This window comes from Salvelinus namaycush, chromosome 18, assembly GCF_016432855.1.
Source record: "Salvelinus namaycush isolate Seneca chromosome 18, SaNama_1.0, whole genome shotgun sequence".
In the NCBI taxonomy this organism is placed as follows: Eukaryota; Metazoa; Chordata; class Actinopteri; order Salmoniformes; family Salmonidae; genus Salvelinus; species Salvelinus namaycush.
In genome coordinates this window covers 33946889-34091067 of record NC_052324.1, presented here as the reverse complement: position 1 = coordinate 34091067, position 144179 = coordinate 33946889, and the positions used below count along the sequence as shown (strand labels likewise).

General features: G+C 45.7%; 2 protein-coding genes and 1 pseudogene across 5 annotated transcripts in view; 1 reads left to right on the top strand and 2 right to left on the bottom strand.

Annotated features, from left to right (window-relative positions):
• ercc8 (excision repair cross-complementation group 8) overlaps positions 1-2904 on the bottom strand; it is a 13371-nt gene extending 10467 nt beyond the window's left edge. For 3 of the 4 annotated variants that reach the window (XR_005478490.1, XM_039013729.1, XM_039013731.1), the window contains exons 1-4: positions 2538-2904; positions 1953-2048; positions 1601-1702; positions 1354-1477 (exon numbers count right to left, since the gene is read on the bottom strand). Coding sequence is in view for 3 of the 4 variants with exons in the window: in XM_039013729.1 (XP_038869657.1) it covers positions 1354-1477; positions 1601-1702; positions 1953-2048; positions 2538-2614 (399 nt within the window). In the remaining variant the exon portion in view is untranslated. Of the gene's footprint in view, positions 1-1353; positions 1478-1600; positions 1703-1952; positions 2049-2528 lie in introns of all 4 variants that reach the window. The other variant, XM_039013730.1, reaches the window with a different exon arrangement.
• A 28281-nt stretch (positions 2905-31185) lies between these two features.
• LOC120062791 (small integral membrane protein 15-like) lies at positions 31186-33524 on the bottom strand. The gene is made up of 2 exons (XM_039012863.1): positions 33456-33524; positions 31186-32620 (listed from the first exon to the last, which is right to left on the bottom strand). The coding sequence occupies exon 2, from the start codon at positions 32586-32588 to the stop codon at positions 32364-32366; it is 225 nt and encodes a 74-aa protein (XP_038868791.1). The 5' UTR covers positions 32589-32620; positions 33456-33524; the 3' UTR covers positions 31186-32363.
• Positions 33525-37439: 3915 nt separating this feature from the next.
• LOC120063376 lies at positions 37440-117868 on the top strand (annotated as a pseudogene).
• The last annotated feature ends 26311 nt before the right edge of the window (positions 117869-144179 follow it).

Here is a 144179-nt window from a genome sequence, read left to right as displayed (position 1 = left end):
AATGGAGGGGAGTGGAGGAGAACAGAGCAGGACATGGCAGTGTGGGAGAACAGAGCAGGGGACTAGGATGCTGGAGGAGAGGAATGGAGGGGAGTGGAGGAGAACAGAGCAGGACATGGCAGTGTGGGAGAACAGAGCAGGGGACTTGGAAGCTGGAGGAGAAGAATGGAGGGGAGTGGAGGAGAACAGAGCAGGGGACTAGGAAGCTGGAGGAGAGGAATGGAGGGGAGTGGAGAACAGAGCAGGACATGGCAGTGTGGGAGAACAGAGCAGGGGACTTGGAAGCTGGAGGAGAGGAATGGAGGGGAGTGGAGGAGAACAGAGCAGGGGACTGGAAAGCTGGAGGAGAAGAATGGAGGGGAGTGGAGGAGAACAGAGCAGGACATGGCAGTGTGGGAGAACAGAGCAGGGGACTTGGAAGCTGGAGGAGAGGAATGGAGGGGAGTGGAGGAGAACAGAGCAGGGGACTAGAAATCTGGAGGAGAGGAATGGAGGGGAGTGGAGGAGAACAGAGCAGGGGACTAGAAAGCTGGAGGAGAGGAATGGAGGGGAGTGGAGGAGAACAGAGCAGGGGACTAGAAAGCTGGAGGAGAGGAATCGAGGGGAGTGGAGAACAGAGCAGGACATGGCAGTGTGGGAGAACAGAGCAGGGGACTTGGAAGCTGGAGGAGAGGAATGGAGGGGAGTGGAGGAGAACAGAGCAGGGGACTGGAAAGCTGGAGGAGAGGAATGGAGGGGAGTGGAGGAGAACAGAGCAGGGGACTAGGAAGCTGGAGGAGAGGAATGGAGGGGAGTGGATGAGAACAGAGCAGGGGACTAGGAAGCTGGAGGAGAGGAATGGAGGGGAGTGGAGAACAGAGCAGGGGACTAGGAAGCTGGAGGAGAGGAATGGAGGGGAGTGGAGGATAACAGAGCAGGACATGGCAGTGTGGGAAAACAGAGCAGGGGACTAGGAAGCTGGAGGAGGAGAGGAATGGAGGAGAACAGAGCAGGTGACTATGAAGCTGGAGTAAGAGAGGAATGGAGGGGAGTGGAGAACAGAGCAGGGGACTAGGAAGCTGGAGGAGGAGAGGAATGGAGGAGAACAGAGCAGGTGACTATGAAGCTGGAGTAAGAGAGGAATGGAGGGGAGTGGAGGAGAACAGAGCAGGGGACTAGGAAGCTGGAGGACGAGAGTAGAGTGACAGTTACAATGCAAATCCCTCTGCAAAAAAGTTTTGCTGTACCCTAGCTGACTCGGAGGTAACCATGGCACAGCGTGATTCTAGCTCATCACAGAGAGCACCATATGGCCATAAAAGGCAAAGAGTGCGAGAGAGAGACAAAGAGTTAAAGAGAGTATGTAAGGTGTACCTTTAGTGTCTCAGTGTCCCAGACCTTCATGGTTTTGTCAAAGGAGCTGGAGACAAACATGCCTGTGTCGTGTGGGTACCACTGCACTGTCTCTACACTGAACCTGTGGACATACTGACTGGACCTGCAACACAAACACACTAACAGTGACCACCAGATCCTCTCTCTCACACACACACACACAAACACACACAGTATCAGTGATGCTGCCATCTAGTGGATGCCATCAGGTATGTGAGCCACACACCTGCCTACAGTGCAGACTGCTTTACAGGTGTATTGGGGTTTCCTGCTGTTGTTCTCCAGGTCATACACCACAATCACCCCATCTGCCCCTCCAGATAGCATGCTACAGAACAGACAAGAGGCGAGGGTTATCTCCCAATGAAATAGCACCAGAAGGATTCTAAAAAAGTACTATACAGGCAACATGTCTATGTTGAATTGTAGGAGGTTGCTTATGTATCACGTTATGTTGAAATCAGGTGATGACGGAACTATGCATTAGGTTACATGTTATAGGCCTAGACTATATGGTAATCATAACAAATGATGTCCTCAATTGACATATTGTCAGACCTACTACTAATGATACTTACTATCTGCCCTCAATGACTTCAATGTCTATGGTGTTTATGCCGTTGTTATGGATTCGATCCACATCTCTGTCATGATTCAGCTCTAAATTGAGGACCCTTAAGAGAAAACAAAGGAGACAGAGTCATGACGTCAGTGATCTTCAGGTCGGAAAGTAGGATATGCCCGTGTTCCCAAAATGGAATTCTGAGTTGGATGGTCGTTCAAAATATTTTTCCCAGTCGGAGCTCGTTTTTTACCGAGTTCCTAGTTGTGATGAACGCACTGAAGTCGGAGATTTCCGAGTTCCCAGTTGTTTTGAATGCGTCATAACACCAACATGGAAGCCTAGTTAATTACCACAACCAGTCATAAACCCCGCCTATGTCTACAATTTATCTAAATACAATGTTATTTTAAACCTAGACACACTGTTGACCTTATGCCCAACCTTAAATTAAGACACCAAAGCAAATAGTTGTTTTCATGAATTTTTACGATATAGACCATTTTTGACTGTGACAACTAGTGATACCGACAAACACTGGTAACAGTAACGTTAGCGTTCCCAGGAATGATATGGCCATCTTTCCCCTCACCTCACTCACCTCCGTGTTGACTCTGCCCGTCTCAGACGAAGTGGGTCGTCAAGTCCAGCCTGTCTTGCTGTTAGAAAACCCAACATCTTCCCAAAATAAATTAATCTTTAAATTTCGTAGCTAGCTAGCCTTACAGGAATGTTTATGTTTGTTCTCAAGCTAGCATAGCTAGCTCGAGGGTTGGTTACCCATCTAACGTTACACGTTAAATATCGTTAGCTACTGAACTAGTTTTTCAAACGCTTTGTGTGTACAATACATATTTGTGATCTGGGATTGATAAAAACCCGATCGAATCATTTTATGCCATCTGTCTTATTTAACATCATTTAGCAAGCTAACTCCCAGTCAACAAGGGACGTGTGGGTGGCCATGTTGTTACGTCAGGATGTTTGAATACCGCTCTGGTATAACAAGCGCGCTCATTGGTTACTCTGATTCAGTCATCCAATCAAAACATATCTTACTCTTATCTGTTTTTAGATTGCGTAAACAACAATTCCAATTGAATATGCGTTGATAGGACTGGTTGTATGGTGAAGTATACGAGAACGATAGCTGCATATATCATATTTTCTCAATATGAGCAGGATCGGAGGTCTATTACGCCGGACCTTTGCGGTGATAAAATAATATGTGGGCACCGACCATTTAGGAAATAAATACTACTGGCAGCCAGAGGAAAATACTTAAGTGACTAACGTTACCTTATCCCCTGTATAAACTTGGACCTAGACGAACGCCTCTGTTTTGTCCTACATAGATAACGTTACTTCTAACTAGTCTAGTAGCTACTCATTTATCTTCTATAACTGTCCGATTGTATTACTGTGACGAGAAGTTATGCATTTTCGCTACCTAGCTAACGTTAAAGTAAATGTGTGCAGACTGTAACAGAGCAATATTTGGTATAGGCTACAGTATCATATATAACAGTAGCTCGCTAATATTAATTTCAATATAAGAAATATAGCTAAAACTGTGACCAAACGTCCTACACAATGATGCTTTAAATCAAGATGATCACATTGTCTGTTTGTTACAATGTTGTTGAGATCTTGGCTGTCACTTTTTGCTTTGTAAGATATGACCACTAGATGGAGTGTATGAAGCTGTTTTGATATAATATACACTACATTCTCAAAATTTTGTAGACACCCCTTCAAATTAGTGGATTCTGCTATTTCAGCCACACCCATTGCTGACAGGTGTATAAAATCGAGGACACCGCCATGCAATCTCCATAGACAAACACTGGCAGTAGAATAGCCCGTACTGAAGAGCTCAGTGACTTTCAATGTGGAACCGTCATAGGATGCCACCTTTCCAACAAGTCAGTTCGTCAAATTTCTGCCCTGTTAGAGCTGCCCCAGTCAACTGTCAGTGCTGTTATTGTGAAGTGGAAACGTCTAGGAACAACAACGGTTGAACAGCGAAGTGGTAGGTTGCACATGCTCACAGAACGGGACCGGCGAATGCTGAAGCACATAGCTTGAAAAGATAGTCTGTCCTCGGTTGCAACACTCCCTACCGAGTTCCAAACTACCTCTGGAAGCAACGTTAGGCACAAGAACTGTTAGTCAGGAGCTTCGTGAAATAGGTTTCCATGGCCAAGCAGCCGCACACAAGCCTGAGATCACCATGCGCATTGCCAAGCGTCGGCTGGAGTGGAACTACCTGCCAGTATGTATAGTGCCAACTGTAAAGTTTGGTGAAGGAGGAATAATGGTCTGGGGCTGATTTTCATGGTTCAGGCTCCTTAGTTCCAGTGAAGGGAAATCTTAACAATTCAGCATACAAATACATTCTAGACGAATCTGTGCTCCCAGCTTTGTGGCAACAGTTTGGGGAAGGCACTTTCCTGTTTCAGAATGACAATGCCCGTGTGCACAAAGCGAGGTCCATACTGAAATGGTTTGTCGATCGGTGTGGAAAAACTTTACTGGCTTGCACAGAGCCATGACCTCAACCCCATTGAACACCTTTGGGATGAATTGGAACATAGACTGAGAGCCAGGCCTATTCGCCCAACATCAGTGCCCGACCTCGCTAATGCTTTTGTGGCTGAATGGAATCAAGTCCTTGCAGCAATGTTCCAACATCTAGTGGAAAGCCTTCCCAGAAGAGAGGAGGCTGTTGTAGCAGCAAAAGGGGGACCAACTCCATATTAATGTTCATAATTTTGGAATGAGATGTTCGACGAGCAGGTGTCCTCATACTTTTGTACACATACAAATTACATAAGCTTCTTCAACAAATGTCTCCCTCTCCACTTCCTTGTCTGTTAATTGCAGCACATTTGACATGTCAAAGCTCACTGAAGCCCATCTTTGTTTAAACATCCCATTCAAGCCATTATATAATATGACACTGCAACCGTGTCACATAATTACAATCAGTTAATCTCCCTCTACTCTTCAGACAAACACATTCCATCCTGTGTATGAGGATGTAGAACGAGGTCAGATCTCCCAGTTGAGACATGGGGAAGATCTCAATTGCATCCTCTCGCCTCTCTCCTCGTCTCCTTTTCAAAACCCATTGGATGAGAAAGCCAGAGGTCCCACCCCCCTGACCTTCTCCTCCAATGGGTTTTGAGGAGGGGAGAGGATGCGAGGAGTATGCAATTGAGATCTTCCCATGGAAGCAGTATGTAGCATAACGTATAAGCCAGGCCTCCGATATGAGTCAGCAGGCTAATCCGTAGTGACTAGGCACTGTTGTCATTTAACAAGGTCGAGGACATACATGCTGTTCTCCTGTAGACTGAAATAGTTTCTTTACCTCGTCTCCTCTCCTTCACATGACCAATGACTTGACACGGCTCCTTGTCAGGCGTTATATGCCAAAGTATGAGGAGGACTCCGCCTTCGGACATGACGCTGTTAGTTAACCTTCCATATCCTGTTGGATAGCACAAGGACACAAAGAAATAGGCCTACATGAATGGATGAATTTCGACCAGATTCAAGTGGTTTGACTAGGACTGCATTCTCAGTCTATAAAACCATATTAGCTGTATTCATTTACCAGATGATCTCCCTCTCGGGGTGTAGGATTTAGAAAGGAGATACTGCCCTATTACCCATTCGCTTACTAACTACTGAGACTGTTGTCGTTGTCATCTGTTTGTTTCTTTGGGAGACCTCTGCCCACCTCATACTCATTACTAATGTCAGGTTACCGTTAAGCTGTTTCTAAGCATGTAGGTGGCTGAGTATTCAAATATAGCAGAGCCCAATCTACTGTAGGCCTATGCTACTGGCAGTGTTGCTGCTGCTGGCAGTGTTGCTTCTGCGCAGTGTTACTGCTGCTGATGTTGCTACCAGTATTGGGACCTCTTTTGTTGTTCAGTCACTAGGCCTATGTTCATTTCTTGCATTCATGCATTAATAGGCTAGGCATCAAGTTCCAATCAATCAATCTTACATGCACACATATGCCATCACATATTGGCTGTGTAATTGCACCGGTCATAATGGTCCTTTTTCACACTCACTCTTCCTCAGGAATGCCAGAGCTGTGCGCTATCATCAGCTACACACACATGCGCACTCTCTCCTCTTTCTTTCTCACGCCAACCGAGTGAAAATAAAAGGTATGTATTATTCAGTCTATATGTCTTGTTAAAGTGAGCTCTTTTTCATCTTAAACTGTGTCTCTCGTAGATGCATAGGTAGCTCTCTCTTTCTCAACTATCTATCTGTTCAATCTATTCATCTGTCTCTATCTGTCTGTCCCCTATATTAGGCTATATATGTGTTGTTTTGTTTTTACCATCGAGGACCAGTTTGGAAACAAGCGTTTTAATTAATTATTTCAAGTGATGTCGTCTGGGTCCACATTGTACATTTTGTTGTATATGTCTGTTACACAAAATAAATTCAATTCAATACCGTTGTTGTGCTTTACTGCTCCTATTTTCTATCCCTCTCCAATCTGTTGCGCTGCAGAAAACTGGGGCGTAAGTAATGATGTGTGTTGTGTTCGTTTGCCCAGGACAGAATTGGTCACTAAGCTCTAATGGACAAAAACTGAGGGAAAAATATTCCAGTGTTGTTATTTAGTTCAAGTTATCTCTATCCTCTCCTTTCTCTCTCTATCCTCTCCCCTCTCTCTATCCTCTTCCTTCTATCTCTATCATCTCCCTTCTCCTTCTCTATCCTCTCCCTTCTATCTCTATCCTCTCCCTTCTCTCTCTATCCTCTCCCCTCTCTCTATCCTCTCCCTTCTATCTCTATCCTCTCCCTTTTATCTCCATCCTCTCCCTTCTCTCTCTGTCCTCTCCCTTCTATCTCTGTCCTCTCCCTTCTCCTTCTCTCTCTATCCTCTCCCTTCTATCTCTATCATCTCCCTTCTCTCTCTATCCTCTCCCTTCTCTCTCTATCATCTCCCTTCTCTCTATCCTCTCCCTTCTCCTTCTCTCTCTATTATATCTCTATCCTCTCCCTTCTCTCTCTATCCTCTCCCTTCTATCTCTATCCTCTCCCTTCTCTCTCTATCCTCTCCCTTCTATCTCTATCCTCTCCCTTCTATCTCTATCCTCTCCCTTCTATCTCTATCCTCTCCCTTCTATCTCTATCCTCTCCCTTCTATCTCTATCCTCTCCATCACTTAATTTTTATCTCCCTTCCTCAGCTGCACTGTCGGGTTCCCATAATGCAACACACTTTGAAAGGCGGTGACCATCAACTTGACAAAAGTGATCCGCTCGAACACGCCCAATGGTCCATGTTCGAGAGCAACAAAAAGTCTAAAAGTATTTGGTTTTAAATTTACTTAAGTATCAAAATTAAAAGTATAAATAATTTCAAATCCCTTATATTAAGAAACCCATACAGCACAATTGTTTTATTTTTTATTTACCGATAGCCAGGGGAAACACATAATACAAACTAAGCATTTGTGTTTAGTGAGTCCACCAGATCAGAGGCAGTAGAGACGACCATGGATGTTTTATTGATAAGTGTGTGAATTTGACAATTTTCCTGTCTTGCTAAGCATTGAAAATGTAACGAGTACATTTGGGTGTCGGGAAATACTTTAAAGTACTTTAAAGTATTTTTACTTAAGTACTTTACACCACTGCCCATCATCCATCGCTTTCATTTCTCTGTACTCTTTTTGATGCCTGTCCAGAGCTGTGTAGAATATCAGAGTGGTTGTGTTACTGTGTGAAAGGTTGGGTCCAGCAGCATACTACAGTACTCTGCTCTGCCCAGCTCTGCTCTGCTCTGCTGCTGGGGCTCCTGCCTCTGCCTGTACACTACAGAAAGACACTCTTGCTTTAGCTAACTCATTTGCCATATTCATGCTAAAGGAGAAACATACTGACTATCTGATACATGTAATGAGTACACAGAACCTCTATGCCTCAGAAATTAATAGTAGGACTACTTCCATGCCCCTAGCCTGAACTGCCTGGTGGTTACTGGTTAGCCAGTTCTGTTTCCAAACATGACAATGAGAAAGGAGTTGGCTGAAGGCAAACATAGCCTAGATCTGTCTACCAGGCTACAATGCTCTGTCAATATGAACACAGAGCCTGTAAGCCTATGCCTCCCTGTCTCCCTGTGCATCTCTGTGTCTCTCTGTGTGTCCCTGTGTCCTCAGACTGGTTCAGTCTCACACCGCAGGGACGCCCATTCACACTGCCTGGATGAAAGCAAGGCATTCTGGGGATTGGGCCATTTGTCTTAATGGCAGGGCTGCAGCACTGACGCCTTCCACTCCTTTTATTTAGGGAGAGGAGAGCTGACATTATCGCCCGCTGCAGGCAGATTGTAAAATAATTGCCTGTATGATTGCAATTTTTTTCTTGCCTCTTTGAGGAGGTGTAGCCTTTGTCTTGGAATCAATGGCTGCTCAATAGTGGACAGGGGAAAGGCAGCCTCCTTTCATGTGCAGGTGAAAAGGATGTATTTTTAGTGCTATTCGCTTAGCGCTGTATGCTATTCAGTTGTAATCTATTGGTCTGTGCGCTGTGTGAGGAGGAATCCGATCTGGAATACCTTACCATCAACTGCCGCATTACCTATTGAGAGAATTTTCTTTGGTTATGGTCACTGCCGTGTACATCCCTCCACAAGCTGACACCGCAACGGCTTTCAAGGAACTACACTGAACTTTGTGCAAACTGGAAACTGCAGATCCTGAGGTCGCATTTATTGTAGCTGGGGAGGACATCTGAGGAAAACGCTCCCAAAATTTTATCAGCACATCTCCTTTTTTACTCACTGCGAAAGTTTGCTGACGACACAACAGTGGTAGGCCTGATTACCAACAATGACGAGACGGCCTACAGGGAAGAGGTGGGTGCCTTGGCGGAGTGGTGCCAGGAAAATAACCTCTCCCTCAAAATCAACAAAACGAAAGAGCTGATCGTGGACTACAGGAGACTGCAGACAAAGCACGCCCCCATCCACATAGACGGACACAGAGGGTCAAAAGCTTGAAGTTCCTCAGCGTGCACATAACATACAACCTGAAATGGTCCCTTCACACAGACAGCGTGGTGAAGAAGGAGCAACAGCGCCTATTCAACCTCAGGAGGCTAAAGAAATTTGTCTTGGCCCCTAAGAGCCTCACAAACTTTTACAGATGCACCATTGAGAGCATCGTGTCGGGCTGTATCACCACCTGGTACGGCAATTGCACCATGCGCAACCGCAGGGCTACCCAGATAGGGGAGCGGTCAGCCCAAACCATCATCGAGGGTCAGGGTTGGGGAGTAACGGATTACATGTAATCCGATACATGTAAGGGGTTACAAAAAAGCGGTAACTGTAATCCGTTACATTACTAGCTAAAATAGATTAGATACTTTTGATCAGATTACAGATACTTTTGAAATATTAGATGAGTACTTTGAGGATTACTTTTAAATTCAGAAAGGGTGTTTGCGGAAAAAAAATATTTGATACTTCTCTGTTTCCATTGAAAAAAGGCGCAAGTTTAAGTTTGTTCCACCTGAGTCTGACCACAAATCAGAGACCACTATGATGACACACCAAATGGGTTTGATGGATCGTGGAAAAAGAGCAGGAATAGTCTTTTGTAGGCTACAGTCCAAGCTATGTCTTCTAAATGGTGTGACTGCTGTCGGCATCCAAAGATTATCCAACTTGAATAAACGCTTGGAGGTAAGGATGAAGCAGTGGTATAGTCTACGGCGATACGGATATCACTTATTATTGATATCTACATAGCACATTGATGTGAATCACACTGCTGCTCTCTCATTTAGCTAGTTGCACCTTACGCATTGTGGTTGTTGTGGATGGCTGTTCACAAATCTAAATGTGTATTTGAACCCAATAATGCTGCCTATCAATCATTGTTTTTGAAACCAGTGGACAGCCAGTGAAAAATGCGCTCTTGCAACAGCTGCACAGTGCGGATCACAGTCTATGGAATAAAAGTGGGGCTTTTATTGCTCAATCTATTTCATGCTGATAAAAAAAAAAGAATTCATAGACCTAATGGACACTTTTTTACGTATAAATATATATATATATATATATATATATATATATATATATATATATATATACATATCCATTGATTCTTGAAGAATATAAAATATAAGCTTGTTTTTTCCCAATGTTGTAAATGTAAACAAACACTGTATAGCCTCATAACATGGTTAAAACATCTATAGCTATGTTTATTAATCTGAGAGTGGTTACATTTCTCCAGGCCCATGCATCATATGGCATTCATTTTCACATGTAAATAGCACTTTTCAGTAGTGCTCAGAGCATGCCATTCCATGAGCGCAGCATTTATGAGCCCAATCAGTCCTCCATGACAAGCAAATCATAAACAACAGAGTAGGGCTGGCTAATAAGTCCTTAGATTTAGGGCCATGCTCAGGTAAAACAATTTTGCTAATCTACTGTATACTTCCATATTTCCAAGTCCTATTCTTGAAGATCAAGGGGTATACCATTTATTGGAATGATTGGAATTCTGATAGACTTTGGATTTGAATGTAAAGATATCATTTAATCATATTATTATATGTAGTAGAAAGCGATGGGTTAGAAGAAGCCAACATAACCAACCCACAAGGTAAAATGTAACATCCATATATGGCCAGCTATGTAAACTTTAACATTGATTTATCCTGGAAGAGATGTCATTCAATTGGTAACAAACATTTTTGTCTTCTTCTAATGCCTCTTAAGGGGAAAGTAATCTAAAAGTAACGGAATGTAATCAGATTACGTTACTGAGTTTGGGTAATCCAAAAGTTACGTTACTGATATGTATGTATATGTACTCCATATGTATAGACAGTACTCTATATCATCTACTACATTTTGCCTATGCCGCACGGCCATCGCTCATCCATATATTTATATGTACATATTCTTATTCATTCCTTTACACTTGTGTGTATAAGGTAGTTGTTGTGAAATTGTTAGATTACTTGTTAGATATTAATGCATGGTCGGAACTAGAAGCACAAGCATTTCGCTACACTCGCATTAACATCTGCTAACCATGTGTATGTGACCAATAAATTTGATTTGATTACAATTTTGGATAGGTAACTAGTAACTGTAACGGATTCCAATTTGAAAATAACCTACCCAACCCTGTCGGGGGTACACTGCCTGCCCTCCAGGACATCTACAGCACCGAGTGTCACAGGAAGGCCTAGAAGATCATCAAGGACCTCAGCCACCCGAGCCACGGCATGTTCACCCCACTACCATTTGGAAGGCGGAGACAATACAGGTGCATCAAAGCTGGGACCGAGAAACTGATAAAGAGCTTCCATCTCCAGGGCATCAGTCACCACTAGCCGGCCTCCGCCCAGTACCCTGCCCTGAACCTCAAACACTGTCACTAGCCGGCTACCACCCGGTACTCAACCCTGCCCCGTAGAGACCGCTGCACTATGTACATAGTTATTGAGCACTGATCACTTTAATAATGTTTACATACAGTTTTACCCACTTCAGATTTTTTTTACAGTATTCTAGTCAAGACTCATCCTATATAACTACTGCTATACAGACCTTTTCTATTCACATACTGTCTATACACACCATTCACAGACATATTATTGATATTCTCAGGTCCGGAAGCTAATTTAATGAAATTATATCCATTTTGCGAAGGAGTCTTGTATTGTGTATTTATCTGCTGGATTCTTGCCATAGCTCACTCTAATATATCTAATGCTGTACATATCATTCCTAGTATATCTTGTGTACATTCATCTGGTATAGATACGTATACATTTCTTTATTTCTTGTTGTTCTTTCAGGTTTTTAAATTGATTATTTGTGTACCTGTTTGCCATTTTACTGCATTGTTAGGCGCTAGTAACAGAAGCACTATAACATCTGCTACTCTGTGTACGCGACCAATAAACTTTGATTTGCATCCGAGGGCTTCAGAGGTGCACCACGATGTGTGAGAGAAAAGAGGTATTGACTTGTCGTTCTATCACTATCCTCCTCTCCCTTTGTCTCTCTCTTATTTACTTACTTACTTACTGACTTTATTGTCCCCATGGGGAAATTTTGTTGCAGTGTCATGTACACATTTAAAGTGGCATTTAAATACAAAACAAAATTGACAATACAACTTTCATAACAGTTACATACCAATAAAACATTTTTAAAATAAAATAATAAAAACTAGCCTGCTGGCCTTACTGAGTTGATAGGAACATTAGCCCGAGCTATTTAGGAGGATATCACACCTGGCACAAATTATTGTCTAGTTCTATTTTTACTGCCAAGGGGTGCCCTATACCTGCGCCCAGAGGGGAGTATTTCAAAGTCCGGGTACAGGGGGTGGCTTGGGTCTAAAATTATTTTGTGAGCCTTGCGGAGGGCCCTGACCTTAAAGATCTCATCCAGGCCTGATTAAAAACATAAAAGAACGTCACACACACTGCAGGATGCAACAGAGCCGCGCCCCTAGGAGTGATTAGGTCATTCTGAGGCCCTGTTCCAGGAAGTAAGTGTGCATTTTATGCTTCCAGTTGTGATATTCTTTGGTTGTTGTTGTGAGACTGTGTGTGCGTGCAAACGAGAGAGAGAGCTAGTGAATTCTCAACACTCCATGCCTCAGCACACTTAACACAACAACAGATGGCTGTGTGTCATCAGAGCATTCATTCAGGCTGCACATAGAGTATGCATGGAAGAAGTAACAGCAGAGAGAGGCTGTTTACTCCACCACAAGCTGTCCCTAGGGGTAGATGAAGGAAGATGTAGGCCTCTTTTCAGCACTGAGTTTATCATGGAGGCCTATGGCCAGAGCTGCTTGGGACATCATCTTCATTGATTAGCAGCGTTGCCATGCATGGGCTTTCAATTAAGTTTGTTTACCCAATACCCATCACCATGCCAAGTTCAATCGAGTACAGGCTTAACTGAATGAACAACAAGGATGGAATATGACATTTTATTAAATAGTTTGGGGAATGGCCTCGTCTCCAAGGGAAGATCCTCAGAGCCAGATGATGTGATGGCAGGTAGCTCTATGCAGTGCGCTGGCATCACCCCCCCCCCCCCGCTGGGGAAAAGGAGTTCCAATGACGAGTCTTAAGGTTATTATAGCTGGTGATTGTGGGGAGGTGGATGGTTGTCAAAAACTGCTGCTGAAAAACAGCAAGTGAGAGAATAAGGGTAAGTTGACATATAAAGTCAGTATTCAGACCCCTTGACTTTTTCCACATTTTGTTATGTTACTGCCTTATTCTAAAATGGATAAACAATATAAAAATCCTCAGCAATCTACTCAATACCCCATAATGACAAAGCAAAAACAGGTTGTAAGAATTTTTTGCACATTCATTAACAATTTAAAAGAGATCTTATTTAAATAAGTATTCAGACCCTTTGCTATGAGATTCTAAATTGAGTTCAGGTGCATCCTGTTTCCATTTATCATCCTTGAGATGTTTCTACAACTTGATTGGAGTCCACCTGTGGTAAATTCTATTGATTGGACATGATTTGGAAAGGCACACACCTGTCTATATAAAGTCCCACAGTTGACAGTGCATGTCAGAGCAAAAACCAAGCCATGAGGTCGAAGGAATTGTCTGTAGAGCGCCAAGACAGGATTGTGTTGAGGCACAGATCTGGTCAAGGGTACCAAAACATTTCTGCAGCATTGAAGGTCCCCAAGAACACAGTGGCCTGCATCATTGTTATATGGAAGAAATTTGGAACCTTCAAGACTCTTCCTCTAGCTGACCGCCCGGCCAATCAGCAATCGGGGGAGAAGGGCGTTGATCAGGGAGGTGATCAAGAACCTGATGGTCACTCTGACAGAGCTCCAGAGTTCCTCTGTGGTGATGGGAGAAACTTCCAGAAGGACAACCATCTCTGCAGTACTCCACCAATCAGACCTTTATGGTAGAGTGGCCAGACGGAAGCCACTACTCAGTAAAAGGCACATGACAGCCCGCTTGGAGTTTGCCAAACGGCACTTAAAGACTATCAGACCATGAGAAACAAGATGCTCTCGTCTGATGAAACCAAGATTGAACTCTGAATGCCAAGCATCACATCTGGAGGGAAACCTGGCACCATCCTACGGTGAAGAATGGTGGTGGCAGAATCATGCTGTGGGGGTGTTTTTCAGCAGCAGGGACTGGGAGACGAGTCAGGATTGAGGCAAAGATGAACAGAGTAAAGTACAGAGAGATCCTTGATGAAAACCTGCTCCAGAGCGCTCAGGACCTCAGTCTGGGGAAAAGGTTCACCTTTCAACAGGACAACGACCCTAAGCACACAGCCAAGACAACACAGGAGTGGCTTTGGGATAAGAATCTGAATGTCCTTGAGTGACCCAGCCAGAGCCTGGACTTAAACCTGATCAAACATCTCTGGAGAGACCTGAAAATAACTGTGCAGCAACGCTCCCCATCCAACCTGACAGCTTGAGAGGATCTGCAGAGAAGAATGGAAGAAACTCCCCAAGTACAGGTGTACCAAGCCTAGCGTCATACCCAAGAAGACTCGAGGCTGTAAAGGTGCTTGAACAAAGTACTGAGTAAAGAGTCTGAATACTTAAGTAAATGTAATATTTCATTATTTTTTTTAATTAGCAAAAATTTCTAAAAAACTGTTTTTGCTTTGTCATTATGGGGTACTGTGTGTAGATTGATGAAATACTATTTAATGCATTTTAGAATAAGGCTGTAACCTAACAAAATGTGGAAAAAGTCAAGGGGTCTGAAAACATTGTGAAGGCACTGTAAATACATTCCAAAATATACATAAAAAATGATGTATTATTAACTAGCTAACTCAAATGAGCTGCTAATGTAATGTTTGCTACTGTTAGATAATAGTTTAATTCACATATTGTTTGCATTGTTCAGCTATATGTTCTCATTTTAAAAGTGATACCAGTAGACAATGTATGAGGCTAATCATTATACTGGATTTTGTACATGCCTTGTGCTGACATGAAATTGTTTAGTGCAAATCCAACCCTTGTAATCTAGGTTGTGAAATGTCTTGAAGCAGGAGATGATGGGGTCCTTAGCTCAAAACATACAACTACAACCAAGTTCAATGCCAGATACTTTTTTCCCCAGAAGGTCTGAGTGGCACTTGGAGGTGCTGCTGTGATAATGAAGATGGTTTGCCTAAAACTACCACAACAATTACATTGTCTATGCTAAATGTGTTTAAATTGTAAAATAAATACAATAGTTGTGCTATAATAAATATTTTTATTAAATGGGGCTAGGCAAAACAGAGATTACAAAATACTTTTCATTTCACCTATACAACAATAGTCTATTATTAAAGTACAGAATGTTTAATATATCAACAATTGTCTTTTACACGTCCTAAATTACATTACATATATTAATAGTTTAAGGCGGCACTTTTGGTTTAAGGCGGCACTTTTGTCATGATGACAAGGTGAAGGTGCTCTCCACGTAAATGACACAACAGAATCATTCAGATTGTCCGAAGCACAGCCTATGACCATCTCGTATAACTGAGGGTTGGCTTCTTTCATATCTGGAAAATGACAAGTAGAAACTGATGCTGCTGCAGAATTGTTCATTTTCACAGTGGGAATCCAATCGACATGGGTGTCTTCTTCAGGTCACCTATACTATCAGGGCTCTTAAGTGTTTGGTTGTTTTAAATTCATTCAAGGTGTTTTAGTGTTAAATAAAGATTACATCTATTGTTGGGCTTGGACAACCAATAGATAGGACAACCTGATGTGTTCTCATTGAGGCCTTTGTCCTATGCTGTAATGTCCATACATCTTCCCTCATGAATGAAGTTATCAAATGATCATTGTGTTGGAGTTTTATTGGATAATAATGTCCTTCAGGCTATATGGACATCATATTGTACAATTTGCTTCTCCCCTTTTCACAGTCATGGCTAGAAGGGTTCCAGCTTTTGTCAAATTAAAGTAATATTTGACATTTCATAGTAGATTAGGATAATTTAGCAGGTTTGTAAAAAAAAGTTATGTTTAGCTAAAATGCAAAAATATAACTTTTTACATTAATTTGACAAAAGCTATATATCCCTTTTAGCTAGGACCCTTTTTCCTAGAATACATGGTTTCTTTCAAGACGAGGTCGTTTTGGTTGATTTGTTGTCAGTATCAGAGTAGGCCTAGAATACCATCGTATTAACAATGATTCTGCTAATGTCTCCAGTCATATAAAGTGTAGTAGAATTGCATGAAATGTTTATGAAAGGCCACATTTCTTCTGTGCAAAGGAAAGAAATGTATCTGACAGCCTAAAAACCTATGTTACTGCACATTTATTAATAACATAAATTATCACTATCCAATCTACTCATCATTTTAGGAATAGTAGGCTTACATTAATCTGCAAATGCAATGATAGAGGCATACAATCCTTTGTTATAAAGGGGAATTTCAATGGTGAAAAAACTCACGCGACACATGCTAATAGCTAGACTACAAGTTATCGAGCTAGCTAATTTTGGCTAATTTAGTGTTGTTGTTAACACCTGGTTAGCACAACTGCAAAACTAAACTTGAAATCGATCATACTTTATTTCCCAGTGATTCAATTATAAAGCAAACCCTGTTTTGACAGCTGCCTGGGTTCAGGTCTTGACGGGCAAAAATGTTTCTTCGCTTTTCTGACAGTTCTTGAGTCTTGGTGTCACCAATGGTGTTTCATGATTGCGGGGAATCTGTAAACATGTTTTTTCCCCTGTTGTCTTTCCTGCCTTGTTAGAGCAGCCAAATACTCCACAGAGGCGACTCCGGGATGCTGGCCTTTTAGGCAGAGTTGCAAAGAAATAGCCATATCTCAGACTGGCCAATAAAAAGAAAAGATTAAGATGGGCAAAAGAACACAGACACTGGACAGAGGAACTCTGCCTAGAAGGCCAGCATCCCGGAGTCGCCTCTTCACTGTTGACGTTGAGACTGGTGTTTTGCGGATACTATTTAATGAAGCTGCCAGTTGAGGACTTGTGAGGCGTCTGTTTCTCAAACTAGACACTCTAATGTACGTGTCCTCTTGCTCAGTTGTGCACCGGGGCCTCCCACTCCTCTTTCTATTTTGGTTAGAGCCAGTTTGCATTGTTCTGTGAAGGGAGTAGTATACAGCGTTGTACGAGATCTTCAGTTTCTTGGTAATTTCTCGCATGAAATAGCCTTCATTTCGCAGAACAAGAATAGACTGATGAGTTTCAGAAGAAAGGTCTTTGTTTCTGGCCATTTTGAGACTGTAAACAAACCCACAAATGCTGATGTTCCAGATACTCAACTAGTCTAAAGAAGGCCAGTTTTATTGCTTCTTTAATCAGGACAACATTTTACAGCTGTGCTAACATATTTGCAAAAGGGGTTTCTAATGATTAATTAGCCTTTTAAAATGATAAACTTGGATTAGCTAACACAACGTGCCATTGGAACACACACACGCAGTGATGGTTGCTGATAATGGGCCTCTGTACGTAGATATTCCATGACAAATCAGCCATTTCCAGCTACAATAGTCCTTCACAACATTAACAATGTCTACAATGTATTTCTTATCAATTTGATGTTATTTTAATGGAACAATTTTTTAAATTTTCTTTCAAAAACAAGAACATTTCTAAGTGACCCGAAACTTTTGAACGGTAGTGTAGGTAATGAGGTAAATAGTGAAGGACATTCCACACATGGCTAACAGGAAAGAGGAGAAGGAACAGGAGGATATGCTGACAGTGATACGTTTCTATTCACACCCACTATGCCCTTAGAATAGGAAACAAAAGTGTTATGTTATCCTTACTGGAGGAAGTTAAATGAGCATTCAGACCAACGTTCCTTATTGATCTTTCATAAACTACATTTCATCTAGCAGCTAGCTATGTTATCCTGATATGGACACACATTAGCCAGGCCGTAAGTGTTCTTTTATAGGAACTGGCTCAGAGTTAATAACTTGGCTGTATTACAAATGCATTAGGAGTAGGCCTACATTATGACCATAGAAGTAAAATGGAGTTCATATATTTTACTGAACCTTGTGTATTTCCTGTGAAGCCAGTTCTGACAAGCTTCTCTCATTGGTTTGCCCTCTCCTTTGGTCCTGCCCCAAAAGGACATGATTGACAGAAAATAGCTATATTAGCCAGGCCTGTGTGAGTGTGGCTCAGTAGATGTGGTAGCATGTAGGCTACGTAGGCTATGCTGTAGGCTGGCCTTAATGGTTATTTCTTCACCACTAGAGACGACCTCCTAGTCTAACCCAGGAGTCCACTATTTCAACAGGAGATTGAAGATGGAGAGACTTTTCGTGTGGAGAGAGAGAAAACAAATAAGGCTATTTAGATTATGTTTTCCAGTTGAGCTATGTGCTGCACGGAGCTGGCTGGCTTCACTCTGTTGTCAGTTAGATTTGTTCTGGACTGATAGGGCTTTACACTTCTGTCTGCCAGAATAGGTCAGACAGAAAAGACAGGCAGCCTCCTCCCCTCCTCAAACCTTCTCTGCTTATTGAATTCACAGTATTCTCATAAAACAGACAGGCTGCGAGATACAGGGAGAGAGATAGAGGGAGAGAGATACACAGGGAATTCTAACAGAGAGGGTGAAATGAGACGGTAGGGGGAGAGAGGGAGGATTACTGACAAAAAGGATGAAATGATGTGGCGGAAGAGAGGGAGAAAAAGAGAGAAGGGTGGATACTGACAGATAGAGGATGAAATGAGAGGTTGGAGGACACGGATGAGTACAGAGAGAGAGAGAGTGAGGGGGCAAGCTGACAGGAAGGTGAAGGAAGCAGAAAGAGAGGGGTTAGTTGAATGGTGTGATGGTTGGAGGAGAATAGAAAGGGGTGGACAGCTCTCTTCATGGACATCATGTGCTGGGAGGGAGAAGCAACATACAGCTCAGAGAGAGAAAGAGGTCAGTAACCATACAAGACTGGCTTCCCTACCTGCTGTATAGTCGATGTTCCACAACAACATAACAGTAAGATGCACTGGTTTGAGGGGTGAATGATACCGACTGCCCTTTAGAGTGTGTTATTAGGTGAACAATGACACTACAGGCTGCTTCGGAGTGGAGCTCACCGCTACATATTACATGTGAAGGTTGCATCATAATCTAGGCTATTTATCTGACTGCAAAGTATGTGTATGTGCTTCCTTGTAAACCATGTCTTAAGCACTTATACACCAATGTTGAGTGTGCAAGCAGTAGTGTCTGTGTGTTTGTGCTTTTCTGACATTTTCTAGCCTTGTGAAACCAGCCTGAGGTCACAATAGTTCACACTGTGAGTTCAAATATGAACACAGACATGAAACTGACCTACCTCTAAAAGCAATGTCTTCTTTTCCCTGCTTTTCTTTGTTTTCCTGATCACTCACTGTTAGTTACAACCATCAAACCTCATCCTGTCAGGGCAAAGCAGTCACCATGGCAACTGCCCCTTGTAGCAACTTGTTCCAGGGAGGATATTGAGGTGAAGGTGTGGGTAAGGTAGGGTACTAGGGGGTAGGGTAACCTATACTACACTAGCTGGCAGGCTGGGTGGGTGAGGTGAAGGTGTGGGTAAGGTAGGGTACTAGGGGGTAGGGTAACCTATACTACACTAGCTGGCAGGCTGGGTGGGTGAGGTGAAGGTGTGGGTAAGGTAGGGTACTAGGGGGTAGGGTAACCTATACTACACTAGCTGGCAGGCTGGGTGGGTGAGGTGAAGGTGTGGGTAAGGTAGGGTACTAGGGGGTAGGGTAACCTACACTACACTAGCTGGCAGGCTGGGTGGGTGAGGTGAAGGTGTGGGTAAGGTAGGGTACTAGGGGGTAGGGTAACCTATACTACACTAGCTGGCAGGCTGGGTGGGTAAGGTAGGGTACTAGGGGGTAGGGTAACCTATACTACACTAGCTGGCAAGCTGGGTGGGTGAGGTGAAGGTATGGGTAAGGTAGGGTACTAGGGGGTAGGGTAACCTATACTACACTAGCTGGCAGGCTGGGTGGGTGAGGTGAAGGTGTGTGTAAGGTAGGGTACTAGGGGGTAGGGTAACCTATACTACACTAGCTGGCAGGCTGGGTGGGTGAGGTGAAGGTGTGTGTAAGGTAGGGTACTAGGGGGTAGGGTAACCTATACTACACTAGCTGGCAGGCTGGGTGGGTGAGGTGAAGGTATGGGTAAGGTAGGGTACTAGGGGGTAGGGTAACCTATACTACACTAGCTGGCAGGCTGGGTGGGTAAGGTAGGGTACTAGGGGGTAGGGTAACCTATACTACACTAGCTGGCAGGCTGGGTGGGTAAGGTAGGGTACTAGGGGGTAGGGTAACCTATACTACACTAGCTGGCAGGCTGGGTGGGTGAGGTGAAGGTATGGGTAAGGTAGGGTACTAGGGGGTAGGGTAACCTATACTACACTAGCTGGCAGGCTGGGTGGGTGAGGTGAAGGTGTGTGTAAGGTAGGGTACTAGGGGGTAGGGTAACCTATACTACACTAGCTGGCAGGCTGGGTGGGTGAGGTGAAGGTGTGGGTAAGGTAGGGTACTAGGGGGTAGGGTAACCTATACTACACTAGCTGGCAGGCTGGGTGGGTGAGGTGAAGGTGTGGGTAAGGTAGGGTACTAGGGGGTAGGGTAACCTATACTACACTAGCTGGCAGGCTGGGTGGGTGAGGTGGAGCGGCACCCATATTTCTTCTCCTTATCAGATCACTCTGTCTTCATGAAGCTGTCCATTGCCATACAGAGGGTTTAGACAGGACAGGACTACTCTCTCTACAGCCAGCACACAGCTAAGGCAGGAGAAAGGTCCTGGTCAAGGTTTCTGGAAAAAAAATTACAATAAAATATATAACATTTGGTGACAACTTTTTTGTCTTTTAAATTCAAGATTTGGAGAGCTGCCTGGATGCATGGATAGATGTTAATAATAATAAAAAAATAATAATTGGGAACTCAGTTGAGGTCTCAAATAACTGTTAAGAGTTAGAATAGTAGAATACACAAGGTGCAATTCAGATATTTGGTTTTGCATCAGCAGTTTTTCACACAGTCATTCAATTAGCCATGTCAGCTAACAATTTTTAGATTGGTAAGTTAGTCTAGCCAGCTATCTAAACTTGTAGTAACCATGGCCGAATACTGACCGGGGCTCATGCCCAGGAAAGAATGGCGCTGGAATGGATAGCTACCGCTTTACGGCTCCTAAACAATTTACACTGATCTTAGCTATTTTTTTGTACATGTTTCCTCCATCGTTTCCTTTGACCTAAAATTTGGATGAAGATTTCTACTTCTAGTCTGCGGCGCAGGACATACTACTTACCCGGGATCAGGTCCTAATCTTAGAGACTTGGAAGAGAAAGAGACAGTGCAAGAGAGGCTGACGTGCGGGCACCCTGACAAAACATCGGCGAGTAGATAAATCGCCTCTACCCTCCGTTCTATTAGCAAACGTACAATCACTGGAGAACAAACTGGACAAGCTCCGTTCGAGACTATCTTATCAACAGGACCGGAAGAACTGAAATATCCTGTTTCTCAGAGTCGTGGCTGAACAAGGACATGGATAATATACATCTAACTGTTTTTCTATGCATCGGCAGGACAGAATGGCAGCTTTGGGTAAGAAACTCTAGATCAACTTTATTCCCATACAGAATCGAATACAAAGCTCTCTCTCGTCCTCCATTTGGAAAATCTGACCATGACTCTATCCTCCTGATTCCTGCTTATAAGCAAAAACTCAAACAGGAAGTACCAGTGACGCGCCCAATAAGGAAGTGGTCCAATGAAGCGGATGCTAACCTACAGGACTGTTTCGCTAGCACAGACTGGAATATGTTCTGGGATTCATTCGATGGCATTGAGGAGTTTACCACATCAGTCACCAGCTTCATTAATAAGTGCATTGACGATGTCATCCCAACAATGACCATACGTACATATCCCATACAGAAGCCATGGATTACAGGCAACATCCGCACTGAGCTAAAGGCTAGAGTTGCCACTTTCAAAGAACGAGAAATTAATAGGGACGCTTATAAGAAATCCCCTACGACCTCTGAACAGCTATCAAAGCAGGACTAAGATCGTATCCTACTATGCCGGCTCTGACGCTCGTCAGATGTGTCAGGGCTTGCAAACTATTACAGATTACAAAGGGAAATCCAGCCGCGAGCTGCCCAGTGATGCGATCTTACCAGACAAGCTAAATGCCTTCTATGCTCGCTTCGAGGCAAGCAACACTGAACCATGCATGAGAGCACCAGCTGTTCCAGACAACTGTGTGATCCCGCTCTCTATAGTCGATGTGAGTAAGACCTTTAAACAGGTTAACATTCACAAAGCCGCAGGGCCAGATGGATTAACAGGACACGTACTCAGAGCATGCGCTGACCAGCTAGCAAGTGTCTTCACTGACATTTTCATCCTCTCCCTGACCGAGTCTGTAATACCATAATCCCTGTGCCCAAGAACGCCAATGTAAATGAATATCGCCCCATAGCACTCACATCTGTAGCCATGAAATGCTTTGAAAGGTTGGGTCATGGCTCACATCAACACCGTCATCCCAGACACCCTAGACCCACTCCAATTTGCATACCTCCCCAACAGATCCACAGATGAGGCAATCTCTATTACTGCACTCTCCCACCTGGACAAGAGGAACACCTGTGAGAATGCTTTTCATTGACTACATCTCAGCGTTCCACACCATAGTGCCCTCCAAGCCTATCACTAAGCTAAGGACCCTGGGACTGAACACCTACCTCTGCACCTGGATCCTGGACTTCCTGACGGGCCGCTCCTAGGTGGTAGGCAACAACACAGCCATCATGCTGACCCTCAAAACGGGTGCGTGCTTAGTCATTACATTTACATTTTAGTCATTTAGCAGACGCTCTTATCCAGAGCGACTTACAGTAGAGTGCATACATTTTATTACATTTTACATACTGAGACAAGGATATCCCTACCGGCCAAACCCTCCCTCCCTAACCCGGACGACGCTATGCCAATTGTGCGTCTCCCCACGGACCTCCCGGTTGCGGCCGGCTGCGACAGAGCCTGGGCGCGAACCCAGCCCAGCCTGGGCGCGAACCCAGAGACTCTGGTGGCGCAGCTAGCACTGCGATGCAGTGCCCTAGACCACTACGCCACCCGGGAGACAAGTCCCCTCCTTTACTCCCTGTTCCCCCACGACTGCGTGGCCACACACAACTCCAACACCATCATTAAGTTTGCTGAAGACACAACAGTGGTAGGCCTGATCACCGAAAACGATGAGACAGCCTGAAGAGAGGAGGTCAGAGAACTGCCAGTGTGGTGCCAGGACAACAACCTCTCCAACGTCAGCAAGACTAAGGAGCTGATAATTGACTACAGGAAACGGAAGGCCGAGCATGCTCCCATTCACATCAAAGGGACTGTAGTGAAGTGGGTCGAGAGTTCCTCTGTGTCCACATCACTAAGGATCTGTCATGGTCCACACACATCAACACAGTCGTGTAGAGGGCACGACATTAATGGTCTCTTCCCACTCTGAAATGCTGAAATGATTTGGCATTTGACCGCAAAATCCTCAAAAAGTTATACAGCTGCACCATTGAGAGCATCTTGACTGGCTCCATCATCGCTTGGTAATAGTTCATCCGGGTAGCTATTTGGTGTAACGAATGTCGTCGGGAGAAGGAGAAGAGGACCAAGGTGCAGCGTGGTACGTGTCCATAATACTTTTAATAAATACGAACACTGAACACTGAACAAAAACAACAAAGCTACAAACGAACAGTTCTGCAAGGTGCAATACACAAAACAGAAAACAACTACCCACAAACACAGGTGGGAACAGGATACCTAAGTATGGTTCTCAATCAGAGACAACGATAGACAGCTGCCTCTGATTGGGAACCATACCAGGCCAAACACATAGAAATACAAAACATAGAACAACATAGAACACCAGACATAGAATGCCCACCCAAATTCACGCCTTGACCAACCAAAATAGAGACATAAAAAGCATCTCTAAGGTCAGGGCGTGACATTTGGTTAACTATTTAACTATCTGCATTGACCCTTTGGCAGGAAATTTACTTTTTTTAAAAACCCGCCGTCGAGGGTGGCCACTAAAATATTTTGCCCCAAAAGGCTTGAGCCGGCCCTGTAGAGTACTGTCCTAGTTTTGTGCCATGGCTGGCATTACTAAGGGGCAATGTCCCCGTCAATAGAACCTCTCTGGGACTGTGGGTGGTGTGTGTGTGTGTGTGTGTGTGTGTGTGTGTGTGTGTGTGTGTGTGTGTGTGTGTGTGTGTGTGTGTGTGTGTGTGTGTGTGTGTGTGTGTGTGTGTGTGTGTGTGTGTGTGTGTGTTTGTGCGTATGTGTGTGTGTGTGTGTGTGTGTGTGTGTGTGTGTGTGTGTGTGTGTGTGTGTGTGTGTGTGTGTGTGTGTGTGTGTGTGTGTGTGTGTGTGTGTGTGTGTGTGTGTGTGTGTGTGTGTGTGTGTGTGTGTGTGTGCGTGTGTGTGCGTGTGCGTGTGCCTGTGTGTGTGCGCGCACGCGGAGGCGTAGGGGTGTGTTAAAGCAGGTGATGGAGTTTAACAGGGTCTGTTCAGGGTTCAACGAGCACACACAGCTCATCCCTCGTAACAGAGGAGAATCACTGATTGGCTGCCGTTCCTACTGCCACAGCAACCCCACAAACATCCGTTCCCCTCCTACCTCCTCCCTTCTGCTCCTCCCTCCTCCCCCTGGTCTCATCGCAGCCTGGCAGATGAATCGCTCAGACAGGTGAGATGGCTCATCAATATTCATGAGGAGGGATTTCATCTGACTGTACGTGGCCCCTTCCCCTCTCCACTCTTCTCCACTGCGCTGCGTTCGTCCTTCATGGTGAGCAGCACTGTGTCCTCCCTCCCATCCTGCAGGTTAATCTGGGCCTTCTGTGTGTGTGTGTGTGTGTGTTTGTGTGCGTGCGTGCGTGCGTGCGTGTGTGTGTGATGGGTGACTGTGTGCCCCCCTAGTGAGGATGGGTGAGGCAGGCCTGTCATATGGTCCCGCTGAGAGAAAGAGCACCTCCCCCACTCACCAGGTCGGTTAAATCAAAAATATGAAGTGGCTGCAGCACTCCAGGACCAGGATTGCCTAGCCCATGGGCTAAGGTATATAGTCTATTCACTAAAGGTAGGCATACTTAGTGTGTAGCCTGCCTGCATGCTTTGTTGAGACTGAGACCTCCGCTCTGAGGTGGTTGTGATGAAAACGGCTGACAGAAATACTGTGGGGGATTTTTCACGTTATTGTCTCAGAATGCTCCTTTCTTAAAACTGTGATGATGGGTTCACTCTCTTCTCTGGTGAAGCACAAGAATATGTAACAGTGTGTGTAGCCTATACTGTTCCTCCTCTGTGAGCCTGTTTGGGTAGTATTGTTGTGCATTATTATATTATAGCCTGTATTATGTATTATTAGAAGGAGTATTGTATTACAACAAGGTCAATGTTCAGAAGGGACGACCCTATTAAATCAAACCATAGTTTTTTAGGATGATCTGTTTTGATTGTGGGTTCTGTTGCAGCTGTAATTGGATGGAGTGTATAATAAAATATGTTTATACGTTTATCTTACCCTGAAACAGACAGTGGAGAGAGGTTTACCCCTGACAGATGGTCAGATGGGTGGATGGACCTCCCGTGTGTGTGCGTGTCTGTGCGTGTGTGTATGAGTGTGTGTGTGCGTGCGTGCGTGCGTGTGTGCGTGTCTATGTGTCTTTGTGTGTGTGTGTGCATGTAGGCACGGGTTTCAGTGTGGTGGGAGGAATGGGCTTGTTTCATAAACATATATGTACATATTTGTTATTCAAATCCAAGGATAAAAGCCATGGTGGAAGGATTTACTCATGCCTGCAATGCAAGGCAAGGCAAGACGAGGGGAGCCTAGGGAAGCCTAGGGCGGCAGGTAGCCTAGCGGTTAAGAGCGTTGGCCCGGTAACTGAATCTCCGAGCCAACTAGGTGAAAACGCTGTCTATGTGCCTTTGAGCAAGGTACTTAACCCTAATTGCTCCTGTAAATCACTCTGGATAAGAGTGTCTGCTAAATTAGTAAAATGTCAAATGTACATGTAAGCCATGTTAGAGGGAGAGAAAGAGGGAGGGAGTTGGAGAGAGAGAGAGAGAGAGAGAGAGAGAGAGAGAGAGAGAGAGAGAGAGAGGGAGGGAGTTGGAGAGAGAGGTAGATGTTTTAGAGAAAGAGGGAGTGATTGCTTCTATTCATTCTTATTAGCTAAGCGCTAGCTAAATATAACGCTAGTAGGGATTGAAGGATAATTCCACCATATATTTATCATCCACCACACATACCCAATGCAAATGTGGATAAGACCTGTTTATAATTAGCTTACTACCTGTTTTAATGTATTTATTGGTATTGCCTAGAGATGCCAGGCTTATGTTTGAATTGTAGGTCGTGGCGGTTTTTCTATGAAGCTGCTCTAAGCTGAATGATAAAGACATGCATGTAAACAAATAGAACGATTATACAATCTCTTTTCTCATAGGCTGAACCAATTGATAGGCCCGGCTACTATGTAGGCTACCCTGCAGTGTGTCTATATAGCTTAGTAACTACTGTACACCAAGGGTCTAGACCAGGGCTCTCAACTCTTACCCTACGAGGTTTTTCTGCCTTTAAATTATCCATTAGTCTAGACTATAGCTAAGAACTTAAGAGAGGTAGGCTATTTAGCCTGATTACTATGGGTGTATCTCAATAGCGTTATGGGCTTTCCTTTCCTCATCTCCTTCCTTTCCTCGTCTCCTTTTCTTCATCTGCACTGATGTGATGGAAAATGTGACAGGTGAAACAAATAGACCTACTTGGCCTGAATCTTATTGCTTTCACCTGTCCTGTGTCTTAAGATCCGTGCAAACGAAGGAAAGGAGATGAAGAGAAGAGGCCATGTATGTTGGACATAGTCCTCTACTGCCTCATCCATCCACATGTCACATCTATCTGTTATCCTTGGACCAACAGCAGGCTCATCAGTCTGATCTCTCTGTGTGTGTGTGTGTGTGTGTGTGTTTGTGTGTCTGTGTAGTTGTGCCATTTGTCAATGTCCACTGTCTTCAGCTCTGTGAAGACTGGAGTGGAATGGTGATGGAATGTTGACAGATTGATGTTGCTTGAAGCTTGTCCATCCATTCATCCTTCACAACAGCAAATGTGCATTGCATTTGCCACAGATCATCTCTCTCTAGCCGCTACATTCATAATGTAGAGCCCGACCCCTCTCTCACTCTCACTCTAACTCTAACTCACACTCTCTCACCCACTCTCACTCTCTCACTCACTCTCACTCTCTCACTCACTCTCACTCTCTCACTCTTACTCTTACTCTCACTCTCACACACACACACACACACACTTCTGGGAATGTGAAACAGACATCATTAAGGAATGTTGTGAGAACCTTTACTGCTCAATCATTTTCTCTCCATCCCTCTCCATCCCTCTCTTCATCTGGATGTCACTGTGCCTGCTCGACTTGTTTAATCAGCAGTTTCCCCCCCAGATAATTGGTGTTGGTCCTGCTAGTAGCGCTGTAGAATACAGAATGGGACAGAGGGTTTTAGTATGCCTCTCAGCTCATCTCTCTTCTGTTGCCTGTGATATCTGACCTCTCTTGTCTCCTATACGGCTTGACGTTGATTTGGAGGGCATTGTTAGCGGAGGGCTGCAATTAGATGAGGGTGTCAGTGAGGGTGGAGGGGAAGGGCTGTGGTTGGTGGGTTAGGGGGGCTGATTTACATTAGGCTTAGCCCAGATTTGGACACACTCTGAGAGATCTGAGGAGCAGGCCTGAGGGCCACGAGCTAATCATCCATGGCCTGTCAGAACACTGTCACCCCTCGTGTGTGTGTGTGTGTGTGTGTGTTTGTGTGTGTGTATGTGTGTGTGTGCTAGGCAACAACAAACTGTACTAGAACGAACATGAATCACCTATTTATTCAGAAATGTATTCATGAATGTATCAAGGGCACCCTATCTGACAATCTCAAAAACTGTTTCCATTTTCCGCACAACTAGATAGGAAAAGTTCTCTGTCTCTGACTTGCCTTAGAGAAGGAGGGAGCGATAGATGGAGAGAGAGAGGTTAATCCAAGGATCAGAGAAGAAGAGATCTACTGTCTCTTTCTTTATGCTGTATAGTAGTTTAAATGTGTACATTACTACAGTATCCTCTCTGCTTAGACTGGTAAATCACAGAGATACCATATTCTAGCTGTTATCGTGTCATGTATCGCACTGGAATTCTAAAGAAAGGAAACAGGCAAAATTCTGTTCAGATCACTTACTATTTAGTTAGATATTGTGTTACTTTAACTACACAGTTAAACAAGTGATTCCATGCCGTTACATTAGATGTCAAGTGTAACGAACCGTTTACACTATGAAGCGGCATCGCGCAGTGAAACATCGGAAGCTATTCCCTTTCAATGGAAGGAAAGCGAAAGAAGCGGAGTGGGCGGGGACCGTTGAGTGATGCGAGCATGGGCGAGGGAGCTGAACAGGGCCGGACTAAAATTAGGGAAAGCTGAACTTTATTCAAATCCTCTGCGATATTACAACGCGACTGACCATAGCTTTCAAGCCCTGCTGGATTGACTGACAATGGCTGTTGATATGTAGCACCCACATGAGGGCAAGGCTAGCGTGGCCAAGCGAGTGCTGCTTCTATAGTGTAAATTGCCGGTAACTGTTCATTTTGTTTGTGCAGTGGTGTGGGTGTTCTAACTCTCATCTGTCTGTTCCCTTCTCCAGGAAGCAAGGAAGCAGCCCCCTCCATTGAAGTGCGTACCCCTGCTGTGTTTGTGGGAGCTCTTGGGGACTGGGTATGGGGAGGGAAGAGTCTAGGAGAAACACTTTGTTTAGCTTTTTCTCCATTTTCAACAGAGCCAGGAAATATTGGGGGACGGGTGTTGAGTAAATAGCTCTGTCTTTCTGTGTCCGTCTGTCTGTTTGGCAGAAGTTGGGACAGGTTGTGGGTGGTGGGAGTAAATCATAGAGAATGATAGAGGCCTCTAGTGACCAAAAGGCTGTGTTAGCATGGGTAGCACCATTGAGGACTTCCACCATTTTAATGTAGTCAACTGGGGTGGGACTTTCAACTTCATTGTCTGATCCCTCCTGGTGACCCTGTTGGAATCATGTCCAACCGGGTCATCAGGAAGGATCAGCCAATCGTGAAGAAGATAATTGACTACTTCAAAAGGGAGATTGCCTCAATGGCGCTGCCCATGCTGTCACAGACGCTATAATGGCACAGATACAAAGATGAGCCCTCTATCTATCTCTATGGGCTCAACCGTCACACTTCTCAGTTTGGTGGTGTCCCAAATGGCACCCTATTCCCTATGTGGTGCATTACTTTAGACCAGGGCCATAGCTAGACATCAAGGGCTAAGCCTACGTCACAGAACAGGATCAAAGAATTAGCCTGCTAACTTTCCTATTCTCAAACATGGAGGCTATGGGAAAGCCTCTACTAGGCTAATACCCAGGCAGCCCCTCTCTGTATACTCCATCCCAATGCCGTTCCTACCTCAGTGTTGCCAGAACATTCTATTCCAATTTTCTGCGTACTGTCTGCCCAGTGCAGTCGTCCACAGCTGGACAGTGGTGTAGCCAAAACCGCTCCCCTGGCACTTTATGCCCCCCTTCCTTAACGCTTCATTTTGTCCCTGTCCAAGTTGACATAAATTGATTGGATTAAATCCTGTCATTAACAGGCTGGAAAAGCGGTTCAATATGCTCGCCTCGCTCCCCAAAGCAGGGCTGTTTGGCCCTGGTCTCCCCTCTCCCTTCACAGCCTGCTCGTTCTGCTGCCAACACACAACAGCAACAAGTCCAGGCATCCCTCCCTGGCCATGGCTCTCTGGCTCTGCCAAGGCAAAACTAACACCATGGACTAGACAGTAGCTTTAGCTTTAGCTGCTGCTGATGTGTGACGTTCAGGGTTGAGCTCTTATGGATGAGTTGTTAGAGGACTCCTAACTATCCCTTCAAAAAGAGTGTGTTCAAAAGCCTTGGTTTTACCTCTGATATTAAATCTGTGTGTGTGTGTGCCCTTCACAGTAGCTGGTGAGGAACCAGAACTACAGGGAGTACACAAAAGGCAAGGCGAGGGAGGTGGAGGAGAGAGAGAGCTGCTTCCTAAGGAGTACGAGGAGGGGCTAGTGGCTTGGCCTGCTCAGACCATAGCCGAGGGCCACGCCGCCTTCAGCTGGGGCCATCAGACCATAGCCGAGGGCCACGCCGCCTTCAGCTGGGGCCATCAGACCATAGCCGAGGGCCACGCCGCCTTCAGCTGGGGCCATCAGACCATAGCCGAGGGCCACGCCGCCTTCAGCTGGGGCCATCAGACCATAGCCGAAGGCCACGCCGCCTTCAGCTGGGGCCATCAGACCATAGCCGAGGGCCACGCCGCCTTCAGCTGGGGCCATCAGACCATAGCCGAGGGCCACGACGCCTTCAGCTTTGGCCAGCGACGAGCATGTCAGTACAGCTAACACATTCCAGCCTGGCTCCTGGACACCAGCAGCCAAGAAAAAAATAATACACACACACACACACACAAAAAAAAAAACTGGGTCACCATACGAGTATTGCGATGCCACGATACTGGATTTTCCAGGGTGAAACATAAAACCCGAAGCAGTCTGAACTCTATGGTCTTTTAAAAACCTGCTGTTGTGTGAACTGTTTACCTTAAGAAATGTCTGCTTATGTTTGGTTCCTAATTTCCTTGCCATGATACTTCTGAGTATAGTGATACTGGTACCTAACACACACTATGGTATACACACAATACAGTATATACACGAAATAGACCTTCACAAGTTTCCTTCCATCCTTGCCACCATTGTTCAGTGACCCACCTGAAAAGACTGGTCAATTGAAAGCAGCAAGGTAGAGGAAGGATGATGGGAAGGAAGCTTCATAATCCCTCTCCTTTAGTACAGGGAACTTGAGGATGGAAGGTGGACTGGATCGTATTCATTAGTGCACACCTTAGCAAAATGCTTGGCAATGGAAACCGGTCATTTCAAACAGATTTGACAAAAGCGGTTTCCACCACAACGTGTTTTATTACGGTTTGCAGTAATGAATACAACAACGGACATGATGTAAACTAATGGGAGCTCTCAGCTCTGTTATATGAAAAAACCTTTCGTGTTGAATCAGGGAATACTTGATATAGTGGGTGGCATTCATGGGGTGTGGAAGACACATTTTCTTATCTCCCCAACTATACTGTAAAGGCTTTGTATATGAGTTGTGTTGTAGGTAATCAAGGTATATTTGATGATTTTTTTGTGGATTGCAAATTAAACTACCAGGCTTGAGGAAACTGGGATGTGATGTAGGTGCTGGCAAGTAGGTGGTACAGTGTTGCTCAGTTGGTAGATCATGGTGATAGCAATGTCATAATGGTGGGTTTGATTCCCGCTGGGGCCACCCATAAAAAAAGGTATGCACACACTATTGTAAATTGATTTGGATAAAATGTTTGCCCAAATGGCATACATATATTAAATATTTTCAGTGTGACACTTTTTTTATGGCTTTACATATGTGGTATGATATACACCCCATCATCTGACATCACAAACCTTTTAACCAAATATTTTTTTTAACTAAATGAAGCCCATGCATGAAAACTGCCTGGAACACATATTGGTCGAGTTCCTGCCCGAGTCCATACCAGACTCCTGCCAGATCTCAAAACGATTGGATAGGTGTTTAATTATCAACTATGATATAGCAGTCTATGCCCGACTGAACAGTTGATGACATAAAACCATTGGTTGATGCAGTGCAATGCCTGCGCATCAAGTCAGGTTGGAACTCAACCGCTTTCAATTAAGCGTCATACAGGCAGGGTTATGGGAAATTATGTTTTGAAGAAATACAAGCCTATTATATTTAGAACTTAATTTAATAAAAACAAGCAAGTGATTCAGAAATTTAACAAGTCATTTAAAATAGAGAAAAACAAAGTAGTTTATGAAATCATTGGAGTGGAATTGTTACAAATGGAATGCTAAGTACAGCAACACCAGCATAATCAGACAATCCCGGTTTACACGCTGATAGCTCAAATCAAATGAGCCTCCTCTGTCTATACAGTTCCCTCTCAGCTCTGTACGGCCACCATTTAGGGCCTACAATCCTTCCTACACTGGACAGGAATGATGGTCTGTGGTCCTGCACTGGACTGGGTTTAGGAAGCGAGGGGGAGCGGTGTTGCAAGTGAAGAGAGTGTTGAGCATAGCTGTGTACTGTAGCTCTTCTTTCTCCCTCCACAGCTCAGTCTTTCTTGGTCCTCTTGGCCTTGGCGATATTCTCCTGACGTTTCTGCTTCTTCTTCTGTTCGCGGTCGCGCACTTCAATCATCTTGGCCAGTTTCCACGACAACAGGGCGCTGGCGATGAAGAGGGGTGTAAGCGCCAGGATGACAGTGGTCAGAAAGCCGTACGGGTCCTTGGCCGCCCATTCCACCAGGTACTCCGCCCACGCCCGCACGTCAATCATCCTGATCGCCAACAGCAACTCCAATCCCAAACCTGGAACATGGGAATGAGGAGAAGGTTTATTATTTAAACATAAGAAGCTTGCAACAAAACATTGCCACTGCCTACACACTGTTGCCCTGCTGAACATTAAACTGCTGACTGGGTACAATTTACTCACCACCAACAGGTGCTGCTACTCCCCCCAACAATAAACACACTTGTCTTTTCCTACTAGCAATGACTTTGATAAATTGTTGAGGGGAAATGTACTTTATACAAATGATGTGGTCTCACCTAGTTATCTTAAGATGAATGCACTAATTGTAAGTTGCTCTGGATAAGAGCCTCTGCTAAATTACTTAATGTCAAATGGAAGTAGCCTTGGCTCTGTTGCTACAGCCACACAGTTTCAGATTCTGGTGACATCTGTTAATTTCAAATCTAACCAATGTTATGTTTACATTGGATGTCTTGTATGCTAGACTTTATACCTACCGTGTACTGATATACAAGTGAAAAACAGTCAAATTGTCTCTGTAATTTTAAAGTCTCAACCACAGATAGTTCCACGCCAATAAGAGATATTCAATGAGCATGAAATAGCCTATGCACAACGCAGTGACTAGACACATTACTTTAGTACTGGAGAAACAAAAGACAGATTGCCTCTTTACAACTAACATTAGCTTAGCCACTAACCGTTAGCTACATAACAAACTCAGCGTCTGTAATCAATTAAGCTAGCGTTAGGTAGCTAGCTAGCTTATTTGCATTGTAAAACAGCCTCATCGCCCTAGCAACTTTGATCTAGTTTCGCAGTAGACACAGCGACAACTATTTAAATCAAGGCTATATAACATTGGTATAATTAAGTTAACATACTCACTTAACAGAGATTTCTATTTTTATCCCACGCTGATCCGGCACCCTACCACCAGGAAGTTGGTTCTTGCAATTGGTTATGACGTGTACAGCCTGGCATGTATGGAATTGTAGTTTTATTGTGATAGAAGGATACCAGTGACCTGACTCAAGACAAATTAAATTAGGTTAATGCGTGCGTTTGAGCAGATCCCTTTTGTCAAGCCGCTTTACATTGTGTTGCACTATTAGACCAAAATTGGTCTTATTCGACATTGCAGCCGACTGACTATTTATAGATCAGTCAGTCAGTCAGTCAATCACAATTTACCCACAATGCATCATGGATTTGATGCTCTTGAGCTGATCACTTTTGTCAATCGGTAACAATCGTTGGTCACTACCTTTCAAGGTGTATTTATTGTATTATAAGTACCAAAATTGGTCTTGTTCGACGTTGAAGCCGATAGTACAGGCGACTGCTGACTGACTGACAGTTGTGTAAAGTACTTAAGAAAAAAAGTAGTAAGATACTACTTAAGTAGTTTTGGGCATACTTTACTATTCATGTTTTTGACAACTTTTACTTAACTGCATTCCTAAAGAAAATAATATACTTTTTATTACATACATTTTCACTGACACCAAAAAGTACTCGTTACATTACGAATGCTTAGCAGGACAGGAAAATTGACAAATTCTCACACTTATCAAGAAAACATCCCTGGTCATCCCTGCTGGCTCTGATCTGGCAGATTCACTAAATAAAAATGCTTTGTTTGTAAATTATGTCTGAGTGTTGGAGTGTGCCCCTGGTTATCCTTAATTTTTTAAATATATATATATAAATATATATTGTGCCGTGTACTACTCAAATCATGCTACTCATTATTATTTGTAGCTCATTCAGTCACCATTTACCAACAATACATCATGGATTTGATGCTATCGAACACGGCCCATTGGGTGCTTTCAAGTGGATCACTTTTGTCAAGTCGGTGACCATCGTTGGTCACTGACTTTCAAAGTGTGTTGAATTGTGGGAATAAAAATTGTCTGACTTGCACCTAAATGTCGACTGTATGAACTTTATGAAAATCCTGTGATCAAAGGTGTCCACCTCACCAACGATCTATCATGGTCCAAACACACCAAGACAGTCGTGAAGAGGGCACGACAAAACCTTTTCCCCCTCAGGAGACTGAAAAGATTTGGCATGGGTCCTCAGATCCTCAAAAAGTTCTACAGCTGCACCATCAAGAGCATCCTGACCGGTTGCATCACTGCCTGGTATGGCAACTGCTCGGCATCTGACCTCAAGGCGCTACAGAGGGTAGTACGTACGGCCCAGTACATCACTGGGGCCAAGCTTCTTGCAGTCCAAGACCTATATAATAGCCGGTGTCAGAGGAAAGCCCATAAAATTGTCAGAGACTCCAGTCACCCAAGTCATAGATTGTTTTCTCTGCTACCGCACGGCAAGCGGTACCAGAGCGCCAAGTCTAGGACCAAAAGACTCCTTAACAGCTTCTACCCCCAAGCCATAAGACTGCTGAACAACCAATCAAATGGCCACCGGAATATTACATTGACCCCGCCCCCTCCATTTGTTTTGTACTATTACATTGACCCCGCATGTGACAAATAAAGTTTGATTTGATTTGAAGTTTTGACTGCAATTGACTGCAAGTTTCTGCAATTGCTCTTAACCAACTTCATGCTGCAGTCATCACCTGCATTGTGGGAGGTTCTATTGTCAACAATAGAGTGGATATACAAATTTTATGTGATATTTGAGGTTCTCTCTCACTAATTGATTATACAATGTACACACACCACAGGAGGTTGGTGGCACCTTAACTTGGGAGAACGGGCTCGTGGTAATGGCTGGAGTGGAATTAGTGGAATGGTAACTAATACACCAAATACATGGCTTCCATGTGTTCGATGCCATTTCATTCCCGCCGTTCCAGACATTATTATGAGTCATCCTCCCCTGACGCACATATATTTCAGTTTGTGATTGTGTGATCAGGGGGTTGGAGACATGTTTATTTCGACATTAAAAGGAAAAACTTATATTTAAGCTACCCTTAAGGTAAATATAATTGACTTAAGTAAAGCTACTTTGAATAAAGTAGTTCACTACCTCCAAATGACTTTCTGAAAAATTATCATACGTAAATCTGAAATGTCAATGACTACAAATTGCAAGAACAAATCATTTTGCAGTCATATGTTAACATAATGTCTAAATTAGCCTATTAAACACAACTACATTTCCAATGAGAATTAGAATTAGGCAAATGTGATGCAAAAGGAAAAGATTGCCTACTTCACCCATATTTTATTTTTGGGAAAAAAGTTGTGTAGTTCCAGTAGTTAGCTACACCATTAAATGTCAAAAACATTTAACTACTGAAAACACTACCTAGATTTGAAATTAGTTAAACTACCAGCAAGCTACTGCAAAATGTAGTTAACTTACTGGTGGAACTACATGTAGTTCATTACTCCCCAACACTGGTTACAATTGTGCTTCTTTGAAGGCAACCATCTTGAGACCATGCTGTTTTGACAATTGTTTGGGGTAGGCCAATGGTGGAAAGTGCTCAAAACACAGGCCTATGTAACTTTATCTGCATCAGTGTTTGTTTATTTGAGTTTAAACCGTAGAAGGCAGTGTTAAATGTAATTCGAATCGATGGTCAAAAGTTTTGGTCACCAGTTTTCTGATATTTAATGAGAAAATAAAAAAGTTGAACTTCACAACAAAGGAGCATCAGGCTGTCTGAACTTCCTGTGTGGAAGTATTGAAACCAAATCGGGGTTGGTCACACCTGCAGTTCAAAGGCTTCTGCACACAGGGGAGGAGAGGGGGTTCGCCTGAAACGCATGCTGGACAACCAGACAGGCAAATGCACATACCAAGCAGAGGGTTTGCTTTTAGTTGGGATTAATAATGTTCATTATTAGACGGCAAGTTGTTTCTTTTCTGTTCAGTGAATGAGTCCATGAGTTTCCATGTATTTTTGTGATGGCAAATTTGAATAATAGAAAATAAAATAAAAATCACAGCATGCAAGGTTTGTACTAGATCAAATTATGATTTGCCCACTTGGAATGTGAACCTTTCTGGGCCTAAGCTTTATTGCCTTTACAAATTATATGTATTGGTAAGTTGTTAACAGAATATTCCTTATTTAATCAGTAAGATAACATTTAGTTTATTCAGTCATGTTGGGGCTTGAGCTGTGAGATGGATGAAAAGGCTGCTATGAACTGGATAATATATTTATTGTTCCATTTCTAAACCAGCCTATTGTTTCAACATAGAATAACATGCTGTCAGCCTATACCAAAGTCTAGGCCTATAGGCTAGTTATAACGTTATTCTATTCACAAACTCTTTATGAATATGGGCATTTATAAAAAGGTACCCACGTTAACTTACAACACAGGAAAAGAAACTGAAGGCACTTTTGTCCAACGTGTGCGTGTGAGTCCTTGATGAGCTAGAATGCAATGTTGGAATTTATTCTTGGTATTTACTTTTGTTCATTCGACAGAAAGAGAGAGAGGCCATTGTTAATTGAATAAGGCCCGTATTGATAAAATGATTAGAGAATGGACGAGCCGTCCATATCCTTGCGTTCCTCCCACGCCCTCTCCCTCACTGACAGTTGAGCCCTCTGAACTTGCTAAGAAAACAACCCAGTCACTCGTGATGTTATTGAGAGGAGAGAGCCTACGGTTGTAGATGTCTTCTTCAATACCAAAAATGCGGCTTCAACTCTTGCCCCTTTTACCCCTGTGGGAAACTATAAGACCGCCCTTGGATAAGACCCCGCCTTTAAACTCAAACACTAACAAACTTCAGAGTATTTTCGTCTTTTAGTATCCCCCCCTCCACCACCACACACTGGGCCCCGCCTTCTAGCTCCGGAATGGCTTCACAAAGGATTTGCCGACGTTTGGGAATTCCGCCTATAGCTCCTTTTTTACCGCCACTTGTGCGCTGGAATCGGCCCAGGATGACCAAGGATCCCACCCATCTCGGTTAATTTGACAACACAAAGGACTTCGCCGAACCCAAAAGAAACCGCCTACTATTCCAAATAAGGGTCGTCTCTCCATGTACGGCAAACAATCGTCTGGAGTGTCTTTTTCTCTTCCGCATCCCGTTTATATGGTCGGGGAGACTGTGCTGCAAGTTACAGCAGTGCAATCATGGCGGAGCGAGTCCAGCAGCCCCCGGCCAAGCGGCTCTGCTGCAGGCCCGGCTACAACCCGGCATGCAGGCAGGGGCAGCGGGCTGGAGGAGTACTGTGTGGCGGTCCGGGGTCCGCTCCAGGGGGATCGGGAAAAACACACAACCCCGAATCGCTGCTAGACATAGCGGCGCGGAAAGTCGCGGAGAAGTGGCCCTTCCAAAGGGTGGAGGAACGGTTCGAACGTATTCCAGAACCCGTCCAGAGAAGGATCGTGTACTGGTCCTTTCCGAGGAGCGAAAAGGAGATATGCATGTATTCGTCGTTCAACGCCGGGGGAGAAGAGAGTGGAACTAGCGGGGAAAACAATGAAGAGACCCAGCTGCCTTTCCTACGGGGTGTCACTCTGCTGGAGGGCGGCTGGGTGGACAACGTACTGCAAGTCGGTGAGTATCTTTCGCTAGGCTACTGGGAAATATGATGCTGGCCGGGGAATAACAGTTAGCTAACCCACGTTGGTATATCTGTCATGTGGGAGAGAGAATTGACATTCTCTACCCGCATTCATTCCATGCTTTTCTGTAATTTCCAGTGAAGGGGTAGAGTAACAAACAGTTTTCCCCTTGTTTTTGCCCAGTGCGCATATACAATTGCCCTGAACCGTTCCCATTTGAACGCTTAGCACTTTGTTCTTATTTTCGTGATCGTTTGTTCAGCTTTCTGTCCACCTCCAATGGGTAACCAAACAAAAGCCCCTATATCTTTTCACCACTGGATAAATGGAACATATTTAGAAAGGTTGGGAGGGACAGCGATTTAAAGCCACAGCGCTTCTATTTTGTTTGCCAAACACCTTTTGTGAGATGTAAGCTTTTTTTTCTGCTGCTTTTCAGCTTTCGTGGGAGATTTTTCCAAGCACAAGAAAATGAGTAGGCTATGAGATGGCACGAGCTAGTTTAGGCTATGCCATTGCCAATATCGCACAGTCATGCGTCCTATTCCATAATGCATTATTTGTAGGATATCGAGTCTAAATAAATACAGGCATTTAGCCTGCTGTGGCCTCATACCTCCTGCCTCCCTTTACCAGAGCCATAATATTCCTGCATTCATCAGTGCAATAGGCTCAGCTGTCACTCTGCCCCCAACCCTTGGAAACACTTCAGCATTTTAATTTCATTACCCTCCCCAGTTCATCTGAATTCTAATGCAATCTGCAAACTTGATTATATATGCAGGATCTTTCCCCGTCCCTCCTCCCCTGGTTCTCTCCCTTCAGAAGGATCTGTAGTTCTCCAGCTCTTTGGGTCTTGGATCATATGTTGTGCACAACAGTATCCCTCCACCAGCTCCTAGCTGTTTACCAGATTCCTCAGCATTAGTGCTTATTTGTGTGCTGCCTGCCATGTTGCCATGTTAGCAAATGACTGTTGGTTTGGTGAGGTGTGTGTGTGTGTGTGTGTGTGTGTGTGTGTGTGTGTGTGTGTGTGTGTGTGTGTGTGTGTGTGTGTAAAAGTGGGAGATGGATGGAAAGAGGAGTTTGTGTGTTGTCTGTCTCATTCTGCATGCTAGCAGGGAGAGGGAGGATGATGGGTGAACCCACAGCAGGAGGAGGGCCTGTTGTACTGATTGCAATTTTCGCCCCAGAATTTTTGCAGGTAAAATAAAGTGATAAATAAAAGATGCAATCTTCTCCCAGGGGATAGGCTGCCACAGGAGGAATGGCTTAAAAGCAGGGCGACATGAGAGGGAGGGGGCTGTCAACCGCTGGAGTGTGTGTGTGTGTGTGTGTGTGTGTGTGTGTGTGTGTGTGTGTGTGTGTGTGTGTGTGTGTGTGTGTGTGTGTGTGTGTGTGTGTGTGTGTGTGTGTGTGTGTGTACTATTGGGGTGTTGATGAAAGACAGTACATGAACAGAGCGAGAAGGCAGAGGTTGTTGTGTGTAAAAGCTAATATAGTTGAATGAGTCTGTACTCTCCCCCTCTCCTCGGTGAACAGCTATAAAACACTCTATATTTACTCCCCTAAGGCCAACTACCAGCCCCCTGGTCTCCTGATTATTTATCTGTTTCTCAAAGACATTAATCACCCCCCCTGTACATCAATGCTGAGTTTGAAGAATAGACCAGGGGGAGGGATGGGGGATGCAGTATAAGGAGAGAATGGGTAGAAGAGAGAGAGATGGAGAGAGAGAGAGAGAGCCCCAGGACAGCAACACAATTAGACCCAACCAAATCATGAGAAAACAAAAATGCTATATGGCAGAATACCATTATTTAAGGAAACTTTGACTATGTACAGACTCAGTAACTATTTGCACATTGTTACAACACTGTATATATATATATATATATATATATATATATATATATATATATAGCCATAATATGACATTTGAAATGTCTCTATCCTTTGGCATGTGTGAGTGTAGTGTTTACTGTATAAAAAAAAAAAACTTTTTAAAATCTATTTCACTTGCTTGAGAGAGAGAAATCCACTGGCAGTCGCTGGACCCAGGTTTGAGTCCCTTTACCAGATCCATAATATTCCTGCATTCATCAGTGCAATAGGCTCAGCTGTCACTCTGCCTCCCCAAAACACACACACAGCCATTGATTGATTGATTGGAGGCCGCTTGTGTTAATTACAGAACATTTCCTAGGAATTCCTACCTGCAGCAACACTAGTGGACAATGCTGGAAAACCGGTAAAAGCACAGTGCCTTAAAGTGCCCCAAAACTCCTGGCCCTAATTATGAGCTATGGAGTGGATTATGATATCATGTTGCAGTTATCTGAAAGTAATTGACTTCATGCTTTCGCTGTGTGTGCGTGTGTGTGCCTCCTAGTAAACCATGTCTTAAGCATTTATACGCCAATAATGAGTGTGCAAGCAGTAGTGCCATCAGTTTGTATTTCATCCCAATTTAGGCCTTCATATCGACTTCATATTGCCTATAAATCACCTTTATTTATCAGCAGCAGTGAGCTGAACGTTGGGCACTATGTCATGGGCACAGCACGGGGTAAATCACTCCAGAGAGAAAGATGGAGGAGGGGGGGAAAGGAGAGGGAGAGGACTAGCCTCATTAGCAGGTGAAAAAACAACAGTGACCTCTTAAGGCGTACGCATGCTTAATAGTTCAGAAGAGTTTGTGCTTATATTATGACGACATTATGTGACGTTTTTGTTAGGCTTGGACTTCGGTAAGTTTCAAAACATTTTTTTGTCTGTTCGGGAACAACGTTTTTGTGCAAGCTGAAGTTCGGCGCTGAAGTCTCACCCCTTCATCGGTGATTGGTCAACAGTAGGGATTCTTCAATGAAGTCTTTGTTGTCATTCAACGAGAACTCGTTTTCATGCACATTCTTTTATTTGACTGTCAAAATGAATGACAGATTTCTATTACTGCTTTTTTCTCGTTGTTCAAGCGAAGGTCGGTTCGGCTAGCAGAGTTTGGCTAGGTTTAGGGTTACTACTCACATGTGCATGAGAGGACGAGAATTGGCGTACGTATTCGTGGGTTTAAATGTCTCTGCCTGTGACTAAGACAGTGACATTGAACATGTGTGTATTGAGAACACACACAACCTCACTTCTCTGCTTCAGTTCTTCAGCAAAAGCCACATTTTCAGGGGCCTGCTTTGACATTTCAGGCATTGTCAAATGAAAACCTTTTATCTGTCACATGCTTAGTCTACATGTGGTGTTTACGAACAGTGAAAAGTTTACTTACTGGCCTTTCACAGCAATGCAGAGAGAAAGAAAAATAGAGAAGTAATAGAAAAGTAACAACACGTGATAATTAAAGTAATTACATACACAATGAATAACGATAACTTGGCTATATAGAAGACGTACCATGTTCAGGGGTACAAGGAAATTGAGGTAGATACAGTGCCTTCAGAAAGTAGTCAGATCCCTTGACTTTTTCCACATTTTGTTACATTACAGCCTTATTAAAAAATGTATTAAATTGTTTTTGTTTTTCTTCGCCTGTCTACACACAATGCACATAAAGACAAAGTGAAAACAGGTTTTTAGAGAATAAATAAATAAAATACACAACATCTAATTTTCGTAAGTATTCACACCCCTGAGTCGATACATGTTAGAATCACCTTTGGCAGCAATGACAGCTCTGAATCTATCTGGGTAAGTCTCTTAAGATCTTTGCACAAATATTTAATTCAAAACTGTGACTGCCATGCAGGAACATTCACCATCTTCTTGGTAAGCAACTCCAGTGTAGATTAGGCCTTGTTTTAAGGTATTGTCCTGCTGAAAGGTGAATTCATCTTCCAGTGTCTGGTGGAAAGCAGACTGAACCAGGTTTTCCTCTAGGATTTTGCTTGTGCTTAGCTCCAGTTACTTTTTTTTATTCTGAAACTCCTGAGTCCTTAACAAGTACAAGCATACCCATAACATGACGTTATTTTAACATAACACAGCTATTTTCAGGTCTCTCCAGAGATGTTCTATCAAGTCCGGCCTCTGGCTGGGCCACTCAAGGACATTCAGAGACTTGTCCCAAAGCCACTCCTGTGTTGTCTTGGCTGTGTGCTTAGGGTCATTGTCCAGTTGGAAGGTGAACCTTCGCCCCAGTCTGAGGTCCTAAGCACCCTGGAGCAGGTTTTCAACAAGGATCTCTCTGTACTTTGCGCCGTTCATCTTTCCCTCGATCTTGACTTGTCTCCCAGTCCCTGCCACTGAAAAACATCCCCACAGCATGATGCTGCCACCACCATGCTTCACCGTAGGGATGGTGCCAGGTTTCCTCCAGATGTGATGCTTGGCATTCAGGCCAAAGAGTTCAGTCTTGGTTTCATCAGAAACAGAGAATCTTGTTTCTCATGGTCTGAGAGTCCTTTAGGTGCATTTTGGCAAACTCCAAGAGGGCTGTCGTGTCTTTTACTGAGGAGTGGCTTCTGTCTGGACACTACCATAAAGGCCTGATTAGTGGAGTGATGCAGAGATGGTTGTCCTTCTCCCATCTCCACAGAGGAACTCTGGAGCTTTGTAAGAGTGACTATCGGGCTCTTGTTCACCTCCCTGACCAAGGCCCTTCTCCCCGATTTGCTCAGTTTAGCCAGGTAACCTGCTCTAGGAAGTGTCTTGGTGATTCCAAACTTCTTCCAATTTAAGAATGATGGAGGCCACTGTGTTCTTGGGGACGGTCAATGTGGGGACTGTCGTCGATGCACTTATTAATGAAGCCGGTGACTGATGTGGTAAACTCATCAATGCCATCAGATGAATCCCGGAACATATTCCAGTCTGTGTTAACGAAACAGTCCTGTGGCTTAGCATCTGCTTCGTCGGACCACTTCCGTATTGGAGTTTTTGCTTGTAAGCAGGAATGAGGAGGGTAGAGTTTTGGTCAGATTTGCCAAGTGGAGGACAAGGGAAAACTGCGTGTGTTTCTGGCTTTGGAGTAAAGGTGACCTAGAGTTAATAAACAAATGTTGCCTCTAATTTCCCAGGTGCTGGTAGAAATGAGGTAAAACATATTTCAGTTTCCCTGCATTAAAATCACTGGCCACTAGGAGTGCTGTCTCTGGATGAGCATTTTCTTGTTTTCTTATGGCCCTATACCACTCCTTCAGTGCGGTCTTAGTGTCAGCATGGGTTTGTGGTGGTAAATAGACTGCTATGAAAAATATAGATAAACTCTCTGTAAATTGTATGGTCTACAGATTATCATGAGGTATTCTAACTCAGGCGAGCAGAACCTCGAGACAGACAGCGCATCAGCTGTTAACAAAGACACACACCTCCCCCCTTGAGCTTACCCGACGCTGCTGTTCTGTCCTGCCAATGCATAGAAAAAACAGCTAGATGTAGGATATATTGTCCTTGTTCAGCCACGACTCAGAGAAACATAGGATATTACAGTTCTTCAGGTCCTGTTGATAAGATAGAGCTCCTCCAGTTTGTTCTCAATTGATTGAATGAATGATATTTAGTTCACAGAAGTGCATGATTTATGATCTGGAACTTAAATCTTGCATGACCATGTTGTCTTTGAGTCTCTCTGTGGCTCCATTTGGGCACTATGCAAGCAGAAAGCTCTAGGCCTCTACACTCTCCTGTTGTAGAGGAGCCTTTATTTCCTTATGGTTGATTCCATTATTTTTTCAGGTTAGTTATCTGAGCACAGTTTCTTTTAAAACAACCACCTGGCCTTCGGGTTGTTTAGATGTATCTCCTTCATGGCCACTTCTTAAAGTATGCTAACTGTTCAGTGAAATATTCTGTTAACTCATACCCAAATAATGTTGTTGACTCATCCTATACTCATATTTGTGGCCAAAGCATAAATTGGAGACAACCCACAAACCCCCACCTCAAACTTGTATCTGATGCCATCTTGCTGAGGAGGATCAGCTGGCCAATCAGCGGTCTACTCGCATGGATATTTTAATGACCGTTATACGCCCACATCATTCTGTTAAGGTACGCCAACACCATTCCAACACAGAAAAGCTGCTTTTTAACGTATTTAATAAAAAAATATTTTTGAAGGAAAATCATTTCACTCATATTGTAATTAATTAGAGGTCATATTTCATAGACATCTGGAAACGCTGGACAGCTACTTTAAAGGACACTTGGAAGGCATTTAGACATTGCTACTCTATTTTACTGTGTGAAACAGAAAATAAACTGAAGCACGTAACCTTTCAGACATACAGTAGGCCACTCGGGGGGGTTATTTTTTTACCTTAACCCAGTAACCTGGTTAGCTTGTTGTGATTGAATTAGGCCCTGAGACTCCCTTTTACCCTTGCCATGTGACTGACCCTGGGATCCTATCGTCATAGAAACATGGCCGGGTCTGGGCTTTCCAAAGGGAACAGGAGCACCAGAGACGGAAGAGGAAGCGAGACACCACACTCGCTCTTTTTTCTGGTTCAATAATCGTAAATGAACTAAGTAGACCAGACCCAGCTGCTATAGTATGGGATACACACACAGTTAAGTAGACCTGAACTCACCATTTTTTTTCATTAGTTCACTCAGGCCATTTACCATCTTCATTTATCCATCATCTTTGGGAGCCCCATCCAAGGGTAAGGAGTGTTTTAGGGAAAACCGGTATCCTACCACTCAGTTTCATTCGTATGGCTGACTGGATACAAGATGGGCTTCGTTTCAGCTGCTTTGTCATGGAAACACATTAACCGAGGTGGGAGCTTAAAGATAGGCAGAGGATACACAAAGAGTGTAGCCTAGTTCTGAAGAAGCTATACTTCAGCTGTATTCCAGCTTCCAGTTCCCAGCTCATATTCCCCTCCCCAACTTCCAGTAAAATGTATGCACACATGACTGTAAGTCGCTATGGATAAAAGCATCAGCTAAATGGCTATTATTATTATTATTGTTATTTCTTTCCAGCCCTCAGCCCATGTTCCCCTCCCCACCTTCCAGACCTCAGCTGCTGTTCCCCTCTCCACCTTCCATGTTCCAGCCCTATAGGTTTTAAAACCATGTGATACACATGCTTTCATTATGACCATAGAACAGTGCTTCTCTGTTGTGTGGTCAACAGCTGGTTCTTCCCTAACACACCCAGAAGCTGAAGAGCTTTGAATCAGCCCAAAGGCTACATCTGAAAGGTGTGGATGTGTGTGTGTGCATGAGAGTCATTTCAACTCCACAGCACCTGATAAACTGGACCCTGCCCCCATCCTGCCTGGATTTCATTTCTGTGTGTGTGCGTTCGGGCCCCCATCCGTGCCTCAGTCTGTAAGCCAGGAGTAAAGTGGTTGATGGTAATCCTACCTGCTGTCGTTACTGATTTGAGAACAAACATCTCTATCTGCCCAAAAACAAACATGGTGAGCGACCACCGGGGCCACTGGAGGGCTGGGTGGTGTGAAGGTTGCTTCCTGTCCATATCTGAACCACAACTGGTTTGGGTTGTTTACGGCTCAACGGTTACTGTTTCGTTTGGAAAATTTTATGCAAATCTGAAATAATTTGATATGTTGTTAAAGGTAGGCAAAATTGTAGATATGGCCCTGTGTGTGTGTGTGTGTGTGTTTCAGCCTGGATACAGTCTAGGCATTCTAAAGATGAGGGTGGATGGCATTCCTGTCAATCTTCGTTCTCATCCTATCTTTGTTTCCATTCACACACACACACTTGTCTCATAGCCTTAGGGCGCCAGGCAAGTTATTTAGTTGTTTTTTTGGCACCTTTTTTGTTTGGCCCCTCAGAATGAACAGTTTACCTGGCGATGACCCCTCACACACACTCCTCAAGGGGTGGAGGTGTTCACTCAATCTCCTCCTCCATGGAGCTGGCCTCAGTCTGACCTCATCACTTGACCCCTCGGGGACTAGGTCAAAGGTCAGACTGTCCCCAGCTGTGTCATTCCGCTCCAGGGACTGCCCACAGGCACACGACTGTTTTCTAATAAACACATCCTAACTGGCGGAAGATCTGTTAATAGAACCTCATGTCTTCCAGTTTCCCTCCGGTAAGCATGTTAATAGAAGCTCATGTCTTCCAGTTTCCCTCCGGTAAGCATGTTAATAGACGCTCATGTCTTCCAGTTTCCCTCCGGTAAGCATGTTAATAGACGCTCATGTCTTCCAGTTTCCCTCCGGTAAGCATGTTAATAGAAGCTCATGTCATCCAGTTTCCCTCCGGTAAGCATGTTAATAGACGCTCATGTCTTCCAGTTTCCCTCCGGTAAGCATGTTAATAGACGCTCATGTCTTCCAGTGTCCCTCCGGTAAGCATGTTAATAGACGCTCATGTCTTCCAGTGTCCCTCCGGTAAGCATGTTAATAGACGCTCATGTCTTCCAGTTTCCCTCCGGTAAGCATGTTAATAGACGCTCATGTCTTCCAGTGTCCCTCCGGTAAGCATGTTAATAGACGCTCATGTCTTCCAGTTTCCCTCCGGTAAGCATGTTAATAGAAGCTCATGTCTTCCAGTTTCCCTCCGGTAAGCATGTTAATAGACGCTCATGTCTTCCAGTTTCCCTCCGGTAAGCATGTTAATAGAAGCTCATGTCTTCCAGTTTCCCTCCGGTAAGCATGTTAATAGAAGCTCATGTCTTCCAGTTTCCCTCCGGTAAGCATGTTAATAGAAGCTCATGTCTTCCAGTTTCCCTCCGGTAAGCATGTTAATAGAAGCTCATGTCTTCCAGTGTCCCTCCGGTAAGCATGTTAATAGACGCTCATGTCTTCCAGTTTCCCTCCGGTAAGCATGTTAATAGAAGCTCATGTCTTCCAGTTTCCCTCCGGTAAGCATGTTAATAGAAGCTCATGTCTTCCAGTTTCCCTCCGGTAAGCATGTTAATAGAAGCTCATGTCTTCCAGTTTCCCTCCGGTAAGCATGTTAATAGAAGCTCATGTCTTCCAGTTTCCCTCCGGTAAGCATGTTAATAGAAGCTCATGTCTTCCAGTTTCCCTCCGGTAAGCATGTTAATAGACGCTCATGTCTTCCAGTTTCCCTCTGGTAAGCATGTTAATAGAAGCTCATGTCTTCCAGTTTCCCTCCGGTAAGCATGTTAGAAGCTCATGTCTTCCAGTTTCCCTCCGGTAAGCATGTTAATAGAAGCTCATGTCTTCCAGTTTCCCTCCGGTAAGCATGTTAATAGAAGCTCATGTCTTCCAGTTTCCCTCCGGTAAGCATGTTAATAGACGCTCATGTCTTCCAGTTTCCCTCCGGTAAGCATGTTAATAGACGCTCATGTCATTCAGTTTCCCTCTGGTAAGCATGTTAATAGAAGCTCATGTCTTCCAGTTTCCCTCCAGTAAGCATGTTAATAGAAGCTCATGTCTTCCAGTTTCCCTCCGGTAAGCATGTTAATAGAAGCTCATGTCTTCCAGTGTCCCTCCGGTAAGCATGTTAATAGAAGCTCATGTCTTCCAGTTTCCCTCCGGTAAGCATGTTAATAGAAGCTCATGTCATTCAGTTTCCCTCCGGTAAGCATGTTAATAGAAGCTCATGTCTTCCAGTTTCCCTCCGGTAAGCATGTTAATAGAAGCTCATGTCTTCCAGTTTCCCTCCGGTAAGCATGTTAATAGAAGCTCATGTCTTCCAGTTTCCCTCCGGTAAGCATGTTAATAGAAGCTCATGTCTTCCAGTTTCCCTCCGGTAAGCATGTTAATAGAAGCTCATGTCATTCAGTTTCTCTCCGGTAAGCATGTTAATAGAAGCTCATGTCATTCAGTTTCCCTCCGGTAAGCATGTTAATAGAAGCTCATGTCATTCAGTTTCCCTCCGGTAAGCATGTTAATAGAAGCTCATGTCATTCAGTTTCCCTCCGGTAAGCATGTTAATAGACGCTCATGTCTTCCAGTTTCCCTCCGGTAAGCATGTTAATAGAAGCTCATGTCATTCAGTTTCCCTCCGGTAAGCATGTTAATAGAAGCTCATGTCATTCAGTTTCCCTCCGGTAAGCATGTTAATAGAAGCTCATGTCTTCCAGTGTCCCTCCGGTAAGCATGTTAATAGAAGCTCATGTCTTCCAGTTTCCCTCCGGTAAGCATGTTAAATAGAAGCTCATATTTTTCTCCATTTACATTTGACATTTGAGTCATTTAGGAGAGCACATATCACAGTCATAGTAAATACATTTTCCTCAAAGTAGCTATCAGCAAAGTCAGAGCTAGTTACCCTCCTGTAATGTTAATAGAAGCTCATGTTTATTTACGCTCATCCATCTAGAATGGAAATACACTGTAGGCCTTTCTACTTCCTGTGTCCGTGAGGCTCCCACAGGAAACTCTGCTCTAGTACCATGAGCCAGACCTGACCTGGGGCTCTATGCTCTCTGAACCACACCATTCCTATCCAAAGCAACATTCAGTGGTGGGGAGTGGGGGACACCAGTGGCCATATTTGTTACAGGCTACCATTTGGAGTGCTGGATTAGCATAATTGATCCATGTATCTAGTAGTAGGCTGTGTCTGTCTGATGTGGCCCATTCTGGCCTGCATGTTCCCATAAACAGCAGAACCCAGTCAGGCCTTCCTCCCAGCAGAACCCAGTCAGGCCCTCCTAGCAGAACCCAGTCAGACCCTCCTCCCAGCCTCAGCAGGGCTCTGTACTGAGACATGTGTAATCCAGGGAGTGATGGGTAATGGCCTTCTCTCTGATTTAGTCAGTCTATTGGACTGGATGGATGGCAGACACGCCTATAAAAACAAAAGAAAGCAAAGAGAGAGAGGGGAGGGAGAGAGCGGTCGATCGATAGAGTAGGGACACGTCTCTTAATAAAGATTTATTCCTTTTTTCATTCCCTCCATTCGCCCTGGCCGGGAGGGGGGGGGGAGAATGTGATTACCAGCTTGGTTTTCCCAGGATGCCCCTGGTGTGTGTGTGTGTGTGTGCACTTTGCAGTTAACATGTCTCTGTGTGTATTGTGTGTGGCTGCCGGTGTGTGTTGCGTTTGCATGTGTGCGTCTCTCTCCAGTGAATATGGAGGATAAAAGCATTCTCCATAGTCCTACAGGCAGCAGCAGTAGCAGCAGCTGTCTGTCCCCTGTGTTTGTGTCAGCTAATATTTAGTTAATCTCTGGTCTGGGACCTGCGGGATCGAGCGGAGCTCTTGGTCCACCATCCATCTCCCAATGATCTATATTCCACACTCTCCCTCCGCCATCAACCCCCACATAGAGAGAGGGGGAGAGAAGAGGACCAGGGGAGCGATGGGGAGAGAGGCGGGGAGACCAGGGGTTTATTTGTGGACGAAGGGGGGTGGAGAGAGGGATGGAGTGGGAGGAGAGTTGGAATGAGGGAGGGGTTAGTTTGTGAAGGAGAAGGAAGAGGGTCTGTGTGCACCCTCTGCATATGCCAATCAAGGGGGGGGGGGTGTGTGTGTGTCCTTCCCTCATGCACTATTTCCCTCACTATAGCCTATTATCTCATTGTTATGCAGTGTGTAGTTATGACTGTCCACCTGCAGCTCATTGTTATGCAGTGTGTAGTTATGACTGTCCACCTGCATTGTCTCAAAACTGCTGACTCAATTGAACACATAGACAAATGCTTTTATCACAGAGTGACTTGCTCATCTGAATGGATATATAATAGCCTGGAAAGTGATTTTCTCCCAGCAGCAGCTTGTCCTGTGGCAAAACCTCACCCACTCTCCCTCGTCTTCAAATCTCATCTCAACACTTTTCTAGAAACAAGGCCGGTATACGTGCTGCTCTGCCTTAATTACACACCCTTTCAACTCTCTCTCTCTCCACCTGTTAGGGAGCTCAGTGTGTCATGACTACAGGCCTAAAGAATAGCTTTACTGCTGCAGAGCCACAACTGGTAGGGAGGGAGGTAGAGAATACAGCAGGGAGGAAGGGTTGGATGGAGAGAGAGGCTTGGAGAGTCGGAGGGAAGGAAGAGGAGTGAAAGAGGAAGAGTTGTCGCAAACACAGTGAGCCTTAACCACCCTCTCTGTCAGTCAGTCTCTGTCTTTTCTCTCTCTAACAGGCCTCTAATGGGTTTTCCACTGTCCCGCTTCCAAACCTCTTTTTCTCTCTCTTTCTCTTTCCCCTCTGCCTATCACCTCTCTCCTTCCCCCCTCTCTCCTTCCCCTCTCTCCTTCCAGCAGCTGGCCAGGAGAACAGCTGACTAAATCTGGAGCTTGGGGCCCCTGGCCCTGGTTCTGCCCCAGCCTCCTCCCGTTCCCAGACTCCTCTCGTTCCCAGCCCCCTCCCTCCTCTCCTGGCCCCTTGCCTTGTCTCCAGCCCTAGTCCTGCCTCAGCTGAGCTTTGGCTCTATAGCTCTGGTTCTCTCTGGCCCCCACTTTCACCCCTCAACCACACGCTAGCTCCCTCACACACACATGCATGCACGCTGCACGTACTCATGCACTTATATGATCATTTCCATGTAAAAGGATCAATGAGCACCAATGTGAAGTTCGTAGGTGCATGTCAAACTGGGTGTCAAATGAAAGACACGAAAAAATACATAAAGACATTTTTAAACAATTTTCCATCCTGAAAAATTGGAATGAACAAAGGCTTTCATTTCTTGTCAAACAGATGGAAAATGGGTCTTAGAAAACATCTAGCAGAACAAGTCTTAGGTATTAGAAATACATCAGAACACAATAAGGCAAGACCCCCGCCAACAAATATCAACACTTTTTTATTTCATTTTGGAGAAAATATTTGCCATCTATAGGTTTAAGAAACATTGTCTTGTGTCTTAATTCCATTTCCCAAAACCCACATCTTGAAGATATTTTCTGATTTCTCTTCTTCATGAGGACAGAGGTAATGAAAGTACACAGAAGTAACAAGTAAAGGTAGACCTATTAATTAGTTATAGTAGGGGTCGGCAACAGGCGGCACATGGGCCAAAATGATCCCACAAGTGTTTTTAGTAATAATTTATATACACACACACACACGTTTTCACAAGTGTTTTTTTTCATCATATGTGATCGTGTCTCAATGTAATCAAACTATGAAATTATTGTTATTTTCAAATACAATCTATTGTTGGCCTTTTATTTTTTGGGGGTTCAATTTGCAGTGTACAAATTATTATAATTATGTTCGACCATCTGCTCTGACATAAATCAGCCCTTGGCTGAAGGTAGTTGCCTACACCTGAGTATTTTTCTTTATTAATTATTGATTAAAACTCGATATTCTGTTATCAAATTGGTAACATAATTTTTTTTAAATCGGTAACTCAATTTCTGCAATTGACTTCGCTACAAAGGGAAATCATAGTATTCACTAAAAGTTGGGTCTTACTGTCCTCCCTTCCACTGACATACTGTTATGTTCAGTACTACTGTCCTCCCTTCTACTGACATACTGTTATGTTCAGTACTACTGTCCTCCCTTCTACTGACATACTGTTATGTTCAGTACTACTGTCCTCCCTTCTACTGACATACTGTTATGTTCAGTACTACTGTCCTCCCTTCTACTGACATACTGTTATGTTCAGTACTACTGTCCTCTCTTCTACTGACATACTGTTATGTTCAGTACTACTGTCCTCCCTTCCACTGACATACTGTTATGTTCAGTACTACTGTCCTCCCTTCTACTGACATACTGTTATGTTCAGTACTACTGTCCTCCCTTCCACTGACATACTGTTATGTTCAGTACTACTGTCCTCCCTTCCACTGACATACTGTTATGTTCAGTACTACTGTCCTCCCTTCTACTGACATACTGTTATGTTCAGTACTACTGTCCTCCCTTCTACTGACATACTGTTATGTTCAGTACTACTGTCCTCCCTTCCACTGACATACTGTTATGTTCAGTACTACTGTCCTCCCTTCTACTGACATACTGTTATGTTCAGTACTACTGTCCTCCCTTCTACTGACATACAGTTATGTTCAGTACTACTGTCCTCCCTTCCACTGACATACTGTTATGTTCAGTACTACTGTCCTCCCTTCCCCTGACATACTGTTATGTTCAGTACTACTGTCCTCCCTTCCACTGACATACTGTTATGTTCAGTACTACTGTCCTCCCTTCCCCTGACATACTGTTATGTTCAGTACTACTGTCCTCCCTTCCACTGACATACTGTTATGTTCAGTACTACTGTCCTCTCTTCTACTGGCATACTGTTATGTTCAGTACTACTGTCCTCCCTTCTACTGACATACTGTTATGTTCAGTACTACTGTCCTCCCTTCTACTGACATACTGTTATGTTCAGTACTACTGTCCTCCCTTCCACTGACATACTGTTATGTTCAGTACTACTGTCCTCTCTTCTACTTGCATACTGTTATGTTCAGTACTACTGTCCTCTCTTCTACTTGCATACTGTTATGTTCAGTACTACTGTCCTCCCTTCCACTGACATACTGTTATGTTCAGTACTACTGTCCTCCCTTCTACTGACATACTGTTATGTTCAGTACTACTGTCCTCCCTTCTACTGACATACTGTTATGTTCAGTACTACTGTCCTCCCTTCTACTGACATACTGTTATGTTCAGTACTACTGTCCTCCCTTCTACTTGCATACTGTTATGTTCAGTACTACTGTCCTCTCTTCTACTTGCATACTGTTATGTTCAGTACTACTGTCCTCTCTTCTACTGACATACTGTTATGTTCAGTACTACTGTCCTCTCTTCTACTTGCATACTGTTATGTTCAGTACTACTGTCCTCTCTTCTACTGACATACTGTTATGTTCAGTACTACTGTCCACTCTTCTACTGACATACTGTTATGTTCAGTACTACTGTCCTCCCTTCTACTGACATACTGTTATGTTCAGTACTACTGTCCTCTCTTCTACTGACATACTGTTATGTTCAGTACTACTGTCCTCCCTTCTACTGACATACTGTTATGTTCAGTACTACTGTCCTCCCTTCTACTGACATACTGTTATGTTCAGTACTACTGTCCTCCCTTCCACTGACATACTGTTATGTTCAGTATTACTGTCCTCCTTCTACTGACATACTGTTATGTTCAGTACTACTGTCCTCTCTTCTACTGACATACTGTTATGTTCAGTACTACTGTCCTCTCTTCTACTGACATACTGTTATGTTCAGTACTACTGTCCTCCCTTCTACTGACATACTGTTATGTTCAGTACTACTGTCCTCCCTTCCACTGACATACTGTTATGTTCAGTACTACTGTCCTCCCTTCTACTGACATACTGTTATGTTCAGTACTACTGTCCTCCCTTCTACTGGCATACTGTTATGTTCAGTACTACTGTCCTCCCTTCTACTGGCATACTGTTATGTTCAGTACTACTGTCCTCCCTTCTACTGGCATACTGTTATGTTCAGTACTACTGTCCTCCCTTCTACTGACATACTGTTATGTTCAGTACTACTGTCCTCTCTTCTACTGACATACTGTTATGTTCAGTACTACTGTCCTCCCTTCCACTGACATACTGTTATGTTCAGTACTACTGTCCTCCCTTCTACTGACATACTGTTATGTTCAGTACTACTGTCCTCCCTTCCACTGACATACTGTTATGTTCAGTACTACTGTCCTCCCTTCCACTGACATACTGTTATGTTCAGTACTACTGTCCTCCCTTCTACTGACATACTGTTATGTTCAGTACTACTGTCCTCCCTTCTACTGACATACTGTTATGTTCAGTACTACTGTCCTCCCTTCCACTGGCATACTGTTATGTTCAGTACTACTGTCCTCCCTTCTACTGACATACTGTTATGTTCAGTACTACTGTCCTCCCTTCTACTGACATACTGTTATGTTCAGTACTACTGTCCTCCCTTCTACTGACATACTGTTATGTTCAGTACTACTGTCCTCCCTTCTACTGACATACTGTTATGTTCAGTACTACTGTCCTCCCTTCCACTGACATACTGTTATGTTCAGTACTACTGTCCTCCCTTCTACTGACATACTGTTATGTTCAGTACTACTGTCCTCCCTTCCACTGACATACTGTTATGTTCAGTACTACTGTCCTCTCTTCTACTGACATACTGTTATGTTCAGTACTACTGTCCTCCCTTCTACTAGCATACTGTTATGTTCAGTACTACTGTCCTCCCTTCCACTGACATACTGTTATGTTCAGTACTACTGTCCTCCCTTCCACTGACATACTGTTATGTTCAGTACTACTGTCCTCCCTTCCACTGACATACTGTTATGTTCAGTACTACTGTCCTCCCTTCCACTGACATACTGTTATGTTCAGTACTACTGTCCTCTCTTCTACTGGCATACTGTTATGTTCAGTACTACTGTCCTCTCTTCCACTGACATACTGTTATGTTCAGTACTACTGTCCTCCCTTCTACTGACATACTGTTATGTTCAGTACTACTGTCCTCCCTTCCCCTGACATACTGTTATGTTCAGTACTACTGTCCTCCCTTCCACTGACATACTGTTATGTTCAGTACTACTGTCCTCTCTTCTACTGACATACTGTTATGTTCAGTACTACTGTCCTCCCTTCCACTGACATACTGTTATGTTCAGTACTACTGTCCTCTCTTCCACTGACATACTGTCATGTTCAGTACTACTGTCCTCCCTTCCACTGACATACTGTTATGTTCAGTATTACTGTCCTCCTTCTACTGACATACTGTTATGTTCAGTACTACTGTCCTCCCTTCTACTGACATACTGTTATGTTCAGTACTACTGTCCTCCCTTCCACTGACATACTGTTAATGTTCAGTACTACTGTCCTCCCTTCTACTGACATACTGTTAATGTTCAGTACTACTGTCCTCCCTTCTACTGACATACTGTTAATGTTCAGTACTACTGTCCTCTCTTCTACTGACATACTGTTATGTTCAGTACTACTGTCCTCCCTTCCACTGACATACTGTTATGTTCAGTACTACTGTCCTCTTTTCTACTGACATACTGTTATGTTCAGTACTACTGTCCTCTCTTCTACTGACATACTGTTATGTTCAGTACTACTGTCCTCCCTTCTACTGACATACTGTTATGTTCCGTACTACTGTCCTCCCTTCCACTGACATACTGTTATGTTCAGTACTACTGTCCTCCCTTCCACTGACATACTGTTATGTTCAGTACTACTGTCCTCTCTTCTACTGACATACTGTTATGTTCAGTACTACTGTCCTCTCTTCTACTGACATACTGTTATGTTCAGTACTACTGTCCTCTTTTCTACTGACATACTGTTATGTTCAGTACTACTGTCCTCTCTTCTACTGACATACTGTTATGTTCAGTACTACTGTCCTCCCTTCCACTGACATACTGTTATGTTCAGTACTACTGTCCACCCTTCCACTGACATACTGTTAATGTTCAGTACTACTGTCCTCCCTTCTACTGACATACTGTTAATGTTCAGTACTACTGTCCTCTCTTCTACTGACATACTGTTATGTTCAGTACTACTGTCCTCCCTTCCACTGACATACTGTTATGTTTAGTACTACTGTCCTCTCCTACTGACATACTGTTATGTTTAGTACTACTGTCCTCCCTTCTACTGACATACTGTTATGTTCAGTACTACTGTCCTCCCTTCTACTGACATACTGTTATGTTCAGTACTACTGTCCTCTCTTCTACTGACATACTGTTATGTTCAGTACTACTGTCCTCTTCTACTGACATACTGTTATGTTCAGTACTACTGTCCTCCCTTCTACTGACATACTGTTATGTTCAGTACTACTGTCCTCTCTGCCACTGACATACTGTTATGTTCAGTACTACTGTCCTCCCTTCTACTGACATACTGTTATGTTCAGTACTACTGTCCTCCCTTCCACTGACATACTGTTATGTTCAGTACTACTGTCCTCTTCTACTGACATACTGTTATGTTCAGTACTACTGTCCTCCCTTCTACTGACATACTGTTATGTTCAGTACTACTGTCCACCCTTCCACTGACATACTGTTATGTTCAGTACTACTGTCCTCTTCTACTGACATACTGTTATGTTCAGTACTACTGTCCACCCTTCCACTGACATACTGTTATGTTCAGCTCATAGTGTCTCCTGTTACTGTCCTCCCTTCCACTGACATACTGTTATGTTCAGCTCATAGTGTCTCCTGTTACTGTCCTCTCTTCCACTGACATACTGTAATGTTCAGCTCATAGTGTCTCCTGTTACTGTCCTCTCTTCCACTGACATACTGTTATGTTCAGTACTACTGTCCTCTCTTCCACTGACATACTGTTATGTTCAGCTCATAGTGTCTCCTGTTACTGTCCTCCCTTCCACTGACATACTGTTATGTTCAGCTCATAGTGTCTCCTGTTACTGTCCTCTCTTCCACTGACATACTGTTATGTTCAGCTCATAGTGTCTCCTGCTACTGTCCTCTCTTCCACTGACATACTGTTATGTTCAGCTCATAGTGTCTCCTGTTACTGTCCTCCCTTCCACTGACATACTGTTTTGTTCAGCTGATAACTGTTTACTTTCTCCTTCTGTGGTCTGGACAACCCCTCTCTTTCTCACCAATGAATGTCACCCAGCTCTTACTGGCACCGGACGTCCATGGATGTTTGGTCAGTCTGCAGGCGTCGGGACCGGCCTTCATTTGGCCCAATAATTGGTTCAGAAGTTTGGATAGCACATTACATTACAGTAGAGTATAGTCAGCACAATTCCGTTATCGTGGAATTGCCCACACACACACACACACTAACTCTCCCTGGCCCTTGCTTTGCCTCTGCAATAGCCCAGCCCGATCTCTCTCTCTCTCTCTCTCTCTCTCGCTCTCGCTGACTGCTATCTCTAGCCCTGGCTGACTGCTATCTCTAGCCCTGGCTGACTGCTATCTCTAGCCCTGGCTGACTGCTATCTCTAGCCCTGGCTGACTGCTATCTCTAGCCCTGGCTGACTGCTATCTCTAGTCTTGGCTCAACTACAGCCACCCGTTGCCTGGCTCCCAGATCCTGTCCTGCACCAGGCCTATAGAGCAAGGGTTCCCAATCTATTTCACTCAGGTCCACCTTCCAGCATTGGGGAACACCTCACGCCCCACGTCTATTTCTATGGGCACAAGCACTGTTCATGACACCCTGTTCACACCCCTCTTGTTGAAGAGAATTTTGCAGGTTATTTCCCGCAATTCTACACATTTTGTCATGGGGTGCAGAGAACATTTTGCAGTTTTGAAGCTCATTTTCTTGCAATGCTATACTTGACTCAAACATTACAACAAAATGTATAGGATAAAAAACCTAGCAAAATGTTTTTTGCTGGGCCAGTTGAACTGGACATTTCTGACAAGTTATAGATAGCTCTCTAGGGTATGCAATGGCTGACATGAGGAAAACTGATGATGCACTTCCTAATTTTGAAATTGCACCTTGTGCATTCTACTATTCCAACTTTCAAGATTAAGTGAAAGCTGGACTGAGTTCCTTTAAAATTTTTTTAAAAAAGGCCCCTAAAGAGGCTTATCTCCATAACACAATTTTGGTGTACTGTAGTGTTAAGGTCTGAAATAACACAACGCCTCTCGCTCTAGTGTCTGGTGGGCTGTTTCTTTAGTCTAAACCCCTGACTGACTCATATGGGATGGTTTGGTGTTACTGATGGACAGTTAGCTTCACCCAAAGCCACTCTGGTCTTCCTACCTGTTTAACAAGTCTCTTTTCCCCCCGTCTCAGTAAGAGCAGGTAGCAGACACCTGTCTGCATGGTGGTAGTGTGTTTGGGCTTAGTCCCAGACTGTGTTCTTTTTTCGCCCACTGACTGTTGTGTTAACATTGAGGCAGGGACGCTCAATTGGAAGGTTGGGGCTGGGATTCGATCCCGGGTCAAGTCATACCGAAGACTCAAGAAATGGGGGACGCGATGCCTCTGCTTGGGACTCAACATGAAGGAGATGGATTGGGGGTAAGACCCAGACTAGCATCCTGTCCAGGGTGTGCACTTGTACAAGCTGCCTCACACTAGCCTACATAAACAGGAGATGGGCTCCTGCCCTATGGGCCGTTGTGGCTGGGACTTACTAGAGAAGCAGGGTTGGACCCAGATTGACTGCGTTCTGTAATTGTCACTCAGCTGTATGAACAGCATGGTAAATCATGCTTTATGGGCTCAGTTCTGCCTCAACACCATAACTAATATAGACAACACAGCCTGTTCTGCCTGTCTCCCCCCACCCTGACCCTACACACAGCTTGGTCTGCCTGTCTCCCCCCACCCTGACCCCACACACAGCCTGTTCTGCCTGTCTCCCCCCCACCCTGACCCTACACACAGCCTGGTCTGCCTGTCTCCCCCCACCCTGACCCCACACACAGCCTGTTCTGCCTGTCTCCCCCCCACCCTGACCCTACACACAGCCTGTTCTGCCTGTCTCCCCCCACCCTGACCCTACACACAGCCTGGTCTGCCTGTCTCCCCCCACCCTGACCCTACACACAGCCTGTTCTGCCTGTCTCCCCCCACCCTGACCCTACACACAGCCTGTTCTGCCTGTCTCCCCCCCCACCCTGACCCTACACACAGCCTGTTCTGCCTGTCTCCCCCCACCCTGACCCTACACACAGCCTGGTCTGCCTGTCTCCCCCCACCCTGACCCTACACACAGCCTGGTCTGCCTGTCTCCCCCCACCCTGACCCTACACACAGCCTGTTCTGCCTGTCTCCCCCCCACCCTGACCCTACACACAGCCTGTTCTGCCTGTCTCCCCCCACCCTGACCCTACACACAGCCTGTTCTGCCTGTCTCCCCCCCCCCCCACCCTGACCCTACACACAGCCTGGTCTGCCTGTCTCCCCCCACCCTGACCCCACACACAGCCTGGTCTGCCTGTCTCCCCCCCCCCACCCTGACCCTACACACAGCCTGGTCTGCCTGTCTCCCCCCCCCCCACCCTGACCCTACACACAGCCTGGTCTGCCTGTCTCCCCCCACCCTGACCCTACACACAGCCTGTTCTGCCTGTCTCCCCCCCACCCTGACCCTACACACAGTCTGTTCTGCCTGTCTCCCCCCCCACCCTGACCCTACACACAGTCTGTTCTGCCTGTCTCCCCCCCACCCTGACCTTACACACAGCCTGGGCACACACTAACACACAGAGAGAATAATACATATGATGTGACATATGATTGACGGCAGGGGAGGTTTGGAAACGCATGCGCGCGGACACACACACTCACTCTTTGGGAATGAAACATGTGAAATACGATTGACGTGGGGGAGGTAGGGAAACGCAATGGCCAGGAATAGTGGGCCTTGTCACTTCCCGAGGCAAGCCAGACCAGGGGTTTGAGTTTGATGGTTGCCCAGGAGGGGGAGTGCCTTTATTCCCCATCACTGTCTGTCAGACTGGAGGATGCTGTGACGAGGCACAACCAGGCCTCGGGTCCATCACACATCAGTGGGAGACATGTACCATGTAAGACACCTGTTGGTGTTTCTCTGTGTGTTTGACAGCCTGCTGAAGGTAGGTTCATTTGCCTCTTAAAGAAGAAGTTACAGGTCTGTGAGAGCCAGAAATCTTGCTTGTTTGTAGGTGACCAAATACTTATTTTCCACCATAATTTGCAAATAAATTCATTAAAAATCCTACAATGTGATTTCTGGATATTTTTTTTCTCATTTTGTCTGTCATAGTTGAAGTGTACCTATGATGAAAATTACAGGCCTCTCATCTTTTTAAGTGGGAGAACTTGCACAATTGGTGGCTGACTAAATACTTTTTTGCCCCACTAAGTATTTGATACATCAGAAAAGCAGAACTTAATATTTGGTACAGCAACCTCTGTTTGCAATTACAGAGATCATACGTTTCCTGTAGTTCTTGACCAGGTTTGCACACACTGCAGCAGGGATTTTGGCCCACTCCTCCATACAGACCTTCTCCAGATCCTTCAGGTTTCGGGGCTGTCGCTGGGCAATACGGACTTTCAGCTCCCTCCAAAGATTTTCTATTGGGTTCAGGTCTGGAGACTGGCTAGGCCACTCCAGGACCTTGAGATGCTTCTTACGGAGCCACTCCTCAGTTGCCCTGGCTGTGTGTTTCGGGTCGTTGTCATGCTGGAAGACCCAGCCACGACCCATCTTCAATGCTCTTACTGAGGGAAGGAGGTTGTTGGCCAAGATCTCGCGATACATGGCCCCATCCATCCTCCCCTCAATACGGTGCAGTCGTCCTGTCCCCTTTGCAGAAAAGCATCCCCAAAGAATGATGTTTCCACCTCCATGCTTCAAGGTTGGGATGGTGTTCTTGGGGTTGTACTCATCCTTCTTCCTCCAAACACGGCGAGTGGAGTTTAGACCAAAAAGCTCTATTTCTGTCTCATCAGACCACATGACCTTCTCCCATTCCTCCTCTGGATCATCCAGATGGTCATTGGCAAACTTCAGACGGGCCTGGACATGCGCTGGCTTGAGCAGGGGACCTTGCGTGCGCTGCAGGATTTTAATCCATGACGGCATAGTGTGTTACTAATGGTTTTCTTTGAGACTGTGGTCCCAGCTCTCTTCAGGTCATCGACCAGGTCCTGCCGTGTAGTTCTGGGCTGATCCCTCACCTTCCTCATGATCATTGATGCCCCACGAGGTGAGATCTTGCATGGAGCCCCAGACCGAGGGTGATTGACCGTCATCTTGAACTTCTTCCATTTTCTAATAATTGCGCCAACAGTTGTTGCCTTCTCACCAAGCTGCTTGCCTATTGTCCTGTAGCCCGTCCCAGCCTTGTGCAGGTCTACAATTTTATCCCTGATGTCCTTACACAGCTCTCTGGTCTTGGCCATTGTGGAGAGGTTGGAGTCTGTTTGATTGAGTGTGTGGACAGGTGTCTTTTATACAGGTAACAAGTTCAAACAGGTGCAGTTAATACAGGTAATGAGTGGAGAACAGGAGGGCTTCTTAAAATAAAACTAACAGGTCTGTGAGAGCCGGAATTCTTACTGGTTGGTAGGTGATCAAATACTTATGTCATGCAATAAAATGCTAATTAATTACTTAAAAATCATACAATGTGATTTTCTGGATTTTTTGTTTTAGATTCCGTCTCTCACAGTTGAAGTGTACCTATGATAAAAATGACAGACCTCTACATGCTTTGTAAGTAGGACAATCGGCAGTGTATCAAATACTTGTTCTCCCCACTGTAGTAAGATTAGGGAGGTAAGGCAATAAATAGGCCATAGTGGCAAAATAATTACAATTTAGGAATTAAACACTGGAGTGATAGATGTGCAGAAGATGAATGTGCAAAAGAGCAATAAAATAACAATATGGGGATGAGGTAGTTGGGTGGGCTATTACAGATGGGCTGTGTACAGGTGTAATGATCGGTAAGCTGCTCTGACAGCTGATGCTTAAAGTTAGTGAGGAAGATATGACTCCACTTCAGTGATTTTTGCAGTTCGTTCCAGTCATTGGCAGCAGAGAACTGGAAGGAAAGACGGCCAAAGGAGGAGTTGGCTTTGGGGATGACCAGTGAAATATACCTGCTGGAGTGCGCGCTACGGGTGGGTGCTGCTATGGTGACCAGTGAGCTAAGGCGGGGCTTTACCTAGCAAAGACGTATAGATGACCTGGAGCCAGTGGGTTTGGCGACGAATATGAAGCGAGGGCCAGCCAACGAGAGCACACAGGTTGCAGTGGTGGGTAGTTTATGGGGCTTTGTTGACAAAACGGATGGCACTGTGATAGACTGCATCCAATTTGCTGAGTAGAGTGTTGGAGGCTATTTTGTAAATGACATCGCCGAAGTCAAGGATCGGTAGGATGGTCAGTTTTATGAGGGTATGTTTGGCAGCATGAGTGGAGGATGCTTTGTTGCGAAATAGGAAGCCGATTCTAGATGTAATTTTGGATTGGAGATGCTTAATGTGAGTCTGGAAGGAGAGCTTACAGTCTAACCAGACACCTGGGTATTTGTAGTTGTCCACATATTCTAAGTCAGAACCATCCAGAGTGATGCTCGGCGGGCGGGCGCAGGCAGCGATTGGTTGAAGATAATGCATTTAGTTTTACTTGCATTTAAGAGCAGTTGGAGGCCACGGAAGGAGAGTTGTATGGAATTGAAGCTCGTCTGGAGGTTTGTTAACAGTGTCCAAAGAAGGGCCAGAAGTATACAGAATGGTGTCGTCTGCGTAGAGGTGGATCAGAGAATCACCAGCCGCAAGAGCGACATCATTGATGTATACAGAGAAGAGAGTTGGCCCAAGAGTTGAACCCTGTGGCACCCCCATAGAGACTGCAAGAGGTCCGGACAACCGGCCCTTCGCTTTGACACACTGACATCCAGGTCGATGAATACGGCTGCACAGTATTGTTTTTTTATCGATGGCGGTTATGATATTGTTTAGGACCTTGAGCGTGGCTGAGGTGCACCCATGACCCGCTCGGAAACCAGATTGCATAGTGGAGAAGGTACGGTGGGATTCGAAATGGTCGGTGATCTGTTTGTTAACTTGGCTTTCGGAGACTTTAGAAAGGCAGGGCAGGATGGATATAGGTCTGTAACAGTTTGGGTCTAGATTGTCTCCCCCTTTGAATAGGGAGATGACCGCAGCACCTTTCCAATCTTTGGGGATCTCAGACGATACGAAAGAGAGGTTGAACAGGCTAGTGATAGGGGTTGCAACAATTGCGGCGGATAATTTTTAGAAAGAGAGGGTTCAGATTGTCTAGCCCAGCGTGGGGATGTGTAGCGTGGGGTTGTGTAGCGTGGGGTTGTGTAGCATGGGGTTGTGTAGCGTGTGTAGTATATGGTTGTGTAGCGTGGGGTTGTGTAGCGTGGGGTTGTGTAGCGTGGGGTTGTGTAGTATATGGTTGTGTAGTGTGGGGTTGTGTTGCGTGGGGTTGTGTAGTATATGGTTGTAGTGTGGAGTTGTGTAGCGTGGGGTTGTGTAGTATATGGTTGTGTAGTATATGGTTGTGTAGTATATGGTTGTGTAGCGTAGGGTTGTGTAGTATATGGTTGTAGTGTGGGGTTGTGTAGTATATGGTTGTGTAGTGTGGGGTTGTGTAGTATATGGTAGTGTAGCGTAGGGTTGTGTAGTATATGGTTGTGTAGCGTAGGGTTGTGTAGTATATGGTTGTAGTGTGGGGTTGTGTAGTATATGGTTGTGTAGTGTGGGGTTGTGTAGTATATGGTAGTGTGGGGTTGTGTAGTATATGGTTGTGTAGTATATGGTTGTGTAGCGTAGGGTTGTGTAGTATATGGTTGTAGTGTGGGGTTGTGTAGTATATGGTTGTGTAGTGTGGGGTTGTGTAGTATATGGTAGTGTGGGGTTGTGTAGTAAATGGTTGTGTAGCGTGTGTAGTATATGGTTGTGTCGTGTGGGGTTGTGTCTTGTGTAGTATATGGTTGTGTAGCGTGGGGTTGTGTAGTATATGGTTGTGTAGCGTGGGGTTGTGTAGCGTGGGGTTATGTAGTATATGGTTGTGTCGTGTGGGGTTGTGTCTTGTGTAGTATATGGCTGTGTAGTATATGGTTGTGTAGCGTGGGGTTGTGTAGCGTGGGGTTGTGTAGTATATGGTTGTGTAGCGTGGGGTTGTGTAGCGTGGGGTTATGTAGTATATGGTTGTGTAGTGTGGGGTTGTGTCTTGTGTAGTATATGGCTGTGTAGTATATGGTTGTGTAGCGTGGGGTTGTGTAGCGTGGGGTTGTGTAGTATATGGTTGTGTAGCGTGGGGTTGTGTAGCGTGGGGTTATGTAGTATATGGTTGTGTAGTGTGGGGTTGTGCAGCGTGGGCTTGTGTAGTATATGGTTGTGTAGCGTGTGTAGTATATGGTTGTGTTGTGTGGGGTTGTGTAGCATGTGTAGCGTGGGGTTGTTTAGTATATGGTTGTGTAGTATATGGTTGTGTAGCGTGGGGTTGTGTAGTATATGGTTGGGGTTGTGTAGCGTGGGGTTGTGTAGCATATGGTTGTGTAGTATATGGTTGTGTAGCGTGGGGTTGTTTAGTATATGGTTGTGTAGCGTGGGGTTGTGTAGTATATGGTTGTGTAGCGTGGGGTTGTGTAGAAAATGGTTGTGTAGTGTGGGGTTGTGTAGCGTGGGGTTGTGTAGCGTGGGGTTGTGTAGTATATGGTTGTGTAGTATATGGTTGTGTAGTGTGGGGTTGTGTAGCTTGGGGTTGTGTAGTATATGGTTGTGTAGTGTGGGGTTGTGTAGCTTGGGGTTGTGTAGTATATGGTTGTGTAGTGTGGGGTTGTGTAGCTTGGGGTTGTGTAGTATATGGTTGTGTAGTGTGGGGTTGTGTAGCTTGGGGTTGTGTAGTGTGGGGTTGTGTAGTATATGGTTGTGTAGCGTGGGGTTGTGTAGTATATGGTTGTGTAGTATATGGTTATGTAGCGTGGGGTTATGTAGTATATGGTTGTGTAGCGTGGGGTTGTGTAGTATATGGTTGTGTAGCGTGGGGTTGTGTAGCGTGGGGTTGTGTAGTATATGGTTGTGTAGCGTGGGGTTGTGTAGTATATGGTTGTGTAGTATATGGTTATGTAGTATATGGTTGTGTAGCGTGGGGTTGTGTAGCTTGGGGTTGTGTAGCGTGGGGTTGTGTAGTATATGGTTGTGTAGCGTGGGGTTGTGTAGCTTGGGGTTGTGTAGCGTGGGGTTGTGTAGTATATGGTTGTGTAGCGTGGGGTTGTGTAGTATATGGTTGTGTAGTATATGGTTATGTAGCGTGGGGTTGTGTAGTATATGGTTGTGTAGTATATGGTTATGTAGTATATGGTTGTGTAGCGTGGGGTTGTGTAGCGTGGGGTTGTGTAGTACACTCACTAACCAGGACAGTAATGGACAAGGCATATTGATATTCGGGAGAGGCATGCGTAGCCGGGTGATCATAGGGGTCCAGTGAGTGGTTGGCCTGTCTGGAGACGCGGCGATTCAGACAGCTAGCAGGCCAGGGCTAGCAAGCTAGCAGAAGGGCCTTAGAAGGACGTCTCAACGGAGGAAAGTGTTTTAGCCTCCGCATGCGGTGACGTCGATAGACCAGTCGTGATGGATTAGTAGGGTTCCGAGTAGCAGAGGGGTCCACAAGTCCAATTGGCAAAATAGGTATAGTGGCCCAAGAAATTGGCCGATGGATCTATTCAGCTAACAGTCCAATATGCTCTAGACAGCTAGCTGGCCATGGCTAGCAGCTAGCGGGCCGCAGCTAGCAGGCTAGCAGAATGGCATTCAGGGGACATCGCGATGTAGGGGCCAGTTGAGTACCCCACCTCGAGCAGATTACGTTGTATACTACACAAGCCCACGCTACACAACCCCACACTACACAACCATATACTACATAACCCCACGCTACACAACCCCACGCTACACAACCATATACTACACAACCCCACGCTACACAACCCCACGCTACACAACCATATACTACACAGCCATATACTACACAAGACACAACCCCACACGACACAACCATATACTACATAACCCCACGCTACACAACCCCACGCTACACAACCATATACTACACAACCCCACGCTACACAACCATATACTACACAAGACACAACCCCACACGACACAACCATATACTACACACGCTACACAACCATTTACTACACAACCCCACACTACCATATACTACACAACCCCACACTACACAACCATATACTACACAACCCCACACTACAACCATATACTACACAACCCTACGCTACACAACCATATACTACACAACCATATACTACACAACCCCACACTACAACCATATACTACACAACCCTACGCTACACAACCATATACTACACAACCATATACTACACAACCATATACTACACAACCCCACGCTACACAACTCCACACTACAACCATATACTACACAACCCCACGCAACACAACCCCATACTACACAACCCCACGCTACACAACCCCACGCTACACAACCCCACGCTACACAACCCCACGCTACACGCTACACAACCATATACTACACACGCTACACAACCATTTACTACACAACCCCACGCTACACAACCCCACGCTACACATCCCCACGCTGGGCTAGACAATCTGGACCCCTCTTTCTAAAATGATCTGCCGAAATTGTTGCAACCCCTATAACTAGCCTGTTCAACCTCTCTTTCGTATCGTCTGAGATTCCCAAAGATTGGAAAGCTGCTGCGGTCATCCCCCTATTCAAAGGGGGAGACATCCTAGACCCAAACTGCTACAGACCTATATCTATCCTACCCTGCCTTTTTAAGGTCTTCGAAAGCCAAGTTAACAAACAGATCACTGACCATTTCGAATCCCACCATACGATCTCTGCTATGCAATCTGGTTTCAGAGCTGAGTTCCTAAACGATATCATAACTGCCATCGATAAGAGACTTTACTGTGCAGCCGTATTCATCGACCTAGCCAAGACTTTCGACTCTGTCAATCACCACATTCTTATCGGCAGACTCAACAGCCTTGGTTTCTCAAATGATTGCCTCGCCTGGTTCACCAACTACTTCTCTGATAGTTCAGTGTGTCAAATCGGAGGGCCTGTTGTCCGGACCTCTGGCAGTCTCTATGGGGGTGCCACAGGGTTCAATTCTCGGGCCGACTCTCTTGTCTGTATACATCAATGATGTCACTCTTGCTGCTGATGATTCTCTGATCCACCTCTACGCAGACGACACCATTCTGTATACTTCTGGCCCTTCTTTGGACACTGTGTTAACTAACCTCCAGACGAGCTTCAATGCCATACAACTCTCCTTCTGTGGCCACCAACTGCTCTTAAATGCAAGTAAAACTAAATGCATGCTCTTCACCCGATCGCTGCGCACACCTGCCTGCCCATCCAGCATCACTACTCTGGACGGTTCTGACTTAGAATATGTGGACAACTACAAATACCTAGGTGTCTGGTTAGACTGTAAACTCTCCTTCCAGACTCACATTAAGCATCTCCAATCAAAAATTAAATCTAGAATCGGCGTCCTATTTCGCAACAAAGCATCCTTCACTCATGATGCCAAACATACCCTCATTAAACTGACCATACTACCGATCCTCGAATTTGACGATGTCATTTACAAAATAGCCTCCCACACTCTACTCAACAAATTGGATGCAGTCTATCACAGTGCCATCCGTTTTGTCACCAAAGCCTCATATAATACCCACCACTGTGACCTGTATGCTCTCGTTGGCTGGCCCTCGCTTCATACTCGTCGCCAAACCCCCTGGCTCCAGGCCATCTACAAGTCTCTGCTAGGTAAAGCCCTGCCTTCTCAGCTCACTGGTCACCATAGCAACACCCACCCGTAGCACGCGCTCCAGCAAGTATATCTCACTGGTCACCCCCAAAGCCAACTCATCCGTTGGCCGCCTTTCCTTCCAGTTCTCTGCTGCCAATGACTGGAACGAATGGCAAAAATCACTGAAGCTGGAGTCTCTTACCTCCCTCACTAGCTTTAAGCATCAGCTTTCAGAGCAGCTCACAGATCACTGCACCTGTACATAGCCCATCTGTAAATAGCCCATCCAACTACCTCATCCCCATACTGTATTTATTTATCTTGATCCTTTGCACCCTGGTATCTCTACTTGCACATTCATATATATATATATATATTCTGCACATCTACCATTCCAGTGTTTAATTGCTATATTGTAATTACTTCGCCACCATGGCCTATTTATTGCCTTACCTCCCTTATCCTACCTCATTTGCACATACTGTATATAAACTTTTTCTACTGTATTATTGACTGTACGTTTGTTTATTTCATGTGTAACTCTGTTTTGTTGTATGTGTCAAACTGCTATGCTTTATCTTGACCAGGTCGCAGATGCAAATGAGAACTTGTTCTCAACTAGCCTACCTGGTTAAATAAAGGTGAAATAAAAAATTTAATAAAAAAGTAAGCAATTAGCTAACATTTTTTATGTGATTTCGCTATTACTTTGTGCTAATTCTTTTAGCATTCTGGTAATAGATGCCCGATGTGCTTTTCTGTTTTTTTTTAGCAGCCCCTTGTGTGCTATCCTGGTAATACCTTAAATTCTGGTACGAGGGGAGGTCTGTTAGACTTGGGCGGTATCCAGATTTGTCAATTAATTGATCTGGAAATGATTCTGGAAAATAAATGTTCAGTTTGTCGTGTGCACATACCGCTGCAAGATTTTAGCCAAAGAATGTTATACTAGATTTCTAGTCTGTGTTTTATAAATGTGCAATAATCATAAAACACAATTTATATAAGGAATTGGCAATTCGTTCTCATTCTGAGAAATAAGGTAAGCCACTTGATTTCAACATCTGAACAAATTGAACATACTGTTAAAAGTTGGAGATGGACAGAAGGGTGTGTTCGTAACAGTTCAACTGTTCCACCATGTTAGCTAGCAGATCCAAGTTGGCTAAACTTGAAATATAAAAACTAGCTGGCTACTCACTAGCACGGCTGCTTGAGAGATTGTTTAAGGGACCTGTGTTCATTTTCAATAATGCCTGCTACAAGAAGTTTGTCAATAGTGAATGTGTATTATGCATGGTTCTGGTTAAATTTGTAGCAAAAAGGGCATTTTATAGACCGACTTGAAAGCCAGATTAGTGTGAATTGCAAAAAGCAGGTTGTGGAAGGTTTATATTCAGCCTCGGTATAATTTCACGAACTCTGAATTCATTATATTATTACTGACTGTTTGAAATGCTGTGTATTTGACCTTTTAGGCCCTCTTGAGACAATTTCCACAGCCCCACGGAAATCTAATTACATAATTAAAAAATCTGTCTGTTTAAGCGAGAGTTATCGATTTTGGCCTTCCACATCTGCGGTGAAAGGTGGCAGAGCTACAGTGGTGTGTCTGACCATGAGACATCCCGAAAATCGCTCTTCTCACGAAACGTCTGTACGGTTTGGCCTACAAACTATCTCCCCTATATGGAATGTACATGTTGCTTGTTTTGCTCTAGGACGCCCACAAGACTCACCTGAAGGTAGTCTGGTACCTGTTAAATATGGAAGTAGTGCCTAAAAGGGGTCAAATAATGTGTCCATTTAAAAAAAAAAAAAAAAAACCCTGATCTTATATCTCTCAGAAATAGGACAGGCACTTTAAAATAAACTTCCTGTGTTTTTAGGATATTGTCCTCCTGAAAGGTGAATTAATCTCCCAGTGTCTGGTGAAAGCAGACTGAACAATGTTTTCCTCTAGGATTTTGACAGTGGTTAGCACTATTCTGTAAAAAAAAAAATCCTGAAAAACTCACCAGTCCTTAATGATTACAAGCATTCCCATAACTTGATGCAGCCACCACTATGCTATTTTATTCTGTACAGGCTTCCTTTACACTCTGTCAATTAGGTTAGTATTGTGGAGTAACTACAATGTTGTTGATCCATCTTCTGTTTTCTCCCATCACAGCCGTTGAATTTGAACTGTTTTAAAGTCACCATTGGCCTCATGGTGAAATCCCTGAGTTAAGAAGGACGCCTGTATCTTTGTGGTGACTGGGTGTATTGATACACCATCCAAAGTGTAATTAATAACTTCACCATGCTTAAAGGGATTTTCATTGTCTGCTTTTTTTATCTTCCAATAGGTGCCCTTTGTGACGCATTGAGAAACATCGCTGGTCTTTGGTTTAATCTGTGTTTGTAATTCACTGCGCAACTGGGGGACATTACAGATAATTGTATGTTTGGGGTACAGAGATGAGGTAGTCATTAAAAAATCATGTTAAACACTATTATTGCACACCGTGACTTGTTAAGCTCATTTTTACTCCTGAATTTAGGCTTGCCATAACAAAGGGGCTGAATACTTATTGACGCATTTTTAATTCATTTGTAAAAAAAATAATCTAAAAACATAATTCCACTTTGACATTATGGGGTATTGTGTGTGTAGGCCAGTGACTAAAACATCTCAATTGAATCAATTTTAAATTTGGGGTGTGAATATATTCTGAAGGCACTGTAAATGATCCTCAGGATGACCATCTTAAAACGATTCTATATGCTAGCTGAGCAGACCCCCCCCCCCCACTCAGCTTCTTTTAGATAGATGGCCCAAAAATCGAGATACATATTTTGAACCCCCATGATTTTTAGGCATTTGACTAATCATATTAATTAGAGGTAGCATATTTACAGATGGTGTTGATTCAAGCAGTCAATAACATAGCCTTGTGTTGTCTAATGTAATATAATGGAATAGAATAGACACCAGCTAGACTTGTGAATCATTGGTGGGCTAACCTGCCAGACGGTGTGTTGTGGCTGCCTACTTGGTGATGGTCAAATACCACTCCCTGTGGGGGATCGCTTACAGACAGACAGCCAGCATTATCATGGCTACTCCCATGTCAACAAAGAGCTCTAGGGAAAATATTCCCTTCTCTCTAGTAGTGGGCAATTTTTCTCAATCATCTGTCAATAAAGGGTAGTTATTTACATGTAATGAGAGCCATTTCACCGGAATAGGGTTCTGAAAGGGTTTTTGATAAGATCAGCTGTCTGTGTTTAGCTGGAGAGACGAAACCTAAAGTATCTACAGACCTATTCAGAGGGCTCAGTTCCCTATTCTAGTAACCGCTCGTAGGCAAGTCATTGACGCATTCAGTAGGCCCACTCTTTGCCTCCATGTGTTTGTGTGAGATAACAAAAATGCTACTGTATAATGTCAGATGCTTACAGCGTTAAGAGACAATGTTAGCTATCCATTTATAGCCTGTCCATGAGAGAATATCCTTCACCTCAACGTCAATATTTACAGGAATTGCCTACAGGCAGGAGTTTCGACCACAGTATTTACAGGCAGGAGTTTCGACCACAGTATTTACAGGCAGGTGAATAGAACAGATACTTTATTTCTCTCTCTCCTCCTCAGTATCTGTCGATAGCAGCGCTGGGCTAGTGAGATGTTTGTCTTGGTCTTTGTTTGATGTGTGTGTGTGACGGCTGAAGCTTTTACACAGCCTCAGCGGAGGGCTGAGAGATGCTAGATGACGCATGTCAAGTGATATTAAACGTGAGCGCCCCCCCATCCCCTCCTCCATTCCATCCTTCCTCCTGTTCCTGGCTTTGTCCAGTGTGGTTAGTGTGAAGAATGACACTTGTCATCTCTGTTTTGGGGTAAAAGATGTCATGTCTGATGTATTACCTCTGACATGGTACTGGTTCAGCGCCGCACGGCCCACTCTGGGAAACATAGCTAGACAAAGGCAGGTTCAGGAAGGACAAAGACAAGCTCAAATAACACCCTATCCTGAACATATTCCCCAGTGGCTTTGGTCGAAAGTAGTGCACTGAATAGGGAGCAACAGGGCTCAGTGTAGGTCTATGTGAAGTCCCCTAAATGCAAAGGTAAGACGGCGTAGTGATACGCGTGTCTCGCACCGTATGTGCGGTCACATGCCTTTGTGATTCGTATGGGAGATAATCAGCTCCTGGAGCAGTGAGGGAATTAGTGTATAGGATGTTGTGCTTCTGTGCCCTCTCTGCAGCCTTCTTTGTCCTTTGAATGAGGAATTGTGTATAGGCTACTACTTGAAACCAGGTCATTCATAAATTGATATTAATTGTGTGACTGCAAACCAAGAGATGATAGGAGTAATGTTTGAGTAGTGTGGGAGTTTGAGAGGTGTAGTCTTATTGATTTGGGCTCTCAGGACAGTAAGCAGGAAATGCACTACTACAGTGAATGCAAAACAAAGATGTTTTATATTTTCCAAGCTGCCATTATCTGTTTCATTTTTACTCTCTGCGTGACGGGACGAGGGGGTGACGTGCTTATGTGCACGTGTATGTGTGTTCCAAGGTATCCCCACTCCTTCTCTCACCCATGCATTCTGAATTGGGGTGGCAGGTAGCCTAGTGGTTAGAGCGTTGGACTAGTAACCGAAAGGTTGCAAGATCGAATCCCCGAGCTGACAAAGTAAAAATCTGTCGTTCTGCCCTGAACAAGGCAGTTAACCCACTGTTCCTAGGCCGTCATTGAAAATAAGAATTTGCCTAGTTAAATAAAGGTAAAATAATACAAAATGTTTATTTTTTGCTAGTTAAATGTATGTGTGTGCTTTTAGCCATCCTTATCTTGGACTGTGGGCTGCTTGTGGGTGTGGAGCGTGGGGGTTGTGGCGTTTTGTAAATCAGAATGGGAACACTGTAGATGCTGGTAAATTACCTGGGTGACTCCAGGAAGGGAGGGGTTAAGTCCGAACTGGCAGGGCTGCTTTACGCAAACTGTGGCTGGCTGGAGCAGAAAGGGGAAGAGCTCAGAGGAGCTCAGAGGAACTCTGGCTCACGGCCAAATCCCTCCCTCCCTCACCCTTTGCTACAGCTGAGTGCTTCCTGTGTGTTTGTGAACACAGTGCAGGAATGCTGCTTCCCCCTCGTCTAAGGCCGTTATATGTGTGTGTCTGGAGTGGTGCCTCTTGTCTGGTGTGTGACGTCAGCACACACACAGCAGGTCAGCTTAGGACTAGGCAGCACTGAGTGAGTGTTGGAGGGAGGGAGAAAGAAAGAGGGGCTGTGTTTTTTGGAGTAGGAAGCATACTTTAGTAGTCAGGTAGGTGTGTGTGTTTGGTTTCACTATCCTTGATGGGGTTTAGGGGAAAAAAATTGGTCCCCACAAGGATAGTAAAACAAAATGTGTGTGTGTGTGTGTGTGTGTGTGTGTGTGTGTGTGTGTGCGCGCGTGCGCACTGGGGGGATACTTGCGTGTCAGTTGACTTTCCAACGGAATGGGAGGGGCAAAGGGAAGGTTACTTCCTGACTAGTCGCCCCTAACACACACACTTAGCCTAAGCTTTAAAGAGCTGACAATGGCTTTTCAATAGATCCTCAGTACATTCATCTTCACAGACACACTTACACACACACACACAAACACCAACCACTTGCGTTCATCTTCAGCCAAGAGACTCTTGAGGGACTTCTCTTGGTAATTACACATGCTAATTTCCATACATCTCTAATTTCCCTCCTAACTCTTCACATGGTTGTGACGGATGTATAGACCGAGAGTCCAAAGCAGGCATGTGGTTTCAAAGAGGCTTGCTAAAACCCTGCTGTCCAAATAATTCAGTTGAATGTCTCACGGCTAGTCAGACAGCCGTCCTCTGCCAAGCTCCAGAATCACTCAACAGGCCAGTAAAACAGACTGGGTCTGACTGTCCAATCCAACAAAATTAGACTCCATTTTGTAAGTGATAGTTTGGAAATTGCAAGTCATTCCTGATGGATCGCGTGGCTGCTTCACCCGGCTAGACCAGAGTCGACTGTCATTTAAGTAGCCGCAGGATGACACCTCTAATCACACACACACACACACACTCCATCCTGATGATCAATATGCACATTTGCCGTCAAATTCACATGTAGAAGTAATGGAATTGAAATTCATAGAATGTTAAAAAAAAAAAAGGGGTTATTTTCTAGGCTACAGCTGGCTCTGGTTGGTGTGACTGCTCCTGTGGAGGACAAGGCCTTTGATCTTTCAGAGAGGTCATAGCACAAACATGGCCACCCTTGGTGCTCAGCTGTGCTATTCCAGCTTGACCTTCACCTAGACCACACACACACTACAGCACTCCTAAAGCAGTGTCCCTTGTGTAAATGTATTGATCAGTGTTTATGGTCTCTGTATGAGGGCTTCCTTATAGGACCACTCTCATTCTTCTGGCTCTCTCTCACATGGGAATATACCACAGCAGGTTGGTGGCACCTTAATTGGGGCTCGTGGTAGTGACTGGAGGGGAATCAGTGGAATAGTATCAAATACATCAAATACATGCCATTCCATTTGTGCCGTTCTGGCCATTATTATGTGCCGTCCTCCCCTCAGCAGCCGCCACTGGAATACACATAAGCCCCTCCACTCCCAGTAAGACTGAGGTGTACACCCACACCCTAAAACCTCTGAATCGTTCCTTCTCAGATTTCCTCTGGAGTTATACAGCCAGCCCTTCGGAGGTTGTTTTAGATAATGACATCACTAATATAGGCCTAAGGGCTGAACAGATTGCTCACTCACTTTTCAAAGGGTTCTTAATTCCAACCAGACCTCCAAGTGTCCATCCCAAATAGCGTCCTGTTCCCTATCTAGTGCACTACTTTTGACCAGGGCCCATAGGGATATTCATCCCATATCTCTGGTTCCACCCCGCCCTCTCTCCTCTACTGCAGTAGAGCACCATTCTTCACATGCTGGTCAGATCTCCTCTCAGGTCCTCTGACTCAGGCCATATGGAATTCCAAACGAGCACTGTGCTTTTTTAGTTATATTGGAGGATTCCTCTGACTACCATAGGATCCATTCCCCTTCTACTGCGGTCTTCTACTGAGCTGAAATGGACCTTGGCTCTGGCTTGCTTTGGTACAGAGCTGGATTGAGCTGTTCCCTGTCTGTCTGTTGCTCATGTGGTAATGTGATTAAATGTCAAAGCTAAAGCCTCACTTCTCTTGTCCTCTCTCTATCCTCGTCTATATAGGCCTACATCTTTCTTTCACACACAGGCCTTTTCTTATTTGGACAAATCTGCCGTCTCTCCTCCGTCCTCTCTGCTCCGTCTCTAAGTGGTTGAGGAGAGTGTTAATTCATTAGTAGGCAACAGACGGTCCTCCCCTCCTCGATAGCCTCCTTTAGGTGAGGAAGCACAAGTGTATCCTTTCTGAAATTTTTGCGGAAGAGTTTTGAAATCTGCCACACCCCATTTGAACCAGCTATTGTTTTCTTCGAAGGAGAAAAGAATGCAAAAGTTTAAACGATACGCTACTTATTTAAACAACATGTATTACACAACTACTAGCGAAGTAGTTATCACCTTTATACTTTTATATTTGGATTCCACCCTGTAAACGTCATTGGCATGATGCCGCGCGATTGGAGAAGGAGAGTCTCATTTCATACAAGCATATTTTCTACCACTTTCCCTCTCCTCTCGTCTATTACCTTTGACCTTTTTTTAAAAGGAGGCCAGAGAAGACGGAGGAGAGAGGACACAGGAGTTGAGCAAATCCAATTGAGGAAAAAGACACACACACACACACACACACACACGACTGTGTCATATTAGATTTAAAGTGATAATAATGTTAATGATCCACCCGCCCCTGTGGCTGAATTTTCTCCATTGACTTGGAATCTTAATTTGATTGAGCATCACACATATATTTCCCCAATCTAATTGATTTATCCTAGTGGATGGTTGCACACTGAGAGCTTTTGTGCTTAGGCAAGCAGCCTTCCAGCCTCGACTAGGTCTCTTAATGTGGGAATGCTCAACCCAATATTATAAGACCCATATATAAAAGCTACATTCTTGCTCCTGTGGGTCTGCATGGGTTAATTTTGGAGGGGCTGTGGCCTCTCCTTCTCCCTGAAATGAGAGCAGGGGTTTGGTATTTTGGGGGCCCCATGTTTTTGAATGTGAGGAAGGAGGGCTTGTAGCTGGTCAAGAGAGCTTGCTGGCTTATCAACACTCATACGGTTTCCAAAGCGCAGAGGGAGTATCTGGGCTAGTGCTTTGATGTGGGCCCCCAAGTGTATGGGTGGTCTGGGGGCCCTTGTGCATTTACTTACACACACACACTATCTACTGCTTGCGTTCTCGCTCTCTCTCGCTCTGTTTCTCTCTCGAAGCCAAGTGTGATTTCACCAGAGTGGTCATGAGGGTGTTTCTAGGGCAACCTCACACAGGCCTTGTTCTAAAAATGTCTGCCCTGGCCTCTCCAACACACAGCAGCCCTTAGCTGCACTTTGGGAGGGGGCTGAGGGGGAGGGGAACACAGTCTAATAGCTAGCACATGAGATACTGAAGATTTCATACCAACCAGCAGTCGGGAAGAAGAGGGAGAGAAGTGAATAGTTATATTCCTGTGCTCAGCGATTAGCTAAATTAAAAGTGCATTTTTCACGTGGGACTAGTTTGTGGTGGCCAAACCGATGTACAGGAGAGAAAGAAGAAAGGTCATTACTGACCCATCTGTCAAACAGAGAGGGAGAGAACTAAGATGGATGGAGAAAAGGAGGGAGGTTCCACTAAAGAGCCCAGGCAGCAGTCTTAATGTGATAGACCTTGGTGTTTGTTATCTTATGGAATTTATCTTCTTGTAAGAGATTGACATTGGTTTTGTATTTCTTCTAACTTTTTATTGCTATTCACCCTGTTGTGGATTTCTGGTCTGCTAAAGATAAATGACAGTAGGTGTTACTTTTCCAAAGGGGTGTATCAGAGCTGCCAAGTTGTCTTTGAGCTGCATGTTTCTGATGTTCTGTTATTCAACTCCTTGGACTGGGAAAGGCTGGAGAACACACACTGAACCTGTTTTTGACACACACACACACACAGGCCCTATGTCGAGTAGCTGTGGCAGCTTAGATATCCCTGTTAATACACGCCTGAAATCACAGCACCCACAGATCTTTGATAAGTGGATTTATACATGCATGTCTCCACTTGGCCCCGATACGTTCTCATCTTTATCTCTCTAACTCTCTCCTCAGCGCATAAATTAATTCATAACACACTCTGTCTCCCTGGCCCCTCCCCAATATTAATAAATGCATGATCTCACGCTGGCTGTGTCTCTTTCATATGCTCATCAGTGTGTGTTCGAGACTGGCACTTGCAGCCCCGCCCTCCTCATGCATATTCATAGATGCATAATTACCCCCCGCCTCTGAAAACGCAGAGCTCAGGAGATCAAACACTATTCAAATGAGCCAGCTCTATTATTCGCTCTAAAACACAGTATCTGTCTTGCTATCATTGCTGACCCAACCTGCCCTCTCTGTTTCCATTGATTTTATTTCCGTGCCACAGGACTTTGTATTCAATGTATTCAATGTGGTCATAATTTGATGTTAGGGGTATATGGAATATATCTTTGCACCTCTTTCATAAGGTTTATGAAGGTCTACCATTACACATGGCATGCCTTTATTGAAAGGACATGACTTTGTAATGAATTATTTGATTTAATAAACACCACCCATGCCTGATGTTTTTGTGTATGTTTTTTTAGAGGTTTGGGCTTCTATGTCCTCAGTCCTGTGTGATGTACCAATCAGAATGGGCTTGAAATGTAAATCCTCTATATCCTCCCTCCCCCTTTCTCTCCCTCTATATCCTCTCTCCCTCTATATCCTCCCTCCCTCCCTCTTTCTCTCCCTCTATATCCTCCCTCCCTCCCTCTTTCTCTCCCTCTATATCCTCCCTCCCTCCCTCTTTCTCTCCCTCTATATCCTCCCTCCCTCCCTCTTTCTCTCCCTCTATATCCTCCCTCCCTCCCTCTTTCTCTCCCTCTATATCCTCCCTCCCTCCCTCTTTCTCTCCCTCTATATCCTCCCTCCCTCCCTCTTTCTCTCCCTCTATATCCTCCCTCCCTCCCTCTTTCTCTCCCTCTATATCCTCCCTCCTTCACTTTTATTTTATAGTCAATGCCACATTGAAGGCTTGTACAATAAAGGCTTGTTAAAACTCATACTCTTTTTTTTTTTCTTCCCAGGGTTTCATCTGAGTGGTACGGTAACAGACCCGGCCACGTCCTCTCAGCCTGAGATAATCTGCAGCGTGAGCGTCAGCTTCGACCGCTGTAAGATCACCGCAGTAACCTGTAGCTGCGGCAACAAGGACATCTTCTACTGCGCCCACGTTGTAGCGCTGGCCCTGTACCGCGTACGGAAGCCCGATCAGGTCAAACTGCACCTGCCCATCTCAGAGACGCTGTTCCAGATGAGCCGAGATCAGCTGCAGAAGTTTGTCCAGTACCTGATATCAGTGCATCATACGGAGGTGTTGCCCACCGCACAGAAACTGGCTGATGAGATACTGTCAACTAACTCCGAGATCAACCAGGTCCACGGTGTGTGTGTGTGTGTGTGTGTGTGTGTGTGTGTGTGTGTGTGTGTGTGTGTGTGTGTGTGTGTGTGTGTGTGTGTGTGTGTGTGTGTGTGTGTGTGTGTGTGTGTGTGTGTGTGTGTGTGTGCGCGCACGTAGGCCCCACTGAGGACATTGATTGTAAGGTAAAGGCAGATCAATGCTGCTCATTAGTCTGATGCTGCCTGCAAACAAAACACTCTGTCCACCTCTAATCAACACTATAGACCTGGCTTTTATTTACCTTAGAGAGGAGGGAGAGGGATATAATCAAATTGTATTTGTCACATGCTTGGTGAACAACCGATGTAGACTAACAGTGAAATGGTTACTTCCGGGCCCTTCCCAACAAAGCAGAGAGAAAATAATAGAAATAATATAGAGGAAATATGACTCCTCTCTCAGGTTTCTCCAGCTCCACAAGTTGCCTAAAGTAGATATATTATTTTAGAGTTATTTATTAAATTAATAAATTGTGTCGTATCTCTGTGTAAAGGGACCCAGGGTCCCACGGCAGGGACCAGTATGGATGATGAGACTGTGTTTTACTAACTTCTCTGTCTGTCTGTGCAGGAGCCCCGGACCCCACAGCAGGAGCCAGTGTAGATGATGAGAACTGTTGGCACTTGGATGAGGAGCAGGTCCAGGAGCAGGTGAAACTCTTCCTCTCTCAGGGAGGATACCACGGCTCTGGGAAACAACTCAACCTGCTGTTCAGCAAGGTAACCCCCCCTCTCCTCCTTTAGACACTGAATATTTTCACTCTCCTCCTCACAACAAACTCATTAACATCAAAATGCTGCATGCATTCCTACCAAGGAATTTCCATAGCCAAGTTGTTTCTGTTCAAATCAAAGCCTCTGTTAGTCTGAAGGACCATTACCATGCCAGTTGGCATGTACATTAAACAGTGCCATTGTTGAGGTTTGACGTTGTTTTTACTCTTTGATGTACACTTACAATCCTCTGGTGTAGAGAATACTAAATGCTGTGTCAACTTCTGCATTGTCATATGCTCTTCTAGTGTAGATTTAACCTAATGTCAAATATTTAGCCTGAAACTCAATTCCCTACTTTTGATCTGGACCCATCTGGTCAGAAGTAGTGCATTACATAATGAATATGTTATGGACTCTGGTCAGAAGTAGTGCATTAGATAATGAATATGTTATAGACTCTGGTCAGAAGTAGTGCATTACATAATGAATATGTTATAGACTCTGGTCAGAAGTAGTGCATTACATAGGGATAGGGTGCCATTAGGGACACAGCCTAAACCCTAGCGCTAATGGGAAATATTTTGTTAGCACTAACGTCTTGACCGTTGTGTAAAGACTGGCTGACCATTAACACCCCTGCCCCGCCCCTGGTTTTAATGTCTGCCTGCTTTAAGCTCTCTGATTCCTTTACACACACGGATGCTGTCCTCCTTGCCCCATAGGTGAGGGAGATGCTTCGTATGCGTGACTCCAACGGTGGCAGGATGTTAACACTGATCACAGAACAGTTCATGGCCGACCCTCGCCTGGCACTGTGGAGACAGCAGGGCACCACCATGACCGACAAGTACAGACAGCTCTGGGATGAACTAGGTGAGCACACACACTAATGAGCAGCAGAATTCATTCAGATTTAGTTAATTCAAATCAAATGTTATTGTTCACATACACATGGTTAGCAGATGTTAATGCCAGTGTAGCGAAATGCTTGTGCTTCTAGTGGCCCGTCAGGAAGTCCAGGACCCAGTTGCACAGGGTGGGGTCGAGACCCAGGGGCTCAAGTTTAATGACGAGTTTGGAGGGTACTATGTTGTTAAATGCTGAGCTGTAGTCGATGAACAGCATTCTTACATAGTTATTCCTCTTGTCCAGATGGGTTAGGGTAGTGTGATTGCGTTGTATGTGGACCTATTGGGGCGGTAAGCAAATTGCAGTAGATCTAGGGTATCAGGTAGGGTGGAGGTGATATGATCCTTGACTAGTCTCAAAGAACTTCATGATGACAGAAGTGAGTGCTAAGGGGCGATAGTCGTTTAGCTCCGTTACCTTAGCTTTCTTGGGTACAGGAACAATGGTGGCCCCCTTGAAGCATGTGGGCACAGCAGACTGGGATAGGGATTGATTGAATATGTCCGTAAACACACCAGCCAGCTGGTCCGCGCATGCTCTGAGGAAGCGGCTAGGGATGCCGTCTGGGCCGGCAGGGTTTTACTCACGTTGGCCACGGTGAAGGAGAGCCCACAGGTTTTGGTCGCGGGCCGTGTCAGTGGCACTGTATTGTCCTCAAAGCGAGCAAAGAAGTTGTTTAATTTGTCTGGGAGCAAGACGTTGTTGTCCGCGACGGGGCTGGTTTTCTTTTTGTAATCCGTGATTGACTGTAGACCCGGCCACATGCGTCGCGTGTTTGAGCCGTTGAATTGCGACTCTACTTTTTTCTTTATTCTGACGCTTAGCTTGTTTGATTGCCTTGATGAGGGAATAGCTACACTGTTTGTATTCGGTCATGTTTTCGGGCGCCTTGCCATGATTAAAAGTAGCGGTTCGCGCTTTGTTTTGCGCGAATGCTGCCATCAATCCATGGTTTCTAGTTAGGGAAGGTTTTAATAGTCACCGTGGGTACAACATCACCAATGCACTTGCTAATATACTCGCTAATCGAGTCAGCGTATACATCAATGTTGTCTGAGGCTATCCGGAACATATCCCAGTCCACGTGATCGAAGCAATTTTGAAGCGTGGAATCCGATTGGTCAGACCTGCGTTGAAAAGACCTGAGCACGGGCGTTTCCTGGCCGGTGAGTACACACATACTCACCGGCCAGTTTATTAGGTACACAACCCCGTTTCCGAAAATGAGTCACATGGCCGTAGCTGGCTATATAAAGCAGGCAGACGGACATCGAGGCATTCAGTTACTGTTTGATTGAACGTTAGGTCGATCGTTTTGCCCATTCTAAGTGACTTTGAGAGTGGTATGATCGTCAGTGTCAGGCCCGCCGGTTCCAGTATCTCAGAAATGTCCAGCCTCCTAGGCTTTTCACGCACAACAGTGTCTAGCGTTTACAGAGAATGGTGTGACAAACGAAAAACATCCAGTCAGCGGCAGTCCTGTGGACAAAAACAGCTTGTTGATGAGAGGTCGAAGATGATGACAAGAATCGTGCAAGCTAACAGGCAAATAATGGCGCAGTACAACAGTGGTGTGCAGAACGGTATCTCGGAACACACACAACATATCGGTCCTTGTCACGGTTAGGCTATTGCTGCAGACGACCACACCGGGTTCCACTCCTATCAGCTAAAAACAGGAAGAAGCTTCTCCAGTGGGCATGCGATCACCAACACTGGACAATTGAGGAGGGGAAAAATGTTGCCTGGAACATGACGGCGAGTTCAGTTTATTTGAGTGGCCTGCGCAATCCCCAGACCTCAACCCAATAGAGCATCTTTTGGATGAGATGGAACGGGCTGTTCGCAGCATGAATGCACTGTCGTCCAATCTGCAGCAACTGCATGATGCCGTCGCGTCAGCTTGGACCAACATCCCTGTGGAACGTTTCCAACAACTTGTAGAATGCCCTGAAGAGTTCAGGCTGTTCTGGAGGCAAAGGAGGGTCCGACCCGGTACTACATCAGTGTACCTAATAAACTGGCCGGTGTGTACAGTAGGATATTTTATGTACTGTACCACAAACGCTCTTCCTTGCCTGCTGTTGTTTTTATTATGAATCTATGCCACTTTCACCAACACACGCTATCCACCATACTACTCTGGATAGGAAGTACTCGCATTAATACAGATCTCACACACACACACACACACACACACACACACACACACACACACACACACACACACACACACACACACACACACACACACACACACACACACACACACACTCACACACCAGCCCTGTGGGTAGGCGCGGAGACTAAGCGTCGGTCTTTGAATGGATTACTGGCTGTTTACTCCTAATCACTAGACGGACAGTCAGAACTCAGAATCCCACTGGTCTGTTACCATGACAATGACTGCTGTTTTATCTCCAGCCTTTGTTGTTTTGTTTAGTTGTCTCTTTTTTGCTTCTGGTCTTGTTCTCTGCTTTTTAGGGATGGCTTCGTCAGACACATGAACACACAACCACACTGTGGAAGTTTTGCTGCTTTAGTTTGTGTTTTTGGAAGTGTAATGATGCTTTAAAGTCCAGACATCATTCTCTCCCAGAGTCCTTCTCTGACTGCTTGATGTGTGGCACATGCTGCCTCTCGGCTGCTTTCGTCTTTTGTCTTTCACTCCACCTCAGGGCCGTCACTCCTCTCCTCCAGACACAAAGCCTCTCTACTTCATCTCCATTTCTTTTTTCTCTCTCTCGCTCTCTCCTTGTCCCTCTCTGCATTTCTCAAAATTTTCCTCCCCCTTTTGTCCATCAATCGTTGCCTAATGTCCAATTATAGGTATGTATGTGTGTGTGTGTGTGTGTGTGTGTGTGTGTGTGTGTGTGTGTGTGTGTGTGTGTGTGTGTGTGTGTGTGTGTGTGTGTGTGTGTGTACATGCATGTGTTTTTGGTTTGTCTTTGTGACACCATCGTCCTATATATCCCTGAATGTGTTGTGATATCCTCTGAGGCTTCTTCACTTTTAGTCTTTAGTTTGTTTCTGTTTACCTAGCTAGTATTGATGTGTGTCTGTGACAGTACGTGATCAGTTGTATCAACTGTTCTGCCTGCGGTTATGGAACCCCTACCTGTCCCAGACCTGCTGTTTTCAACTCTTAATGATCGACTATGAAAAGCCAACTGACATTTATTCCTGATTATTATTTGACCATGCTTGTCACTTATGAACATTTTGAACATCTTGGCCATGTTCTGTTATAATCTCCACCTGGCACAGCCAGAAGAGGACTGGCCACCCCTCATAGCCTGGTTCCTCTCTAGGTTTCTTCCTAGGTTTTGGCCTTTCTAGGGAGTTTTTCCTAGCCACCGTGCTTCTACACCTGCATTGTTTGCTGTTTGGGGTTTTAGGCTGGGTTTCTGTACAGCACTTCGAGATATTAGCTGATGTACGAAGGGCTATATAAAATAAACTTGATTTGTTTGTATTGTGTGTCAGTTCAAGACTGACACACAATACTGTCGTCCAATCAGTATTGTTTGTATGCGACTCCCTTCAAATTGTTTGGAGTGAAAAAATTGATCGGATAACTTTCTAAACCCTAGACTTTGAAAAGTTGGATGAACTTTATAACCCATTTCTTTAGTGTCGCTAAATAACAACACTGGACACATTTTTGGGTGAAAAACAAAAGATGGGTGGCACCTCTGTTACCTGCAGTTTGGTTTAGTTCTGTGTGTTTACCACCTTTATAATACTCTCCTGATCTGAGCCTTAAGTCAAACATGACCTTGGTAGGATGAGACCTGACCTGTGTGTGTGTGTGTGTGTGTGTGTGTACAGGTGCTCTGTGGATGTGCATCGTGCTAAACCCCCACTGTAAGACGGAGCAGAAGTGTTGGTGGCTCAAACAGCTGAGGAGGTGGAACAGCGTGGACGTGTGTCCCTGGGAGGACGGTAACCATGGCAACGATCTGCCCAACCTCACCCACTCCCTGCCTCAGGGTGCCCATGGCAACCAAGGTGCGAGACAGGTCTCTCTTTCTTTTCTCTTTCGTTCTCTCCCTCCCCTGTGTTTCTCTCTCTGTTGTTAGCCTGCAGCTAATGTTTGAACTCTCTCTCTCTCCCTCCCCTCAATCTAATGCTAGTTTCTCTCTCCCTCCCTCCCCTCAATCTAATGCTAGTTTCTCTCTCCCTCCCTCCCCTCAATCTAATGCTAGTTTCTCTCTCTCTCCCTCCCCTCAATCTAATGCTAGTTTCTCTCTCCCTCCCTCCCCTCAATCTAATGCTAGTTTCTCTCTCCCTCCCTCCCCTCAATCTAATGCCAGTTTCTCTCTCCCTCCCTCCCCTCAATCTAATGCTAGTCTCTCTCTCCCTCCCTCCCTCCCTCCCTCCCTCCCTCCCTCCCTCCCTCCCTCCCTCCCTCCCTCCCTCCCTCCCTCCCTCCCTCCCTCCCCTCAATCTAATGCTAGTCTCTCTCTCTCCCTCCCTCCCCTCAATCTAATGCTAGTCTCTCTCTCTCCCTCCCTCCCCTCAATCTAATGCTAGTTTCTCTCTCCCTCCCTCCCCTCAATCTAATGCTAGTTTCTCTCTCTCTCCCTCCCCTCAATCTAATGCCAGTTTCTCTCTCCCTCCCTCCCCTCAATCTAATGCTAGTCCCTCCCTCCCTCCCTCCCTCCCTCCCTCCCTCCCCTCAATCTAATAATAGTCTCTCTCTCCCTCCCTCCCCTCAATCTAATGCTAGTTTCTCTCTCCCTCCCTCCCCTCAATCTAATGCTAGTTTCTCTCTCCCTCCCTCCCCTCAATCTAATGCTAGTTTCTCTCTCTCTCCCTCCCCTCAATCTAATGCTAGTTTCTCTCTCTCTCCCTCCCCTCAATCTAATGCTAGTTTCTCTCTCTCTCCCTCCCCTCAATCTAATGCTAGTCTCTCTCTCCCCCCCTCCCCTCAATCTAATGCTAGTCTCTCTCTCCCTCCCTCCCCTCAATCTAATGCTAGTCTCTCTCTCCCTCCCTCCCCTCAATCTAATGCTAGTTTCTCTCTCTCCCTCCCTCCCCTCAATCTAATGCTAGTTTCTCTCTCCCTCCCTCCCCTCAATCTAATGCTAGTTTCTCTCTCCCTCCCTCCCCTCAATCTAATGCTAGTTTCTCTCTCCCTCCCTCCCCTCAATCTAATGCTAGTTTCTCTCTCCCTCCCTCCCCTCAATCTAATGCTAGTTTCTCTCTCCCTCCCTCCCCTCAATCTAATGCCAGTTTCTCTCTCCCTCCCTCCCCTCAATCTAATGCTAGTTTCTCCCTCCTTCCCTCCCCTCAATCTAATGCTAGTTTCTCCCTCCCTCCCTCCCCTCAATCTAATGCTAGTTTCTCTCTCCCTCCCTCCCCTCAATCTAATGCTAGTTTCTCTCTCCCTCCCTCCCCTCAATCTAATACTAGTTTCTCTCTCTCTCCCTCCCTCCCTCCCCTCAATCTAATGCTAGTTTCTCTCTCTCTCCCTCCCCTCAATCTAATGCTAGTTTCTCCCTCCCTCCCTCCCTCCCTCCCTCCCTCCCTCCCTCCCTCCCTCCCTCCCTCCCTCCCTCCCTCCCTCCCTCCCTCCCTCCCCTCAATCTAATGCTAGTTTCTCTCTCTCCCTCCCTCCCCTCAATCTAATGCTAGTTTCTCTCTCTCCCTCCCTCCCCTCAATCTAATGCTAGTTTCTCTCTCTCTCCCTCCCCTCAATCTAATGCCAGTTTCTCTCTCCCTCCCTCCCCTCAATCTAATGCTAGTTTCTCCCTCCCTCCCTCCCTCCCTCCCTCCCTCCCTCCCTCCCTCCCTCCCTCCCTCCCTCCCTCCCTTCAATCTAATGCTAGTTTCTCTCTCCCTCCCTCCCCTCAATCTAATGTTGGTCTCTCTCTCCCTCCCTCCCCTCAATCTAATGTTGGTCTCTCTCTCTCTCCCTCCCCTCAATCTAATGCCAGTTTCTCTCTCCCTCCCTCCCCTCAATCTAATGCTAGTTTCTCTCTCCCTCTCTCCCTCCCCTCAATCTAATGCTAGTTTCTCCCTCCCTCCCTCCCTCCCTCCCTCCCTCCCTCCCTCCCTCCCTCCCTCCCTCCCTCCCCTCAATCTAATGCTAGTTTCTCTCTCTCTCCCTCCCCTCAATCTAATGCTAGTTTCTCTCTCTCTCCCTCCCCTCAATCTAATGCTAGTTTCTCTCTCCCTCCCTCCCCTCAATCTAATGCTAGTTTCTCCCTCCCTCCCTCCCCTCAATCTAATGCTAGTTTCTCTCTCCCTCCCTCCCCTCAATCTAATGCTAGTTTCTCTCTCCCTCCCTCCCCTCAATCTAATGCTAGTTTCTCTCTCTCTCCCTCCCTCCCTCCCCTCAATCTAATGCTAGTTTCTCTCTCCCTCCCTCCCCTCAATCTAATGCTAGTTTCTCTCTCTCTCCCTCCCCTCAATCTAATGCTAGTTTCTCCCTCCCTCCCTCCCTCCCTCCCTCCCTCCCCTCAATCTAATGCTAGTTTCTCTCTCTCTCCCTCCCCTCAATCTAATGCCAGTTTCTCTCTCCCTCCCTCCCCTCAATCTAATGCTAGTTTCTCCCTCCCTCCCTCCCTCCCTCCCTCCCTCCCTCCTCCTCCCTCCCTCCCTCCCTCCCTTCAATCTAATGCTAGTTTCTCTCTCCCTCCCTCCCCTCAATCTAATGTTGGTCTCTCTCTCCCTCCCTCCCCTCAATCTAATGTTGGTCTCTCTCTCTCTCTCCCTCCCCTCAATCTAATGCCAGTTTCTCTCTCCCTCCCTCCCCTCAATCTAATGCTAGTTTCTCTCTCTCTCCCTCCCTCCCTCCCTCCCCTCAATCTAATGCCAGTTTCTCTCTCCCTCTCTCCCCTCAATCTAATGCTAGTTTCTCTCTCCCTCTCTCCCTCCCCTCAATCTAATGCTAGTTTCTCCCTCCCTCCCTCCCTCCCCTCAATCTAATGCTAGTTTCTCTCTCTCTCCCTCCCCTCAATCTAATGCTAGTTTCTCTCTCTCTCCCTCCCCTCAATCTAATGCTAGTTTCTCTCTCCCTCCCTCCCCTCAATCTAATGCTAGTTTCTCTCTCCCTCCCTCCCCTCAATCTAATGCTAGTTTCTCTCTCTCTCCCTCCCCTCAATCTAATGCCAGTTTCTCTCTCCCTCCCTCCCCTCAATCTAATGCTAGTCCCTCCCTCCCTCCCTCCCTCCCTCCCTCCCTCCCTCCCTCCCTCCCTCCCTCCCTCCCTCCCTTCAATCTAATGCTAGTTTCTCTCTCCCTCCCTCCCCTCAATCTAATGCTGGTCTCTCTCTCCCTCCCTCCCCTCAATCTAATGCTGGTCTCTCTCTCTCTCCCTCCCCTCAATCTAATGCTAGTTTCTCTCTCCCTCCCTCCCCTCAATCTAATGCTAGTTTCTCTCTCCCTCCCTCCCCTCAATCTAATGCTAGTTTCTCTCTCTCTCCCTCCCCTCAATCTAATGCCAGTTTCTCTCTCCCTCCCTCCCCTCAATCTAATGCTAGTCCCTCCCTCCCTCCCTCCCTCCCTCCCTCCCTCCCTCCCCTCAATCTAATGCCAGTTTCTCTCTCCCTCCCTCCCCTCAATCTAATGCTAGTTTCTCTCTCTCTCCCTCCCCTCAATCTAATGCTAGTTTCTCCCTCCCTCCCTCCCTCCCTCCCTCCCTCCCTCCCTCCCTCCCTCCCTCCCTCCCTCCCTCCCTCCCCTCAATCTAATGCTAGTTTCTCTCTCTCTCCCTCCCCTCAATCTAATGCCAGTTTCTCTCTCCCTCCCTCCCCTCAATCTAATGCTAGTTTCTCCCTCCCTCCCTCCCTCCCTCCCTCCCTCCCTCCCTCCCTCCCTCCCTCCCTCCCTCCCTCCCTCCCTCCCTCCCTCCCTCCCCTCAATCTAATGCTAGTTTCTCTCTCCCTCCCTCCCCTCAATCTAATGTTGGTCTCTCTCTCCCTCCCTCCCCTCAATCTAATGTTGGTCTCTCTCTCTCTCTCCCTCCCCTCAATCTAATGCCAGTTTCTCTCTCCCTCCCTCCCCTCAATCTAATGCTAGTTTCTCTCTCTCTCCCTCCCTCCCTCCCTCCCCTCAATCTAATGCCAGTTTCTCTCTCCCTCCTCTCTCCCTCAATCTAATGCTAGTTTCTCTCTCCCTCTCTCCCTCCCCTCAATCTAATGCTAGTTTCTCCCTCCCTCCCTCCCTCCCCTCAATCTAATGCTAGTTTCTCTCTCTCTCCCTCCCCTCAATCTAATGCTAGTTTCTCTCTCTCTCCCTCCCCTCAATCTAATGCTAGTTTCTCTCTCCCTCCCTCCCCTCAATCTAATGCTAGTTTCTCTCTCCCTCCCTCCCCTCAATCTAATGCTAGTTTCTCTCTCTCTCCCTCCCTCAATCTAATGCCAGTTTCTCTCTCCCTCCCTCCCCTCAATCTAATGCTAGTCCCTCCCTCCCTCCCTCCCTCCCTCCCTCCCTCCCTCCCTCCCTCCCTCCCTCCCTCCCTCCCTCCCTCCCTTCAATCTAATGCTAGTTTCTCTCTCCCTCCCTCCCCTCAATCTAATGCTGGTCTCTCTCTCCCTCCCTCCCCTCAATCTAATGCTGGTCTCTCTCTCTCTCCCTCCCCTCAATCTAATGCTAGTTTCTCTCTCCCTCCCTCCCCTCAATCTAATGCTAGTTTCTCTCTCCCTCCCTCCCCTCAATCTAATGCTAGTTTCTCTCTCTCTCCCTCCCCTCAATCTAATGCCAGTTTCTCTCTCCCTCCCTCCCCTCAATCTAATGCTAGTCCCTCCCTCCCTCCCTCCCTCCCTCCCTCCCTCCCTCCCTCCCTCCCTCCCTCCCTCCCTCCCTCCCCTCAATCTAATGCCAGTTTCTCTCTCCCTCCCTCCCCTCAATCTAATGCTAGTTTCTCTCTCCCTCTCTCCCTCCCCTCAATCTAATGCTAGTTTCTCCCTCCCTCTCTCCCTCCCCTCAATCTAATGCTAGTTTCTCCCTCCCTCTCTCCCTCCCCTCAATCTAATGCTAGTTTCTCCCTCCCTCTCTCCCTCCCCTCAATCTAATGCTAGTTTCTCCCTCCCTCTCTCCCTCCCCTCAATCTAATGCTAGTTTCTCCCTCCCTCCCTCCCCTCAATCTAATGCTAGTTTCTCCCTCCCTCCCTCCCTCCCCTCAATCTAATGCTAGTTTCTCTCTCTCTCCCTCCCCTCAATCTAATGCCAGTTTCTCTCTCCCTCCCTCCCCTCAATCTAATGCTAGTCCCTCCCTCCCTCCCTCCCTCCCTCCCTCCCTCCCTCCCTCCCCTCAATCTAATGCTAGTCTCTCTCTCCCTCCCTCCCCTCAATCTAATGCTAGTTTCTCTCTCCCTCCCTCCCCTCAATCTAATGCTAGTTTCTCCCTCTCTCCCTCCCCTCAATCTAATGCCAGTTTCTCTCTCCCTCCCTCCCCTCAATCTAATGCTAGTCCCTCCCTCCCTCCCTCCCTCCCTCCCTCCCTCCCTCCCTCCCTCCCCTCAATCTAATGCTAGTCTCTCTCTCCCTCCCTCCCCTCATCTAATGCTAGTTTCTCTCTCTCCCTCCCTCCCCTCAATCTAATGCTAGTTTATCTCTCTCTCCCTCCCCTCAATCTAATGCCAGTTTCTCTCTCCCTCCCTCCCCTCAATCTAATGCTAGTTTCTCCCTCCCTCCCTCCCTCCCTCCCTCCCTCCCTCCCTCCCTCCCTCCCTCCCTCCCTCCCTCCCTCCCCTCAATCTAATGCTAGTTTCTCTCTCCCTCCCTCCCCTCAATCTAATGTTGGTCTCTCTCTCCCTCCCTCCCCTCAATCTAATGCCAGTTTCTCTCTCCCTCCCTCCCCTCAATCTAATGCTAGTTTCTCTCTCTCTCCCTCCCTCCCTCCCTCCCCTCAATCTAATGCCAGTTTCTCTCTCCCTCCCTCCCCTCAATCTAATGCTAGTTTCTCTCATCCCTCTCTCCCTCCCCTCAATCTAATGCTAGTTTCTCCCTCCCTCCCTCCCTCCCTCCCTCCCTCCCTCCCTCCCTCCCTCCCTCCCTCCCTCCCTCCCTCCCTCCCTCCCTCCCTCCCCTCAATCTAATGCTAGTTTCTCTCTCTCTCTCCCTCCCCTCAATCTAATGCTAGTTTCTCTCTCTCTCCCTCCCCTCAATCTAATGCTAGTTTCTCTCTCCCTCCCTCCCCTCAATCTAATGCTAGTTTCTCTCCTCCCTCCCTCCCCTCAATCTAATGCTAGTTTCTCTCTCCCTCCCTCCCCTCAATCTAATGCTAGTTTCTCTCTCTCTCTCCCTCCCTCCCTCCCCTCAATCTAATGCTAGTTTCTCTCTCCCTCCCTCCCCTCATCTAATGCTAGTTTCTCCCTCCCTCCCTCCCCTCAATCTAATGCTAGTTTCTCTCTCCCTCCCTCCCCTCAATCTAAATGCTAGTTTCTCTCTCTCTCCCTCCCTCCCTCCCCTCAATCTAATGCTAGTTTCTCTCTCCCTCCCTCCCCTCATCTAATGCTAGTTTCTCTCTCTCTCCCTCCCTCAATCTAATGCTAGTTTCTCTCCCTCCCTCCCTCCCTCCCTCCCTCCCTCCTCCCTCCTTCCCTCCCTTCCCCCCTCCCTCCCCTCAATCTATGCTAGTTTCTCTCTCCCTCCCTCCCCTCAATCTAATGCTAGTTTTCTCTCTCTCCCTCCCTCCCCTCAATCTAATGCTAGTTTCTCTCTCTTCCCTCCCTCCCTCAATCTAATGCTAGTTTCTCTCTCCTCCTCCCTCCCCTCATCTAATGCTGTTTCTCTCTCTCCTCCCTCCCCCAATCTAATGCCAGTTTCTCTCTCCCTCCCTCCCCTCAAATCTAATCTAATCTTCTCCCTCCCTCCTCCCTCCCTCCCTCACCTCAATCTAATGCTCGTTTCTCTCTCCCTCCCTCCCCTCAATCTAATGTTGGTCTCTCTCTCCTCCCTCCCTCCCTACCCCTCCCAATCTAATGTTGGTCTCTCTCTCCCTCCTCCCCTCAATCTAATGTTGTCTCTCTCTCTCTCCCTCCCCTCAATCTAATGCAGTTTCTCTCTCCCTCCCTCCCCTCAATCTAATGCTAGTTTCTCTCTCTCTCCCTCCTCCTCCCTCCCTCCCTCAACTAATGCCCAGTTTCTCTCTCCATCCCTCCCCTCAATCTAATGCTAGTTTCTCTCCTCCTCTCTCCCTCCCCTCATCTAATGCTAGTTTCTCTCCCTCCTCCCTCCCTCCCCTCAATCTAATGCTAGTTCTCTCTCCTCTCCTCCTCCCCTAATCTAATGCTAGTTCTCTCTCTCTCCCTCCCCTCAATCTAATGCTAGTTTCTCTCTCCCTCCCCTCCCCTCAATCTAATGCTAGTTTCTCTCTCCCTCCCTCCCCTCAATCTAATGCTAGTTTCTCTCTCTCTCCCTCCCTCAATCTAATGCCAGTTTCTCTCTCCCTCCCTCCCCTCATCTAATGCTAGTCCCTCCTCCCTCCCTCCCTCCCCCCTCCCTCCCTCCCCCCTCCTTCCCCTCAATCTAATGCCAGTTTCTCCCTCCCTCCCTCCCTCCCTTCCAATCTAATGCTAGTTTCTCTCTCCCTCCCTCCCCTCAATCTAATGCTGTTCTCTCTCTCCCTCCCTCCCCCAATCTAATGCTGGTCTCTCTCTCTCTCCCCTCCCCTCATCTAATGCTAGTTTTCTCTCTCCCTCCCTCCCCTCAATCTAATGCTAGTTTCTCTCTCCCTCCCTCCCCTCAATCTAATGCTAGTTTCTCTCTCTCTCCCTCCCCTCAATCTATGCCAGTTTCTCTCTCCCTCCCCCCCTCAATCTAATGCTAGTCCCTCCCTCCCTCCCTCCTCCCTTCCCCCTCTCCCTCCCTCCCTCCCTCCCTCCTCCCCTCAATCTAATGCCAGTTTCTCCCTCCCTCCCTCCCTCCCTCAATCTAATGCTAGTTTCTCTCTCTCTCCTCCCTCCCCTCAATCTAATGCTGGTCTCTCTCTCCCTCCCTCCCCTCAATCTAATGCTGGTCTCTCTCTCCCTCCCTCCCCTCAATCTAATGCTAGTTTCTCTCTCTCTCCCTCCTCCTCCCTCCCCCTCAATCTAATGCAGTTTCTCTCTCCTCCTCTCCCCTCAATCTAATGCTAGTTTCTCTCTCCCTCTCTCCCCCCCTCAATCTAATGCTAGTTTCTCTCTCCCTCTCTCCCTCCCCTCAATCTAATGCTAGTTTCTCTCTCCCTCTCTCCCTCCCCTCAATCTAATGCTAGTTTCTCTCTCCCTCCCTCCCCTCATCTAATGCTAGTTTTCTCTCTCTCCCTCCCCTCAATCTAATGCTAGTTTCTCTCTCCCTCCCTCCCCTCAATCCTAATGCTAGTCCCTCCCCCCTCACCTCCCTCCCTCCTCCCTCCCTCCCTCCCTCCCTCCCCTCAATCTAATGCCATTTTCTCCCTCCCTCCCTCCCTCCCTTCAATCTAATGCTAGTTTCTCTCTCCCTCCCTCCCCTCAATCTAATGCTGGTCTCTCTCTCCCTCTCCCTCCCCTCAATCTAATGCTGGTCTCTCTCTCCCCCCTCCCCTCAATCTAATGCCGTTTCTCTCTCCTCCCTCCCTCAATCTAATGCTAGTTTCTCTCTCTCTCCTCCTCCCTCCTTCAATCTAATGCAGTTTCTCTCTCCTCCCTCCCCTCAATCTAATGCAGTTTCTCTCTCCCTCTCTCCCTCCCCTCAATCTATGCTAGTTTCTCTCTCCCTCTCTCCCTCCCCTCAATCTAATGCTAGTTTCTCTCTCCCTCTCCCCTCCCCTCAATCTATGCTAGTTTCTCCCTCCCTCTCTCCTCCCCTCAATCTAATGCTAGTTTCTCCCTCCCTCTCTCCCTCCCCTCAATCTAATGCTAGTTCTCCCTCCCTCTCTCCCTCCCCTCAATCTAATGCGAGTTTCCCCTCCCTCTCCCCTCCCTCATCTAATGCTAGTTTTCTCTCTCTCTCCCTCCCCTCAATCTAATGCTAGTTTCTCCCTCCCTCCCTCCCTCCCCTCAATCTAATGCTAGTTTCTGTCTCCCTCCCTCCGCTCTCCCTTCAATCTAATGCTAGTTATTCTCCCTCCCCTCAATGCTAGTTTCTCCCTCCCTCCTCTCTCCCCTCAATCTAATGCTAGTTTCTCTCCTGTCAGAGTTGCGTCCCCACAGGACGGTTTTCACGCGGGCCATCGAGGCATGTGACCTCCATTGGCAGGACCGTCACCTGCAGCACATCATCGCCAGTGATCTCTACGCCAACTACTGTTACCACGACAACCAGGACGGCTCGCTCTTCGACACACGCGGATGGCCCATGTGGCACGGTGAGTTTTTTTTTTTTTTTTTTGTGTGTATCGGGATTATGGGTGTGTAAAGAGGACAGTGTGGACGGTGTTTGTGTGGGGGGGCGGTGGTTTGTGTGTGTGGTGTGTGTGGGGGGGGGGCGGTGTGTTTTCTGTGTGTGGGGGCGTGTGGGTGTGTGTTTCGGTGGTGTGTTGTGGGTGCGGGTGGTGGTGGCGGTTTGTGTGTGTGGAGGCGTGTGGGGCGGTTTGTGTGTGTTGTGGGGGCGGTGCGGGGTGTGTTGTGTGGGGGCGGGAATTTGTGTATGTGTGGGTGGGGGGGCGGTGTTTGTGTGGGGGTGTTTCGAGGAGCGGTGTTTGTGTGTGTGGGGTCTCTGTGTGTTGTGGGGGCTGTGTGTGTGTGTGTGGACGGTGGGTGTGTGGACGTGTGTGTATTGTGTGTGTGTATGTGTGGACAGTGGATGTGTGTGTGGACGGTGTGTGTGTGTGTGGGGGGGGTGGTGTGTGTGTGTGGACAGTGGGGGTGTGTGGACAGTAGGCGTGTGTGTTTGTGGGACATGGGGGCGGTGTATTTTGGGGGGGGGGCTGTGTGTGTGTGGTGTGGGGGGGGGGGGGGGCTGTGTGTGGGGGGGGGGCTGTGTGGACGTGAGTGTTGGTGTGGACAATGGGGGTGTGTGTGTGTGTGTGGGGGGGCGGTGTGTGTGTCTGTTTGTGTGTGTGGGGGTGTGTGGACTCGTGTATGTGTTGTGTGTGGGGGGGGGGGGGGGGGGGGGGGGGGGGGTGGGGGGTGGATGTGGGTGTTTGTTGGGGGCGTGTTGTTTGGGACTTTGTGTGTGTGTGTGGGACGGGTGTGTTTGTGGGGTGGGGATGGTGGGGGGGTGTGTGGACGGTTTTCGTGTGTGTGTGGACGGTGGGGGACGTGTGTGTGTGGACGTGGTTCTGTGTTTGTGTGGACTTGTGTGTGTGTGTGGGTGGAAGGTTGGGGATTGTGTGTGTGTGTGGAAGGAGGGGAGGGTGGGCGGTGGGGGGGTACGTGTGTGGACTGTCGGTGTGTGTGTGGATTGTCGGGGTGTGTGTGTGTGTGTGGTTGTGTGTGTGTATGGAAGGTTGTGTGTGCGTGTGTGGATGGTGTTTCTGTGTGTGTGGACTGTGTGTGTGTGTGTGTGTGGAAGGGGTGTGTGTGTGTGTGTGTGGACGGTGTTTCTGTGTGTGTGTGTGGACGGGGTGTGTGTGTGTGTGTGTGTGTGGACGGTGTGTGTGTGTGGACGGTGTGAGGGTGTGTGTGGGGGGACGGTGTTTCTCTGTGTGTGTGTGTGTGTGGACGGTGTGTGTGTGTGGACGGTGTGACTGTGTGTGTGGACGTTGTGACTGTGTGTGGACGGAGTGTCTGTGGACGGTGCGTGTGTGTGTCTGTGGATGGTGCGTCTGTTGCCCTATGCCAATATGAGTGGTCACAAGCCAAAAGCCTTATAGAATGTGATCAAGACACGCAGCATCTGTCTCGCTCTCAGAACACGTTCCGACGGCTTGTGCTCGGGTGGACGCCCTGCGTTCCCATGGTTACCCCCGTGAAGCGCTGCGATTGGCCATTGCCGTGGTGAATACACTACGGCGGCAGCAGCAGAGACAGCTGGAGCATTTCCGCAGACATAAGAAAGGTCAGACTGCCCTTATTAGACCAAATATGAATATTATACCACAGTTCTATACCCCCATTAAGTACCAAAGCGTTGTCCACCAATTTAATGGGACTTATACAGTGGGGCAAAAAAGTATTTAGTCAGCCACCAATTGTGCAAGTTCTCCCACTTAAAAGATGAGAGAGGCCTGTAATTTTCATCATAGGTACACTTCAACTATGACAGACAAAATGAGGAAAAAAAAAAGTATTGGTCACCACAAACACAAGATTTCTGGCTCTCACAGACCTGTAAATTCCTTCTTTAGATGCTCCTCTGTCCTCCACTCGTTACCTGTATTAAATGGCACCTGTTTGACTTGTTATCATTATAAAGACACCTGTCGACAACCTCAAACGTCAACACACCCCAACCCCAACTATGGCCAAGACCAAAGAGCTGTCAAAGGACACAAAACAAAATTGTAGACCTGCACCAGGCTGGGAAACTGAATCTGCAATAGGTAAGACAGCTTGGTTTGAAGAAATCAACTGTGGAGCAATTATTAGGAAATGGAAGACATACAGACCACTTGATATCTCCTTCGATCTGGGGCTCCACGCAAGATCTCACCCCGTGGGGTCAAAATGATCACAAGAATGGAGGTCAAAAAATCCCAGAACCACACGGGGGGACCTAGTGAATGACCTGCAGAGAGCTGGGACCAAAGTAAAAAGCCTACCATCAGTAACACACTACGCCGCCAGGGACTCAATCCTGCAGTGCCAGACTGTCCCCCTGCTTAAGCCAGTACATGTCCAGTCCCGTCTGAAGTTTGCTAGAGAGCATTTGGATATCCAGAAGAAGTTGGGAGAATGTCATATGGTCAGATGAAACCAAATATAACTTTTTGGTAAAACTCAACTCGTCGTGTTTGGAGACAAAGAATGCTGATTGCATCCAAAAACACCATACCTACTGTGAAGCATGGGGGTGGAAACATCATGCTTTGGGGCTGTTTTTCTGCAAAGGGACCAGGAACGACTGATCCGTGTAAAGGAAAGAATGGGCCATGTATCGTGAGATTTTGAGTGAAACCCTTCCATCAGCAAGGGCATTGAAGATGAAACGTGCTGGGTCTTTCAGCATGACAATGATCCCAACACACCGCCCGGGCAACGAAGAGATGGCTTCGTAAGAGCATTTCAAGGTCCTGAGTGGCCTAGCCCAGTCTCCAGATCTCACCCCATAGAAAATCTTTGGAGGGTTGGAAGTCGTGTTGCCCAGCAACACCCCAAAACATCACTGCTCTAGAGGAGATCTGCATGGAGGAATGGGCCAAAATACCAGCAACAGTGTGTGAAACCTTGTGAAGAACTTACGAAAAGTTTGACCTCTGTCATTGCCACAAAGGGTATATAACAAAGTATTGAGAAACTTTTGTTATTGACCAATACTTATTTTCCACCATAATTTTGCAAATAATTCATTAAAAATCGTACAATGTGATTTTCTAGAATTTTTTTTCTCATTTTGTCTGTCATAGTTGAAGTGTACCTATGATGAAAATTACAGGCCTCTCTCATCTTTTTAAGTGGGAGAACCTGCACAATTGGTGGCTGACTAAATACTTTTGTGCCCCACTGTACCTGCTGAAAACTTTTTTACAATAAATAGTTGAGGCACACAGTGTTGTTAATTGGGACGTTGCTGCAGCATCGTTGATGTTGTCCGTAGGGATTAGGGTTGTACAATTTTCTGGAAAATCCCGGTTGGAGGAAGTTTGGGAAGTTACTGCAACTTTTCAACCCTAATAGGGTTGTGAGCGGTAGTTTACATGTGTTGTCCTGTTCGTGACAGAGCTGCTCCATAAAGGTATCACCTCCATAACCAACATGGAGGGCTGGGTGGGTCACCCTCTGGATCCCATCGGCACCCTGTTCAGCACCCTCACTGAGACGGGACGGGGGGCAGAGGAGGGGGCCAACACCTGCCTTGACCTTTCAGGTACTAAACATATTAATCTAGTCTTCTGTCTCTCTGTCTACTTTTCTTTGAATCTTTTTGTCTCATCTCCCTCACTCAGATGGTCTCTTTCCTCCCTCACCATTCGCTCACAATCCTCTTGTCTCTTCTCTCCTCTCCTAGTCAAACATAGTCAAGGCATACCCTAAGCTTGGCCCAGTGATATGGGAAAAAAGTATCTGGAGATCTCGGGCCTGTCCCAAATACTGTGGTCAAAGGTAGTGCACTATATATGGAATAGGGTTCTATTTGGGACAGCCTGACCCTCAGTGGTGTGGAATAGAGTTCTATTTGGGACAGCCTGACCCTCAGTGGTGTGGAATAGGGTTCTATTTGGGACAGCCTGACCCTCAGTGGTCTGGAATAGGGTTCTATTTGGGACAGCCTGACCCTCAGTGGTCTGGAATAGGGTTCTTTTTGGACAGGCCTGACCTCAGTGGTCTGGAATAGAGTTCTATTTGGGAATCCTGACCCTCAGGGTGTGGAATAGGGTTTCTATTTGGGACAGGAGGGAAAAGCTGAAGTATGTGGTGGAAGCCTCCTCAGGTCTGGAATAGAGTTCTATTTGGGACAGCCTGACCCTCAGTGGTCTGGAATAGAGTTCTATTTGGGACAGCCTGACCCTCAGTGGTCTGGAATAGGGTTCTATTTGGGACAGCCTGACCCTCAGTGGTCTGGAATAGAGTTCTATTTGGGACAGCCTGACCCTCAGTGGTCTGGAATAGGGTTCTATTTGGGACAGCCTGCCCTCAGTGGTCTGGAATAAGTTCTATTTGGGACAGCCTGACACCTCAGTGTGGATTCGAGGATCCTCCAACCTCGAAACAGATAAACTGACTACAGGACATTGACCTCTCTCTCTTCTCTTTCTTTTTTTCTTCCCCCTCTCTTTTCTCGGTCTAATTTTTCCGCCTGCCTCTTGTAAAATGTCTGCCTTTCCCTACTCTTATTCTTTCCCGTCCTACCCTGTTCGCCCAGGTTTGTTCGTCCCCAACCTTTGCCGCTCAGATTAGTCTGTATTCCTTCTATCTTCCGCCATGAACCTCTTCCTTCCTTTTGTTTTCTTTTCTCCTTTCTGATCATGTTCGGTGTTCTGCAGTAGCTGAGCGTTGAGCATAGGCGAGGGGGAATCGTACGTGGCCTTGCCGTGGAACTGCTCTGATTGGCTTAGGCAGCGAGGGTGTGCCTGACGGTCTGTACGTCCAGATAAGGTGTGTCGCAACGAAGAGCAGCTATTAGCCAAGCTGCAGGAAGTGGAGCTGGATGAAACGCTGGTCAAGATCTTCCGCAAGCAAGCCGTCTTCCTGTTAGAGAGTGAGGACACACTATTGGTTAAAGTGTAATATAATCTTCCATAGGGTTGCGTTGGATATGTGTGTTACTGTAGCTGTGAAAGCAGAAAGGGCTTTTTCTCTTTCCTTCCTCTCTCTCCTAGTCTCTCCTTTCCTCTCTCCTAGTCTCTCCTCTCCTCGCTCCATAGTTTCTCCTTCCCTCTCTCCAGTCCTAGTCTCTCTCCTCTCTCTCCTTCCTTCTCTCTCCTAGTCTCTCCTCTCTCCATAGCTTCTCCTTCCCTCTCTCCAAGTCTCTCTCCTCTCTCCATAGTTTCTCCTTCCCTCGCCTCACAAAGTAACACCGGGGACATTGTGTTGACACAGACAGACTGTACTATAATCTTGTACTGGGACAGAATGTGACTGCTGGGGTTTGGTTATGGGAGTGGGAGAGATGGCGGCCATCTCGGAGACCCAGCACTCAAACTGCCAGTCCCACCCTAACCCCTGCCTCTGCCTAGGACAACCAACTACCTCTGGCCTGGTTGGTAATTGAGTCCCAGGCTGTAAGGCCTAAGAGAGACTAGTGGGTGTGTTGTGGTCGGGGGGCCTGTTCAGTGTAAAATAACCCAGCGGAGGTGAGGGGAGGGAGGCCTAGCCTCCCATTCAACACGTCATGGAGAGCGCTTTGTGATGCGTGACCCTTTCTCGTCTGGACTAGGAGGAGGAAACTATGAAAGCCACTGTCTAGCTACTTAAAACACACACAAGTATACTGTACGCACACATTCTCCATTCTTTTTAAACACATTTAAAAATATATATATATTTCACCTTTATTTAACCAGGTAGGCTAGTTGAGAACAAGTTCTCATTTGCAATTGTGACCTGGCCAAGATAAAGCAAAGCAGTGCGACACAAACAACAACACAGAGTTACACATGGAATAAACAAACATAGAGTCAATAGGGGGAAAAATCTATATACAGCATGTGCAAATGAGGTAAGATTAGGGAGGTATGGCAATAAATAGTTACTTCCGTTGTGGCGAAGTAATTACAATTTAGCAATTAACACATTCTCCTTAACTCCACCAACGTTAAATGAAATGCATTTCCTGTTTTTGCAACTGATAATTCTGTCTTTGATTGTTCCATCAGCAAACTGTTTCACCCTGTCTTCCTGTCTGAACCACGTGTCTTCTGTCCCGTGTTAACATGTTCTTCTTCTCTCCTTGTACCTCCAGGTGGGCCGTACAGTGGCCACGGAGAGATTGTCCACAGAGAGAGTGTTCCCATGCACACCTTCACCCGCTACCTCTTCACCTCTCTCCTACCTCACGACGCTGAACTGGCGTACAAGATTGCACTCAGAGCCATGCGGTGAGGCTCTCTTTCATCATTAGTTGTGTGTGCGGAGTGGCTCTGTTTTATCATTAGTTGTGTGTGCGGTGAGGCTCTGTTTTATCATTAGTTGTGTGTGCGGTGAGGCTCTGTTTTATCATTAGTTTGTGTTGCGGAGTGGCTCTGTTTTATCATTAGTTGTGTGTGCGGAGTGGCTCTGTTTTATCATCATTATTTTTGTGTGTGCGGAGTGGCTCTGTTTTATTCATTAGTTGTGTGGCGTGAGCTCTGTTTATCATTAGTTGTGTGTGCGGAGTGGCTCTGTTTAATCATTAGTTGTGTGTGCGGAGTGGCTCTGTTTAATCATTAGTTTGTGTGTGCGGGCGAGTGGCTCTGTTTTATCATTAGTTGTGTGTGCGGAGTGGCTCTGTTTTTATCATTAGTTGTGTGTGCGGTGAGGCTCTGTTTTATCATTAGTTGTGTGTGCGGGTGGCTCTGTTTTATCATTAGTGTGTTTGCGGAGTGCTCTGTTTTATCATTAGTTGTGTGTGCAGTGGCTCTGTTTTATCATTAGTTGTGTGTGCGGGTGAGGCTCTGTTTTTATCATTAGTTGTGTGTGCGGTGAGGCTCTGTTTTATCATTAGTTTGTTGTGTGATGGCTCTGTTTTATCATTAGTTGTGTGTGCGGTGAGTGCTCTGTTTTATATTAGTTGTGTGTGCGGATAGGCTCTGTTTTATCATTAGTTGTGTGTGCGAGTGGCTCTGTTTTTAATCATTAGTTGTGTGTGCGGAGGCTCTGTTTTCATCATTAGTTGTGTGTGCGGAGTGCTCTGTTTTATCATTAGTTGTGTGTGCGGAGGTGCTCTGTTTTATCATAGTTGTGTGTGCGAGTGGCTCTGTTTTATCATTAGTTGTGTGTGTGCGGTGAGGCTCTGTTTTATCATTAGTTGTGTGTGCGGAGTGGCTCTGTTTTATCATTAGTTGTGTGTGCGGGGGCTCTGTTTTATCATTATTTGTGGTGTGCGTGAGCTCTGTTTTATCATTAGTTGTGTGGTCGGAGTGGCTCTGTTTTATCATTAGTTGTGTGTGCGGTGGCCTCTGTTTTATCATTAGTTGTGTGTGGGTGGCTCTGTTTATCATTAGTTGTGTGTGCGAGTGGCTCTGTTTTATCATTAGTGTGTGGTGCGGAGTGGCTCTGTTTTATCTTAGTTGTGTGTGCGGTGAGCTCTGTTTTTCATTAGTTGTGTGTGCGGAGTGGCTCTGTTTTATCATTGTGTGTGTGCGGAGTGGCTCTGTTTTATCATTAGTTGTGTGTGCGGGAGTGCCTGTTTTTCATTAGTTGTGTGTGCGGATGAGGCTCTGTTTTAATCATTAGTTGTGTGTGCGAAGTGGCTCTGTTTAATCATTAGTTGTGTGTGCAGTGAGGCTCTGTTTTATCATTAGTTGTGTGTGCGGTTGGCGTCTGCTGTTTGTTTTCATTAGTGTGGTGTGCGGAGTGGCTCTGTTTTATCATTAGTTGTGTGTGCGAGTGCTGAGAGAGTGTGGGGGAGTGGGAAGTGTGCGGGGGGGGGCTCTGTTGTTTTATCATTAGTTGTGTGTGCGTGAGGCTCTGTTTTTCATTAGTTGTGTGGTGCGGGTGGGCTCTGTTTTTATCATTAGTTGTGTGTGCGGTGAGGCTCTGTTTTTAATCATTATTTTGTGTGTGCGGTGAGGCTCTGTTTTATCATTAGTTGTGTGTGCGGAGTGGCTCTGTTTTATCATTAGTTGTGTGTGCGGAGTGGCTCTGTTTTATCATTAGTTGTGTGTGCGGAGGCTCTGTTTCATCATTAGTTGTGTTTGCGGAGTGGCTCTGTTTTATCATTAGTTGTGTGTGCGGAGTGGCTCTGTTTCATCATTAGTGTGTGTGCGGAGTGGCTCTGTTTTATCATTAGTTGTGTGTGCGGAGTGGCTCTGTTTTTATCATTAGTTGTGTGTGCGGAGTGGCTCTGTTTTATCATTAGTTGTGTGTGCGGTGAGGCTCTGTTTTATCATTAGTTGTGTGTGCGGAGTGGCTCTGTTTTATCATTAGTTGTGTGTGCGGTGAGGCTCTGTTTTATCATTAGTTGTGTGTGCGGTGAGGCTCTGTTTTATCATTAGTTGTGTGTGTGCGGTGAGGCTCTGTTTTATCATTAGTTGTGTGTGCGGAGTGCTCTGTTTCATCATTAGTTTGTGTGTGCGGAGTGGCTCTGTTTCATCATTAGTTGTGTGTGCGGAGTGGCTCTGTTTTATCATTAGTTGTGTGTGCGGTGAGGCTCTGTTTTATCATTAGTTGTTGTGTGCGAGTGGCTCTGTTTTATCATTAGTTGTGTGTGCGAGTGGCTCTGTTTTATCATTAGTTGTGTGTGCGGAGTGGCTCTGTTTTATCATTAGTTGTGTGTGCGGTGAGCTCTGTTTCATCATTAGTTGTGTGTGCGGAGTGGCTCTGTTTTATCATTAGTTGTGTGTGCGGAGTGGCTCTGTTTTATCATTAGTTGTGTGTGCGGAGTGGCTCTGTTTTTATCATTATTTGTGTGTGCGGTGAGGCTCTGTTTTATCATTAGTTGTGTGTGCGGTGAGGCTCTGTTTTATCATTAGTTGTGCGTGCGTAGTGGCTCTGTTTCATCATTAGTTGTGCGTGCGGAGTGGCTCTGTTTCATCATTAGTTGTGCGTGCGGAGTGGCTCTGTTTTATCATTAGTTGTGTGTGCGGTGAGGCTCTGTTTTATCATTAGTTGTGTGTGCGGTGAGGCTCTGTTTCATCATTAGTTGTGTGTGCGGTGAGGCTCTGTTTTATCATTAGTTGTGTGTGCGGTCAGGCTCTGTTTTATCATTAGTTGTGTGTGCGGTCAGGCTCTGTTTTATCATTAGTTGTGTGTGCGGAGTGGCTCTGTTTTATCATTAGTTGTGTGTGCGGAGTGGCTCTGTTTTATCATTAGTTGTGTGTGCGGAGTGGCTCTGTTTTATCATTAGTTGTGTGTGCGGAGTGGCTCTGTTTTATCATTAGTTGTGTGTGCGGTCAGGCTCTGTTTATCATTAGTTGTGTGTGCGGAGTGGCTCTGTTTTATCATTAGTTGTGTGTGCGGAGTGGCTCTGTTTTATCATTAGTTGTGTGTGCGGAGTGGCTCTGTTTCATCATTAGTTGTGTGTGCGGAGTGGCTCTGTTTTATCATTAGTTGTGTGTGCGGTGAGGCTCTGTTTCATCATTAGTTGTGTGTGCGGAGTGGCTCTGTTTTATCATTAGTTGTTTTTGCGGAGTGGCTCTGTTTTATCATTAGTTGTGTGTGCGGTGAGGCTCTGTTTTATCATTAGTTGTGTGTGCGGAGTGGCTCTGTTTTATCATTAGTTGTGTGTGCGGTGAGGCTCTGTTTCATCATTAGTTGTGTGTGCGGAGTGGCTCTGTTTTATCATTAGTTGTGTTTGCGGAGTGGCTCTGTTTTATCATTAGTTGTGTGTGCGTTGAGGCTCTGTTTTATCATTAGTTGTGTGTGCGGAGTGGCTCTGTTTTATCATTAGTTGTGTGTGCGGTGAGGCTCTGTTTTATCATTAGTTGTGTGTGCGGTCAGGCTCTGTTTTATCATTAGTTGTGTGTGCGGAGTGGCTCTGTTTTATCATTAGTTGTGTGTGCGGAGTGGCTCTGTTTCATCATTAGTTGTGTGTGCGGAGTGGCTCTGTTTCATCATTAGTTGTGTGTGCGGAGTGGCTCTGTTTTATCATTAGTTGTGTGTGCGGTGAGGCTCTGTTTTATCATTAGTTGTGTGTGCGGAGTGGCTCTGTTTTATCATTAGTTGTGTGTGCGGAGTGGCTCTGTTTTATCATTAGTTGTGTGTGCGGAGTGGCTCTGTTTTATCATTAGTTGTGTGTGCGGTGAGGCTCTGTTTCATCATTAGTTGTGTGTGCGGAGTGGCTCTGTTTTATCATTAGTTGTGTGTGCGGAGTGGCTCTGTTTTATCATTAGTTGTGTTTGCGGAGTGGCTCTGTTTTATCATTAGTTGTGTGTGCGGTGAGGCTCTGTTTCATCATTAGTTGTGTGTGCGGAGTGGCTCTGTTTTATCATTAGTTGTGTGTGCGGAGTGGCTCTGTTTTATCATTAGTTGTGTGTGCGGAGTGGCTCTGTTTTATCATTAGTTGTGTGTGCGGAGTGGCTCTGTTTTATCATTAGTTGTGTGTGCGGTGAGGCTCTGTTTTATCATTAGTTGTGTGTGCGGAGTGGCTCTGTTTTATCATTAGTTGTGTGTGCGGAGTGGCTCTGTTTTATCATTAGTTGTGTGTGCGGTGAGGCTCTGTTTTATCATTAGTTGTGTGTGCGGTGAGGCTCTGTTTTATCATTAGTTGTGTGTGCGGAGTGGCTCTGTTTCATCATTAGTTGTGTGTGCGGAGTGGCTCTGTTTTATCATTAGTTGTGTGTGCGGTGAGGCTCTGTTTTATCATTAGTTGTGTGTGCGGTGAGGCTCTGTTTTATCATTAGTTGTGTGTGCGGAGTGGCTCTGTTTTATCATTAGTTGTGTGTGCGGAGTGGCTCTGTTTTATCATTAGTTGTGTGTGCGGTGAGGCTCTGTTTTATCATTAGTTGTGTGTGCGGAGTGGCTCTGTTTTATCATTATTTGTGTGTGCGGTGAGGCTCTGTTTTATCATTAGTTGTGTGTGCGGAGTGGCTCTGTTTTATCATTAGTTGTGTGTGCGGTGAGGCTCTGTTTTATCATTAGTTGTGTGTGCGGAGTGGCTCTGTTTTATCATTAGTTGTGTGTGCGGTGAGGCTCTGTTTCATCATTAGTTGTGTGTGCGTAGTGGCTCTGTTTTATCATTAGTTGTGTGTGCGGAGTGGCTCTGTTTTATCATTAGTTGTGTGTGCGGAGTGGCTCTGTTTTATCATTAGTTGTGTGTGCGGAGTGGCTCTGTTTTATCATTAGTTGTGTGTGCGGAGTGGCTCTGTTTTATCATTAGTTGTGCGTGCGGAGTGGCTCTGTTTTATCATTAGTTGTGCGTGCGGAGTGGCTCTGTTTTATCATTAGTTGTGTGTGCGGAGTGGCTCTGTTTTATCATTAGTTGTGTGTGCGGAGTGGCTCTGTTTTATCATTAGTTGTGTGTGCGGAGTGGCTCTGTTTTATCATTAGTTGTGTGTGTGCGGTGAGGCTCTGTTTTATCATTAGTTGTGTGTGCGGTGTGGCTCTGTTTTATCATTAGTTGTGTGTGCGGAGTGGCTCTGTTTTATCATTAGTTGTGTGTGCGGAGTGGCTCTGTTTTATCATTAGTTGTGCGTGCGGAGTGGCTCTGTTTTATCATTAGTTGTGTGTGCGGAGTGGCTCTGTTTTATCATTAGTTGTGCGTGCGGAGTGGCTCTGTTTTATCATTAGTTGTGTGTGCGGAGTGGCTCTGTTTTATCATTAGTTGTGTGTGCGGTGAGGCTCTGTTTTATCATTAGTTGTGTGTGCGGAGTGGCTCTGTTTTATCATTAGTTGTGCGTGCGGAGTGGCTCTGTTTTATCATTAGTTGTGTGTGCGGAGTGGCTCTGTTTCATCATTAGTTGTGTGTGCGGTGAGGCTCTGTTTTATCATTAGTTGTGTGTGCGGTCAGGCTCTGTTTTATCATTAGTTGTGTGTGCGGAGTGGCTCTGTTTTATCATTAGTTGTGTGTGCGGAGTGGCTCTGTTTTATCATTAGTTGTGTGTGCGGAGTGGCTCTGTTTTATCATTAGTTGTGTGTGCGGAGTGGCTCTGTTTTATCATTAGTTGTGCGTGCGGAGTGGCTCTGTTTTATCATTAGTTGTGCGTGCCGAGTGGCTCTGTTTTATCATTAGTTGTGTGTGCGGTCAGGCTCTGTTTTATCATTAGTTGTGTGTGTGGAGTGGCTCTGTTTTATCATTAGTTGTGTGTGCGGAGTGGCTCTGTTTTATCATTAGTTGTGCGTGCGGAGTGGCTCTGTTTTATCATTAGTTGTGCGTGCCGAGTGGCTCTGTTTTATCATTAGTTGTGTGTGCGGTCAGGCTCTGTTTTATCATTAGTTGTGTGTGCGGAGTGGCTCTGTTTTATCATTAGTTGTGTGTGCGGAGTGGCTCTGTTTTATCATTAGTTGTGTGTGCGGAGTGGCTCTGTTTTATCATTAGTTGTGCGTGCGGAGTGGCTCTGTTTTATCATTAGTTGTGCGTGCCGAGTGGCTCTGTTTTATCATTAGTTGTGTGTGCGGTGAGGCTCTGTTTTATCATTAGTTGTGCGTGCGGAGTGGCTCTGTTTCATCATTAGTTGTGCGTGCGGAGTGGCTCTGTTTCATCATTAGTTGTGCGTGCGGAGTGGCTCTGTTTTATCATTAGTTGTGCGTGCGGTGAGGCTCTGTTTTATCATTAGTTGTGTGTGCGGAGTGGCTCTGTTTTATCATTAGTTGTGTGTGCGGTGAGGCTCAGTTTTATCATTAGTTGTGTGTGCGGAGTGGCTCTGTTTTATCATTATTTGTGTGTGCGGTGAGGCTCTGTTTTATCATTAGTTGTGTGTGCGGAGTGGCTCTGTTTTATCATTAGTTGTGTGTGCGGAGTGGCTCTGTTTTATCATTAGTTGTGTGTGCGGTGAGGCTCTGTTTTATCATTAGTTGTGCGTGCGTAGTGGCTCTGTTTTATCATTAGTTGTGCGTGCGGAGTGGCTCTGTTTTATCATTAGTTGTGTGTGCGGAGTGGCTCTGTTTCATCATTAGTTGTGCGTGCGGAGTGGCTCTGTTTTATCATTAGTTGTGCGTGCGGAGTGGCTCTGTTTTATCATTAGTTGTGTGTGCGGAGTGGCTCTGTTTCATCATTAGTTGTGCGTGCGGAGTGGCTCTGTTTTATCATTAGTTGTGTGTGCGGTGAGGCTCTGTTTTATCATTAGTTGTGTGTGCGGTGAGGCTCTGTTTCATCATTAGTTGTGTGTGCGGTGAGGCTCTGTTTTATCATTAGTTGTGTGTGCGGTGAGGCTCTGTTTTATCATTAGTTGTGTGTGCGGTGAGGCTCTGTTTTATCATTAGTTGTGTGTGCGGAGTGGCTCTGTTTTATCATTAGTTGTGTGTGCGGTCAGGCTCTGTTTTATCATTAGTTGTGTGTGCGGAGTGGCTCTGTTTTATCATTAGTTGTGTGTGCGGAGTGGCTCTGTTTTATCATTAGTTGTGTGTGCGGAGTGGCTCTGTTTTATCATTAGTTGTGTGTGCGGAGTGGCTCTGTTTTGATATTGTTTTGGAAGGGGGAGCTGGATCAGTGAATATTAATGATGTTAATGAGATTTTAATGACTGTGTAATGAGTAGGTTCTCACACACCTGGTCTACAGTGTCAGGACAGCTACATGGCTAACACCAAAACCTCTCTGCCATTGGCTTCTCATTGAGATGCTCTGTGAACACTGCTAACACTGGCGACGCTTAATGATTGTCAATGAATGAGAGCTACGTCACGTATCATTGGGCACTGAAATATGCAAGCCGAAAAACTTTGGCTTGAGTAGTGCCCAAACTGTACCTTAGTCAGGCCTTGCCTCCCACCCTCTCAACCCGCCTCTCTCCCTCCCAACCCGCCTCTCTCCCCACCCAGCCCTGTGGAAGGAAAGGGTGAGGTAGAATATTGTGGCCACGTCTAGCTACTCCAGGGACCCGGGTGTCTGTCTGTCTGTCACATAATGAATGTGTTCAATGTGGTGCTGGTGTAATATGATATCAGCGTACCTTCCCACTCCCACGGGACAGGGGCTGCTGGTTAAATATAGAGGCCAGGTAAAAGGACTGGCTTTTATCAACCCATTAGAACACTATCATAGACTTACACAGCCTCTCCTTATTCACACCACTGCTTAGTGCTAAGGAGTTGTGTTCAGCACACGGAAGTAGTGTGTATGTACTGAACACACACCCCTCACTAGTGCAGGGGGGTTGGAATATCACATGAATTTATGAAGATTGGTATCCAGCTAATGTGAAATGACAGTCTGCGGTGGCTTGGGGAGCTTTTGTATATAAGGAAGATGTCTTGAGTAGAGGTCTTCCAGCAGCTCCTGTGATGGATAGATTGGGGAAGTGAAATGACGTTTGTGAAGTGTTTACTTTGTCTGAGGGTGAAAACCAGGAGGTAAAGAGTTCAGTAGTCTCACTGATGTTCACCAGAAACCAGGACCAGACTATGAAAGAACTGGATATATAGTTGCTCTCTTTCACCTCTATCTATTTTGCATTCGGAAAGTATTCTGACCCCTTCCCTTTTTCTCCACATGTTGTTACGTTACAGCCTTATTCTAAAATAGATTAAATACATGTTTTTCCTCATCAATCTTCACACAATACCCCATAATGACATCACAATACCCCATAATGACAAAGCAAAAACAGTTTTATTTTTTTATTGTTGCAAATGTAAAAAACAGAAACCTTATTTACATAAGTATTCAGAGCCTTTGCTATGAGACTCGATATTGAGTTCAGGTGCATCCTGTTTCAATTGATCATCCTTGAGATGTTTCTACAACTTGATTGGAGTCCACCTGTGGTAAATTCAAGTGATTGGACATGATTTGGAAAGGCACACACCTGTCTATATAAGGTCCCACAGTTGACAGTGCATGTCAGAGAAAAAACCAAGCCATGAGGTTGAAGGAATTGTCCATAGAGCTCTGAGACAGGATTGCCGGCACAGATATGGGGAAAGGTAACAAAGAATGTCTGCAGCAATGAAGGTCAGCAAGAACACAGTGGCCTCCATCATTCTTAAATGGAAGAAGTTTGGAACCACCAAGACTCTTCCTAGAGCTGGCCGCCCGGCCATACTGCGCAATCGGGGGAGAAGGACCTTGGTCAGGGAGGTTACCAAGAACCCTATGGTCACTCTGACAGAGCTGCAGAGTTCCTCTATGGAGATGGGAGAACCTTGCAGAATGACAACCATCTCTGCAGCACTCCACCAATCAGGCCAGACGGAAGCCACTCCTCAGTAAAAGGCACATGACAGCCCGCTTGCAGAGATGGAAACCAGGCACCATCCCTACGGTGAAGCATGGTGGTGGCAGCATCATGCTGTGGGGGTATTTTTCAGCGGCAGGGACTTGGAGACTAGTCAGGATCGAGGGAAAGATGAACGGGGCAAAGTACAGAGAGATCCTTGATGAAAACCTGCTCCAGAGCGCTCAGGACCTCAGACTGGGGTGAAAGTTCACGTTCCAACAGGACAACGACCCTAAGCACACAGCCAAGACAACGCAGGAGTGGCTTCGGGACAATATATGTTCCTCTAGCCCTCTCTCTCTCTATCATAGCATCCCACCCTGCCGTGACAGGGCGCTATAGTGCCACAGGACCAATCTGACACCACAGCTGCCCTCATCAGTCGCTTGGGACTGATGGTGTGTTATGGCTTACTGTTAAATGGATTCAAGTCAAGGCTAAGTGTCTTCGTGAAAGTATGTGTGTTCCCACTTGTGCCAGTGAATAGTTAGCTTTTCGCCGGATGCCGACTGGTAAAACGCATCAGGAGGGCGGTCACATGTGCTAACAAGGCAGAGGTCCTGAGTTTGCTCTAGGTATGGGAGGAAGTGAGCAGTGTGACGTACTTTACACTAGCAATGGATTCGTTTTTATGTGGAATAGATGCCGCTTCTGTGTCATTGCATTGAACAACAATATTTAAAAAAATCAATATTTAACCTTTATTTAACTTGGCAAGTCAGTTAAGAACAAATTCTTATTTACAATGACGGCCTACCAAAGGCAAAAGGCCTCCTGCTGGGACGGGGGCTGGGATTAAAATAAATATAGGACAAAACACACATCACAACAAGAGAGACAACTCAACACTACAAAGAGAGACCTAAGACAACAACATAGCAAGGCAGCAACACATGACAGCACAGCATGGTAGCAACACAACAACAACATGGTAGCAACACAACATGGTAGCAGCACAAAACAAGGTACAAACATTGTTGGGCACAGCACAGAGGGCAAGAAGGTAGAGACAACAATACATCACACAAAGCAGCCACAACTGTCAGTAAGAGTGTCCATGATTGAGTCTTTGAATGAAGAGATTGAGATAAAACTGTCCAGTTTGAGTGTTTGTTGCAGCTTGTTCCAGTCGCTAGCTGCAGCGAACTGAAAAGAGGAGCGACCCAGGGATGTGTGTGCTTTGGGGACCTTTAACAGAATGTGACTGGCAGAACGGGTGTTGCATGTGGAGGATGAGGGCTGCAGTAGATATCTCAGATAGGAGGGAATGAGGCCTAAGAGAGTTTTATAAATAAGCATCAACCAGTGGGTCTTGCGACAGGTATACAGAGATGACCAGTTTACAGAGGAGTATAGTGTGCAGTGACGTGTCCTATAAGGAGCATTGGTGGCAAATATGATGGCCAATCGCCCAGACAGTTTGGATTTTCACTCAAACATTGAGTACTTTCCAAGCTTGGCTTATAAAATCTCCACAATCAGTCCCCACCAGTGGGTCTCTGTAAGGCACACAAAGGTAGGAATGTTGACGAGGGTTCCTTCTTTAGGGAGAGACTTTTTGCTTAGTTCCACCCCAGCAATGGTCCAGAATCCCCCAGTGTTTTAGCAGATCTTTAGATGTGTTTGGAACAAACCCCTTGTCGCTATGGCATCGGCACGTCTCCATTTCACACCAAGTCTCGTCTTGCTTTCTCTCACCTTTATCTAGTCAGACTGTTGGCCAGGCTTTTACCTTGTCTGACACACTTCAGTTAATAATCAACGTTAGAGCCGGACTTGGAGGTATTCCTCACATAGCAATAGTGTCTGGCCCTTTTCTCTGAAATCAAACTGCCATTTAGCATAACCTTGTAACATTGCTTTTATGTGTGTGTGGGTGGGTGGGTGGGTGCATATGGGTTTGATGTGTGTCCAGGCATAGAGGGCTGGAAGGTGAATCCGCTCATTTCCCCATGGACTCCATTAGCTTTGTGATTGGTTGAGATCTGCCCAGGTTCTCATCTCTTTCCAAGGCAGCAAGAGAGACCTTTGCAACTGGGCTGGAAGATGAGGTTTTAATTTGAGATGAGCTGCCCACAGTAGCACACATAAAGACAAGAATACTGTATACTTCAATGTCTGTCTGTCTGCAGATGCGTAAGACCTATAAAGCCTGTTTACACTAGCGTCTTTTAATGTACACTGTTATGGATCCACATACCGGTATGGATCTTTACAATACTGTCTATAACGGTATTTGTATAAAGTGCTAAGTAAATGAAAAGTTCTACAAATTGGACTACTTAACTGTCAGTTTGGTTGAGTATAAAACCATCAGAATAGAGAAAGACATTAAAACAACTTATAATTAATTTACTGCCTTCCTAGGGTCATGCACTACTCATAACATATTTAGACTATTATTCAGAAACAGAAAATGACATCAAAAATAAGAAAAATATTGTGATATATTTTGGACATTTTGCCCTGCACTATTCTACACCGGCAGGTGTAGCAGGCCTATGTTCTGAATTACCAGTCATTCAAGTCAAGAAAACAGTCATTATGCTACTGTTGCTTCAGTTCTGTAATGAAGGACTTGGTTGGAAGTAAATTGCAGTATGCCGACACCTTTAATGTACTCCAGAACACTGACAAAATCTTTCTGATTATACTTTGTGCACGTGCTTGTGTTTGTGTGTGTGTGATCCAAATCAGCCTTGTGGTTTTTCTGTGCTCCTCAGGTTGCCTGTGTTGGAGTCTACAGCCTCGTCAGGTGACCTGTCGCGACCCCATCACATGGTGTCTGTGGTCCCTAACCGTTACCCCCGCTGGTTCACACTCACCCACATAGAGTCCCAGCAGTGTGAACTGGCCTCCACCATGCTCACTGCAGCCAAAGGTATACATACATACATACATACATACATACATACATACATACATACATACACAAACACACACACACACACACACACACACACACACACACACACACACACACACACACACACACACACACACACACTTATTTATTTATTTTGGTCCCTTTGTCATTGTACTGTATGTGGTTGTTCTGTTGGTCCAGGTGATAGTCGTAAGCTGGAGACTGTACTAGAGTCCATCCAGAAGAACATCCATTCCTCATCTCACATCTTTAAACTGGGCCAGGATGCCTTCAAGATCGCTACTCTGATGGACAGCCTGCCAGACATCACACTGCTCAAAGTCTCACTGGAGCTGGGGCTGCAGGTACACACACACACACACACACACACACACACACACACACACACACACACACACACACACCTCTCTACTATCCCTAACTGTCTCTCATTCACAGGTGATGAGGATAACCCTGTCTACGTTGAACTGGAGGAGGAGGGAGATGGTACGGTGGTTAGTTACCTGTGCCACTGAAGTAGGTAAGTATACAACGTTTTCCCTTCCTATGATATACCACATACAGTGAGCTCCAGAAGTATCATTGTTTTGGCTCTGTACGCCAGCACTTTGGATTTGAAATAATACAATACTAAACGAATGAACGGAAAGTTAGAGGCATAAATATCATGCCCCCCCAAAAATGCTAACCTCCCCTGTTATTGTAATGGTGAGAGGTTAGCATGTCTTGGGGGTATGATATAAAATGCTAACCTCCCCTGTTATTGTAATGGTGAGAGGTTAGCATGTCTTGGGGGTATGATATAAAATGCTAACCTCCCCTGTTATTGTAATGGTGAGAGGTTAGCATGTCTTGGGGGTATGATATAAAATGCTAACCTCCCCTGTTATTGTAATGGTGAGAGGATAGCATGTCTTGGGGGTATGATATAAAATGCTAACCTCCCCTGTTATTGTAATGGTGAGAGGTTAGCATGTCTTGGAGGTATGATATAAAATGCTAACCTCCCCTGTTATTGTAATGGTGAGAGGATAGCATGTATTGGGGGTATGATATAAAATGCTAACCTCCCCTGTTATTGTAATGGTGAGAGGTTAGCATGTCTTGGGGGTATGATATAAAATGCTAACCTCCCTTGTTATTGTAATGGTGAGAGGTTAGCATGTCTTGGGGGTATGATATAAAATGCTAACCTCCCCTGTTATGGTAATGGTGAGAGGTTAGCATGTCTTGGGGGTATGATATAAAATGCTAACCTCCCCTGTTATTGTAATGGTGAGAGGTTGGCATGTCTTGGGGGTATGATATTTGTGCCTCTAACTTTCTCCCTCATCATTATTCACAATTAATTCAGGATTATCCGTAATCATGGTAACATCCACATTAATGTAGAAGTGTTCAGAAACATGTTATATTCTTATTTACAATAAAAGTGACTCCAAAATGACACAATAATACATTATTTACCATTCATTTCTAAAATGATCTGAAACACAACCAAAACAAACCGCAAAAGCATCTGACAAATTTGTAGAGTCACAAGGTTGATGTAATTATTGTGTGCTATGAATATGGGACCAAATATGAGACTTTACTTTTTTTAATACCCAAGTGAAATTGTCCCATTTAGTTTTGGTCCCCTAAAATGGGGGGACTATGTACAAAAAGTGCTTTAATTTCTAAACGGTACACCCGATATGGATAAAAATACCCCCAAATTAAAGCTGACAATTTCCCCGGCCCCGTGGAAATTGAATTAACATAATACAAACATCCCCATGAACACCCGTTTTAAGCTAGAGATATCTGCTATTTTGCATGGGCTCAATCTACTGCATCCGCCGATATCGCCCTTCTGCATCTGCGGTAAAAGGTGGCAGAGCTAGAGCGGTGTTTGTCAGACCATGAGACATCCTGAAAATCTGTCTTCTCACAACAATGTCTGTAGTATCCGAACGGTTTGGCCTACAAACAAAGATGAGACTCTCGTGAACATGACGGTGTTCTCCGTTTTGCTCTACGACCCCCCCACAAGCATCTTGGGACTGGTCTGAAGTCGGTACAGCCAATCTGCCAATTTATGTCTGTAGTGTTTGAGCTACACACTAATATCTCTGAGGAAAGGTGAGTCTCTCAAGAACACGTACATGTTGGTTGTTTTGCTCTACAAGCCCACAAGACTCGTCTAAAGGTCCCCGGTACCAGTTAAAAAAATGATGGAAGTATATATGGATATAGTTTAGTGCCTAAAATAAGGGGTTAAATGTAAAAATAAAAAAATAATATATATAAATATATAAAATGTTTCCTGATCTTTCTTATACTGTATCTCTCTGATATAGGACAGTCACTTCAGAACAAACTTCCTTTAGATGTTTTGGGGGACTATCTTGTTCCATGTTGTGAATCTGTTAATAGCAGTGATGCCAAATTCAATGTTTCATCAAATAAACCCCTTAAGGGGTCTTATATTTCAAAATCAAATAGCTAAATGATCCTTGCTATGGCCGTCTTAAAACTACTCCGTACATTAGTTTAGTACAACCCACTTTTTATTATTTCAAATCCAAAGTGCTGGAGTACAGAGCCAAAACAACATCACGTGTGTCACTGTCCCAATACTGTTGGAGCTCACTGTACTTAGTTAAGTATATATTTAGTTCAGTATGAGGGCTTCAAAATAAATATTGTCATTCAAATTACTCTGCTAATCCTCTGACTTCTCGTTCTTGTGTGTGTGTGTGTGTGTGTGTGTGTGTGTGTGTGTGTGTGTGTGTGTGTGTGTGTGTGTGTGTGTGTGTGTGTGTGTGTGTGTGTGTGTGTCAGGGGTGTATGCGTTGGACAGCATCATGCAGAGTTGGTTCACCCTGTTCACCCCGACCGAGGCCACCAGCATCGTGGCCACCACCGTCATGTCCAACACCACCATCGTGCGGCTGCACCTGGACTGTCACCAGCAGGAGAACCTGGCCTCCTCCGCCCGGACCCTGGCCCTGCAGTGTGCCATGAAGGACCCCCAGAACTGTGCCCTCTCCGCCCTCACGCTCTGCGAGAAGGACCACATCGCCTTCGAGACGGCCTACCAGATCGTTCTGGACGCGGCCGCCACGGGGATGAGCTACACACAGCTGTTCACGATAGCCAGGTACATGGAGCACAGGGGGTACCCTATGAGGGCGTACAAGCTAGCCACGCTAGCCATGGCTCATCTAAACCTCAGCTACAACCAGGATACCCACCCAGCCATCAACGACGTGCTGTGGGCCTGCGCTCTGAGTCACTCGCTGGGAAAGAACGAGCTGGCCGCCGTCATCCCCCTGGTGGTGAAGAGTGTGAAGTGCGCCACGGTGCTGTCGGATATTTTGCGGCGGTGCACACTGACCACGCCGGGGCTGGTGGCGCTGCACAGCCGCAGGAACTCTGGGAAGCTGATGTCACTGGACAAAGCTCCTCTCAGGCAGCTGCTGGACGCCACCATCGGGGCCTACATTAACACCACGCACTCTCGCCTCACGCACATCAGCCCACGCCACTACAGCGAGTTCATAGAGTTCCTGGGGAAGACCCGGGAGACGTTCCTCATGGCCCAAGATGGACACATCCAGTTCACACAGTTCATAGACAACCTCAAACAGATCTACAAGGGAAAGAAGAAACTCATGATGCTGGTGAGGGAGAGGTTCGGCTGACCAGGGTCGGCCCCTAGGGAGAGGTTCGGCTGACCAGGGTCGGCCCCTAGGGAGAGGTTCGGCTGACCAGGGTCGGCCCCGAGGGGGAGGTTCGGCTGAACAGGGTCGGCCCCGAGGGGGAGGTTCGGCTGACCAGGGTCGGCCCCGAGGGGGAGGTTCGGCTGACCAGGGTCGGCCCCGAGGGGGAGGTTCGGCTGACCAGGGTCGGCCCCGAGGGGGAGGTTCGGCTGACCAGGGTCGGCCCCGAGGGGGAGGTTCGGCTGACCAGGGTCGGCCCCGAGGGGGAGGTTCGGCTGACCAGGGTCGGCCCCGAGGGGGAGGTTCGGCTGACCAGGGTCGGCCCCGAGGGGGAGGTTCGGCTGACCAGGGTCGGCCCCGAGGGGGAGGTTCGGCTGACCAGGGTCGGCCCCGAGGGGCAGGTTCGGCTGACCAGGGTCGGCCCCGAGGGGGAGGTTCGGCTGACCAGGGTCGGCTCCTAGTACTTTTATATTAACTTGAGTCTGCCTTTTGAACTTTTTTGGACTTAAACATGGACAAGTAAAGAGTTGGAGGACAAAGCAAAAGAAGAAGGAAAAAACTATTTCCAGAGCCACACAGTATTATCCTTCTTGCTGTTATTGTTCTAAACATTATTACTATTATTACTGTGTACAGTACTATGTGTGTTTTATTTTCAGAAGAGGAAATGTCACGTTGTGAATGTTGTGTGTTTTTCTTTGTGTGTGCGAGAGGAAAAAGCAGATAACAGAAATGTTTATTATTATTATTAGCATCCCCCTGTTTTATATCTTGGTTTTATACTGAGTATATGTCAAGTGGCTTAAAGTCCCTTGTGCGAAAGCGCTCGTGTAAAAACACATTGTCAGCCTCAAAGAGACACTATGGCTTTAAAACCACACAGACCTGACTATTGGAAGCGCACAGCTCGGCTCCATGAGAAAACCACCATTAGCATTTCTGTTGACTCGTCACTTGTGTTTTCTCTGTGTCATAGGTATTAGTTAGATTCTAGTTTTGGAATAATTGTCTTAACAGACTGGTGTTGTTTCAGATGCAGTAATCATAACTATCTGTGTTAGATTAAGGACAACAATGCAGGACTACAGTAATGGCACATGGGCCATAAGATGAGGATATGGAGTATTATCAGAGTACCAGCATTTGATGTATTATGCCAGAAATATCCCACACTGTAAAAACAAATCATGTTTACAGTAAAGTTTAGAGTAATGTACTGTTAAACAAAAGTTTCTTTGGAATTTACGGTAACCTTTTTTTACAGTAACTTACAGGTAACTAACTGGCTGCCAGTAAGTTACCGTAAAAACAACAGGATATATATTTTTTTTTTACAGTGCACAATGTACTTAGGACCAACAAACCTGTAATTGTGGGTTAGTTACTGGTTCAAGTCTTACGATGAACAGTTGCTGGAGACTAGCCTGGTCACCTGACTGTTTCTGTATTCACAAGACTAACCTTCACAAGACTAGCCGGGTTACCTGGCTGTTTCTGTGTTCACAAGAATACAGGCTGGGTAACTAATTACAGTGCCAAAGTTACCAGGGTTCTAGTTGTACAGATGTAGGATCTTAATTGGATCACCTGCAACACAGGAAATGTTTTACTTGTATTTTGAGGTTTAAAGTGGTTTAATTTGTGACTTTTCCACAATTTCGGACTTGATTTTCCCTTAAGAAAAATATATCAACCCCTACAAAAATGTAAATTTATTTTATACATAGTTCAAATGTCCTGTTGCTGCAGGATTATTTTCCTGCTGTAGCAAACAGGCTCAAATTAGGATCCCACATCTGTAGAATCGGTGAGTGTAGCTCCAGAATGGGCCAGTGTCAATACTTGTGTGCATGTGGAATCATAGGATAATTCGAATTCCATTATAATACAGTTTTAATAGGCCTATTCTGTGTATAACCTTCAGCAACTGTCAAAAGACGTTCTCAGGGATTTCTCTAAAACTAACAGGAAAAAGGAAGAAGGAACGAGTACAGGAAACAATGATACGAGCAAGCATGTATTGTACTGTGTATATATATATATATATACGATAGTGTAAGTCTAAATATGGAGGATTCAAAAGTATATGTTAACTAATTTATACAGAGTATTCTACGTAATGTGAAATACTTGAAGCCGCTGTAGCTTGCTCTTTTTCTCAGTGTTTTTTCTTTCAATTTTTTTTACCACAGAACACATCAGAAAGTGAATTGGCCTTGCTAATGGAGGGTTACTGTAGGCTCACAAGGGTTGTGTCAGTACTAAGACATTGGTTCAGATTATTGAACTGCTATCAACAGTTTGATTTGGTATCTATTCAAGGTATTGGAGCACAGTGAAAATATTATCTTGTTCTCTCAAGGGTCACTTTTCACAATGAACAGATTTATGTATTTGACTGATGTACAGTATTCCATTGAAATGTCATATGATAACCCGAGCATTGATTTTTCATTACGTGGCATCATAACATTGATCAGCTGTTGAGAAATGACCAACATCCAGTTGTGTATAACTGGTCCTCGAAGGCCACGGGGTCTGCTGGTTCTCTTCCTTACCTGGTAATCCCAGACTTTAGAGTTATACCTGGCTAATCAGTGGTGTGATAGTTAGGTCAGTCAGTGATACTAACTGATCTATTAAAACCAGCAGGGCTGTCACCCTTCAGGACAAGAGTTGTGCTCTGCTGAAATGTCCGCTTGCATCTGAACACGCCACAGACCAGACCAGTGTGTGTCTCTTCCTGTACGAGGTCCGGCTATTGTACTAATAACTTGTCTTGTTTCTTTATTTTTCTGGTTTTTGTTGAAGTGCTTTCTCTTTTGTTCTTTAAAGAATAAACAGCCTTCTCTCTTGCCTTGTTTTGAAGTAACCAAACAGGAGTTCTAACAACCAAACACGTTCCAAGAAGTGAAAGCCAAGTCACCTTGGTCCCAGCTTTAGTGTCCTTAATTAGTAACTGAATGGCTCTGTAAACACTGTGCTTTTAACGAAGCATTTCCTCGTGTGTTTGGTGGAAACTTTGTCCTGTGTGTCTCGTCCTCTAATGAATGGATTTCCTCTGTTTCTTTCTAGCTGGTTTTTTTCTGTTTGTGTAGGAAATGGAATCTTCTGTTTTCCCACTTTATTTATTACAATGATCCATGTATACATGCTTATGAAATTAAGATTTGATACACCGATATCAATTTATTTATGTAACTAAAATCACTGTTTTATAATCTTTTTTTTGTTTGAATTAAAGTGAGTTTTTTTTAAAAGGTACATTTTGGGCTCCTTGGTTTTGTATTCGTGTGGTTACAGTACATCTCATTCTGATACACAAGGTTGCTCGAAAAGATGGTCAGCATAGAAACAGACCAGCGAGTGCAGCTCAATCAGGAAAATCACTAAGAATCACTCATTGGATCCAGTTGTTCTGTTTGCAGTTTTCAACTCCATCACAATAGTATTCAATGACATCCATAGTTTGTGGATCAATTTAGACCAGTCTATACCACACACCCGTTTACAGGTTTGTAACATTGACAATGTTGCCACAGCATCCCCAATTCCCCACAGTGTTGAGAGAACATGGTTTATTAGTTAGTGTGTGTGTGTTTGGGGATTTGGGAACAGGTGGTACTTCCAGACAGACTCCTGACAGCCGTGGGGTCCCCAGACTCCCGTCCCTCATTAAATATTGACACAAACACTGAAATTGTCTGTGTGTGAACAGTAATAAGGCACAAACACACAGAGGTGGGTACAACAACACAGCAGCACAAGCTGTGTGTGTGTGTAACCAGTGCATTCGGAAAGTATTCAGACCGCTTCACTTTTTCCACATTGGTACGATACAGCCTTATTCTAAAATGGATTAAGTAATATTTTCCCCTCATCAATAATGACAAAGCAAAAACAGTTTAAGTATTCAGACCTTTTACTCAGTACTTTGTTGAAGCACCTTTAGTTGCGATTACATCCTCGAGTCTTCTTGGGTATGATGCTACAAGCTTGGCACACCTGTATTTGGGGAGTTTCTCCCATTCTCTGCAGATCCTCTCAAGTTCTATTAGGTTGGATGGGGAGCATGGCTGCACAGCTATTTTCAGATCTCCAGAGATGTTTGATACGGTTCATGTCTGGGCTCTGGCTGGGCCACTCAAGGACATTCAGAGACTTTGGCCGATGCCACTCCTTCGGTGTCTTGGCTGTGTGCTTAGCGTCGTTGTCCTGTTGGAAGTTGAACCTTCACCCCAGTCTGAGGTCCTGAGTGCTCTGGAGCACGTTTTCATCAAGGATCTCTCTGTACTTTGCTCCATTCCTCTTTCCCTTGATCCTGACTAGTCTCCCAGTCCCCGCCACTGAAAAACATCCCCAATGAATGATGCTGCCACCACCATGCTTGGGATGGTATTGGCGAGGTGATGAGCGGTGCCTGGTTTCCTCCAGATGTGACACTTGGCATTCAGGCCAAAGAGTTCAATCTTAGTTTCATCAGACCAGAGAATTTTGTTTCTCATGGTCTGAGAGTCCTGTTAGGTACCTTTTTGGCAAACTCCAAGCATGCTGTCATGTGCCTTTTACTGAGGAGTGGCTTCTGTCTGGCCACTACCATAAAGGTCTGATTGGTAGAGTGCTGCAGAGATGGTTGTCCTTCTGGAAGGTTCTCCCATCTCCACAGAGGAACTCTGGAGCTCTGTCAGAGTGACCATCGGGTTCTTGGTCACCTCCCTGACCAAGGCCCTTCTCCCTCGATTGCTCAGTTTGGCTGGGCGGCCAGCTCTAGGAAGAGTCTTGGTGGTTCCAAACTTCTTCCATTTAAGAATGATGGAGGCCACTGTGTTCTTGGGGACCTTCAATGCCGCAGAAATGTTTTGGTACCCTTCCCCAGATCTGTGCCTCGACACCATCCTGTCTCAGAGCTCTACGGACAATTCCTTCAACCTCATGGCTTGGTTTTTGCTCTGACATGTACTGTCAACTGTGGGACCTTATATAGACAGGTGTGTGCCTTTCCAAATCATGTCAATTCCAAAACAATTGAATTTACCACAGGTGGACTCCAATCAAGTTGTAGAAACATCTCAAGGATGATCAATGGAAACAGGATGCACCTGAACTTAATTTAGAGTCTCATAGCAAAGGATCTGAATACTTATGTAAATAAGGTACTGTCGTGTCTTTGGCTATGCCGTATTAAGTGATATGGCATGCTATTCTTTAAAATCCTTTCTCTGTAATTAATATTACCTTATTGAGCTAATCATGTAAATATAGTTAACTAGAAAGTCGGGGCACCACTAAATAATATTTATAGAGCAGTTATCTTCCGAATAAACTCTTAAAGACCTAGTAATATTTTACATCAATAGCAGTCAATTAATCGTCACCTTATTTCAGTCTCATCTGAAAGTTGTAAATTCTTGGTTATCTTCACGAACCCTGGCTAACAAGTTGAATCAGCAATACAAAATTGGGTTTAATTATTTATTTACTAAATACCTAACTAATCACACAGAATGAATCATACCTTGATTACAAATTATGTCATCAAGGAAAACGTCCCTAGCGGACGGAACAGATATGACAGCTGGTTACACAAAGAAAAGGGGGTTGGGTTTGAATGAAAGTGCGGGAAGACTGAGGAACAAAGGGAAAAGCTCTGCTATCGTAAATACAGTATCTTATGCATTCTAAATTACCGCCCATTTGGAAAAGGAAAATGCAATAAATATTTACTCTGAGCTTCGCTTCAATAGGTTGGTGGTAGATGGAAGGCCGTGTTGCCCAACAGAGTCCTTTGTCCTTTGAAGAGTGTCTCTGGTGGTGAACGGGAAACGTTGTAGTGTCGTCGTTGTGTGGTAGACGGGATACTCTGTCCGTCCTTTCCTAGCCCACGTTTACAGCGGCCGCTGCTAACTCAACGGCTAGGAGGTATCACTTCTGTAGCGAATAAGAGTTCAAAGTTCATACCATTCGCAACCAAAGCTCACGCTGAGGTTGGCTTCGTTCTGTAGTTATTATCTGAATCCTTCTGACATCGGACCGTCGTCCTAATGTACCCGGAACAGGAGGTTACATTTTCATCAAGGGCTTATATAGTGGAGGGAGAGAAGGGTGTGTTTCATAGTTTATAACCCATGTCTCTTCACAGGGGCGGGCCACTGATTGAGCAGAGCTCTAATCTTATGAAAACCCAATTCTCTCATTTGGAAGCTAAAATTACATGTAATCTTTTCACAAATAGTTTAATTTAAATTGCATTTAAATTGCACAACAATTCCATGTGAATCTGATAACTATAATGTGTAGACTTTCCCAGATACAGTTTATGTCGTCCTGTCATCAGTCATAATGTCTCAGATGACAACCGAACTGACATCATATTCATTAAGTACCAACGCATATTTTCAACTGGTTCTATTACCAAAATATGGTTCCTTTCCCCCCACTTGTTTGATGTTCCCAGACTCTCTATGTTTAACAAAGGCTATTCAAAAGTCCTTCAATAGAGTCCGAGAGAGAGAGAAGGGAGAAAGGTATTTATGGGGGGGGGTCATAAACCTTACCCACAGGCCAACGTCATGACAGTACATTTCTAAAAACCTGTTTTTGCTTTGTCATTATGGGGAATTGTGTGTAGATTGAATCCATTTTAGAATAAAGTTGTAACGTAACAATGTGGAAAAGGTGAAGGGGTCTGAATACTTCCCGAATGTAGGCCTACTCTCTGTGTGTGTGTGTGTGTGTGTGTGTGTTGGTACTGTAATTAGGTTAATTTGTTGGCAGTGCACATGGATACTCAGAATGTATATCTTCCTGATTAATTATTATCGCTCACCGAAAATAACATTGTCACGTATACTCCCTCCCTGGCGCTCTAGGTCACCAGGCTGCTCATTATTACGCACACCTGTCACCATCGTTACACGCACCAGCGCCTCATCAGACTCACCTGGACTCCACCACCTCCTTGATTACCTTCCTTATATATGTCACTCCCTTTAGGTCCTTCCCCAGGTGTTGTTTCTGTTTCAGTGTTTCATGTCTGTGCATTGCTCGTGTTTTTTGTTTTGTCCTTGTTCTTTTATTTATTAAATTATTCACTCCCTGAACGTGCTCCCCGACTCCCAGCGTACATGTTACAAACATCAATCAAAGAGAAGTTAGACCTGTCCATTTGTTGTGTTGTCTTGATGCATGTAACATTGACGGCGTTGAGAGAAAATGGCTTGTCAGTTAGCTGTGTTCTTGTGTCTGTGCGTATGTCCATGTGTGTATGTGGTACTGACCATAGCATAGGACCCTGTTCAGTAACAGGTGTTAATGACGTCCCTACAGTACGGCAGCCTGAACAGACCGGTCTCACTGTATACCTCTAATGACATTATCACACAAGGCCCTCTTGTGCCAAAAGCCCTTTTCCTCCCCATCACCATCAACTCACACGTCTCTCTCTCACTCACTCACTCAAACATCCGCCAAATCACTTTCAGATATCACCCTAATCCTACATGTCAAGTGGGGAGAAAACCATTAGTTCTACACTAGAACATTTTTGCAGAGACAAACATACCTAATGCATCTTGTCACAGTTGTCAGGGTGAAATCAAGGATACTACATTAGAAAGGGAAAAGGTATTTGGTGAGTCTTGATGCATGTCTTTCAGTCTATCCTCTCTGGAAATGAGTGGCACCTTGTACAATGACTGTATATATGAAGACATGTTAATCGGGGGACTCCGAAAGAGATGGTTTCAAGGTGGCATCAGTTTTTCATGGTCCTTTGAGCCAGATTTAAACCAAGAACCTACCCAAGGACAGCATACAACAACCTCTGAAAAGCTAGTGTGCATGCTCACTAGGGCTACTCCGCAGCAGTGCGTAGTGTTCTGGTCACCAGTGGGATCTCCTCCTCTTCTCTGACTGTTTAAATTTGATAGACCTTTATATTAGGTCTGGATCTTTATGGCACAAGAGATTAGTTACCTAGCCTTTGTATTAATCTAAACCACCATACACGAGGAGAGATCATAGGCCTCTTCATGATATGCTAGCGAGCAGTGCTCCCAGCAGTTTGGTCACCAGTGGGACTGTCTTCTTTCCCCTCTTCTATGGCTGTTACAGTTTGATCTTCTCCTCTCCCCTCCAACGGCCCCGGGGCATCTGATTAAATGCTAATTAAAGCCGTTAGCCGTGCTATCACTGGCGCTAACTCCTCTCCCTGTCATGGAGATTAATGCCCCTCGTTCATCATTCCACCTCTTCGACCCGGGGTACCTGCCCACAAAACCCGATCAAGACATCCGCTCCCCACTCTCCACTCTCCACTCCCCTCCCGCCACCTGCCTCACGGAGATCGAGGAGGGTTTCGAAAATTTAATTTGAAAATTGCCCTCAATTACATTTACAGAGAGCGACCACTTGCTAGAGCGCTCTCTCTGGTTGAGTGGGAAGGGGCGAGACGGGTCAGTGAGCGCGATGAGCGATAAGGGGACATTAATAAAAGCAAGAAGTTCATTTCAAGCCGAAGGGGGGACTTCAGGGTGGTAGCAGCTCTCATTATTTAACTCCAGCTTTATTTAAAGGACTTTATTTAAGGGTACCAAATGAATATGTCCTCCAGGACAGAGAGTTAAAGCGCCTGACACAGTGAGAAAGTTATGTCCATAAGTTATACCCCGTGGAAACACAACAGACTCATCTTTTTATTCCTTTGACAAATAAACCTTTTAAAAAGCCAGGATAACATTTAGAGGCCTATAAACTTGATAGAACAGTGTTACACGTAGCATTTATTTTTATACTTTCACAATCATTGGGCCACAAAGGTCAAACCTGTTGCATTAGAGCTAGTCAGAATGGTTATGCATAGTAACAGGGCAGCCAAGTGCAGTTTCAACATCCCCAGGATGATCATTTTGACAAGAGGACCTTGTCCTTCAAAGTAATGTGATGAATCTCAATTTCGGTTTCTCACATTCGTTCTGTGAGTTGCTATGAAATGGTTTCCAAGGACAATGATCAAATATACTGTAAGGAGATTAATGCTGCAGTGACCTGTTCCCTGTAACAGTTTCTCACTTTAACACTGTCAGTGCCAGGACACTGCCTGATCTCCGTTCAAGCCTCCAAATCTCTCTCCCAGATACCCATACATTTTGGTATTTGGTATTTTATTAGGATCCCCATTACCTGTTGCAAAAGCAGCAGCTTCTCTTCCTGGGGTCTACACAAAACATGAAGCATAATACAGAATGACATAATACAGAACATCAATAGACAAGAACAACTCAAGGACAGAACTACAAAAATGTATTAAAAAAGGCACACGTAGCCTACACATCAATGCATACACACAAACTATCTAGGTCAAATAGGGGAGAAGCGTTGTGCCGTGAGGTGTTGCTTTATCTGTTTTTTGAAACCATGTTTGCTGTTAATTTGAGCAATATGAGATGGAATGTAGTTCCATGCAATAATGGCTCCATATTATACTGTACACTTTCTTGAATTTGTTCTGGATTTGGGGACTGTGAAAAGACCCCTGGTGGCATGTCTGGTGGGGTAAGTGTGTGTGTGTCAGATCTGTGTGTAAGTTGACTATGCAAAAAATGTGGGATTTTCAACACGTTAACGTTTCTTATAAAAAGAAGTGATGCAGTCAGTCTCTCCTCAACTCTTAGCCAAGAGAGACTGGCATGCATAGTATTTATATCAGCCCTCTGATTACAGTGAAGGACAAGACATGCCGCTCTGTTTTGGGCCAGCTGCAGCTTAACTAGGTCTTTCCTTGCAGCACTGGACCACACGACTGGACAATAATCAAGATAAGACTAAACTAGAGCCTGAAGGACTTGCTTTTTAGAATGTGGTGTTAAAAAAGAATCATGTTATATGATAATCGTGTTATATGATAACCGTGTTATATGATAACCGTGTTATATGAAAAGGGAGAAATAGAGTAAAAACACTCCTCACTCCTCTTCTCAATGCCTTTCTGCCACTTGGCCCTAACAGTCCTATTGTTCACAGTAAAGGACCACAGTAAAGAATGTTTTTTTTTTAATGTATAGAAGTTCCATCTGTGTTCAGTTATTGACTAGATGGATTTTCATTAGAAAATGTGTTCTTTCTCAAACAACGTGTGTTTTCAAACAATGTGATACATACGCTGAGTTGCAGAGGTGATATCTAGAACCTAAAAGTGTTCTTCGGCTGTGGTTTGTGGTTTGTCGTCCTCTCGTTTACTTTTTGTATTTTCCGTATATATTTCAATTTATTTTCAATCTCTTTTCCATTTTTAAATGAAATATACCTTCCGGTAACCCGCCTCACTCAATGTGACAAGGATCCGTTATTCTTTTTAGACCATATAGCCAGGACCTCCATCAGGTGCTAGCCAGCTAATTAGCTACTAGCTTTTTAGTCATTGTTAGCCACTGCTAGCATCCTTTACCTTCTGCACAGGCACCAACCGTTTTTCTTTAGCCTGGATAATACTTACCAGCCTCGGACTGTTTTTCTCCACTACAACGCCGGATTCCTGCCGTAAACCCTGGACCATTACTCCTGTTCATCGCAGCTAGCTAGCTGCTACCGAGTGACCTATCCCCGAAGCTAGCCCTGAGCCAGGCCCACCTCCCGGCCCACTCTGTGATCACCCGGCTACCCAGCCAATGCCTCCCAGACACGGCTAGAATCCACTACTTCTACCGGATACTTGCCGTAAGCTCTGGACCTTTGCAGCGGATCATCGCTTCTAGCTAGCTGCTACCGAGTGGCTATAGTGGCTAACGCCCCTGCCCCGAAGCTAGCACCAATTAGCCGCGAGCCATGCGAATCTCCAGGCTAGCAAACAAAACTACTACAACTACAATAACTCTTTCGCTATCTGTCCCGGACCCTTTGTCGACACGACGCACTGCCGTACCACCACGACTGGTCCACAGACGTAATTCCATCCTCAACCGGCAATTGCCGGACGTCGGAGCAGACACTTCTACTTACCCCGGCCTGCTAACTTTAAACGCTGTGTCTCCTGCGTGCTAGCGTAATAACGACTATGCCGCGGCTTCCCTGCTCTATCTATTGCTGTTCACTGGACCATATGATCACTTGGCTACATAGCTGATGCCTGCTGGACTGTTCATTTATCACGGTACTCCATTTTGTTTATTTAAATTTTTTTGTTTATCTGTCGGCCCTAGCCCCGAACTCAGGCCCTGTGTGTAGTTAACAGACCCTCTCTGCCCATTCATCGCCATTTTACCTGCTGTTGTTGTCTTAGCTGATATTGTCTTACCCGTTGTTGTCTTAGCTAGCTCTCCCAATCAACATCTGTGATTGCTTTATGCCTCGCTTTATGTCTGTCTCAAATGTCAATATGCCTTGTATACTGTTGATAGTCCCACTCTACATGCCTCAGATACCTCCTTTGTCCCACCCCCCACACATGCGGTGACCTCACCCAGTATAACCAGCACGTCCAGAGATGCAACCTCTCTTATCGTCACTCAGTGCCTGGGCTTACCTCCATGTACCCACACCCCACCATACCCCTGTCTGCATATTATGCCCTGAATCTATTCTACCACACCCAGAAATCTGCACCTTTTATTCTCTGTCCCCAACGCACTAGACAACCAGTTTTGATAGCCTTTAGCCGTACCCTCATCCTACTCCTCTGTTCCTCAGGTGATGTGGAGGTCAACCCAAGCCCTGCGTGTCCCCAGGCACTCTCATTTGTTGACTTCTGTAATCGAAAAAGCCTTGGTTTCATGCATGTTAACATCAGAAGCCTCCTCCCTAAGTTTGTTTTACTCACTGCTTTAGCACACTCCGCCAACCCTGATGTCCTTGCTGTGGCTGAATCCTGGCTTAGGAAGGCCACCAAAAATTTGGAGATTTCCATACCCAACTACAACATTTTCCGTCAAGATAGAACTGCCAATGGGGGAGGAGTTGCAATCTACTGCAGAGATAGCCTGCAAAGTTCCGTCACACTTTCCAGGTCTATGCCCAAACAATTCAAAACTTCTAATTGTAAAAATGAATCTCTCCAGAAATAAGTCTCTCACTGTTGCCGCCTGTTATAGACCCCCCTCAGCTCCCAGCTTTGCCCTAGACACCATATGTGAATTGATTGCCCCTCATCTATCTTCAGAGTTTGTTCTGTTAGGTGACCTAAACTGGGATATGCTTGACACCCTGGCAGTCCTACAATCTAAACTAGATGCCCTCAATCTCACACAAATCATCAAGGAAACCACCAGGTACAACCCTAAATCCGTAAACATGGGCACCCTTATAGATATTATCCTGACCAACTTGCCCTCCAAATACACCTCTTCTGTTTTCAATCAGGATCTCAGCGATCACTGCCTCATTGCCTGTATCCGCTATGGGTCCGCGGTCAAACGACCACCCCTCATCACTGTCAAATGCTCCCTAGAACACTTCTGCGAGCAGGCCTTTCTAATCGACCTGACCCGGGTATCCTGGAAGGATATTGACCTAATCCCGTCAGTCGAGGATGCCTGGTTATTCTTTAAAAGTAATTTCCTCACCATCTTAAATATGCATGCCCCTTTCAAAAAATGTAGAACTAAGAACAGATATAGCCCTTGGTTCACTCCAGACCTGACTGCCCTTGACCAGCACAAAAACATCCTGTGGCGGACTGCAATTGCATCGAATAATCTCCGCGATATGCAACTGTTCAGGGAAGTCAGGAACCAATACACACAGTCAGTCAGGAAAGCAAAGGCTAGCTTTTTCAAGCAGAAATTTGCATCCTGTAGCTCTAACTCCAAAACGTTTTGGGACACTGTAAAGTCCATGGAGAACAAGAGCACATCCTCCCAGCTGCCCACTGCACTGAGGCTAGGTAACACGGTCACCACCGATAAATCCATGATAATCAACATTTCAATAAGCATTTCTCTACGGCTGGCCATGCTGTCCTCCTGGCTACTCCAACCCCGGCCAACAGCTCCGCCCCCTCGCAGCTACTTGTCCGAGCCTCCCCAGCTTCTTCTTCACCCAAATCCAGATAGCAGATGTTCTGAAAGAGCTGCAAAACCTGGACCCGTACAAATCAGCTGGGCTAGACAATCTGGACCCTCTCTTTCTAAAACTGTCCACCGACATTGTTGCAACACCTACTACCAGTCTGTTCAACCTCTCTTTCGTATCATCCGAGATCCCTAAAAATTGGAAAGCTGCCACGGTCATCTCCCTCTTCAAAGGGGGGACACTCTAGACCCAAACTGTTATATAGCTATATCCATCCTGCCCTGCCTCTCTAAAGTCTTCGAAAGCCAAGTTAATAAACAGATCACTGACCATTTCGAATCCCACCGTACCTTCTCCGCTGTCCAATCCGGTTTCCGAGCTGGTCACGTGTGCACCTCAGCCACGCTCAAGGTACCCAACGATATCATAACCGCCATCGATAAAAAAACAGTACTGTGCAGCCGTCTTTATCGACCTGGCCAAGGCTTTCGACTCAATCACCGTATTCTTATCCACAGACTCAATAGCCTTGGTTTCTCAAATGACTACCTCGCATGGTTCACCAACTACTTCTCAGATAGAGTTCAGTGTGTCAAATCAGAGGGCCTGTTGTCCGGACCTCTGGCAGTCTCTATGGGGGTACCACAGGGTTCAATTCTCGGGCCGACTCTTTCCTCTGTATATATCAATGATGTCGCTCCTGCTGTGGGTGATTCCTGGATCCACCTCTACGCAGACGACACCATTCTGTATACATCTGGCCCTTCTTTGGACAATGTGTTAACTAACCTCCAAACGAGCTTCAATGCCATACAACACTCCTTCCGTGATCTCCAACTGCTCTTAAATGCTAGTAAAACCAAATGCATGCGTTTCAACCGTTTGCTGCCCGCATCCGCCCGACCGACTAGCATCACCACCCTGGACGGTTCTGACCTAGAATATGTGGACAACTACAAATACCTAGATGTCTGGCTAGACTGTAAACTCTCCTTCCAGACTCGTATTAAACATTTCCAATCCAAAATCAAATCTAGAATCGGCTTTCTATTTCGCAACAAAGCCTCCTTCACTCACGCCGCCAAACTTACCCTAGTAAAACTGACTATCCCACTGATCCTCGACTTTGGCGATGTCATCTATAAAATAGCTTCCAATACTCTACTCAGCAAACTGGATGCAGTCTATCACAGTGCCATCCGTTTTGTTACCAAAGCCCCTTATACCACCCACCACTGCGACCTGTATGCTCTAGTCGGCAGGCCCTCGCTACATATTCGTCTCCAGACCCACTGGCTCCAGGTCATCTATAAGTCTATGCTAGGTAAAGCTCTGCCTTATCTCAGCTCACTGGTCACGATAACAACACCCACCCGTAGCACACGCTCCAGCAGGTATATCTCACTGGTCATCCCCAAAGCCAACACCTCATTTGGCCACCCTAACTTCAAGTTCTCCGCTGCCAGTGACTGGAACAAATTGCAAAAATCGCTGAAGCTGGAGACTTATATTTCCCTCACTAACTTTAAACATCAGCTATCTGAGCAGCTAACCGATCGCTGCAGCTGTACATAGTCCATCTGTAAATAGCCCACCCAATCTACCTACCTCATCCCCATATTGTTTTTTAAAACTTTTTTGCTCTTTTGCACACCAGTATCTCTACTTGCACATCATCATCTGCTCATTTATCACTCCAGTGTTAATCTGCTAAATTGTAATTACTTCGATACTATGGCCTATTTATTGCCTACCTCCTCACGCCATTTGCACACACTGTATATAGACTTTCTTTTTTTCTATTGTGTTATTGACTGTACGCTTTTTTATTCCATGTGTAACTCTGTGTTGTTGTTTGTGTCGCACTGCTTTGCTTTATCTTGGCCAGGTTGCAGTTGTAAATGAGAACTTGTTCTCAACTGGCCTACCTGGTTAAATAAAAGTGAAATATTAAAAAAAGGCACTTAAATCTTTTGTCTTGCTCATTCACTCTCTGAATGGCACACATAGTACATAATCCATGTCTCAAGGCTTAAAAATCCTTCTTTAACCTGTCTCCTCCCCTTCATCTACACTGATTGGAGCGGATTTAGCAAGTGGTATCAATAAGGGATCGTAGCTATCACCTGGTAAGTCTATGTCATGGAAAGAGCAGGTGTTCTTAACGTGAGCTGGAGATATAATTTACATTCCATGTGTGACAACAGGGCTAAATAAGAAACTGAGATAGGCTCTGCGGTTAGCCAGCCTTCTCTCCTCTGCAGCAGGCTTTCTGTGTCCAATTAACAGAAACACAGGAAGGAAAGAGAGGGATAGAGTGAGAAATTAACAAGAGCATATATTTTCAGTCAACAAGATTTCACAATGTAGAATAGTCATGAAGACTACAGAATAACAAACTATGGTCATTAACAATATTTCCTTGTACTATATCATCTGGGGACTGAACATCTTTGCATTTCTGTGTGAAGACAAAACTACTGGTGTTAGGTGGTAAGGACATTACCACTGGTAGGACTTAACTGTCGCCTATTGCTAGCTCTTTTGAGCGTGCTGGCCTACGCTGCTCAGTACTTTGTGGCAAATAAAGTTGTGAAAAGTGTTAGCTATGTAAATCAAATGATTAGTTGATTGAATACTATAGTTATTTGTATGAAATGCATGGGTCTGTTGCTGTTCTACAGATATGACACATAGTAAAGAATTTAGAACTTGCATGGTTCACACGCTTTTCACACTATCGTACCAACCCAAATTTGGATATCCTATACCGCTGACATGCTGTGCCTCCCTACCAGTCACTGTCTTCTCTTGCTCTGCTGTACAGAGATACGGAGTCAAAGGGATGCAAATTTCATCACTACCCCATTCCCTTCCCCCACCCGCTAATGCAGATGGCCTCAGGCTAGTCCCATGCTTCTCTATTATGCAGAACCAGTGACAGGAGTTACACACCATTTCCCCCCACTGTTAAAAACTGTTCCCCTTAACAAGCTGCCACTGTGTCCCTCTGGAAGTCACTCACTCAGTATGGAGGGTTGTGATTGGACCAGGCACCCCGATGAAGGCTTTTAATGAGGAAACATGTTTATTAATGGTGGATGAATATTTCCTGTACTTTCAGTCTGTCATTCAATTAATGGACATTTATTGACTGCGAGGAAACAAAAGTACAATGTTTAATTTAGCCACAGCATAAGAATGTAACTATGCGCTACTTGTACTCTCTGTGGGTGCGTTTGTAAATTCGCTCTGGCTATCTACTCCGATTTCAGAGCACTTGTCTGAGTGTGCCAGCAAGCAGAATAACTGATGAATTTAAGAACGCTCAACACAAGTTGAATATGGCTGGTGTCAGTAAATGTCGGCAAAAAAGCGTAATTAAATTGTTTCCAATAGCACAGTTACAGTCACCAACACTCTACATAACATGAAAAGAGCCTAATCAGGTCTGCTAGGGCGAGTAAAATGGTCAGAGTGAGGTGTTCTCTCATTTGTGTCTGGAAGTAGCTAGATAGCAAGCTAGCCAACTTTAGCCAGTTATCTTGGGTGCTTGACTGCCGTTGTGAGGTCAGAACGCTCAGATCAACCCTACTCATCAGCCAGAGCATCCAGTGTGCTCTCTGAACACTCCGAGAGCAAAAGACTCTGAATTTATGAACAACGCTCTGAATTTATGAAGGCCCAGAGCGCACTCTGGCACTCCAGAGTGAATTTACGAACACACCCTATATGTAGATACTACATTTAATTTCTTCTACTCCTCCCTTTAATTCTCATTGATTCTCTATCACTCATCCCTATTTTTAAACTTCCCTATCCTCTTCTCCTCTCCTTTTATTTTCACTGAGAGATAAGGTGACCATGTGTTTGTGTGAATGAGTGTGTCGACGCAAGCGTGTGCCAGTGTACGTGTGTGTGAGTGCGCTCGGTGCCAGTTCCAGGTTTATTACTTTAGATTGTCTCTGGGCCAGGTGATAATCCATGCCTTCTACAGGAAGATATCCAAACGTACTAATTCAATCCTAGGCGGGAGATGGAAAGAAAAGGACAAGTAGAATGAGAGAGAGACGGGGAAAGAAAAGGACAAGTAGAATGAGAGAGGGAAGGGGAAAGAAAAGGACAAGTAGAATGAGAGGGGGAAGGGGGAAGCAAAGGACAGGTAGAATGAGAGAGGGAAGGGGAAAGAAAAGGACAAGGAGAATGAGAGAGGGAAGGGGTAAGAAAAGGACAAGTAGAATGAGAGAGGGAAGGGGAAAGAAAAGGACAAGTAGAATGAGAGAGGGAAGGGGGAAGAAAAGGACAGGTAGAATGAGAGAGGGAGGAGGGATGAAAAGGACAGGTAGAATGAGAGAGGGAAGGGGGAAGAAAAGGACAGGTAGAATGAGAGAGGGAAGGGGGAAGCAAAGGACAGGTAGAATGAGAGAGGGAAGGGGGAAGAAAAGGACAGGGAGAATGAGAGAGGGAAGGGGGAAGAAAAGGACAGGTAGAATGAGAGAGGGAAGGGGGAAGAAAAGGACAGGGAGAATGAGAGAGGGAAGGGGGAAGAAAAGGACAGGTATAATGAGAGAGGGAAGGGGGATGGGGGAAGCAAAGGACAGGTAGAATGAGAGAGGGAAGGGGAAAGAAAAGGACAGGTAGAATGAGAGAGGGAAGGGGGAAGAAAAGGACAGGTAGAATGAGAGAGGGAAGGGGGAAGAAAAGGACAGGTAGAATGAGAGAGGGAAGGGGGAAGAAAAGGACAGGTAGAATGAGAGAGGGAAGGGGAAAGAAAAGGACAGGTAGAATGAGAGAGGGAAGAGGGAAGAAAAGGACAGGTAGAATGAGAGAGGGAAGGGGGAAGAAAAGGACAGGTAGAATGAGAGAGGGAAGGGGAAAGAAAAGGACAAGTAGAATGAGAGAGGGAAGGGGAAAGAAAAGGACAAGTAGAATGAGAGAGGGAAGGGGGAAGAAAAGGACAGGTATAATGAGAGAGGGAAGGGGGAAGAAAAGGACAGGTAGAATGAGAGAGGGAAGGGGAAAGAAAAGGACAGGTAGAATGAGAGAGGGAAGGGGAAAGAAAAGGACAGGTAGAATGAGAGAGGGAAGGGGGAAGAAAAGGACAGGTAGAATGAGAGAGGGAAGGGGAAAGAAAAGGACAGGTAGAATGAGAGAGGGAAGGGGAAAGAAAAGGACAGGTAGAATGAGAGAGGGAAGGGGGAAGAAAAGGACAACTAGAATGAGAGAGGGAAGGGGGAAGAAAAGGACAGGTAGAATGAGAGAGGGAAGGGGAAAGAAAAGGACAGGTAGAATGAGAGAGGGAAGGGGAAAGAAAAGGACAGGTAGAATGAGAGAGGGAAGGGGGAAGAAAAGGACAGGTAGAATGAGAGAGGGAAGGGGAAAGAAAAGGACAGGTAGAATGAGAGAGGGAAGGGGAAAGAAAAGGACAGGTAGAATGAGAGAGGGAAGGGGGAAGAAAAGGACAACTAGAATGAGAGAGGGAAGGGGGAAGAAAAGGACAGGTAGAATGAGAGAGGGAAGGGGAAAGAAAAGGACAGGTAGAATGAGAGAGGGAAGGGGGAAGAAAAGGACAGGTAGAATGAGAGAGGGACGGGGGAAGAAAAGGACAGGTAGAATGAGAGAGGGAAGGGGGAAGAAAAGGACAGGTAGAATGAGAGAGGGAGGAGGGATGAAAAGGACAGGTAGAATGAGAGAGGGAAGGGGGAAGAAAAGGACAGGTATAATGAGAGAGGGAAGGGGGAAGAAAAGGACAGGTAGAATGAGAGAGGGAAGGGGAAAGAAAAGGACAGGTAGAATGAGAAAGGGAAGGGGGAAGAAAAGGACAGGTATAATGAGAGAGGGAAGGGGGATGGGGGAAGCAAAGGACAGGTAGAATGAGAGAGGGAAGGGGAAAGAAAAGGACAGGTAGAATGAGAGAGGGAAGGGGGAAGAAAAGGACAGGTAGAATGAGAGAGGGAGGAGGGATGAAAAGGACAGGTATAATGAGAGAGGGAAGGGGAAGAAAAGGACAGGTATAATGAGAGAGGGAAGGGGGAAGAAAAGGACAGGTAGAATGAGAGAGGGAAGGGGAAAGAAAAGGACAAGGAGAATGAGAGAGGGAAGGGGGAAGAAAAGGACAGGTAGAATGAGAGAGGGAAGGGGAAAGAAAAGGACAGGTAGAATGAGAGAGGGAAGGGGGAAGAAAAGGACAGGTAGAATGAGAGAGGGAAGGGGGAAGAAAAGGACAGGTAGAATGAGAGAGGGAAGGGGGAAGAAAAGGACAGGTAGAATGAGAGAGGGAAGGGGGAAGAAAAGGACAGGAAAAGGGAGGAAGAGAGAGGGTGCAGGAAGTGGGGCATTGAATAGAGGAAGAGGAAAAGGAAAAAGATGAGAACTAGAGAGAAAGATAACATAAAGTGGGGTTTTGAATAGAGGAGAGAGAGGAGGAGAACATAGTGGGGTATTGAATAGAGGAGAGAGAGGAGGAGAACATAAAGTGGGGTATTGAATAGAGGAGAGAGAGCAGGAGAACATAAAGTGAGTTATTGAATAGAGGACAGCGAGGAGGAGAACATAGTGGGGTATTGAATAGAGGAGAGAGAGGATGAGAACATAAAGTGAGGTATTGAATAGAGGAGAGAGAGCAGGCGAACATAAAGTGGGGTATTGATTAGAGGAGAGAGAGCAGGAGAACATAAAGTGAGTTATTGAATAGAGGAGAGAGAGGAGGATAACATAAAGTGGGGTATTGAATAGAGGAGAGAGAGCAGGTGAACATAAAGTGGGGTATTGAATAGAGGAGAGAGAGGAGGAGAACATAAAGTGGGGTATTGAATAGAGGAGAGAGAGCAGGAGAACATAAAGTGAGGTATTGAATAGAGGAGAGAGAGCAGGAGAACATAAAGTGAGGTATTGAATAGAGGAGAGAGAGCAGGCGAACATAAAGTGGGGTATTGAATAGAGGAGAGAGAGGAGGAGAACAGAAAGTGGGGTATTGAATAGAGGAGAGAGAGCAGGAGAACATAAAGTGAGTTATTGAATAGAGGAGAGAGAGGAGGATAACATAAAGTGGGGTTTTGAATAGAGGAGATAGAGGAGGATAACATAAAGTGAGTTATTGAATAGAGGAGAGAGAGGAGGAGAACATAGTGGGGTATTGAATAGAGGAGAGAGAGGAGGAGAACATAAAGTGGGGTATTGAATAGAGGAGAGAGAGCAGGAGAACATAAAGTGAGTTATTGAATAGAGGACAGAGAGGAGGAGAACATAGTGGGGTATTGAATAGAGGAGAGAGAGGATGAGAACATAAAGTGAGGTATTGAATAGAGGAGAGAGAGCAGGCGAACATAAAGTGGGGTATTGAATAGAGGAGAGAGAGGAGGAGAACATAAAGTGGGGTATTGAATAGAGGAGAAAGAGCAGGCTAACATAAAGTGGGGTATTGAATAGAGGAGAGAGAGCAGGAGAACATAAAGTGGGGTATTGAATAGAGGAGAGAGAGCAGGAGAACATAAAGTGAGGTATTGAATAGAGGAGAGAGAGCAGGCGAACATAAAGTGGGGTATTGAATAGAGGAGAGAGAGGAGGAGAACATAAAGTGGGGTATTGAATAGAGGAGAAAGAGCAGGCTAACATAAAGTGGGGTATTGAATAGAGGAGAGAGAGCAGGAGAACATAAAGTGAGGTATTGAATAGAGGAGAGAGAGCAGGAGAACATAAAGTGAGATTGAATAGAGGAGAGAGAGCAGGAGAACATAAAGTGGGGTATTGAATAGAGGAGAGAGAGCAGGTGAACATAAAGTGGGGTATTGAATAGAGGAGAGAGAGGAGAAGAACATAAAGTGGGGTATTGAATAGAGGAGAGAGAGCAGGAGAACATAAAGTGAGGTATTGAATAGAGGAGAGAGAGGCGGATAACATAAAGTGGGGTATTGAATAGAGGCGAGAGAGCAGGAGAACATAAAGTGGGGTATTGAATAGAGGAGAGAGAGCAGGAGAACATAAAGTGGGGTATTGAATAGAGGAGAGAGAGCAGGAGAACATAAAGTGAGGTATTGAATAGAGGAGAGAGAGCAGGAGAACATAAAGTGGGGTATTGAATAGAGGAGAGAGAGCAGGAGAACATAAAGTGGGGTATTGAATAGAGGAGAGAGAGCAGGCGAACATAAAGTGGGGTATTGAATAGAGGAGAGAAAGGGGCAGAGTAAACAGAGCAATCGAGACAGCGTCGGCTTTCTACAGTGTCTGTGCTCTCTGACACATTAGTCTTGACTTGAATAGGACTCAGGCCCAGAACCATTCTCCGTCAGGGCCGCACTCGCCCCTGGGATTGGATTAGGGTAACCCCATTATACTGTTGCCATGGTGTCCCTGACACCTCCACTGATGAAGTGAGTGTTTGAGAGCAATAACAAGGATGAGTTGCAGAGGTATGTGTGTGTGTGTTCATGCAACTCAACGATCCAAACTTAAAACATTTGAATTGATGGTATTATATTTCAGATCATTTTGATTTCAATCCCCTCAATGACCTTTCTTTGACTATTGAAATGTCAGTGCTGGCTGCCCTGCATGTTGCTGTGTATGGGCTCGACTGTGCCCACTTCACACACAAAATACAAAGGAAACACTGGGCAATACAGTAAAACCATTCACAGAAGAACAATGATCTTCAATCCTGCCTGGTCCTGTGGAATTCAGCTAATCAAGGGCTTGATGATTCGTTGACTAGTTGAATCTGGTTTGTTATGGCTGGGCTAGAACAAAAGCCTGCACAGCCTGTCTTTGGATGGCTGGAAAAGAGATGCCACACAACGCACCATCTGGCTAATGCCAGAATACAAATATACAATATCCCCTAGTTTTAATGGATGGTATTTATCCAGTACCTTTCCTTCAGCTTTGACATGGATTTGCATTGTGTGAGGAGTGTGAATAACTCACCCGCCCACCATTGATGTGTTAGATAGCATCCTGGTCTGGTGAAGCATCACAAACAGCAGCCATTTTGTGCAAGAACCCAGACCACCCAGACCTGAAAGTGCTTTACATTGGAAAGAGGAGTAACTCACCTCACCGATCGGTGATGTGTAGCAAACACCTGGAGGATGCACGGCAGCCATCTGGTGCCAGAACGTTCTCCGCATCACGTGTGAGTGAGCTATTGTTAGCTATCGCAATGGACCACAGTGAGATATCTCATCATCTGTCTATTTCTCCATACATCCCAGTGTTACTGGTAATAAAGACTGGGCCCCCTCAGTGAGTGACTGGGGGATAGAGAAGCCCAATAGGGAGAGATGTGGACAGGAGAACTGGTCTGTTTTTGAATTCACTACAGTGTTCTGTGGCCAGGCAGATGGGGGAGGTGGAGGTGGGAATAAAACATGCACGAGTCATCTGCAGCCCAGGAAAGAATTACTGTCATTTAGCAGACATGTAGAGGGTGCAGAACAGCCAAATCTGCCCCCACCGCCCTCACTGCTACAGCAAGACCCTGCCTGCATACCGATGAACAGAGAGAGAAGAGAGAATAGCCACTCAATAGGAGAACAATGGAGTTACACGTGTGTGTGTGTGCTTCCGTCTGCGTGTTACCCTGTAGAGGAATAAAGTGTACTGTTTTTATCCTAGTGGAAATACTGATAATACCAAGCCAAATGCACTAGATTTAATCCTAATTCTCTGTCTAAACTCCAATTCTATGACGGCATGTACTCATCACCTGAGAAAATCACTCTCACTCACTCACTCACTCTCACTGTCTCTCAGCCTGAACTTGAGTCACTACAGATTTATACTACATGGAGTCCTGCCAAAGTAGGTCAAATTCATGAGCTGGTTCCTAGTGACTCCCTATCATTCTTTATGGTTGATCAACTTGTCCTGTGTTCATTAACCTGAGTTATACAATGTGATTATTACCTTCCCCAGCCCCAGCCTCAGCCAACCCCCTCAGCCCCAGCCTCAGCCATCCCCTCAGCCCCAGCCACCCCCTAGCCTAAGCCACCCCCCCCAGCCTCAGCCATCCGCCTCAGCCATCCGCCTCAGCCCCAGCCTCAGCCATCCCCCCAGCCCCAGCACCAGCCATCCCTTCAGCACAAGCCTCAGCCATCCGCCTCAGCCCCAGCCTCAGCCATCCCCCCAGCCCCAGCACCAGCCATCCCTTCAGCACAAGCCTCAGCCATCCTCCAGCCCCAGCCATCCCCCAGCCTCAGCCCCAGCCATCTCCCAGCCTCAGCCTTAGCTTCAGTCTCAGCCCCTGCCAGGTCTGTCTCTCAGATGGCACCATATTCTCTAAATACTGCACTGTACAGGGAATAGGGTGCCATTTAGGAAGCAGCCCAGGTGTAGTAACTATACATCTCTTCACCTCCATGGTATGTATGACTGATCAGAGAACATCCAAGGACACTTTTATGAGATACGTAGCTGAGTAAGGAGCAACAGACTTAAAGCATTGGCGACAAACAGTTAGACTTTAATACCCTACCCATACAAATGCACATGTTAATGTAAACCACTGTGCTATAGAATGTTGCAGGGTGTCATGAAAAGTGTCAATAGAGAACCCAGTGTGTGACATCTGTCTGTTGAGCCCCCTGCTGAGTGTGTATGTGTGTATGTGTGTGTGTATGTGTGTATGTTTGTGTATGGACCAGCTGGAGAGCAGTAGCAGGACTATTAGGACTCCCTGGGATTCCATCGATCTCCACATTGATCCTCTACTGCTCCTGCCTCCACCTAACAGGGACCGTCTAGATCAGTGGTTCTCCCTCAAAAAAAACTCCTGTGGCTTATTTTTCAAATTGGCGTGTTTTGTTTCTAAATGTCTGTGCAAGAGTGAAGGTTTCACTGAGTTGTGAGATAGTACTTTTGCACATATAACACACTGTGGCTGAAGAAAGGCACTGCTCCCAATATAAATGAACACCAAATCAATGTAGTTCTCATCATATTTGCGTCTCTTCGATGGTCCAACGTCCCTGTCTGTTGTTCGGTGCTTTCCCAGGTAAGGGTGCAGCTCTCCGGCTGCATCAGATTCACAACTGTCAGTATCCATGCTAGCAGGGCTAACAACAAAATGTAGAATTACTGATGCTAGCATTGGATGTGCTTGTGGAAGCAGAACAACTTGTGTCGTCGACAGGTGCATGTGTAGTACAGTACTACCAGTAGAGATGGTATGTGTCTCTATGGCCTTACTTTTTTTAAACCATTTATCATTTTTTGAGCAAACGGAATGAGCAGCAGCTACGTTTGGCTACATACGGACCGTTAGTGGAATTCCCGTGAGAGAGTAATGGTTAATGTGATTGGTTGTTAATTATTTGACTAGGCTACCTGTATTTGACACTAGATGGTTTAATTTTATTTTTGGCAGTGAAATGAGGCTACTCAGGCGAGAAAGCAAACTCACCCAAATGTATAGCCCCGTTGGATTATATAAACGGACTGTTTGAAAATGTGGAGATTTTTTGTTGTAAAAAAAAAAAAAAAAAAAAAAAAAAACGTGAATCACAATTTTATTTGCCATACCCCCAACGGCATTGCTCATAACTCAGTTTGGGAATACCTGGTCTAGATAACTAAAAGCCTGGATATCCTCCACTACTAGAGGGGGAAGCAATGTTCCACAATACCATGGTCCCCATTCAACACCCTACACACAATACCACGGTCCCCATTCAACACCCTACACACAACACCATGGTCCCCATTCAACATCAACACACAACACCATGGTCCCCATTCAACATCAACACACAACACCATGGTCCCCATTTAACACCCTCCACACAACAACCTGGTCCACATTCAACACACAATACCATGGTCCCCATTCAACACCCTACACACAACACCATGCTCCTCATTCAACATCAACACACAATACCATGCTCCTCATTCAACACCCTACACACAACACCATGCTCCTCATTCAACATCAACACACAACACCATGCTCCCCATTCAACACCCTCCACACAACAACCTGGTCCCCATTCAACACCCTCCACACAATACCATGCTCCCCATTCAACACCCTACACACAACAACCTGGTCCCCATTCAACACCCAACACACAATACCACGGTCCCCATTCAACACCCTACACACAATACCATGGTCCCCATTCAACACCCAACACACAATACCATGGTCCCCATTCAACACCCTACACACAATACCATGGTCCCCATTCAACACCCAACACACAATACCACGGTCCCCATTCAACACCCTACACACAATACCATGGTCCCCATTCAACACCCTACACACAATACCATGGTCCCCATTCAACACCCTCCACACAATACCATGGTCCCCATTCAACACCCTCCACACAACAACCTGGTCCCCATTCAACACCCTCCACACAACAACCTGGTCCCCATTCAACACCCTCCACACAATACCATGGTCCCCATTCAACACCCTCCACACAACAACCTGGTCCCCATTTAACACCCTCCACACAACACCATGGTCCCCATTCAACACCCTCCACACAACAACCTGGTCCCCATTTAACACCCTCCACACAACACCATGGTCCTCATTCAACACCCTCCACACAACAACCTGGTCCCCATTTAACACCCTCCACACAACACCATGGTCCCCATTCAACACCCTACACACAATACCATGGTCCCCATTCAACACCCTCCACACAACAACCTGGTCCCCATTTAACACCCTACACACAATACCATGGTCCCCATTCAACACCCTACACACAATACCATGGTCCCCATTCAACACCCTACACACAATACCATGGTCCCCATTCAACACCCTACACACAATACCATGGTCCCCATTCAACACCCTCCACACAACAACCTGGTCCCCATTTAACACCCTACACACAATACCCTGGTCCCCATTCAACACCCTCCACACAACAACCTGGTCCCCATTCAACACCCTACACACAATACCACGGTCCCCATTCAACACCCTACACACAACAACCTGGTCCCCATTCAACACCCTACACACAACACCATGGTCCCCATTCAACACCCTACACACAACACCATGGTCCCCATTCAACATCAACACACAACACCATGGTCCCCATTCAACATCAACACACAACACCATGCTCCTCATTCAACATCAACACACAATACCATGGTCCCCATTTAACACCCTCCACACAACAACCTGGTCCACATTCAACACACAATACCATGGTCCCCATTCAACACCCTACACACAACACCATGCTCCTCATTCAACATCAACACACAATACCATGGTCCCCATTCAACACCCTCCACACAACAACCTGGTCCCCATTCAACACCCTCCACACAATACCATGGTCCCCATTCAACACCCTACACACAACACCATGGTCCCCATTCTACACCCTCCACACAATACCACGGTCCCCATTCAACACCCTCCACACAATACCATGGTCCCCATTCAACACCCTACACACAACACCATGGTCCCCATTCAACACCCAACACACAATACCACGGTCCCCATTCAACACCCTACACACAATACCATGGTCCCCATTCAACACCCTCCACACAACAACCTGGTCCCCATTCAACACCCTCCACACAACAACCTGGTCCCCATTCAACACCCTCCACACAACAACCTGGTCCCCATTCAACACCCTCCACACAATACCACGGTCCCCATTCAACACCCAACACACAACACCATGGTCCCCATTCAACACCCTACACACAATACCATGGTCCCCATTCAACACCCTCCACACAACAACCTGGTCCCCATTCAACACCCTCCACACAACACCATGGTCCCCATTCAACACCCTACACACAACACCATGGTCCCCATTCAACACCCTACACACAACACCATGGTCCCCATTCAACACCCTCCACACAACAACCTGGTCCCCATTCAACACCCTCCACACAATACCATGGTCCCCATTCAACACCCAACACACAACACCATGGTCCCCATTCAACACCCTCCACACAACAACCTGGTCCCCATTCAACACCCTCCACACAATACCATGGTCCCCATTCAACACCCTACACACAACACCATGGTCCCCATTCAACACCCTCCACACAATACCACGGTCCCCATTCAACACCCTCCACACAATACCATGGTCCCCATTCAACACCCTACACACAACACCATGGTCCCCATTCAACACCCAACACACAATACCACGGTCCCCATTCAACACCCTACACACAATACCATGGTCCCCATTCAACACCCTCCACACAACAACCTGGTCCACATTCAACACACAATACCATGGTCCCCATTCAACACCCTACACACAACACCATGCTCCTCATTCAACATCAACACACAATACCATGGTCCCCATTCAACACCCTCCACACAACAACCTGGTCCCCATTCAACACCCTCCACACAATACCATGGTCCCCATTCAACACCCTACACACAACACCATGGTCCCCATTCAACACCCTCCACACAATACCACGGTCTCCATTCAACACCCTCCACACAATACCACGGTCCCCATTCAACACCCTACACACAACACCATGGTCCCCATTCAACACCCAACACACAATACCACGGTCCCCATTCAACACCCTACACACAATACCATGGTCCCCATTCAACACCCTCCACACAACAACCTGGTCCCCATTCAACACCCTCCACACAACAACCTGGTCCCCATTCAACACCCTACACACAACAACCTGGTCCCCATTCAACACCCTCCACACAATACCACGGTCCCCATTCAACACCCAACACACAACACCATGGTCCCCATTCAACACCCTACACACAATACCATGGTCCCCATTCAACACCCTCCACACAACAACCTGGTCCCCATTCAACACCCTCCACACAACACCATGGTCCCCATTCAACACCCTACACACAACACCATGGTCCCCATTCAACACCCTACACACAATACCATGGTCCCCATTCAACACCCTCCACACAACAACCTGGTCCCCATTCAACACCCTCCACACAATACCATGGTCCCCATTCAACACCCAACACACAACACCATGGTCCCCATTCAACACCCTCCACACAACAACCTGGTCCCCATTCAACACCCTACACACAACACCATGGTCCCCATTCTACACCCTCCACACAATACCACGGTCCCCATTCAACACCCTCCACACAATACCATGGTCCCCATTCAACACCCTACACACAACACCATGGTCCCCATTCAACACCCAACACACAATACCACGGTCCCCATTCAACACCCTACACACAATACCATGGTCCCCATTCAACACCCTCCACACAACAACCTGGTCCCCATTCAACACCCTCCACACAACAACCTGGTCCCCATTCAACACCCTCCACACAACAACCTGGTCCCCATTCAACACCCTCCACACAATACCACGGTCCCCATTCAACACCCAACACACAACACCATGGTCCCCATTCAACACCCTACACACAATACCATGGTCCCCATTCAACACCCTCCACACAACAACCTGGTCCCCATTCAACACCCTCCACACAACACCATGGTCCCCATTCAACACCCTACACACAACACCATGGTCCCCATTCAACACCCTACACACAACACCATGGTCCCCATTCAACACCCTCCACACAACAACCTGGTCCCCATTCAACACCCTCCACACAATACCATGGTCCCCATTCAACACCCAACACACAACACCATGGTCCCCATTCAACACCCTCCACACAACAACCTGGTCCCCATTCAACACCCTCCACACAATACCATGGTCCCCATTCAACACCCTACACACAACACCATGGTCCCCATTCAACACCCTCCACACAATACCACGGTCCCCATTCAACACCCTCCACACAATACCATGGTCCCCATTCAACACCCTACACACAACACCATGGTCCCCATTCAACACCCAACACACAATACCACGGTCCCCATTCAACACCCTACACACAATACCATGGTCCCCATTCAACACCCTCCACACAACAACCTGGTCCACATTCAACACACAATACCATGGTCCCCATTCAACACCCTACACACAACACCATGCTCCTCATTCAACATCAACACACAATACCATGGTCCCCATTCAACACCCTCCACACAACAACCTGGTCCCCATTCAACACCCTCCACACAATACCATGGTCCCCATTCAACACCCTACACACAACACCATGGTCCCCATTCAACACCCTCCACACAATACCACGGTCTCCATTCAACACCCTCCACACAATACCACGGTCCCCATTCAACACCCTACACACAACACCATGGTCCCCATTCAACACCCAACACACAATACCACGGTCCCCATTCAACACCCTACACACAATACCATGGTCCCCATTCAACACCCTCCACACAACAACCTGGTCCCCATTCAACACCCTCCACACAACAACCTGGTCCCCATTCAACACCCTACACACAACAACCTGGTCCCCATTCAACACCCTCCACACAATACCACGGTCCCCATTCAACACCCAACACACAACACCATGGTCCCCATTCAACACCCTACACACAATACCATGGTCCCCATTCAACACCCTCCACACAACAACCTGGTC

Bases quoted from the DNA above. Each gene is read 5' to 3' on its own strand.
- LOC120062791 (XM_039012863.1), bottom strand. From the start codon at position 32,588: ATGATTGACGTGCGGGCGTGGGCGGAGTACCTGGTGGAATGGGCGGCC.